At 33.4% G+C, this 140,200-nt stretch overlaps 17 protein-coding genes, 1 non-coding gene and 3 pseudogenes across 40 annotated transcripts; 9 read left to right on the top strand and 12 right to left on the bottom strand.

The window, feature by feature from the left end:
• Window positions 1-582: 582 nt before the first annotated feature.
• LOC25494353 (putative F-box protein At1g32420) lies at window positions 583-2,413 on the bottom strand. Its single transcript, XM_013603241.3, has 2 exons — window positions 2,113-2,413; window positions 583-2,025 (listed from the first exon to the last, which is right to left on the bottom strand). Exon 2 carries the CDS (start codon window positions 2,020-2,022, stop codon window positions 811-813), a length of 1,212 nt encoding a protein of 403 aa, XP_013458695.1. The 5' UTR covers window positions 2,023-2,025; window positions 2,113-2,413; the 3' UTR covers window positions 583-810.
• Window positions 2,414-10,181: 7,768 nt separating this feature from the next.
• On the bottom strand, window positions 10,182-14,174 carry LOC25494352 (glutathione S-transferase zeta class). 3 transcript variants are annotated; one of them, XM_013603240.3, is made up of 11 exons: window positions 14,070-14,174; window positions 13,875-13,977; window positions 13,571-13,627; window positions 13,397-13,482; window positions 13,240-13,314; window positions 13,023-13,076; window positions 12,802-12,877; window positions 11,732-11,793; window positions 11,370-11,429; window positions 10,664-10,784; window positions 10,182-10,482 (listed from the first exon to the last, which is right to left on the bottom strand). In XM_013603240.3, exons 1-10 carry the CDS (start codon window positions 14,076-14,078, stop codon window positions 10,686-10,688), a joined length of 681 nt encoding a protein of 226 aa, XP_013458694.1. In that variant the 5' UTR covers window positions 14,079-14,174; the 3' UTR covers window positions 10,182-10,482; window positions 10,664-10,685. The 3 variants fall into 3 exon arrangements, with proteins under 3 accessions (XP_013458694.1, XP_024638287.1, XP_024638286.1); XM_024782519.2 differs by having other exon boundaries at window positions 10,185-10,454; XM_024782518.2 differs by having other exon boundaries at window positions 10,188-10,473.
• A 1,220-nt stretch (window positions 14,175-15,394) lies between these two features.
• LOC25494351 (glutathione S-transferase zeta class) lies at window positions 15,395-22,064 on the top strand. Of its 6 annotated transcripts, none has more exons than XM_024782514.2 (10): window positions 15,400-15,647; window positions 15,722-15,887; window positions 16,677-16,762; window positions 16,841-16,915; window positions 17,123-17,176; window positions 17,284-17,359; window positions 19,468-19,529; window positions 19,852-19,911; window positions 20,486-20,606; window positions 20,772-22,064. In XM_024782514.2, exons 1-9 carry the CDS (start codon window positions 15,645-15,647, stop codon window positions 20,594-20,596), a joined length of 693 nt encoding a protein of 230 aa, XP_024638282.1. In that variant the 5' UTR covers window positions 15,400-15,644; the 3' UTR covers window positions 20,597-20,606; window positions 20,772-22,064. The 6 variants fall into 6 exon arrangements, with proteins under 6 accessions (XP_039689704.1, XP_024638284.1, XP_024638283.1 ...); XM_013603238.3 differs by having other exon boundaries at window positions 15,401-15,647; window positions 20,791-21,055; XM_024782513.2 differs by having other exon boundaries at window positions 15,401-15,647; window positions 20,732-21,055.
• LOC25494350 (glutathione S-transferase zeta class-like) lies at window positions 17,531-25,557 on the bottom strand (annotated as a pseudogene).
• Window positions 25,558-28,896: 3,339 nt separating this feature from the next.
• On the top strand, window positions 28,897-36,438 carry LOC25494349 (uncharacterized). Of its 3 annotated transcripts, none has more exons than XM_024782686.2 (14): window positions 28,897-29,081; window positions 29,330-29,443; window positions 29,748-29,829; window positions 29,952-30,055; window positions 30,192-30,318; window positions 30,613-30,707; window positions 31,304-31,427; window positions 32,338-32,418; window positions 32,607-32,705; window positions 32,809-32,988; window positions 33,697-33,831; window positions 33,916-33,987; window positions 35,017-35,154; window positions 35,926-36,438. In XM_024782686.2, the coding sequence occupies exons 2-14, from the start codon at window positions 29,403-29,405 to the stop codon at window positions 36,151-36,153; spliced, it is 1,506 nt and encodes a 501-aa protein (XP_024638454.1). In that variant the 5' UTR covers window positions 28,897-29,081; window positions 29,330-29,402; the 3' UTR covers window positions 36,154-36,438. The 3 variants fall into 3 exon arrangements, with proteins under 3 accessions (XP_024638454.1, XP_013458688.1, XP_024638453.1); XM_013603234.3 differs by having other exon boundaries at window positions 33,697-33,834; XM_024782685.2 differs by having other exon boundaries at window positions 28,897-29,085; window positions 33,697-33,834.
• A 1,187-nt stretch (window positions 36,439-37,625) lies between these two features.
• On the top strand, window positions 37,626-41,270 carry LOC25494348 (snRNA-activating protein complex subunit). The gene is made up of 8 exons (XM_039833618.1): window positions 37,626-37,658; window positions 37,691-38,031; window positions 38,125-38,283; window positions 38,389-38,476; window positions 38,565-38,681; window positions 38,789-38,914; window positions 38,991-39,251; window positions 40,449-41,270. The coding sequence occupies exons 1-8, from the start codon at window positions 37,641-37,643 to the stop codon at window positions 40,731-40,733; spliced, it is 1,395 nt and encodes a 464-aa protein (XP_039689552.1). The 5' UTR covers window positions 37,626-37,640; the 3' UTR covers window positions 40,734-41,270.
• A 4,704-nt stretch (window positions 41,271-45,974) lies between these two features.
• LOC25494346 (subtilisin-like protease SBT5.4) lies at window positions 45,975-51,715 on the bottom strand. The gene is made up of 11 exons (XM_024781911.2): window positions 51,632-51,715; window positions 51,432-51,541; window positions 49,632-49,729; window positions 49,384-49,548; window positions 48,659-48,764; window positions 47,820-48,366; window positions 47,622-47,716; window positions 47,230-47,475; window positions 46,984-47,098; window positions 46,618-46,831; window positions 45,975-46,524 (listed from the first exon to the last, which is right to left on the bottom strand). Exons 1-11 carry the CDS (start codon window positions 51,713-51,715, stop codon window positions 45,992-45,994), a joined length of 2,313 nt encoding a protein of 770 aa, XP_024637679.2. The 3' UTR covers window positions 45,975-45,991.
• A 7,476-nt stretch (window positions 51,716-59,191) lies between these two features.
• On the top strand, window positions 59,192-61,066 carry LOC25494344 (ATP-dependent 6-phosphofructokinase 2). The gene is given in 3 exon segments (XM_013603227.3): window positions 59,192-59,480; window positions 59,483-59,863; window positions 59,942-61,066. Coding segments are annotated over 3 exon segments (1,380 nt in total). The 5' UTR covers window positions 59,192-59,303; the 3' UTR covers window positions 60,764-61,066.
• A 2,556-nt stretch (window positions 61,067-63,622) lies between these two features.
• Window positions 63,623-66,452, top strand: LOC25494343 (glucan endo-1,3-beta-glucosidase 5). 2 transcript variants are annotated; one of them, XM_039832567.1, is made up of 3 exons: window positions 63,623-64,250; window positions 65,075-65,982; window positions 66,022-66,452. In XM_039832567.1, exons 1-3 carry the CDS (start codon window positions 63,889-63,891, stop codon window positions 66,195-66,197), a joined length of 1,446 nt encoding a protein of 481 aa, XP_039688501.1. In that variant the 5' UTR covers window positions 63,623-63,888; the 3' UTR covers window positions 66,198-66,452. The 2 variants fall into 2 exon arrangements, with proteins under 2 accessions (XP_039688501.1, XP_024637484.2); XM_024781716.2 differs by having other exon boundaries at window positions 65,075-66,452.
• Window positions 66,453-69,267: 2,815 nt separating this feature from the next.
• Window positions 69,268-74,179, top strand: LOC25494341 (serine protease SPPA, chloroplastic-like; annotated as a pseudogene).
• An 882-nt stretch (window positions 74,180-75,061) lies between these two features.
• On the bottom strand, window positions 75,062-79,532 carry LOC25494340 (calcineurin B-like protein 3). Of its 2 annotated transcripts, XM_013603223.3 has the most exons (8): window positions 79,354-79,529; window positions 78,852-79,098; window positions 78,663-78,722; window positions 78,437-78,545; window positions 78,218-78,270; window positions 76,556-76,636; window positions 75,833-75,945; window positions 75,062-75,319 (listed from the first exon to the last, which is right to left on the bottom strand). In XM_013603223.3, exons 2-8 carry the CDS (start codon window positions 79,059-79,061, stop codon window positions 75,262-75,264), a joined length of 684 nt encoding a protein of 227 aa, XP_013458677.1. In that variant the 5' UTR covers window positions 79,062-79,098; window positions 79,354-79,529; the 3' UTR covers window positions 75,062-75,261. The 2 variants fall into 2 exon arrangements, with proteins under 2 accessions (XP_013458677.1, XP_024636790.1); XM_024781022.2 differs by lacking the exons at window positions 75,062-75,319; window positions 75,833-75,945; window positions 76,556-76,636 and adding an exon at window positions 76,643-77,294 and having other exon boundaries at window positions 79,354-79,532.
• Window positions 79,533-87,488: 7,956 nt separating this feature from the next.
• On the top strand, window positions 87,489-87,562 carry TRNAV-AAC (transfer RNA valine (anticodon AAC)). The gene has a single exon. It is a non-coding gene; the product is annotated as a tRNA-Val (tRNA).
• Window positions 87,563-87,765: 203 nt separating this feature from the next.
• LOC25494337 (uncharacterized) lies at window positions 87,766-89,735 on the top strand (annotated as a pseudogene).
• Window positions 89,736-91,051: 1,316 nt separating this feature from the next.
• Window positions 91,052-97,187, bottom strand: LOC25494336 (BTB/POZ domain-containing protein At5g47800). 7 transcript variants are annotated; one of them, XM_013603220.3, is made up of 8 exons: window positions 96,845-97,186; window positions 96,664-96,742; window positions 94,485-94,758; window positions 94,000-94,122; window positions 93,851-93,920; window positions 93,365-93,763; window positions 92,533-93,276; window positions 91,052-91,856 (listed from the first exon to the last, which is right to left on the bottom strand). In XM_013603220.3, exons 4-8 carry the CDS (start codon window positions 94,056-94,058, stop codon window positions 91,311-91,313), a joined length of 1,818 nt encoding a protein of 605 aa, XP_013458674.1. In that variant the 5' UTR covers window positions 94,059-94,122; window positions 94,485-94,758; window positions 96,664-96,742; window positions 96,845-97,186; the 3' UTR covers window positions 91,052-91,310. The 7 variants fall into 7 exon arrangements, with proteins under 7 accessions (XP_013458674.1, XP_024638038.1, XP_039689284.1 ...); XM_024782270.2 differs by having other exon boundaries at window positions 94,485-94,752; XM_039833350.1 differs by having other exon boundaries at window positions 94,000-94,758; window positions 96,845-97,187.
• A 3,592-nt stretch (window positions 97,188-100,779) lies between these two features.
• LOC25494335 (C2 and GRAM domain-containing protein At1g03370) lies at window positions 100,780-106,423 on the bottom strand. Of its 3 annotated transcripts, none has more exons than XM_013603219.3 (9): window positions 105,675-106,423; window positions 104,064-105,305; window positions 103,776-103,958; window positions 103,339-103,622; window positions 103,105-103,221; window positions 102,732-102,994; window positions 102,075-102,243; window positions 101,695-101,964; window positions 100,780-101,533 (listed from the first exon to the last, which is right to left on the bottom strand). In XM_013603219.3, exons 1-9 carry the CDS (start codon window positions 106,021-106,023, stop codon window positions 101,342-101,344), a joined length of 3,069 nt encoding a protein of 1,022 aa, XP_013458673.1. In that variant the 5' UTR covers window positions 106,024-106,423; the 3' UTR covers window positions 100,780-101,341. The 3 variants fall into 3 exon arrangements, with proteins under 3 accessions (XP_013458673.1, XP_024637329.1, XP_039689945.1); XM_024781561.2 differs by having other exon boundaries at window positions 102,102-102,243; XM_039834011.1 differs by lacking the exon at window positions 100,780-101,533 and having other exon boundaries at window positions 101,783-101,959.
• Window positions 106,424-108,468: 2,045 nt separating this feature from the next.
• LOC25494333 (DEAD-box ATP-dependent RNA helicase 21) lies at window positions 108,469-112,322 on the bottom strand. 2 transcript variants are annotated; one of them, XR_005645930.1, is made up of 3 exons: window positions 110,062-112,322; window positions 109,086-109,390; window positions 108,469-109,005 (listed from the first exon to the last, which is right to left on the bottom strand). XR_005645930.1 is itself a non-coding variant. In XM_013603217.3 (2 exons), the coding sequence occupies exon 1, from the start codon at window positions 112,223-112,225 to the stop codon at window positions 110,105-110,107; it is 2,121 nt and encodes a 706-aa protein (XP_013458671.1). In that variant the 5' UTR covers window positions 112,226-112,322; the 3' UTR covers window positions 108,469-109,390; window positions 110,062-110,104. The 2 variants fall into 2 exon arrangements, 1 of the variants encoding a protein (XP_013458671.1); XM_013603217.3 differs by having other exon boundaries at window positions 108,469-109,390.
• Window positions 112,323-113,911: 1,589 nt separating this feature from the next.
• LOC25494331 (F-box/FBD/LRR-repeat protein At4g26340) lies at window positions 113,912-114,607 on the bottom strand. The gene has a single exon (XM_013603215.3). It carries the CDS (start codon window positions 114,605-114,607, stop codon window positions 113,912-113,914), a length of 696 nt encoding a protein of 231 aa, XP_013458669.1.
• Window positions 114,608-117,007: 2,400 nt separating this feature from the next.
• Window positions 117,008-118,972, bottom strand: LOC25494330 (uncharacterized). Of its 2 annotated transcripts, XM_039832923.1 has the most exons (5): window positions 118,855-118,972; window positions 118,361-118,792; window positions 117,812-117,930; window positions 117,573-117,688; window positions 117,008-117,474 (listed from the first exon to the last, which is right to left on the bottom strand). In XM_039832923.1, exons 2-5 carry the CDS (start codon window positions 118,773-118,775, stop codon window positions 117,204-117,206), a joined length of 921 nt encoding a protein of 306 aa, XP_039688857.1. In that variant the 5' UTR covers window positions 118,776-118,792; window positions 118,855-118,972; the 3' UTR covers window positions 117,008-117,203. The 2 variants fall into 2 exon arrangements, with proteins under 2 accessions (XP_039688857.1, XP_013458668.1); XM_013603214.3 differs by having other exon boundaries at window positions 118,361-118,972.
• Window positions 118,973-119,714: 742 nt separating this feature from the next.
• Window positions 119,715-121,082, bottom strand: LOC25494329 (U-box domain-containing protein 35). Of its 2 annotated transcripts, none has more exons than XM_013603213.3 (3): window positions 120,651-121,082; window positions 120,298-120,541; window positions 119,715-120,222 (listed from the first exon to the last, which is right to left on the bottom strand). In XM_013603213.3, exons 1-3 carry the CDS (start codon window positions 120,943-120,945, stop codon window positions 119,997-119,999), a joined length of 765 nt encoding a protein of 254 aa, XP_013458667.1. In that variant the 5' UTR covers window positions 120,946-121,082; the 3' UTR covers window positions 119,715-119,996. The 2 variants fall into 2 exon arrangements, with proteins under 2 accessions (XP_013458667.1, XP_039688885.1); XM_039832951.1 differs by having other exon boundaries at window positions 119,715-120,224; window positions 120,303-120,541.
• A 3,735-nt stretch (window positions 121,083-124,817) lies between these two features.
• On the top strand, window positions 124,818-128,680 carry LOC25494328 (phosphatidylinositol/phosphatidylcholine transfer protein SFH2). Its single transcript, XM_039833629.1, has 10 exons — window positions 124,818-125,070; window positions 125,156-125,239; window positions 125,309-125,362; window positions 125,448-125,525; window positions 125,661-125,714; window positions 125,817-125,876; window positions 125,962-126,057; window positions 126,351-126,452; window positions 126,591-126,671; window positions 127,931-128,680. Exons 1-10 carry the CDS (start codon window positions 125,002-125,004, stop codon window positions 128,243-128,245), a joined length of 993 nt encoding a protein of 330 aa, XP_039689563.1. The 5' UTR covers window positions 124,818-125,001; the 3' UTR covers window positions 128,246-128,680.
• A 538-nt stretch (window positions 128,681-129,218) lies between these two features.
• Window positions 129,219-131,877, bottom strand: LOC25494327 (WEB family protein At1g12150). Its single transcript, XM_039833628.1, has 3 exons — window positions 131,590-131,877; window positions 131,163-131,341; window positions 129,219-130,795 (listed from the first exon to the last, which is right to left on the bottom strand). Exons 2-3 carry the CDS (start codon window positions 131,304-131,306, stop codon window positions 129,254-129,256), a joined length of 1,686 nt encoding a protein of 561 aa, XP_039689562.1. The 5' UTR covers window positions 131,307-131,341; window positions 131,590-131,877; the 3' UTR covers window positions 129,219-129,253.
• Between the last annotated feature and the right edge of the window lie 8,323 nt (window positions 131,878-140,200).

Genomic DNA, 140,200 nt, shown 5'->3' with positions numbered 1-140,200 from the left:
AATTGAGTTGTTTGGGATACAAGCTACCAAAATGTAAGTGGCATTTGAAACAAAAAGTGGCTGCAGCGGTGCATCAAAAAGGACCAGACACAGCATAGATAATAGAAACCAATTGTACAACTGATTTATGTTGAAGGGATGCGCATAAAATTATTATGTGCTGGTCTTGGATTCAATAAGATGGATGTGCCAATTATACTGCTGAATCATTTTGCATTATGGCAGAGTTATGATCAGTTCAGTAGTTATGTTGGGTGAGATGGATGTAGGCGTTGCAGGGAGCTATTTTAATTGTATATTGGAATAGGCCAATGCACAGGGTTGGTAGAATTGGGTGAGATACTTTAGTGTCATGTAATGTGACTATTCTTGATGTAAACCAATATCACATATATAGCATGTGTTGTGCTTGTGAGAACTAACTGTTTTAGAAGTCCTAGAACACTCCTTAGTCCTTCTTTTATCAAAGAAATAGAAAATAAACTCATCATAAAACATTGGCAGATACTTAACAAGCAAAAGTATGCAAAGATCAAATGGTTATGCATTGACTGAAATACTATTAACAACTCATTGCAGAAATATTAATTGAAACTTGAAAACATTGATCAACTCAAATTTGTCCACATATATACTAAAATGGCTAGTAAGAATATATAACTTCAGCTCAAAATTTCCACAGCTATGGAATGGAAGGAAGGAAGGAACCTTCCAGGCAACTTAGTTTCTACATATATATAAACTAAAATATCCCAAAACATTCGGTGATAATCCGATAATAAAAGCTAATATATAGGAGTTAGTTCTATACTAAGGATCTTTTAGGGAAACCAAAGTCAAGGAATGAGGAAATACTGTAGGATGCGACAAGGATTGTGGGTTGAGTTGTAGAAAGGAACAAGCATGAGCAATCTTGTGATTCTTCATGTCATAGATGTATAACTCTGCAGAAACCTTAATCAGCAATTTCCCATCTTTGAAGCCAAGAGGATTCATCCAAGGATTTGTATCATCACTCTCCAACACTCTATTCCTTAAATTCAAAAAGAGGCGTGGATATTCTGCTTCAAAATCCTCCAAAAGTTTGCAATGCTTAAGCACCCATTTGAAGTCAAAATAATCTTCAAGAGAATCAAGACACCAGACATGAAGACCTTGTTCTGATACCTGAACATAATGAAGCCTTCCTTCATATTCTCCAATGCAAGCTTGAGGGACGGTCCTAAACTCACATGCCGGAACAGGTACTGAAATCATCAAAGACAGTTCCTTTTCAACATTAAAGGTGATGATTTGATCACCTTCTGTAAGCCAATGCAAGACACCTCCTATGTATAACCCTTTGTTTTTAATCAAACCATAATTACAGTCGCATGTCTCATTGGATTTCTTCCAAGCTTTGGTTTCTGAGGAGTACACTTCAAATGTGAAGTAGAACGATTCATCAACATCATAATCATCATGATACTTCTGAATGCGTTTCACCCTTACCAATTTGAATTTGGAAGGGTCAAAATCAAAATCAAAATCAAAAGCAAGAGCTATGCTATCAGTTATGTCACATTGAGGAGGGCAGTTGAATTGAATAAAGTCTTTGTTTGAAGGATTGCAGAGATAGATGGTTGGATTTGGGGAAGGAAAACAGGTACGGCAGCAAACAATTCCTTTACAGGAAGCCAAAACAACAACATCTTGAGGAAGAAAAGAAAAAACATTGTGGTGAACAACTAGTTTAGCAGCGTTGTTTTTGGGTTCCACAGGAATGTAACTAATGGTTTTAACATCGTGTTTGCAGAACATGTACCTATCTTGAACAATAAAACCATTTAAAACAAGATTTGTGTTTTTGAGTTGATCTTTGATGAATGAACGGCTTGAAATGATGTGGTTCCAACCTCTGGAAATGCATTTCATGCTAAGCAAAGGTTTGGCCGGAACGCGTGTGAGAATATGAGAGATGACGTCTCTGTTGAGAGAACCCTCCTCACTCTCATCACTATCAACCTTAAGAATCTTCTTCATTTTCTGAAAGATAGAAACAAGAAAATAAAACATGATGATACATACACAGAAATAGAAAGAAAAGTAGTAATGGATTGGAAGGAAGTTTACCTGATGAAGCTAAAATGTGAATGGAAGATGGAGAGGTGAGTGACGACGACAAGTATTGATATGTAACAAACTCATACACGGTGCGTTGTGTGTGTGTGTGTGTGTAATTTCAGCTGCCGTTTTGGCATAACTAGAAACAAATACTCTTTTTTCCTTAAATGGAAAACCAATGCTAACACTTTTCATATTCTTTTCACCAATCACTCCTTGTCTAGTTTGATTTTAAAAAATTTAATTTGTTGTGATTTATACAAGTTACAAAATATATATGCTATGCTAAGTGATTCTAGTACTAGTATTAACCATATAGATAGCATGTTGATGTTGGAAAGGTAGCATTAGTAGAAAATATTAGTCCATAAATAAAAAAGTAGTAAAACTTAATGAAGAAGTAATAAGAGTACAAGCAATAGAAGAGGAATGCGATAGTTTTGTCGTTTAGGTCAGCAAACTGTGTTTCTCTTAGCTACCTAGTCCGCCTAGCCACTACTCCATTACTACAAAATGGAAAGATTTGGCTTGCAGAATACTGCAAACTACTTAGTGGTAACAACGCTACTTTCTTTTTCTTTTTCTAACAAAGGATAAAAATGAGATTTGAATACCAACATTTTATTTTTTTTACTTTTAAAAGTATTTCAAAACAAAATAACAAACGCGTATATATCCCTCCATCCCTTTTATTCTCTTTGCCAAATTGGCAAATACCCCATCAATAAATGAAAATAATGTTAAGTGCATTTTGAGGTTTTTATAAAAATATTACTACAAAATTTTAAGCTAAAACGACAATTAATACCGAGATCAATTTTTGTGCATTAACAATGTAATGTTTTTACATATCCAACCAAATCACACAATAGTGACATTTTTATTGGTTAGTTCCTAAAATATCTGTGTGGTGTGATTTTATTAGTTGTATATGTAAGAAAATTACATTGTCATGCATATAAATTAAATTCATAAATTTTATCGAGACAATAAGCATAAAAAATTTCAAAAATAATAGTTATACAAATATTAGCTCAAGCAAATGCCCTAAAAATATAAGTTGGTGAGATAAGTTTTTACCAAATATCTCCAATCAAGTCAAATAAGTGTATAACTTGTCGTGTATAGTCTTCTCGTTCTTGAGATTTCGTGTGCTTTGTGAACTAGAGTAGGTTGTTATAGATATTAAATTAATTTTCTAGAGAGTTTGTTTTATGACTTGTACGTACCAAATTATAACTTTACAAAAAACTATATCCTTTCTTTTGAATACACTAACAAACTCCTATCATGTTACGCTTCTTTTCTGGAGCAAAAGTAACGATTACAATATGATAATGTAAAATGTCCGGTGAAAGTAACCTTAAGACCATTGACAATTAATGTATTTTTTAGGATCATTTCTTAGTAATTCATCTTATAAAGATTATTCCATGTTATTAGATCATAAATGTCTAATGGAATAAACCGAGTTGGTTGTTTATCGGCAAAAGTAATAATCATCATATTATTAATTTTTTTATTATGACCGACATCATGAAAATACTCAATTTTATCATGTGATCGATCACCTTCATTTTCATTGTTTTCATCCTGGTTAGAATATAGTACTGTATTGTTGTACCCATAAATGAAAGTGTACTGTAGTCCTAGGATAAAAAAAAGATGATCCAACATTTTTTCTCTCATATATTCAAGATTAAGATTCAAACAATTTCAGAACTGATTATAAATATAAAAGGTTTAGTATTTTGGCACATAGTTGAGAACCCTTAAATTTTTGATATATTAAACCTTTAGTAAATATTGAATTAGTCCTCCACTGAGTGGCTATAGATCAGCTAAAAATGTCTACCCAATTTTTTGATCGAAGAGTCGAGAGAAAAAAGAAATTCACATTCATTCATTCATGTTACTATGCATTTGAATAGTAAAAAAAAAAAAAACTGGAAGGAGTGATGAATATATCGTGTAAGAATAGAATACAAGGTGAAGCCACATATATAGGTTTCTCCATTACGAATCTGAAAATACAGGACACCCTGCAACAAAAGCTACTAGAGCTTTGTTTGCATAACCGTATGAAATTGTTAAGGCTAGGCAATTTCCTTAAATTAATGTTGTGGATGACCAGAAGATGATAAACCTGCAAAACATCAAATCGTAAAATATGTGACAAAATTATTGAACTAACGAAATATTGCTAATTTAGAGTAATTTTGTGAAACTCTTTTTCTAATTGTCTACTGATTCTAAATAACTTGCACATATACACCCTCGTGATGATAAATGCATGGGGGACTTGAGTGAGATTTGGTCAAATTAACAATAAATAGACCAAGTCCAATCCTAATAATGTAGTTAGTTACAAATTCGTTGCTGATATTTTTCTACCACCTCTCATGAGTTGGAGGATTAATGCAAATTGAGGTTTCAATGACTTTAATGAGAGATATTTTAGAGTCAAAAACTAATTAGCTCAAATAATATGATAACCTCCTAATGAAGAAACTAAAGTCTGTATAATTTTTGTCATATTAAGTTCCCATCGATCTAGATTTATGTAATCTTACACATCACCCAATTCAATTTGTTTTTCGTTAAAATACAACACATGAAAATTAGTTATAAAACAAGTTTCAAAGTATAAATTTTACTAAGATGAAGGGGGTACCAAATTATCCACTTTCTTCCCTAAAACAAAAATTTATACACTTCCTCACGCATAATATTTTTAGTTTTATCTACGTCACGCACATTAGAGAATTTTACAAAACCGTAAACCTCCCCCAAAGCATTACGTCTACTAGGTACAACTACCTCTTCCAACAATCCACAAACTTCAAAACCTTTCCGCAAAAAGAAATTAGAAAGTTGAGGCGGAAAATTCGTAAAATAAAACGTCACAAACCTGCGAAACCTAGGTCGAGCTTCTGGATTGTTGAAGGCAGCATCTTCCCTGCCACGGTTGCTATCGCCTTCTAACCCCAGCCGCGTCTCACCTTCCTCGCGCAAACGCTGCCATGGTTGTTGCCGTTCCGGACCATATCCAAAACCGGACCTATAACCACGCTTTCTCCATCCATCGCCTCCGTATTCTCCCTCGTACCAGTCACAAACCTGACGACGGCAATCCCCATCGCTGTCCAGGAAACCCTCCCGTGCCTCAAACCTGTTCCGAGACCTATCCAGTCGCCAGCCGCGCTCCTCCCTCCCTCTGAACCGTTTTGAAAATCGCAATCTGTCCGAACCTCGATCTCCCTGTCTAGACGCTTTCCTCCGTCGCGGTCTCACATCAAGCCATCCTTCCCCAATCCCCCCGTTTCTGGCACCCAGCTTGGATCCCTTCCCCCCCGATAAGACCTCACGACCGGCGAGACAGAGCGCCGCCGTTGCTGAAGACGCACAGGCTACATTCCGTCACCGCCGCTTCTCTCTCTGTAACTCGCTCGGCGAAAATTTTACAAACTTACTATATTGGGGAGGAGATGATTGAACCTAGAAAATAAAATTACAACACATTTTGCTACTGGATTGAGCAAGATGAAACTCAGGTTGTAAGAGTTTTAGAAAATTAATTTCCCATTACTAAATAACTTCCAATTTCACATGCTTTTATTTCCCCAAGAAAATGGGTGGAAATAAAATATTACCATGAAGGTGAAGATAAAATTGAATTAGCCACTTAGTAAACTAACCATATATCCTATATTACTATACATTTGAACACAATTAAATGAATCCTAGGAATGTGGTAAATATTAACCAAACAGCCCCTGCAGTTTCCAAACCAAAGAGAAATCCAAATTCACATATTCATTCATGTTACTATACATTTGAATAGTCAAAGTTTAAAATACTCATGTACGATGGAGTCACATGTGACTTGTTTTAGATGCTCATGGGAACTTAATTATCTTTACAATTAATCATGACATGTTTATAAAGTATAGCTGCTGGTGTGACAAAACAATTCAAGGGTAAGACCTCAATTTCCCTTGTATACACAAAACAAATTGGTAACAACGGTTATTAACGTGACAAAATTAATTCCAAGTAATTAGGATTTGTTGACTGTAACGGTAAAATAACACTAGTTAGAAAATGAAATCGTGTAATGACCAAGTCAAAACAAAAAATACAATTAATAATAATAATAATTAGGGAGTTTCTACGGTACACCCTTAAATTAAGGTGTACCGGTACACCTGTTTCATAAATCAATAAGCTAACGATCATTTTTATGTAAAAAAGAGTTATTTATCGACTTTTATATTTTAGAAAATATTATTTCATAAGAAAAAATATCATTTCATTATTTATAAGAATCATACTAATTATTTTACATTTTATTAAAAAAATAATAAATATTCACTATTATAAGTAATAAAAAATTAAAAAAAAAGTTGAATTTTGCTTCGCCGACATTTTTGAGAAATAAAATATTATTATTATAACTGTAAATGATAGAAAATATTTTTTCCTAAAAAAATATAACTCATTAAACAATTAAATTAAATATAGGTGTAGCAGTACACTCAAATTTTTCGAGTGTACCATAGAAATTACCTAATAATTAACTTTAAAATAAGTAAATTAGTAAAATTACAACAGGAAATGCAAGACAGCCTGCAACAAAAGCTAAAACCTTTTTTGTCTTGGAAATGTTAAATACTGGTGCTTTTTGCATAATAGTATGAAACTGATAAAGCTAGTCAAATTTCCAATTCCTTGTGTTGCTACTCGACCTGCATAATTCTGCAGGACATTGTTTACATTTTTATGGTAGTATGAGTCATCATTTTCTGACTTTTCATATCAGGTTGTTTTGGTCTTCATGTTAAATCAAAGTAAATTTTCTGCTTTAGACCACTAGAGTTATTAATATTCTTTCCTTTTAAAAGAAAATTGGATGCACCGTATTTACAAACCAATATTATTACCTTGGTACAAAAATATATGATTCATTTAGTAATGTATGTAGGTCATGTTTTTATCTTAATGACAGAGTCGTTGTAAACTCGCACATATAGGGGAAGGCATCGGGATTCAAACCTCAATCATGACGTCTGACTTAACAATTTTATCATTTTATCAGTTGAATTAAGACTTCTGCACAATATACTTTCCTTTAAAAAAAGTGGTATAAAATATTTATAATCAATACATTGTCATTCAATTTTTATCAAAAATAAATAAATTGTCGTTCAATTTAAGTAGGACAAAACGTAACTAGTGGCCCCTGCCTTACCAAATGAAGGGCGCTTTCTATTTTTGTATGAGAAAACTACTACATTCATCGCAAAGAGAAATGATAAACAAAAACATTACTTTAGACAAAGAGTGAAACTTGAAACCCCACATCTCTCTCTCAAACCACCAACCACCATCGGTACTCAACGTTTGCCGCAACGTCCACCCTTCGTCCCACTGCCCTAAATGACCCCATCCCCTCAAGGCCCTAACCATCACCGCCTAATAACCTTTGCTCTCAGCCGCGTACCGGAAATCTAATTTTAGTGAGTGGTGAATCACTTGTGGTATTCGATAGAGTGAGAACAATGGTCAAATAACAACTTGCAAAATTAGCACGACAATGAGAAAGAGAAGTGTTATTTGAACATCCATTTGTTTGACAACTTTTATGACAACCATAATTTACAAAGAAAAAGTAGGTATTTGCACGAAAACCAAAGCAATAGAGAGATAAAATAAAAAGTAATGCAAGTATGGGAGAAAAAGTTGTCACAAAAGTTATCATAAAATGGATGTTCAAATATCATTTCTCATTGAGAAATGAGAAATTGCAATCGAAAAAGCTCGGTAAGTCTATTTACATCAACACCCAAACACATGTGACTGAATATAATCTAGGCTTAAATGCTCTTTTGGTCCCTTAACTATTTAATTGGTATCGCTTTGGTCCCTTAACTAAAAAAAAGATTGTTTGAGGATTTTAAGTTTTTTTTTAGACTCGTTTTGGTCCCTTCTGTTAGGTTTCCGTTGGTTTTAATAAAAAACGTTAAGTATGGACACGTGTCACCTTGTCATTGGTTCTAAGATTTATTTTTTTTACAAAAAAAAATATATTTTTATTTATAAAAAAAAATTAATTTTTTTTAAATATATATATTTTATTTTATTGTAAATAATTCCCATAACCAATGACAAGGTGACACGTGTTAACTCTGGGACACGTGTCACTTTGTCATTGGCTTTGAGATTTTTTTAAAAATATATATATATTTTAAAAAAAATAATAATTTTTTTTTGTAAAAAAAAAACTCAGAACCAATGACAAGGTGACACGTGTCCAGGAGTTAACTGTTTTTTTAAAACCCTAACGGAAACCTAACAGAAGGGACCAAAACGAGACTAAAAAAAAACTTAAACTCCTCAAACAATCTTTTTTTTAGTTAAAGGACCAAAGCGATACCAATTAAATAGTTAAGGGACCAAAAGATCATTTAAGCCTATAATCTATAATCTATTAGATGGACAATGGAAAATTATGAAGGAAAATAAAATAAAATAAAACAAAACGCAGATTTAATTAACTTCGAAACATTATCCGAGAAACAATCAATAAGCATGATAAAATTGTCCAAATTTAGAGGTAGTTCTGCAAAGAAGATGATAGTCCATTAATCATGAGTTAAGATCTCTCTATTTATTAGTCTCATCATTTCTCCAATTTAAAGAAATAAAACAGAGGTTTGAAAAAAAACATAAATAATTAATAATGGTTGAACTCACTGAGGGTCTGTTTGGTAAATCCAAAAAAAGAGCTTATAGCTTATAAGCTCGTTTCACAAAAAAAACTCTGTTTGGTAACATTTTTTGACCATGAGCTTATAGCTTATTTCACGAGCTTATAAACTATTTTTCAGAAGCTATTCCAAGTAGCGTTTGAGCTTCTAGCTTATAGCTTCTCATTTTTTGTCTCATTTTTACCCTTATCAATTTAACAAAAATTCATATCTACTCTTTGTAATAAATAACTACGTTGAAGAAAAACATAACACTTTTAATCCCAAATTTCACTTTAACTAAATATATATGCTCACGCTTTTATTTATTTTTACAAAATATATGCTTATGTTTACAAAAATAAAAACTACATTTTTTCTTAAAAAAATATATGTTACGTTTGCCTTAATAAATCATATTACATTATGTTTAATTTTGTTTTTAAGTCTAAAAACAAAATTTTGATTGATTTTGGGTCAATACGTTTAATTTTGTTTTAGTGGGTAACAGTTAATTTTTTTTAAAGGTTTTGTTTAATTTTTTTATAGTCTAAAAACTGAAATAAAATCAATTTTAAATAAAACATTAGCCAATTTATGAATTTAAAAATAACATATGAAAGACATATTAGATTAATATATTTAAACTATGAAATTTTAAATATTTTAAATATCAATTGATACAAATTTTATAATGAATTAAAAATACCCTTTTATGTCATTTTACGTTTATAAGCTAGTTGAACCGCTAATTTTACTAAACACTTCAGTTAGCTTTTCAGCTATCAGCTAGCTTATCAGCTAAAAGCTATCAGCTAGCTTATAAGCTATCCGCTATTTTTACCAAACAGAGCCTTAGTGGTAGGACCCACTACATACTTTTTTGTATTTATCTCTCACCAAATGACATTATCCATTTACTTTAAGCAAATGAAGGAAATCTTTACTCATTAATTAGAGGTAGAGATAGACTATAAAACATTGAGTCAAGACCCTCTCCATTTTTTATTATTTTAAGGGAAATGCTAAAGAATGCCTTTAGGGGGTCAATATCCTCTCCATTTATAAATTTCTCCATTTGTTCCATTTAGAGAGATAAAGACACATAAAAAGTAAAAAAATAATTAATGATGGTGGGACCCACTTAGTGGTAGGACCCACCACTTATTTTTTGTGTCTATCTCTCTCCAAATTGCAACAAATGAAAAAATTTATAAATGGAGAGGATCTTGACCCGCCTTTAGGGCATTGGTTAAAAGAACAATAATAGAAATATTATCTTAGAAAGTGGTAAAAAGTGATAAATTCAACTTTTTTAAAGTTTGAAAATTGTAGTTTCCAATGTAAAACTTCTTTCAATTACCAAAGTTTTTTTCCATTAGATGTTAAAAACATCTATAAACACAATTCCACCAAAAGATACAAAAACAAATTTGACCGAGAATATGAGAATACGATGTGGAAACTAAACACTAGGATTATCGAACTCATACGTGCAATAGATTGCACTTGAATACCTTACTGCTACGTAAAGTATCTTGTATCTTTGTTACAAATTCAACCAGCTGCTAAATCAGTAGCTCCTGCTGCAATTTCTCCAACCTAACATCAGGTCGCACTTCTGTCATATCTAGCAATTAAAATCAAAAATCGAAAATTACTAACTGTGCCAAGATAACCAAGAAAAAAAATCGGCATAGTGTAGATTATTGCACATTCATAAACTATTCAAATAATAAATGGCGGCTCTAAAAAATTATCATATGCTTTAGAAGTCACTTTGTACCAAAAAAAAAAAAAAAGTCACTTACCAGCCCCAAATTATTGAATCAGCTAGCCCATTGCATCTGGCTGATTCTCTGGCAAAGCATCCCGGAATGCTGGGATCTCATAATATGTCTCATGTAATCTTGATAGAATAGGAAACTCATTCTGGTTGAACAATTAAGGGAAAAGTAAGTCATGTGATGAATTTGGGCAATGCAATTTGATACATGACAAAATATTTCACTATAGAAAATAAAAGGTTTCAAAATTTTGAGAGTTCCACAATGACTGGTTTTATCCATATTGAACTCCCTTAAATGAATGCATCCTCTTTCTGATTGAATGACCAATTTGATCTTTGAAACGTTGATTGCATGTATTTCACTAACAGCCAACAAGTTGTTAAAGCAAAAAAACCATGTACTTTTGCAAAATTTTAAAATCAAACAGATCAGAACTAATACTAAGATTAACTCATCTTACGCATTCATATTATTAGCTTCATTTGAAGAACACAAAATGAAAGGCTGACACAATCATTGAATCTAAATCTACTAAAAGCTTAAGCAAAATAGGCAATGGCCAAAGGAGTGTGAACAAAAATACAAGGCTAAAACTGACAGGGAAGACAGTGAATATACATCCTCAATCAAAGAAGCTAAAGTAATGGCACCACAGAAATAAAAGCCATATGTTTCATTACAACCCCTTATTCCCGCACAAAAATATATCAAGACCATAGAATACTACCATGTGAATGTTGAATCTCTTAGATGCAGCATGTAACTGAGGTGCTAAAAATATATCCGCCTACAATGATAATAAACGTGTTAGGTTATATATAACTATGATAGACAACATTAAGCCAAAAATATATTCCAAGAAAGATGCAAATCTAGTGCTTGTTTCTACAGCTAACCCTATTAATTTTCAAAAACTTCTGATCTGACTTTGGAGCTGAATAGCATTATAATTTTAAAATATCAGAAGATAAATACATTTATTACATGATACGTCAGTGATCAGACATATGAATAGTTGACATTGCTAGCCAAAAAATTTGGGCTACTGGACCCTTTTAACAGAACTAACTCCAATCATTAGCAACATACCATGAAAACTTCGTCTCCAGTAGCATACCTCCCAGTGTGTTCTTTCAATAGCTTTTCAAGGGCTGAAACACATTCAATTATAAAAATATTGGATTAGATAAAGCCAGCAACACACTGAAACTCGTATCTAGTAAGGAAACCTATCTCTAGTAAGTAGGGACCTAACAAACAAGATTTTTTATCTGTGAAGGACGGGATATAAGGTTTGGCCTGATGGTCGGGGTGGGGAAATCAAGAAGAGGAGTGATACGGAGGTCAATGGTTTGATCCCCACTCCCAACATATTACTAACTATACTAACATTTGTCATTCATAAAAATATAAAGGAGTGAGGACAAAATAACACAGTGAATATTTTCTTCAATCATTAATATCACGTGCTAGTTTGTTGAAAGATAGTCAACGCCTGAATGCTCAAGCTAACAAATGTTATTTCCACCAGGTCTACTAGTATACCTTTGACCAATCGAAAGATTCACTCCATTTGTTAGGTTCAAAATCATTGAGGTCCTAAAGGAGATAGATATCCTCTGCCAGCAATACAACTGGTTGATATATTCACATGAACTACCAACTTACGAAAGATTGAATTTGGTTATCCTCATATGTTCCTATTTTTATTTTATTTTTGGTTTCTCTTCTTATTTCAGGTTCAATCCACAGATTAAGTCCAAATGTATATCAAGAAATGTAGTGCTCAAATAGTAAAATCCCAATTGCTCTCATCGCATTGACAACTATATTCAACTTCATACTGCCATTGTAATAGCCAAATTTTGTATGTGTTTCATTAAGAATAAAACAAAAAGTTTTAATTAATGAAGACCACCCCATTTCCATGCCATTTAGATGAAACTTCTACTTCTCTTTTGGACCAAAAGGATTGAGAAAGTAAACATTGTTCTCTTAATGATTTGTTATCATACACAGTATGCTAGTTATTAGAGTAAACTTTTTAACTTTGAATAAATGCATGACATAATTGACACTAATGATGGAACTATATCTTTTGCTCCTAATTTTATAAATTCTTTCTAAAGCTATTGGTGAGCAAATTAGTCTAATCTCACCTGTGAAGCCTTTTTTTATTACATTCTGGACCCATGGAAGTTTTTCATCAGGGCCAACTTTTCCCTCAACGTACTTCTGCAAACAGAAAAGCAAAATATCAATAAACCTATCATATGCACTGTAAATCCACAAAATGGTTGGTTTGTTCCTTTTCTCCCTTTTAAATAACAGCAAAACAGCCTATAATTTTGAGAGAGAGAAAAAGAGATGGCTTACATACCAGGAGATTTAGGTTATGAAGGGGTTGTATTGATGAAGAAACAATACTGACAGCCTGTGGATGAAATCAATAGAAGAGAATCCATTTATGGCTTAAATTGAGGAACAGGTAATCCAGAACATGAATTTGAACAGGAGAATGAGATTCAAATTTGATTACATATTATCCAACTTGTGATCACTTAATTACTTATAGTATGTGGCATGATCGTTAGTACCTGAAAATTGATAGCTCTTTTGTGAATATCAGTAGGGAGCAAAGGATGCTGTTGAGGAAACTTATCCTCCAAATACTGCGAGCAATGCATAGATAGAAATCATGAAAATGAAACAGACATTGTAGATTTAGAAAAGGAGTGAGAGTGACCGACTTACCATGATAATGGCGAAAGAGTCAAAAATAACAGCAGGGCCATCGACAAGAACAGGAACAAAACCAACAGGGTTGAGCTGGAGAAAATCTGAAAGATATGAAAATGAAATAATAATGTTATAATTCAATTGAGATGGTATAGATTAGGGGTAAGGAAAAGAGAGGAAGCAACTAACCAGGATGAGATTGTTCTCCCTTCAACAGATTAACTGCTTTGTAATCATATTTGAGACCTGAATGAATGAATGTAAAGGTTAAAGTGAGTCTCTTACGTTTCTTTAATTGTTCCTTTTTAAGTGTCCTTATACCATCATTTTTTTGCATGCACTCTGTCTCTTTCCAATAAATTCCATGTGTCAGACAAACAAACAATTGTGATGCTCTCTAATAAATTCCGATTCAGAATTGTTAAAATTTTGAAGAATATTTTATAGAAGAATAAATTCTTGAATTGATCTTAAAAAGGAAGAAAGGAAATACCTTTGAGGTTGAGAGCGATTCGGACACGAAAGGAACACGAACTCCTCCAATACGAATACAGGATCAACTGTTTTTCTTCTTCAACAATAACACTTGTGCTTGCCTTATTCAAAATTCAAATCAACCAAACATAATCAGTTAGGTAATAATAATAAAGCATGTTAGAAGAAAGAAAGAAAGCAAAGCAAAGCATACCATTGACATTGAGTTGCTTCTGCTTCTGCTGCTGCCGGTGCTAAGTGTCGTGCTTAAACTTCCAACTTCGAACCTCACTAGTTGTTGTTGTTGCTGTTTTTTTCTTTTTATATCCTTTTTCAATATTTATTTATGGAGAAATATATTTGTACAAAATTCTCTCTCATACTCACATTATTTTCTTATTCTTTTTTTTTTTTTCTCTCCGCATTGTTTTTGACGAATAAAAAGAGAGTACAACAACAAAGTTATTTCAAAAGTTGTAGCAAAAAAATTGTTCAAATAACATTACTCTTGTTTATATACACATCTTGTATTAAATATATCTATACTAATAATTTTAATAAGTAATTGTTGTTTTTAATTGTTTTAATAAAGTCTTAGTTATCAAAGAGCAGCTGAGGAGAGATGACTATGGATAAGAAGATGAAATTTGAAGTTCAATGAATAATATCTAATAAGTATTCATTCCCTCTAATCTAATATCTCATATAGAGCTGTCAAAACGGGCCGGCCCGTATGGGCCGGCCCGTTTAGCCCGAATAAATATAGGGCTTGGGCCTAAAATATTGAGCCCGAATTTTAATAGGGCTTTTTAGCCCGGCCCTTAAAAGCCCGGTACCCGTTAGGGCTAGCCCGAATGGGCCGCGGGTAGCCCGTTAGCCCGCATAACAAAAAAAATTCTATAAATTATATATATTTTTCAAATAATTATTTACTTAGTTGATTATCAAAGTATAAAACAAAAGTGAAAATTCAATGAATTAACACAAATATAAATGTAATATAAAATTATATTTATTCATTTCGTTATTTATAGTTTTAAAGATCGAATATATAAATATCTATAACCATAACATATCTAATTTATTTAAAATCATTTTTCTCGTCGTTTTAGTTTACGACGTTTGTACGAAAATGTTTACAATTTACTTTTGTGCTAGACATTAATTAAACATATTAAAAATATTATTTATAAAAAAATTATAGTAGTGTTTTATAGTATTTTTTAAAATAAAAAAAATATAATTTTTAATACGGGCCGGCCCGTTTAGCCCGCGGCCCGTGTAGGGCCGGGCTCGGGTAGTATATTTCAAGCCCGTTTTGTCAACCGGGCTTTTTGGCCCGGCCCGCTAAAGCCCGAAGCCCGCTAGGGCCGGCCCGTTTAGGGCCGGGCCGCCCGTTTTGACAGCTCTAATCTCATATAAATTTTTTAAAAGAGACACATTAATATTCTATCAATAACTATATCGTTATATTTCAATTTTTTAATATTAAGATAAATGAGATCGCACCTCATTAAGTACCTACAAAATTTTCTCCCCAATTACCTATTAAGTACAAATCTTATGGAGATGAGATCTACAATTGAGGATGGTAGATCTTTTCTAGAATGGTGGGAGTCATGTAAGTTTTGTATGTTAAAATATTGGAAAGTGAACGTTTGAGAGAGTTTTGTAAAGAGATTCTCGTTAAAAGAGAAACAGAAGACCAAACTCGTAGAGTCTTCTAGTCTACTCTGGTTTGTTTGAAGTTGGAAGTTTAAGCACGGCACTTAGCAGCAACTCAATCTCAATGGTATGGTATGCTTTGCATCTTCTTCTTTGATTCATTTATTTACTTACTCATTATGTTTTGTTGATTCAAACTAGGCAAGTTCAAGTGAAGAACAACAACATAATAGTATTAGTAAGCTGATTCTGTATTCATATTGGAGAAGTTCATGTGCCTTCCGAGTTCGAATTGCTCTAAACCTCAAAGGTCTCAAGTACGAGTACAAAGCAGTTGATCTTTTTAAGGGAGAACAATATCATCCTGGTTCGTTCCTCTCTTTTTTCCTTACCCTTTATACTATTATCAATTACATACAACCCTCTATGCTTAATTAATCTTTTTTATTATTATTATTATTATTATTATTATGAGACAGGTTCCATTGACACCAGGTGTCAACGAATCCGTTTACACCAAATCTCAACCGTCTATATTTTTAATCCAAAGTTCATAATTGTTTGTTAAATCTACTCACCTGGTCTTTTCTCACTTGATTCCCACTCGTTTTAATTCTGCCAAGAACGAAGGGATGTGTATTCTACTCCTCACCGATCTCAATCAACAATCACAACAAAATTTCTTCTGTAAGGAGAATCGGCAGCAAAACTATTCAATCATGGATTTATGGTTAAACATATAAAATTCCAGCAAACTCATCCAATCCAAATTATTCTTATATCACTATCTTCATCTTCAATTGAGATCTTTATCATAAATTTTGAATAAATTGTTTTAATTCACTACAATCCATACAAGAAATTAAGCAAGAGGGGAAGGAGATACATACAAGAATTGTATCAAAGTGTGTGTGGGGATAATTAATCTACAAGCTGTCCAGAAGAAAACGATGAATATCAGGAGGCCATGCTTTCAATTTGAGTTTTACAAGTATGCGGCTCAAAAAAAGGATCTCAAGAAATGGAAATGTAGATTAATTATGGACCTTTGGATTAAAAATATAGACGGTTGAGATTTGGTGTCAACGAATTCATTGACACCTGGTGTCAACGGATCCTGTCTCTATTATTATTATTTCATTTTCATATCTTTCAGATTTTCTCAAGCTCAACCCTGTTGGTTTTGTTCCTGTTCTTGTCGATGGCCCTGCTGTTATTTTTGACTCTTTCGCCATTATAATGGTAAGTCACTCTCACTCCTTTTCTAAATCTACAATGTCTGTTTCATTTTCATGATTTCTATCTATGCATTGCTCGCAGTATTTGGAGGATAAGTTTCCTCAACAACATCCTTTGCTCCCTACTGATATTCACAAAAGAGCTATCAATTTTCAGGTACTATTCTACTCTCTTTATCCAAAACTAAATTAACTAGGCGCTTGCTTTTTCACTGGTAAAGTGATGTCAATTAGGATCAGATGATATCAGTTTTGTATTCAAATTACAAGTTCATTATCATGTTGTAATCCATGTTCTGGATTCTCTCTTCCTCAAATTAAATTAAGCCATAAATGAATTTCATTCTAATCATTTGATCCACAGGTTGTCAGTATTGTTTCTTCATCAATACAACCTCTTCAAAACCTTAATACCTTGGTATGTATGTCATGTCACATCTTTCTTCTTCAAAATTTTAGGCTGTTTTGTTCTTTCTTTAAAGGAAAAAACTGAAGGAATCAACCGTTTTGTTTTTCTATTTGCAGAAGTACATTGAGAAAAAAGTTAGCCCTGATGAAAAACTTCCATGGGTCCAGAGTGTAATTAGAAAAGGCTTCACAGGTGAGATTAGACTAATTTCCTCACCAATCACTTTAGAGATGGATTAATAAAAATAGTAGCAAAAGATATAGTTCCATAGCTAATGCCACTCAATTATGTCATGCATATATTCAAAGTTAGAGAGTTTATTCTTATATGCTAGCATATTGCATATGATAACGGATCATCAAGTGAACAAGGTTTACTTTCTCAATTTTAACTTTATAGATCCTTTTGGTATGTTTGGGATGTCTAAGTGATTTTCCAATAATCTATAAAGCATATTTCCATATTGTGGGTCACATATGTCATCCTAGCCTCTTACAGTTATAAAAAATCTATGTAAAACATTCAAAAGATCAGTGTCTAGGTATATATATAACCATTTTCAGGCACAACAGCATTTAATCCAAAATTCTGAAATCAGATGCAAACTCAGCCATCCAATGGTATAGGAGGAATGCAACAAGTCACCAGACAAACTGATGGCTTCAGAACCCGACCACTAAAACTTATGCCAACTGATCCAGGACCACCAACCCATGTAAATGATCCAAGCTTCATAGCTGAAACAATAGACAAGAGAAAATGATCAACACATTGCACTTAGCTAATCAATATATATCTCAAAATTCATTATAATACAGACAACAATTAGCAGGGTGAACTAAAAGTTAGCTGATTAGCAAAAGAATATACAATAGAATGAAATCGTGTTAAATAGTAAATGCTGGGGGGAATAATCTTTCCACTCTAGTGATTGCATGGGTAAGAACTTCTGCTGCAGCAGAAAATCCCCAGTCGTATCCTTAGAAAAGTTAAAATACCCCAATGACAAATTTTGAGATATACTCCAACGATAAACAATGAACTTTAAGGACTAGATGCACTTTTTATCCTGCGAATGTGGACTATATCTAGAGTACGGTAACAGACTGGAAACCTCAACATGTACACTTTTCTCAACAAAAAGATACGCCTAGACTATAGCCTTAAATTTCCATGATGCAGTATACGATGTATCACTGGTAATCATTTAATCACCTAAATCACAACAAACATGTTGAACCATGAAACAAGGGAAATATATATGTATATATGAAAGAGATATTCATCTAAATATCAGCAACAACAAAAGTAAACAGATAAATACAAAAACACAGATAACTTACACTTCTCGGATTGAATTAAAATAGATTGAACTCCCTGGTAAAACAAGGGACGTGAATGACTTCAGCACATAAGCCTGCCAGAGAAAATGAAATTTATGTTTAGTACCTGTTTGAACTTTGAAATGAATGATATAAAGAAATGTCACAGAAAAAAACTAGTAATATTCCCATTAGAATTTCAAAAGAGCACTGTGATATGCAAATGAAGAAGAAAACTAAGGACCTAATAAGAGAAATAAAATAACTATTGAGAAATTCACAAACCATACATGTGCTGGCATTTAGAATTTCTAAGCAACAGGAAAACACTTTCTTTATGCATATCAAATACAGCAAGTATACACTGTCGGTACAAAACAAAATAGGTAAAACATGGGCCAGTCAATCAATGAGCTCACAAAAAGTTCCACAATTTACAACTTTCTATATTAACGTAATAGACCCGTGATCCGAATTCCGTCACCCCCTTTTGAGCTTCCAAGTTTACAGAGGAGAACTTCAAAAGCTCCTCTAGTAAGTAAAAACAATGAATGTAACTTACTTAACAAAATAAAGTGGATCATAAAATTGGTCAAAGGCATAGTTAGTATCCCTGGTGGAAAGAACATTTGTTAGCTTCAACACTCGGGTCTTGACTATCTTTTGCCAGAGTAGCATTTAATGTTAATGGTTGAAGAAAATATTCACTGTGGTGTTTTGTCCTCGGCTCGCTCCTCTTTTTTAATAACAAATGCTGCTATAGTTGGTATTACTGCTTTGGGGGTGGGGGGGATCAAATCATTGACCTCCTTGTAACTCCACTTCTTAACTCCCCTACCCCAACCCAAACCTTATATACTCTTCTTTACTGGTTAAAAGTATTCTGTTTATGTTATGTCCCTCCTTACTAGATACAAGTTTCAGTGTATTGTTGGATTAATCTAATATATAATGTATGTAAAATTGAATGTGTTTCAGCACTTGAAAAGCTATTAAAAGAACACGCTGGGAAATATGCTACTGGAGATGAAGTTTTCATGGTATGTTGCTAATCATTGGAGTTTGGTCGTCTAAAAATTAATAAAAGGAATAAATAAATCCTTTCAAAAGGGTCCAGTAGCCCAAAAATATTGGCTAGCAATGCCAACTATTATAATGTCTGATCACCGATGTATAAAGTAATAAATATATTTATCCTCTGATATTCTAGAGTATAATGCAATCCAACCCAAAGTTAATGATCACAAGTTTTTGAAACTTGATATGGTTAGCTGTAGGAACGAACAAGCACATTTGCATGTTTTTAGGAATATATTTGTGGCTTAATTATGTATAATCTATCATGTTCATTATAATTTGCAGGCGGATATATTTTTAGCCCCTCAGTTAGATGCTGCTTCTAAGAGATTCAACATTGACATGGTAGTATTCTATGGTCTCATGTATATTTTATGCGGGGTTGTAATGAAATGTATGGCTTGTATTTCTGTGGTGCCATTAATACAGCTTCTTTGATCAAGGATGTGTCTTCACCGTTTCAATATTATGATAAAAAAAATTAAGCAAGGCAGTTTTAGCCTTGTGTTTTGTCCAACTCCAAACATATATCCGCTGTTGTCTAAATGCCTCTGGCCTTTGCCTATTTGATTGAGCTATTAGCTGATTTAGATTTTGAATTATTGTGTTAGCGTTTCATTTGTTGTTTTTCAAATCAAGCTAATAATATGAATCTGTAAGATGAGTTAATCTTAGTCTTAGTTCATATCTGTTTGATTAAAAAAATTCGGGAAAGTGCATGAGTCATGACTTGCTTGCCTGTACCACTCGTTGGCTGTTGGTGAAGGTTTCAAAGATAAACTGGTCAATATGGATAAAACCAGTCATTGTGGAACTCTCAAAGTTTTGAAATCTTTTATAGTGAAATCTCCTGTCATGTATCAAATTACATTGCCCAAATTCATCACATGACTTACTTTTTCCTTAATTGTCCAAGCAGAATGAGTTCCCTACTCTATCAAGATTACACGAGACATATAATGAGATCCCAGCATTCCGGGAGACGTTGCCAGAGAATCAGCCAGATGCAGCAGGCTACCTGAGTCAATAATTTGGGACTGGTAAGTGAACCTCTAAAGCACATGATAAATTTTTTGAGCCACCATTTACTATTTCACTAGTTTATGAATTTGTCAATAATCTTCACTATGCCGGTTTTGATTAGTTTTGGTTATCTTTGGCACAGTTTGTAATTTTCAATGCTTGATTTCAATCGATGACAACAGAAATGTGACCTGATGTTAGGTTGGAGAAATTGCTGCAGGACCTACTGATTTAGCAGCTGGCTGAATTTGTAACGATATACAATACTTTATGTAACAATAAGGTTTTCCAAGGGCAATTTACTTTTTCTGTTCCTTTTTTTTAAGCCTCACATATATTAAGAAAAACATGTATCGTATTTAATGTTTTCATTTTATGTATAGATGTGTATATTCTTTCAAAAAATGTATTCATGTCTAGATACTCTTTTCTATGGTTATGTGTTTAATTTTGACTTCTCATCTTTCAAGACATTGAATGATATTAATTAGCAGCTATGAAACACGGACACTATTTGGATTAGGCGACACGTGTTTGACACGACACAGACACATAATTACACTGAATTATATGATTTTCTCAAATTATTAGCAGTGTCCATGTCTTGTTTGGCGTCCGTGTCCATATATGTGCTTCATAGATTAGCAGTATATTTGAAAACAATAATAAATGTGTTTATATTTGAAGTCATAGTATTGCACGTATGATGTACAACAGGTAGATAAATTGGTGATTCAATCTATATAAGTCTGAAAATCCTAGTGTTTAATTTCCTCATATGCGTAGTTTCCACTCTGTATTCTCAGTTAAAACTCAGAGATTGCTTGATTTGGTGGTTTGCTGAGATATCATAATGGCAGCTTCATTTGTGGTTATGTTGGTAATGTTGGCTACCGAGATATGGCCTTGTTGCAAGGTATCCTCCTTTGTTGGGAGGCAAGTTCAATAATGTCATGTGCTACTTATTCTCTCCACACTGTCTAGCTGGTGCAAAGGGGAGAGATGTAGCTACTCATCTTTATGGTAATGAGATTTGATGTGATAAGACAATACTCTCTCCGGTCACTATTATAAGTAAAAAGTTACTTTTTAGATTCATTGAATAACTCATGTATTTGGTCTGACCAAATACATGAGTTATTCAATGAATCTAAAAGGTGACTTTTTGGCCCCAAACACGTGGACGGGCTATGTTTTGAGAGACTTTATAAGTTGACAGCTATAAATACACTACATCTTTTTCTTAATATATGTGAAAATTTGAAAATCGTAATTGAGGCATAGAAAAAGGATTGGAGGTAGTAAATTGCACGAGGCAATCTTATTGCTGGAAAATGTCAGTAGCAAATGCCTGACATTGTTTAAGGAGCCAAAATAGATAACTTTTGTATAGATAAGTGATGTAATAATTACTTTGGCAATAGTTTGATTTGTATTTCTAAGACAAAAATTCCTATTATAGATTCTTTAAACAATTTCCTTAAGACACTTGCTAGCACGACCCTAAAGTATTGTATACCATTACAAATCCTAAATCAGCAGGTAAATTCAACAAGATTCTAAATCAGTAGGTCCTGCTGCGATTTCTCCAACCTAACATCAGGTCGAATTTCTGTTATCCATCAATTAAGTCAAGCATTGAAGATATAGGGACTCCATTTTATGACAAATCCGGTCCGATGGCTGTTCTCCACTAACCACAAGGATATAGGGACTCTATATTTCATCTTCGGTGCCATTGCTGGAGTGATGGGCACATGCTTCTCAGTATTGATTCGTATGGAATTAGCACAACCAAACTGTGCCGAAAAAAAAAAAAAAAAAAAAACTACTCAGAACCGGCAGCATAGTGCAGATTAATAACACATTCATAAACTAGAGAAATAATAAATGATAGCTCTAAAAATTCATCACCTGCTTTAGGAGTCACGTACCAGTCCCCAATTATTGACTCAGCTAGCCTACTGCATCTGGCTGATTCTCTGGCAAAGCCTCCCGGAATGCTGGGATCTCATAATATGTCTCGTGAAGTCTTGATAGAGTAGGGAACTCATTCTACTTGGACAATTAAGGGAAATGTAAGTCATCTGATGAATTTGGGCAATGCAATTTTACATGACAGAATATTTCACTATAGAAAAGAGCAGGTTTCAAAAATTTGAGAGCTCAACAATGACTGCTTTTATCCATATTGAACCCCCTCTTATTAATGCATCCTCTTTCTGATTGAATGCCAAGTTTGATCTTTGAAATGTTAATTGCATGTACTTCACCAACAGCCGACAGCCCGTAAAAGTAAGAAAATAGATCAGAACTAAGACTAAGATTAACTCATCTTACAGACTTACACATTCATATTATTTGCTTGATTTTAAGAACATAGAACGAAGGTTGACACAGTCATTCAATCTAAATCAACTACAAGCTCAAGTAAATATGCAATGGCATTTAGGGAACAGCCTATATTTGTTTGGATTGGGGGCAAAGCACAAGGCTAAAACTGCCTTGCTTGAAATTTTAATCATAATAGGGAAAACAGTAAAGATACATCTTGATCAAAGAAGCTGTAGTAATGGCCCCACAACAATACACTATACATTTCATTAGATATGCATAAAATATACACGAGACCATAGAATACTACCATTTCAATGTTAAATTTCTTAGATGCAGCATGTAACTGAGGTGCTAAAAATATATCCGCCTGCAAATGATAATGAACATGTTAGATTATACATAACTCAGCCGACAATATATTCCACAAAAGATGCAAATCTAGTGTTTGTTCCTGCAGCTAACCTTATTAGTTTTCAAAAACTTGCATCATTGACTTTGGAGTTGAATTGTATTATATTATAAAATAGCAGATGATAAATACATTTATTACATTATACAACAATGACCAGACATTCAAATAGTTTATCACGCTAGCCAAGATTGGGCAACTTGACCCTTTTGACAGGATTATTCCTTTATTAGTTTTCAAACAAACAAACTTTGATGATTAGCAACATACCATGAAAACTTCGTCACCGGTAGCATACCTCCCAGGTGTTCTTTCAATAGCTTTTCAAGTGCTGAAAAATGTTCAATTGTAAATACATTATAGATTATATTAAGCCAACAACACACTGATAACATAAACAGAACAATAACTGTGTCTAGCAAGAAGTATTTCTTATCAATAAAGGAGAGGATATAAGATTTGACTTGGTGGTTGGGCGGGGAGTTAAGAAGTGGAGTGGTAAGGTCTATGATTTGATCCCCACCCCCAACATAATACCAACTATACTAACATTTGCAAATAAATAAAAAACATGAATGAGGACAAAATACCACAGTGAATATTTTCTTCAACCATTAACATTACTAGCTATGCCTTTGACCAATCAAAAGATCCACTTTTTTTGCTAGGTACAAAATCATATTTGCACTGTTAAATCATAAGTGTTAACACAATCTTTTATAAGCAGTTGATTATTCAAAACAGTTGAGATCCTGGAGATAGATATCAACTATCAGCGATACAGTTGGTTGATATAGTCTCATGAACTAGCTACTTAGGGTTGATCTGGAAGATAAATTTGGTTATCATCATATGTTCCGCTCCATTTCCATGCCATCTAGATGAAATTTCTGGTGCTTCACTTTTGGACCAAAAGCATCTATTACGTTAAAATTGAGAAAGGAAACCTTGATTTCTTAATTAATGATCCGTTATCATACTGCTTAAAAAAAGTGATCCGTGTTATCATAGAGAATTTTGATTAAACTGTTTAACTTTGAACCGATGCATGACATTAACTATGAAACTGTATCTTTTGCTACTATTTTTATCAATCCCTGTCTAAAGCAACTGATGAGGAAATTAGTTTAATCTCACCTGTAAAGCCTTTTCTAATTACCCTCTAGGCCCATGGAAGTTTTTCATCAAGACCAACTTTTTTTTGGATGTACATCTGCAAATAGACATGCAAAATAGAGATGAACTTATCGAATGCACTCTAAATCAGCAAAATGGTTTGCTTCATTCGTAATTTTCGCTTTAAAATAAAAAAAACTAAAATTTTGAAGAAAAATGAGGTGACATACATACCAGAAAACTATGGTTTTGAAGAGGTTGTATTGATGAAGAAACAATACTGACAGCCTGTGGATGAAATCAATAGAAGAGAATCCATTTATGGCTTAAATTGAGGAACAGGTAATCCAGAACATGAATTTGAACAGGAGAATGAGATTCAAATTTGATTACATATTATCCAACTTGTGATCACTTAATTACTTATAGTATGTGGCATGATCGTTAGTACCTGAAAATTGATAGCTCTTTTGTGAATATCAGTAGGGAGCAAAGGATGTTGTTGAGGAAACTTATCCTCCAAATACTGCGAGCAATGCATAGATAGAAATCATGAAAATGAAACAGACATTGTAGATTTAGAAAAGGAGTGAGAGTGACTGACTTACCATGATAATGGCGAAAGAGTCAAAAATAACAGCAGGGCCATCGACAAGAACAGGAACAAAACCAACAGGGTTGAGCTGGAGAAAATCTGAAAGATATGAAAATGAAATAATAATGTTATAATTCAATTGAGATGGTATAGATTAGGGGTAAGGAAAAGAGAGGAAGCAACTAACCAGGATGAGATTGTTCTCCCTTCAACAGATTAACTGCTTTGTAATCATATTTGAGGTTGAGAGCGATCCGAACTCGGAAGGAACATGAACTTCTCCAATACGAATACAAGTTGCGCTTGCCTTGTTCAAAATTCAAATCAACGAAGCATATCATAATGAATGAGTTAAGTCAGTAATAATAAAAGAATATGAATAGCATACATACCATTGACTTCAACTTCAACCAAGTCCGTGCAGACGTTCTGTTCTGTCAAACTCTAGGGAGGGAAGGAGGAGTAGTGGGTTCGTGTTTTTTTTTTTTCCTTTTCTTTTTCTTCCTTTCTCTCTCTTATTATCGAGAAAGAAAAGAAAAATGCTACTCTCACGAAAAGGTGTTTTTTTTTTTTGGTATTAGTAAATATATAAACTTTTTGTTATAGTCTATCTAAAAATTTTCTTTTATTTTTATTTTCCAAAAGTTTTTCTTCTTTATTTTTTTATTCCTTCTTTTAAGTAAATTTATGTGTGGAATTCATGTTTTTAAATAAACGTCTCCCAAAATAAATTAGAATTTTTTAACAAAACATAATTAAATATGAATTTTTATATTTTTTAAAGTTAAAAATTTATATTTAATTCATATTTTTTTAATTTTTTTTACAGATTTTCACAATATTCTATAAATTTATGCACAATTTCATTATAAAAAAAATAAATAAGCTGACTTAAAAATAGGGATAAAGAGTTGTGATTGTAAATTTTATATGGACTAAAAGTCTAAGGAAAATTTCAGAGGAACTAAAATGTAAAATTAGTATACTTATAGAGACTAAAAATAAAAGCTAACGTACATAACTAATTATGAGTTTCCATGTTGGTCCCATAAATAATCTTTGTTTCAATTTGGTCAGTTTCAATTTGGTCAAGTTTCCTCCGTCCACCAAATAAGTCAATTACATTAAATCTTTTGAAAAATGTTAACATTCACCCCTAGTTCACCGTCTTCATCATCAAACCTTCGCATTCTTCATCCAAACCCAGAAGAAGAAGAAGAAAAAACACTCAAAAAGTAAACTCGAAACTAACAAAATTTAAACCCATAAATAAAACAAAAATAGCAAATTTAACTCCTTTACCAAAATCATAACAACAACAAGCAAAATTATGTAGCAACAACCGGTACACTGCTTTGCATGAACTCAATATTTTGGTCAAATTCATGTGTGTCATTTACAAAACTCAATCAATTTTTTTGATATCATAGTTCTACCATGTAGGAATATGCTTCCAAAGAGGAAATGAAGGTTTGGGTGAAGAATCTAAAGAGATTAATTATGGTGATAAGCCTCTAGACATAGAGGAACTGAGAAGGAAGAATGGTTGACTGGACGGGGAAAACCCGGATAAAGGACATAATGCCCTTCACAAGGGCTCAAATGAACATAAACACTTTTCCAGAGGGCCAAAACATGCTAAGGCGGTGCCTTTATAGGCACCGTCTATAAGCATATTCTAGAAGCGACTAGAACCCCTGATAATTATCCTTATCCCCGTAACTATACGCCTAAAACAAAGGGCTTATCCAACTCGCTTATGGCTATAAATACCAACCTTAAGAGCATTCTCAAGGCATGCCCTAAACAGATTAACCCTAATATGATAAATCGTACTCACTGCAAGTACAAACTCGAACAAAGCACGAGGTTGAAATGGGGAAAAGAACAATCAGCGGACAAACGAAATATGACTGACACTGAATCTTCCTTTTTATCTTTGAGAAATAATTCATCAACTACTATTTATAGATGATAAATGTAACTCGTTATAACCGTATAAAGTTGTTGTTTTCATCTTTATTTTTTAGAAATGTTATATTTTATGCATTGCTTTTATTAAATGCAGTTTTAACGCCCACACACCCCCCCGTTGTTGATTTCATCTTTATTTTTTAAAAATGTTATATTTTATGCATTGCTTTTATTAAATGCAGTTTTAACACCCCGTAGAAGAAGAAGAAGAAGAAGAAGAAAAAACATTCAAAAAGTAAACTCTAAACTAACAAAATTTAAACCCATAAATTAAAACAAAAATAGCAATTTTAACTCCATTACCAAAAGCATAACAACAACAACCAAAATTATAGGGACAAAATTTAGATTCAATTAAAATAGGAGGGGTAAAATTTTGAGTTTTAAAATAGGAAGAGCAAAATTCAAATTCAATCAAAATAGGGGGTAGAACTGCATTTAAGCCTATTATATATTATTTTAGCTCTTTTTGTGTATGATGTATCGAAGGAATTTCCATTCTCTACGATGGTCTCCATATATTTTTTAGACAATCTTGAGTGAAGAAGTAATGATCTTGTTTTTAACTAGAAATGGGATCCTCGTAATCCCAATGTATTGTGCATAAGATCCTCTCTGCGAACTTTAAAGTTACTCTTGCTGTCTCATAGTAGGTGTCATTTTTTAACGAGTTAAAAACTTTTTTATCTATGACCTTTTTTATTTGTTCTATTTGAAGAGATAAAAAATAAAAAAATAATTAATGATGGAACCCACAACCTTTTCGTGTGCATATCTCTTTCGAAATAATAAATGGTGAGGATTTACTCTCTTTTGAGTTTTACAGGGTTAGGAAAAAATATTAATAATATTAATTTTAATAGTAAAATATATTTAATTTATTAAAACGTTCTTATTAGTTATAGTTAGTGGAGCAATTAGATGATTGAAATGTAATAAATAAAAAATAATAATAAATGTTGTTTTGATATTATAAAATGGACAAATAATTTGAGACTATTTCAATCTATATTTACTTTATTATTAAAAAATCAATATTTTTATTTTAAAATATTTTAAATAAATACATCCTACTTACCCGTAAAAAGATATATTATTTAATTAAGACAATTATGCCTTTCTAACTTAATGGGATTGTTAAAAGATTTTTTAAATTTTTTTACAAGTAGCTTAATGACTATAAATTTACCTTTTACCTTTTAAAATAAATAAATAGGTTGTTTGAAATCTACCATAAAAAAAATAGAATGTTTGAATCTTGTTGGTGACTTATACCGTATTTTGATGTTAACATTTCTTTTGTGTTTGCTTCTCTCTGCCACTACTTTTACGGAGAAAATAAAGTCGTTTGGCTATATATAATTCAATTTTAGTTTTTCTTTTAAAAATAACAAATGTTTGGAGTTCTAACACAACTTTTATAAATATAAATACTCTATCCGTCCCTCTTAAAATAATTGTCTTTTTAACTTTTTTTGACAAAAATAAACAATATTCATTTATTTAAAATTGATAAAGTACATCGATATAATACAAATTCGAAATTGCTAACAACAAAAATAATAAATTAGTGAACAAACTTACATAATCCATGTTAATAACATAAAACGACAAAATATCTATGCATACAAATATGACTATATTCAAGTCTCCAGAATATTTACGTGTGCATATATTTTCTTAAAATAATTGTCACTTTAGAATATCAATGCTACTAACTATAACTAATAAATGTATTTTAGTAAATAATATTAATTTTATCATCAAAATTAATACAAACAATCATTTTTAAAAAAATTATGCATAAACCTTAAACAATTTTTATTAAGAGTATTATGAAATCTTTATATCAAGCTAACATTACAGCTGGCTGAGGTGTTTGGTGTTGTTTGAATTGAATTGTTGTGTCTGTGAATCTGTGAAAGAAGCAGATAACAACATCAATAAAAATATTGTTTTCAGTTCATTCCTCTCTCTCTCTCTCTCTTGGGTGGTGATGTGGTGTTGGTGGTAGCTGCTAAGCTCAGTCTTTGGCATACCTTTTCATTTCATTTCATTTCGGTAAGTAAGTAAAGTGAATTGTTTCTTTCCTCTTTTGTTTTGTCTGTTCCCTTCCCAACACAAGAAAGAAAGATTAAAGTCGAAAATGTGTGTCAATTTTTCATCATCTGGGATCTCATCTCTGCGTGCGTGTGTCCACATTTCATAAACTTGGATCTGAAACTAACTTTTTCATTTAAACTTCCCAAATTGTTGTTGTTGTTTCATAAATACCTATTTGACTTTTATTATATTTGTGTTTCTTACAGACTTCACTCTAATTGTAAGCTAAGCTCATTTCATGACGCCAACTGGCTATAATAATATACGTGTAGTAACAAGATGATTGAGCAATTCATCAATTTCGTTATTCGCCCTCCCAGGTATTATTCATTTTTATTTCATCTTATCTTATGCCATAAGTTTTGTGAGATTGTTTGGAACAACTTATCAAAACAGCTTATGACATTTTCATAAGCTTTTTTCAACTTATTTTCTTAAGTCCTCCAATGTAGCTTATTAAAATACCTTACAACACACATTCATAAATTATTATTGTTACTTTTAATCATTGTAAACAATCATATAAGTGCCTCAACATCCATTTCTCAAGTCTCAACATGTTATCATATTTTATCGTGCAAATTGAGTTACAGTTTGGGTTTTAATACTTTGCCACATACACAGGGCGGACTATAACCCAGATCAGTATCTGTGGGAAAAGGAGTTCTCTCTTGCTGGTAGAACCTACCAAAGGCAGGATTTAGAGGCAAGTATCGAGTAGTTATTTGATGGGTTGTTGCAATTATTGTTGCCTATATATAGAAGCTACATCACGATTCCAATTGTTTGCATATGTACTGCTAGATTATCTATTTTGTCATTGTGCAGCTCAAGAATGCCAGAGGCTATACCTTGAAGTGTAGTCATTATCTCCCTTTTCCTTTTCCTGAAGATACATCTCTTCCTTGTGTTATATATTGCCATGGAAACAGGTATGTGTTTCTTTTATGGCCACTGCTATTGGTTCTGAATTATGATCATAAATATTATTTTTTGAACATTTACTTCATCAAAATGACATAGTCTTTGTTCCCCTTTTGATATGTGTACTTGTGTTAAATGATGCAGTGGATGTAGGGCAGATGCCAATGAAGCGGCTGTAATTCTCCTGCCATCAAATATTACTGTTTTTACCCTTGACTTCTCGGGGTCAGGCTTATCTGATGGAGACTATGTCAGCCTTGGTTGGCACGAAGTAAGTTACCTCTTTATGAATGTGTTTATTTGCTCGATTAATTACACAAATATTACTGTTTTTACCCTTGTCTTCTCGGGGTCAGGCTTATCTGATGGAGACTATGTCATATTATCCTTAGTTGGCTTGAAGTAACTTGCCTCTTTATGAATGTGTGTTTTGTGTAAATAATTTCTGTATATTATTATTGCATATTTCTGTAGATTGTAATGCTTTGTCTAGTTGAATGTTACCATTACAATTTCACGTGCAAGATATTTTTAGACTCTTTTTGACCATTCCTTTGTGTGGTAGAAAGATGATCTGAAGATTGTGGTGTCGCATTTGAGGAGCAACAAACAAATATCCCGTATAGGTTTATGGGGGCGGTCAATGGGCGCAGTTACTAGGTATTACATCTTCTAATGAATTTTTTAAAATTGATTTTTTTATTAAAAGTTAGATAGAAATATGGTATTTGATAGAACATTATTGCATCGTTTGGTCTATACAACCAACCCCACTTAGTGGGATAAGTTTTGGTTGTTGTTGTTGATTTTATTAAGAATTTATGCTGTTTTGGTACTTTTATAATTTCTACATGTATCTCACCAAGAAAAGAAAGGACCTCAATGGGTGATTTTCACATATTGTTCTAACATAATTCCATTAATGTTTTCTGTCAAGGGTATTTTCAACATCTATTTCTCTCCATGCATCTTTGTGGACAAAACTGTTGAGGCATTCATGCAGTTGAAACAAAAATATTTTTTAATCATTTGATAAATCGGAAAAACATAAAGCGGGAAAGAACTGATTTTTTTTTATTTTTTTTTTATTTTTTTTTTAAACTTTTTAATTCGTATTTTCATAAGTTTTGATAGCTCAAGATACTGAGCGTTGCAGTATCTTGCACTCCCTACATTTTCTCTGTATACATGTTAATTATGAGCCAGACTTATAAACAAAGAATATCTAATGTTCACTTTGCTTTGGTGGGATTTAGCCTTCTTTATGGAGCCGAAGACCCTTCTATTGCTGGAATGGTATTGGATAGCGCCTTTTCTAACTTATATAATCTCATGATGGAGCTTGTGGACGTTTATAAAATCCGGCTTCCAAAGTTCACGGTACTCTGTGTGTGTGTGTGTGTGTGTCTGTGCGTGTATCCCTGTGTGGATGCCAAGTATTGCCAACTCCCTTTATTGTAAAAGACTTGAAAATTATTGCATTGCTGTAACTGCATCTTAATATGCTGTTAATCTGGAAGAGGTTAAGTTATTCTAGCCTCTAGCTTGTAGGACTTGGTGTGTCAGCAAGTTTTAATTTAATAATTTCCTTTTTGTTAAGATGGAAAGTAAAGAAAAAGGAATCCCTAGGATTGAAGAATATACTTAATTTTGATTAAGATTTTATTTTGGATCTAGCGTTTCCTCTCATAATTAGAGCTCTTTTTTACTAGGAAATTGTTAAAACAAAAGTTGGGGAGTTATTAATCATGACAAGTTTGGCATTAATCTAGATATACTTTTATTTTGCATGGTTGTGTTTAAGGGGTTGTCACAGGATGCATTATTTATGAATAAAAAAATTAGAGCTAGCAAAGCCGAGAGTTTCAACTAGTATCATGTATAATTAGGCCAAAGCTGGGAATTTCAACTACCACAATGCATAAAGATTTTTTTATGGGGTCATGAACTATTTTTTAAGCTGTAGGTGTAGGTTGTCCCACATATTTTGATTTTCAGCTCGACTGTCCAAATTGGTATACAACTATATATGCATTAGAATTACTTCTAGGTTTAGCTGTGTTTATCTTGATTTTAGTTGACTTTATGTCCGTGCATTGTTTGATTGAATGAATGAACTGGATCTGCGAAGTGTATTGTTTTGCCTAGTTTGCGTGACTTTATAACTTTTATGCTGGTTACTTTTGAGCAACATGGATCTAAGCTAAAGAGTAAAGACCTATAGCTGTCAGTTAAAATTGTCTAGTATGTTTGTTAAGTCGGATATTTTGTTGCATTTTCTCCCAATTAGGTTAAAATGGCTGTACAATACATGCGGCGGGTTATTGAGAAGAAGGCAAAGTTTGATATTATGAAACTAAACTGTGTTCTGGTAAGTATTAATTGTGCATTTTTTTTAAATTAAAACATTATGAACACATTTATGTAGACCTTCATCAATCATATTTTGTTTTCATCATGAATCTAACCGCAATAGGCTTTATTTTCAGGTTAAACGAATTGCTTTTAAAGTCATTTCTTTCCATTTCTATCTTAAACTAATGCTTTTAAAGCGTACAGGTTGCTCCGAAGACATTCATTCCTGTTTTATTTGGACATGCAAGTGATGACAAATTCATTCAGCCACATCACTCTGATCTCATCTCAGAATCCTATGCAGTATTAATTTAATACAAATATCTGAATTTGATATTTTCTAAAGCAGTTGCATTTTGTTCTCTTTGATAGCCAAAATATCTAACTTCTGTTTATGAATTTGTAGGGTGATAAAAATATCATTAAATTTGATGGCGACCACAACTCCTCCCGACCACAATTCTTTTATGACTCAGTTTCCATTTTCTTCTACAATGTCCTCCGTCCTCCTCAAGTCTCTATTGCTGAAAAGCTCGAGAAATATTATGATTTAGGTGATTTGAAACTTGGTTCCGGTGTGGATGAGGTATTTAACTTTAGAATTTCTTGTCTTAATTTCCCGCTCACTTAAATTATGTTCTTTGTGTAACCAAAAGAAATTATGTTCTTTGTATTATTTCCCCCTCCACTACTACTAGTTATTCAGTGCTTTCTTCACTTTATTAATTGCAGAATATGATCAGAATACCAAACGAAATCGATAATAAATATTGATTTATATTGAAGTATTAGCTGCACTTATGAGAAGCCTGGTCCTCAAGAAATATACTTAAATGTTTATTTTATTTGTTAACTAACGAAATGGTAATAATGTTTAAGTTATATGACTTGAGAAAAACTAATCAGAATAATAAAAATGAAGATATTAACTTGGTGACACTTTTTTCCAACCATAATTTTACCTTGCTCAAGATCAACAAAAGGGAAAAACAAAAGAAAGGTGATATAGATACCTAGCCTTAACTTGCCTGAAACCTCTAATCATGTCTGGGGCGCATTGATGATAACTAGCGTTCAATGTTTCAACTTCCATTTCAGTTTTTGGAAACATTATCATGATTATATATGCTTATAAATAATTTTTTGTTAGATCATATTAATGTTACCATAAATTATTATTGTTACTTTTTTGTGACATTGTCTTATATTAGTATGGTTTTAGGTTTTTTGACTTAGCAATATTATGGTAGTGTTAGTTGAAGAACAGAAACTAATTTTCTCTTTTTCATGCTAGAGCGTATTATATGAGATTCTCTCTAGTCTGCGGTCTGCAACTACTGATGCTGCCAGTTCATCTTCTACATTTCCAACAATTTCTGCAACAAAATCAGTTAGCGAACTTCTTTCAGAAGTTGCTCCCCTGACTGATGTAGTAGGGTGCCTTAACCTTCTGTCTCTATTTTTTTCTTCCAAAAAAACTTTCTATTTAGTTTATCCATTACTTATAATGTAGGCACCCTTGCTTGAAGGTGAAACTACAGATGATAATGATGGAATTGGCCCTGATGAAGCCGCAAGTGTGCAGGTTATCTTTATAGAATTGTCTCTGAAATTAAGAAATGGTCCAGGAATTTTATTTTACGTGTAGATTTCAGTATTGAAAGCAAGCAGTGCTATTTAAAATCTTCACATGGGAGGAATGCTAGTAACACACTCTTATGGACATTCTTTTGGTCCATTTTCTAATATAGTCAATTTATTCATCTCAAATTGCATTCCGTTGTCAACATTCCTCCTACACATTGAACAGTGCTTTTGACTGTGAGAGCACTTGCCTACTGTACCTTTGCTAGTATTTTATTTACTATACGATTTCGTGAATGGTATTGTATTTTTTTGAAAAAACTGCAATGCAATTTTAAGGTTACTTTCGGAATGGGAACTATTATACCTTGAACTGATAGACAATGTTCGAAGAGTGATGAGTGGATAAAAACGTATTGACTAAATTAACTGCCTTTGAGATTAACTTATCTTAATTTAGAATATTTTAATCTATGATTTCTTTTTTAGTAACTTCGGTTTTCAGAACTTTCTTACGTTAAAATGATATTCTTCATAAACAATTATGTGAGCCTACAAGGATTTTTTCACAAGTGAAGAACTATTTACTTTTAAATTCAGAATCTCCCCACTACTCTAAAAACTAGGTCTTGATTGAATGTGTAAATTATTTCATTAGTAGAATTTTTGTGGCTAGAATTGAGTAGTTTATTCTAAGAAAAGGACTTGGCTACCCTGATCAACAGATCATAGTTATAGTTGTGAAGAGATTTTAAGTGCTGTTTTACCCTGGAATCGTCCATGTCTTTGTTAGCTTTATGTAAGCCTGGCCTGGCTTTCTTATGTCGTTGATGATATCATTTTGGTTTGAAGTTAAAAGGTAATCGTCCATGTCTTTGTTAGCTTTATGTAAGCCTGGCCTGGCTTTCTTATGTCGTTGATGACATCATTTTGGTTTGAAGTTAAAATTGATAAGTGTGGAGACACAGTCCACATTTTATAATTTTAGAGCATACTCCTTAACTTGAACTTGACCATTAATGACTTTTAGGGCAAGCTAAATGGCCAGATTGAAGATTGTTGCTCATATACAAGCTCAAATAGAGAAAGTTGGGGCAGATGTTCTTCATTAGGAGGCAGTGATCAAGAATTTTGTGCAGATTTAAGTGCTGATGATAAGCTCTCTCAGGTATTCTCTCTATCTGCTTTATTCATTACTAGCAACATTTAACATCCCACATTTTCCCATAGCTAAATACTAATCTTCACCTTGCCCTTCATTAACCTACTTAAGTGAGTTAGAGGAGAAACAATTAGTAGACCAAGAAATATATATAAGCAAGCCCAACCAAATTTAGGCCCAAAACTAAAAAGAAAAAAAAAGGACACCAAGGGAATAGGTAATATTGACCAAGGGTAAGATGGTAAATTGACATCATGTCTATAAATAGGAGTTCACAAAATTTGCGGTTCTCCATCACTATCACCACAAACTTCACCCCTTCACACCACAAATCACCATCTCTCAAATTCTCACTTTTCTTCAATAAAACACTATAGTAAAACCACACACATGTAGAATTTTCAGCAACTCGTTCCATTCCAAGTGTAAAGAAGCTTATTTACTGAAGATGGAAGATCAACGGAGGTTAGGGTTTCAAGAATAGAAGATGTAAAAATTGGGGGAAAGGCTAATAGTTTCTTTGAAGTCAAATATTGATTTAAGATTTTATTTTTAAAGCTTAATTTAACTTTGAAAGTTTTATGCAAGGTTTTAAGTGTATGAAAGAAAAGATCTTCGACATGTTTCCGCATTTCCCTCTCTAAAAATGAGGCGTTATACAACAGATGTATATTGAAAATGATTCTCAAAGTGACAGTAATTTGCCTGCTAGTTTATACAAGGTTCTGTTTTCTGTGCCATGTGTATTTATTGCTAATTCATTATTTGTCATGTCAGAATACTGTGAAGGTATTTGCAACACCTTTGCGAAGTATGAAAGAGAAATCATCAGACTCAAAAGAAGATGAAAAGAAGCAGAAGAAGGGTAAAAAGAAGAAGAAAAAAGCTGAAACGGTTGCAAAGAAACCAAAGAGTGACAGATTTGAGAAGCTGGAGGCTCTCAGCAGACGCTTGCGGCTTTGCCTTCTAAAGGGATCAACCCATCGAAGAAACAAGTCATCTTGACCTCTATTGTATATCATATCATAATCTTCCAATAGTCAATCTAATTGTAATGTTCTTAAAACACCAATTTCGTGTGTAGGTTGTGAGTAGTGTAGTAATAGAAGCATGACTAACTCATTTTTAGGAAGTGCCAAATATTGGTTTCTGATTGGCCTTCTTTTCACTGTTATCATTATTGACTGTGAACATGACTAACTCATTTTAGGAATTGCCAAATATTTGGCTTGTTAGCAAGAGTGCTCTCCCATTGATAGGATCCATCACGTTGCTTGCTAATGTTCCTCACACTAGAATAGAATCTATCAACTAACTAGTTGCTTGTATAAAGTTGTAGACTTGAACTAGGAACATTCTTTGCCTGATGTCGTTTGTCTGCCAGCAACAATCAAATTAGAAAAAGTAATATATGCATGATGTTGTATACTTACCGGAAAGAAAATCATAGTTAAAATCAGGGCCGAGCCAAGGGTAAAGCTACTATAGCCCTCGCTTTAGACCTCAAAAACAAAAAGCCTTGTATATATAGTGTCACATTTAACTTATATCAATAGCGACAAAAAAAAAAAAAAAGACGATATATTTATAGAGATAAAAAAATTTATCTGTCATATTTAACTTATTTCAATACCGAATTTTTTTATCTAGGTACAATTGGTTTAGCCATGAGGTAGTCCATCTACCATATCTGCCGTTGAAGTCTCTTCTAAGTATCTGTTTGGTTGAGCGTTTGTGCTCTCAAACGCGGGTTGGTTTTTTTCACTTGTGTTTGGATAAAATCAAAAGCAATTATGAGAAAGCAATTTCACATCCAAAACTTCATAAATGACTTCAATTACCCATCATTATATTTGTTATTTATTAATTAAAGGAGAAGTTCTAGAGAATTCTTATTTGTTTTTTGAAGATGATTTTAATTAATTAATTAATTAATAAGAAAATAATAATAAGATGAACGGAGAGATAAGTACTATTAATAATGATTAATGAAGCAATAAAAATCCAAATATGATAACTTTGAAATAATTATATAAAATGAGATATTTAATTTTAAATACAATTAAAAGGATATTTTGGTCATTATACATTCAAAATCAATTTTGATTTAAATCATCTAAACATTATCAACTCATAAGAATCACTTTTACATTAATGTATCCAAACATAAATCAATTCATATCAAACTCACTTTTAATCAAAATCAATTCTCTCGCTATATCAATAACACACTAAGTCACTTTCTCACCTTAAACGTCACCCAGCTCTTCATTATTGATTCTTCTTTTTTTTTTTTTTTTCTTTCTTTTTTTCATGGAGAGCATACTCAAGATTTGTGAGATAGATTCAATAATAATATCAAATTATTAAACTGCAATTCCACTTCTATTTGCTTAATGATTGAACCGGTTTGGTTTTTGAAAACCACCAAATTGCCGGGAGAGTATTAACGAGGTTAGAGTTGAAACCGTTATCGAAATAAAACATGACACATGGATAAAATATTTTCCTTTATCGGTAATCGGCAGGTAGGTATGTTATTTTTGTGCAGAAGAAGAAACTAGAGAGAGTGAGTCATTTGCTGCGCCGTCAGAGTCAAGAAATGGAAGATGATGAATTGGAATGTTCAATTGGAATTGATAATCCTTCAATTTCAATTCCGAGGGGTGGACCCATTTACGTCTCCAATATGTCTGGCCCAATTGTTAGGGTTCCTCTTTTTCAGGATTCACTTCTTTCTCAACTTCACTCTCTACAATCTGAATTACCACCTCAACATCATGATTATGATATTACCGTCGTCGATGATCTTAAAGTTTTTACTGAGGACGAGTTAATGGACATGTCTTTGAAACAAGTCTTTCAAAATCAACCTAATGCAGAGTTAGTTATTCAATTATTCTCTGATTAATTGATTACGATGGTTGGAGTTGTTCTTAAAAATATAGATTGAATATATATTGGATTTGTTTGCAGGGATCATCATCATCAGAAGAAGAAGCTCTTCAGGAGAAAGTCCCGTCTAACAAATAAATCCATTCTTGATAGTAATTGTAAAGAAAAGGTGGACAAGGTTGTCAGAATCAAACACAAGCAGGAGGAAGATAAGGCACAAGTCACACTTCATTCATTTCAGTTAGTAATAGTATACTATTCTTCTTACTCAATGAATATTCATTCATTCATTTTATTATGTGCAAGATAAAATCTATCTAATCTAATTCTCCTATCTTTCTTTAGTCCTCATTGCAGGATCAATCAATCTGCCAACAAATCAATCAAAACTCAAAGGATGATGTCTCTTAGGTCCACTAGTTCTGCCACTAAGGTTCTCCTAAATTCTTACTATGCATTCATTACTCCTCTTTCTTACATTTTCATATTCCTTATCTTTTTTCTTGTTTAATGTTTCACAGCTCAACACAGTCGGTCTTCAGGAGCACATACCTGTGCAGGATTCAGAAGTTGTTCTCTCTGTCGAGATTTACCATAATTTTCGAAATGGTGTCAAGGTATTCAGTGCCAAAAAAAAGGTATTCAATGCCATGCCTACATAATTTTGAAAATGTATTTTGGATAACTACTACCATCAAAGTTAACATGTAGGGCCTCTGTTCTTTTTCTTTTTTCTTTTGGGTAGACCCAAGAGCTGTTAGTTCTTGGTGGGCAGAACTTATCTGTACTTAGGGACAAGATCAATTGCTCAACGGACCAGGTTATGCAAAAAGCTGCCCAACATGACCCTTCTGGTTATTTTCTAATTGAGGTTTGCACCTATAGTCCCTCTTGTAACGAGATAACTATTTCTTCATCGAATCTGACAAAAAACCAATTTCTTGCAGGATGTATTTTACACTGATTTGAGGGATCCATCTGCTATTGATTTGACCAGACCCATACTCGATTGGCTTCAAAACTCCAAGGAGGAGGCACAGAAGAAATGGGAATATATTATAAATGGGGAACTACAGCAAAAACAAAAGGCAATTGTGGGGGAAGCATCGGTATCACACTTGCCTCGTTTTGCATCTTTTGAGATGCACAAGATACATTTTTGTGACTTAGGTTTTCGGCTTGGTGCTGGATACCTTTATTGTCATCAGGTACATTCTTTTATCTATCACAGGTTTATTGTTTTGTTGTTGCCTTTAGATTTTCCATTTTTTAAATTTTTTGCTTTAAATTTGGCACTGCTTATGAAATTTGTCTCATGGTAATTTTGAAAGGGAAGTTTGGTGAGGTTCTCCTATTTTACAATAGTACAATGCCTCTCAAGTGAAAAGGCAAAACTTCAGTAATGTTTGATGCAATGATAGAATGGATTGAAACAACCTGTTCCGTACAACTCTGAGTGTTTTGTTTGGTTCCATCAATTTTGGTGTAACCAATGTTTCGCATTTTTTACTTTATGCCGTGTTCTGTTTTATTTTTAATTTGCATCAAACATAGTAAAGAATCCATACGTTTTGTTGTGTGCTCAGCACTACCTTTAAACAACATGGTTCAGTATCCATAACTGACGCTAGATCAAGATGTAAGTTCTCTTTAGATAAACATGTTCTTTAAGACATTTTTGGGAAGTTATAGGAGGAAGGGAGGGGAAAGGAAAGGAGTGGAGGGGACAGCCCCCACCTTGTATGTTTTTATTTTTCTTTAACTTTGGGGGTTAAAAAAAAATAAATTTGGGAAATTTTGGAGGGTTTTGAAAAATTCTCTAAATCCTTTCCATATTTTTATAATACTCCCAAAACAAAGAGAATACTAGTCATAAGTCTTGTTTTCTCCTCCAATCTAAAAACACTTCCAAACATTGTTGGGGATTCTCCTCTCCCTCCCCCCCTCCTCTCATCTACTGCTAACTCTCAAAACATATTCTAAGTGAGTAGCCATAGTGAAAGAATGAGACCATAAAAAAAGTAGCCATAGTGAAGTGACTATGCCAAGACATAATATATGCTAATCCTTTTATGAGAATGAGGTGGAAGAATATGACCTACATGATTCAATTAGAAAAGCACGAGGGCATCTGTTAGAGCTGATCAGCTTGGGCCCTTCATATTTGATCCAAATAAGCCCATAGCACGGAGAGTTTACTCTAGGAGGGGTAAAAGAAGGAAAAAGGGATGACTCTAAGTAAATATGTTGAATAATGAAGATTGTATTATTGAATGATAAGTGGAATTGAAAAGGACTGCGTTTTCATTGAGCCCTAACTACGATGGTGTTTGACGTGGCCAAATTTATAATTGTTTTCTTAGAAATTGGATCTTTAACGGGGCATGTTCTCCGTCTACTTGCAGGGTGACTGTACCCATACCTTAGTAATACGAGATATGAGGTTAATTCATGCCGATGATGTACAGAATTGGGCTGTTTATCCAATTGTCACTTTTCAACTGAAGATACGTTTTCAGAAATGCGGTGTTTGCAAAATATTCAGAGCTACGAAGGTCACTGTGGATGACAAATGGACACCAGACAACCCTTGTTATTTTTGTGATGAATGTTTTTCCCTTCTTCACCTAGCAGAGGATGGCTCTCCAACATATACCGACTTCATAGAATATGATTATAACCATGATTAATTGTTGTTAGCCTTGGAGGGACACCTACTGGCGATTGAATTTTTGCAAAGATCACACTTTTTACAATAGTTTTGTTCAATTTGTGCATTGAATTATGTAGTTTTGGAGTTCGGAAGGTAAATTATTCAGAGAGCATGAGAAATTGTGTCTGATGTCCAGGAGATGCATATTTCAAAATCTTTGCTACAACACGTATTTTGGATCAATAATAATGCTATATGGCTTGAAAAGCATTTCGTGGGATAATGCACCAGCGCTTATAGACATACTATACTATATAGGAGACAATATGTTTTCTTTTCTTCTATTATAAAAATAGTTTTGTTCTTATTTTTTTGGTAAAATTGGAAGTTAAAATACCCCTTCCTGGAGCATGTAGACTACATCATAAAACCAATAAAAAAGCTCTTTATATTTTTTAGGGAAAGAACCTCTTTATTTGTATTATTGTATATATAAGGCGTAGTTCAATTTGTATAATATTGATATTGTTAGATTGTATTTGAAAATCAACAATTGGATTGCAAACTATTAACATATAGATTATGTCTACAAATTTAGACATCAATCAAATATCATTTGATATGTTAACGAATACATAAAAATTAACGTGTTTGATTTTGTTGTTGTTGAGATAATTAACACATTTGATAAAAGTTCATAAGATGTTAATTTTGATGCAACTCATTAGCATATTAAAGGATATCTGATTAATGTCAATCAAAGATGGTGTTATCTTCAAGTAAAATTGGTCTTTTAGATCGAATTAAAATTGAGAGGAAATTTGTGCCAAAAGAAAATAAATAAGAGAGCATTTATCATTAAAGTATAGCCTAATATTTGATATTTATGCGCTTGAGACGAACCAAATGTCGTACACTTTATCATTACTCATTTTGGATACTCTTTCGATCCCAAAATGAGTGAACTAGTTTGACTATGTGTACTATTCACATAACTAACAGATAATTAAAAATATTAAAGTTCAAAATTATGCATTGGAATATGTAAAACAATCAACTAGGTTAGTTATTTTGGATTGAGGGAGTATATTGCAATAAAAGTAAATGATAAGGAAGTAATCTTGTACAACATACCACAAAAACATTGCGATACTTGTCCAGATTCTTTTAATGGGCAAATAATCTTTTTTCGTCTTGTAACGAGTAGCCATAATAGACTCTAACTGTATAGAAAATATAATATCACGTGGACACCGTTTTTTTTTTGTCAAGTAGTCTAGTTGATATGGTTCACACATTTTAATTATGGAGAAGTGGAAAATCTGATGTTTGAACTCTGATCTTTGCATAATGTTGTCCTTACAACTATCGGTTGAGCTGTGCATACAAAAATGTGAAACATCATTTTGGGGAAGAATTTATACGATGTAAAAGTAAGCAAAATTTTGTCATTCCGTTTTTTTAATTGTTGTTTGAAGTTTATTCATACATACTGAAATATAATAAATTGTTCCTTCTAACCCAATTAGGTTGGTCTGGTGGTATTGACTTGGGATATGGGAGTGTGCTCCTCTTTAAAGCCTTAGATTCGATTTCCTCCGATGCCAATTTGGATGATCTAATTTAACTTCTTCAAAAAGAATAAATTGTTCTTTTTTATGAGATTGTTTATTTTTTCTAATAATTTGTTTGTTTTGATTTTCCGTCGTTGTGCGGTGTGTTTTTGATTTCCCGTCTTAATACGGTATTTATTTGATTCAAGTTGAAAGATTAACTTTGAGCAAGCGCAGATCCGATCAATGACTTTGGCGTCGTCAACGTTGCAGATCCGGAGACATGAGTATGAGTATTCCGGTGACTTGAATATAATCATATTTGTAGGCATAGATACATTGCCGTTTTATGCTATTAACATGGATAATGTAAATTTGTTCACAGATTTATCCTTTTTGTTTTTAGCGATTTTGGATATGTATTGTATCGATGTACTCTATCAATTTGAATGAATGAATATCATTTATTTTTGTCAAAAAAATAAAATAAAATAATTAAAGGTATTATAAAAAAATAACATTAATGTTTTTTTGGGTAAAATTAGAAAAAAGTTCATATAATTCAGGTCGAAGGGAGTAGAAGGTATTTGAAAAATGGGAGGAGAACCAATCAAGAGATAAGGGTAAATAAAAATAGGAGAAAACTTAGGTAAAGTACCTTATGTGCTCCCAATAATAACACTACACGTGTCTTTTTTTATTAAAAATTAAAAAACTAACTTTTCTACCTTCATTAATCGGTCTCGCTGTTTTTATTGCTCATAGCTACCGTATCAATTTCTCCCTACCCCTTTCACACATGGTCCTTCTTCTTGGATAGCTTTATCATCCTTCTTTTTAGAGCTGTGGCTCGAAGGATAAAGCCAAATTAAATCTTTTGAATCCAGGGTCAATGGCAACAAACAACTAGCAAAGTTGAACTTCCACCTTCATTCCTTCAAACAGCAAGTATAAATCCAGCAAAGTGTTACCTTCATTCACATAATTCTCACAAAATTTCTTCGTTCTTTTTTCTAGAGATATATAGCAAAATAGTTAACTAAAATTGCAAATAAAGTTCTTGACGATAACCAGAACACATCCACCATGAAAACTACAAATAAAATTTACTTTATGTTTGTTTTTATAAGCCACATGTTATTTTCTGATAGGGAACAATACTACCAACACACAAGGTACTGTACCTAAATTTTCTCCATAAAAATATTCCTTTCTTACTTTAAAAATTGTCCTGATTCTAATAAGATTCCCATTTTTCATCAAATGCAGTGTAAATTATCTTATGCTCTCTAACCAATTTATGAATGACGGCACCAATTGCTCTAAAAGTTTTAAAATTGAATTATGTCAAGGAGGACGCCGGTTCTTACTTTGATTTAAGCGAGGTAATTAAATTATACAATTACATCAACTTATTTGTCACTGTTTTTTTTTTAGGGTTATTTGGCAGTGTTTTGTTGCATGTGACAAGGAGACCTAAACCTTAAAATCAGGATCACAGACAACGAACATATACTAATTAATACTCCCTCCATCTCAAATTGTATGACGTTTTGGCCATTTCACACGTATTAAGAAATGTAATTAATATTGTGTGGGGAAGTGAAATTATGAGTTGTTTTACAAAATTATCCTTAATAAATGGTATGGAAAAGATAAATGAAATAATTGAAAGAAGAGAGAGTAATTAATAGTTAAGGATATAATAGGAAAAGTAACATTAATATTTCATTGGTATTGTAAAGCGACTTATAATTTGGGACAAATTTTTTTTCCAAAGCGACATACAATTTGGGACGGAGGGAGTAGATTTCTAACGGCTTAATTGATCTGTCAGTCCCTTAATTTATTTCTTTTATTCAATTTGATCTCATAAGTCTTAACTTTATCAAACACACCCCTTAACTTATTTCTTTTATTCAATTCGGTCTAATTTTGATACTTTTAATCCTCTAAAAAACAGACCAATGAATTACGAAGGTCTATCAGATTTTATAATGTATCACCAACACCTAATTTATTTACTTTCTTCTTATTCTTCTTTCATCTTTATCTACATTCATCCTTCTGTCATCTTCATAATTTTTTTTTTCCTTCTCTCAATTTTTTTTACATTATCTTCATCAAATTATGCTTTTAAAACCCCAATCTTCATGTCTTCTACTCTCAAAAACCCTTGAATCTAGAATAAACACCGCCACCATCATCTAACTCAATTTATCCTTTAGTTTTGTAGAGTGAATGCCAACGGCCAACAACTTATATGAGAAATTATGCGGGGCTACTCCAGAAGTTGCATCTTCTCCACTTCAAACACCCAAACCCTTTATTTTCTTCATATTCTCAGCCAAATCCCAAAAAAATTCAACAACTTCATTTATTTCCAAAATGCACAACATCACGGTATATGATTTACAACTCAACCTTTTGGGATGATTTTCCGAAACCCACCCATCAAAAGAATCGTGATTTCTCAAACCCAGACACCTAGATTCAAACCTAGAAAAACCAAAGCAATAAAACTAAATCCAAATTGGAATGAATCTCGAAAAAAACTGAAGGAATCCCAACAGAAAATGGTTCCGATCTGAAGGGATCCAAGAATGAAGAAGACGAAGGTGAAGAAAATTCAGAGTTTTGATTTCTTAATTAAATTGATAACATGGGTTTCATTTTTAGGAATTTGTTTATAAGAAAGAAAGAATAAACACTGAAGAAAAAAAAAGAAGAAGATCATGTGTAAGTGGGAGGTGATAATATTGTCCGCTGCTTTTGTTGCTCGTTTTGTTACTTTGATTGTTAAAACTAACTGTTCCTAGACATCATAAGAAAACTTCCAGTGATCTTGAATTGAGAACTTCTGGTTTATTTGATGTTCATAATCTATTGAAAACTTATGGATTTAAAGAATTATGTGTATGACATATATTTAATTTTCTAAACCAGAAATTGCTTTTGAAGAAAAAAAAATGGGTTTTTTTTTATGTGGATGATGAAAATTGTTGAATGTTGCATGAAGATGAGGAAAGAGGAAGAAGAAAGTAAATAAATTAGGTGTTGGCGATACACTATAAAATCTTATACGGTCTCTTTTTTTAGGGGATTAAAATTATCAAAATTGGACCAAATTGAATAAAAGAAATAAGTTAAGGGACATGTTTGAGAAAGTTGAGACTTATGCGACCAAATTGAATAAAAGAAATAAGTTAAGGGACCGATAGATCTATTAAGCCATTTCCAACTCCATCATTGCATATTCACTTAAGTGAAGCTGGAACATCAATTTGGTAAAAGCTTTAGCTGAAACCCACTTATGTTGTTTTGGTACTTTCTTTTGCAGATTCGATTTTCTCCACAATTTTGGTGGGCTATAGTTCTGCACATGGACGGTGAAATTAACCCCTCAAATTAAAACTAAATTTATACTAAAACTTTTTAAAACTTGATTAAGAGTATATTTAATGATCTTTTAAGCCCTTGTATACAAAACCTTAAATAGAAAAAATTGCAAGCACGTATTTTGTTGTCTCCGAAATTAAAAAAATTGCAATTTACTTTTTTTTCAATAATTTCAACTCAGAGAAAATGACTAGTAATAAATAAAATCAATAATTTCAAGCTATGAGTTTACTTTTTTTTCTTCCAATCCTCCAACAATAAAAAATCAATACTAATTGATGCAAACCTAAATCTAATAATAAAATTCCAATCTAACTTCCCTAAAAATAAAATAAAATCTAACCTAACCTTTAACTCCTCCAACTGCAATTGGACTCCTAACATAGTGTGTGCCATCTGACCAAGTTAGGCCTCCAAATACAGTAGCCATACCTGATCTAGTAACTTCAATTGTCAAACTAAAACTCTTCTCTTCACCAATTTTGTCAAATTTCAACTTCTTAGGCTGCACTGATATGGAAAGTCCAACGGGTACACGGAGGCTTGCAGTGTATGTGCCTGGTGGTCCAACATTTTTCAGCTTCCTACTCAAAGTAACTGACCCATAGAGTTTAGGTATTGTTATTGTAGGATAGTTGAAATCCAAGATATTTATATCTTCACAATGATAAGGAGTACCAGAGAACATAGTAATTTGTGCTTGGTTATAACCAAGGAAACAAAGAAAGTTTAGGTAATCATTGATGTTTAACTCATAGACCAAGCCAGGATCCATGGCACGATTTGGTCTAATGTGACCAGAACCGTAAGCAAATGGTGTTGCCTTGACATTAGTATCATCGAGGATAGGTTTGTGAGTGTTGTCCCTTGTCCTAGCTGAAAGAAAACACATCATATTATCAGATAGAGTAATTCTCAATGAATCATATCATAATTCCATGAGTAACCTAACGGTGTTAGGTAACTTACCAGTTGTCATGATTGCAGATTTAATAGCGGATGGACTCCAGTTGGGGTGGAGAGTCTTAAGAAGGCCAACAACTCCAGCCACATGAGGACATGACATGGATGTTCCAGACATGGTAATGAAAGGAACCCTACGTTTATCAAAGTCCAATTCTGTGGGACTAATCGCTCCTGAGTACGCAGCAATAATGTTCACACCGGGTGCGGTTACATCCGGCTAAAGAATCAAAAAGAAAAAGGTGAGGTGAAAGAAAGAAAATGAAACTACGACCAACTCGTGTAATTTGGAAAATACTAAGTTAGGAAACAAAATATGTAGTATGATTTATGACGCAATGTTTGAAATTAATAATGAAAGAATAGGCAAACCTTGAGGATCTCTGGTGTGATTGGGTTAGGCCCTCTAGAGGAGAAAGCCGCCATGCTTGGAGCAGGTTTTATGTTCAACTTTGTTGTGGGTGGATGAATATATCCTAGTGGATTCCTGTTATGTGATAATAACGACATTGATTAAAGGTAAGGTGTTAAGAGAACAATGTTGAAATAATTGAATTATCTATGAAGACCAACTATACAAATGAAGGGATGAGAAAAGGAGAGAGCAACAAAAGTTACTTGGTTGAATTGATGTAGGCAAAGAGAGCAACGCCATCTGCATAAGTAATCTGTGTTGCAGGTAGGAAATGAGGATCAGCAATAAGCTCATTGCCATTAGACTGATCATTACAAAGAATCATTCCAACTGCTTCAGCCTCCAAAGCAACAAAACTCTTTTCCACTCTTGCACTGATTCCTCTAAGACAAACCAATATTCGGCCCCTTGCTTTCTCGGGGTCAATTGTTCCATTCATACATAGAGTACTACACAATGGAAAATTTGAGAGATAAGGTGATGTCAGTTTGAATCCTCCATTGACATTACTAACAACTAATTATATTTACATTCACCATTCCAAAAATAAGTTAAACAACAAACTAGACCGTAAATACAACCAGTATATACTTACGCGTTTTCAACTGGTGCTTCAGCCAATCTTGCCTCAGCAGCAGTAATGAGGGGATAAAGCTTGTTTTCTGGCAAAGCTATAGAAAGGCTATCTCCCTGATAATCAATCAGTAATGGAAATATTAGAGAAGAAAATGGAAAACTTGACGACTTGGTTAATTAATGGTATGTCAAAAGAAGAAGAAAAATTGGATAATACCCTAAAGTGTTGTCCATTATGGAGTTGAACACTAGCATCAAAATCTCTATCTATGGTACTTGCAGCAACAGTTAATATCCAAGGTGCAACATTTGAAACAGTTCCAGGTGTTGGTCCTGAATTTCCAGCTGAACACAACACAGTGATGCCTTCCTTAACTGCGTGAAATGCAGCGATTGAAAGGCCATCATCAAAGTAATCAGAAGCATCACCACCAAGAGAAAGGGAAAGAACATCAACTCCATCATGAATAGCCATATCAAAGGCTGCCATTATATCAGCATCAAAACATCCGTTGTGATCAATTGCTGGCCAACAGACTTTGTAAGCAGCAACTCTTGCTTTGGGAGAACCACCTTTCGCAGTTCCATTTCCTAAGCCAAAAACATTAACTCCAGAAACAAAGTTTCCTCCTATTGTTGATAGTGTGTGAGATCCATGACCTTCATTGTCTCGTGCAGTATCAAGTGTGCCGTTCTGTAGTACCATTGACCCTGCAGCATAGGCAGCATAACCTTTATTGAAGTATCTTGCTCCTATAAGCTTCCTGCATGAAATATACATTAAAAGGTTTAACCAAAACATTTGATGGCACATTTTAAAATGATTTTTTTAAGATACAAATCAGAATCACTGGTGATATATCTATTAATTTGCTTTAATCTTAGAGACATATAGTAAACACAAGCAATACTATAATTAGCGATAGTAAAGAATGTGTAACTAACTGATCAGAACACATAGCATACTTAATTATCATCAATTAATTTATTTCTTTTAAATAAAATAAATACTTTCATCATATTTTTTACACTTTATAAACAATTAAAAGAGTGGACCTGTTGCAACGGAAGCCTGTGTGATCACTCTGACAAGTTCCTTTCCACCTTGAGGGAATGGGCCCTATCCCTTCATCTCTAAAGCTCGGAGATTCTGGCCATACACCTACATTACATGGATCACAAATTTAATTAAACTCCGATGAAAACAATCATACATGTTTTGTTGCACAAAATAAATTATTGTGCAATGAATTCCTATTTGAAAAACATGTATGGCCAGAAATTGGATTATGATTCACAAACTTTGACATAAAATTGCACAATAAAATACTATATGGTTAACAATGTTCAAATAAATATTTGATTAGTCACAATGTTATCTATTAATTAAGAAAAAAATTAAGAAGGCTTTTGAACTAATTATAACCCATGATTTTCATGTTTATATTGTGACTAATGAATATATGTGTTTTTTTTTTAAACACACTAAAATGAAACTTATATTAAACAACAAAAGATGCGCCTCTTAACACAAAGTATGTGTCAAGGAAGATCAACAAAGTTTAAATACAAAACTCCATCACCAATAACAAGAAACAAAGTAATAACACTTGAAAATTATAAGTTAATAAACACGTAATTTGAACAATATTAATTATCTATTTTATTTTATGAAATTTGACGTAGTATATGTGTGCAAAATAACAAAGTCATAATAATATAGTTAAAAGTTAACAATGGTAGATACAAGAAGAAGAAGAAAAAAAATGATAAAATTTTACCAGTGTCAAGGTTCCCAATAATAACATCTTCACCGTATCTAGCTTTTGTAAGGAGGGAATGAGAAGGAGCCACACCATTGTGTTCCAGTGACATAAATTCCCATGAGTGTGTAGTGTGTAACTTTCTTCCTCGGTTCAACAACACTGACACAACGTTTGGATGCTCTGCAATATCAAACGCATAATTGAAAGGAAAAACAACACATTGATATTCTTCCATTCATATCATCAGTTATTTTGAAGGTTACCTGCAATGTCAGCAGCTTCTTTCTCTTCCAGGAAAGCAGCAAAGCCATTGATATTCTTTGTGTATGAATATATCATTGCTTCTTTTGCTTTCTCATGACTGCATTACAATTTACAATGCAAGGATTAACTTTCAAGTTTCCTATATTTTTATTCATAGGAATAACTTTCTTTAAAATTTAAGGATGAACATTTTATTTTAGGTATTTTTAAAAAAAGATGTTCCGTTGAAATTTTATCCCATCATTTTCTTTGGGAGAAGTCTTCTATTCCCATAAATGCCATTTAATAAATTTTTACTAACAAACATAAAAAGTCTTCTTATATTCTCAAAAATATTATTCCTAGAAGTAAATCTAATTTACTTCAAATAAACACCACCTAAAGCTCGAATATGTTTGTACCAACTTCTCTTTTTTTCTCTTTCAAATATTTTTTTTCTTAAAAAAATAGTTTGTAATACTTATTTTATTTTTAAGTCAATACTTGATTCATGAAGTAAAATCAAAATTATTTGAACACATGCACATATAATCATTTAGCCTATGTTTGTTTATATGATGACCACAATGTAGACATACGATAAATCAGAAGCCACATTGTGTAGCTTCTATTTTTCACTGCAAAAATTGTCTCAAAATGGGAAAATACAAAGTTTACGGTAGTTCCAAACAAGCTATTAATCATCTTAAAAATATATTTTATTTAATTTTTCTTAATTTTAATTTTTTCTACTTTTCCTCTCAAATTTTTTTTTCTTTCTACTTTTATGTGTATGTGTGCCTAATATTGTCCAAGTTAATCGTTAAAGCGTAGTTGTACCTATTAAAGCATCTCCAATGAGGGTACTTACTTAACAAGAACCACTCCCCGTTAAGGACCCTCCATTGGAGGAACAAAAATGAGTCTTGGAACGGACAACTATATAAGGACTATTTCTCTCTCCTGAGTAACTAACGGGTCCCACGTTTAAAAAAGTAATAAAATATGTACTACTTGGCCCCACTTGTAAAAAGGAGTGATATTTTAAGGAGTCACCAAAATTAATAGTTGTTGTCAATATTATTTTATCTATTTATCATCATTTTAAATAAAATGTAATTCATACAAATTATTATTATTTAACGAATGAATGTAAAATTTGTAATGTTAATTTTTCCATTTTCAAATTATTAGCATATGTGCCAGAAATTTAAGTTCATACGAATAAATAAATATTTTATAATTTAATTTTTTTTAAGGATTATAATTAAATATTATGAGATAATTTATAATTTAATAAATAAATTAGTTTTGTTTAATGATGTAAGTTAGTGGTGTCTATTTAAATACTTTTCATTGGAGTCCTTATTAATGTACTTCCATTGGAGTGATTGAGTCTTTAACAGGTACTTTTATTAAAATATAGATAATTGATGTGTAACGTGGAGTTCGAGTCCCTATAAAGGGACTATCATTGTGGATGCTCTTAGTTAAAGCAAGGGAAACTGATTAAAGCGTGACCCTCACGTGTTAGAAAATATGGTTTACAAGGGATAGAAAATTAATAACATAAACTCAGAAAAACCGTTCCCTTTTGCGAAAAATAAAATAGGAACAAAATACATAATTCTCTCTTGGTTTAAATTCAAAATCGAGAAATAAAAAAGGAACAAAATACAGAAGCAGGAAGTGTTTGTGTGTAACTTTTTAGGGTTTTGTTCTCATAATTCTGATTCATATACTTTTTTCTACTTAAACAAATTTGAACCAACAAAAAGTGCAAGCAATTCTATTTTCTTTTTCTATTATTTGTAGCGTACCTTCCCACGTAGGATTGAAGGAATTCATGATGAGTTTTGGTAACTTGGTCGAAATCGGCTTCAGTAACTCCTTCACCATGCTCGTGTGATCCCAAATATACTATGTAAGACTTTTATTAAACAAAAAAAAGTTAGATTAAACATGATATCACTGCACTGCACAGAGCAAAAAAGAAAGAAAATAGTGACAAGAGTTTTACCTTTTTCACTGCTGATGATTGAAAAAAAGCTGTAGAAAGAATGAACAGGGATAAGAGGAAAATGGAATGGTTTTTGGAAGACATTCTGCTTTGAGTCTGCAGAAAACAAAAAACTAGGGCAAAGTAATGTATACCATACAACAACCTCATTATAAATAATAGAGTTTGGCGTGATCATATTTTTTTTCGATTTTTCAGTTACATTACAGAATTATCTGATAATTATAAACACATATTGAATCATTTCAAAGCAACGAAACAATGCTGAGAAATTTGTGTGTTTTGTTACAAACAAAAGGACCGTACGGTTAATCTATAAAGATCAGTTTTTTTTTCTTTTCTTTTCTTCTTCCAATTTAAATGTTAAATTCAAAATCATGCCATTAAAGTGGTTTTCATTACTTTTTTAAAAATAAAAATATGTTCCCACCTATAATAAACATTTTTTTTTGAAGGAACCTATAATAAACGGTGGATTCTAGAGTGAGGGCTCAATGAAGTCCTTCACCGGTGTACCACTTTATTTAACCGTTGGATTTAATAAAATCATATTGTTTCATTATACATGACCACACTGGATTTAAATTTAATAACTCCTTTCTGCAACCAATTCTCTCTCGCCTGGCAGATTTCACCGCCGCACACTTAATGGAAAGTAAAATTAAAACAAGTTCAAGGAAATTTTAGAAAAAATATTTGAGGAATGAAAAGGGATTTTGACAATAACCGTCGAGGAATTCAATTAGGAAATTAATTTCAAAAGAATATTTATAGGAATTAGCATCAACAGAAAAGAATTCCATTGTAGTTTTTGAGTATATTAGTCCTATATGAACTGTTGTTTATCACGTGAAATTGATATCTTCTACCCATACACTACCAGAGCATGGTTACCAATGGGCAATGGCCAAGAAGAATGAATCATTCATTTGAGACAAAACGAAGGATATTATTTACATCTAAAGGCAAAATGATAGGCACTTGTGGGGTTTATTGTGTGAACTCAGGAGTAATCAGTAATAATTAGATCCTATGGTCTTATTAAATCTAATGGTTAAATAAAGTGGTACATCGGTGAGAGACTTAATTGATCCCTCATCTTAGAATCCACCATAATAAACATATTTAATTCCTTAAAAAAATTGGACACATATTACTCATGATGCATGTATATAGACGGATTTCACTTCGGTGATTTTGGGGTTGGTGACTATAGGGTATTTTTGAAGATGAAGGAATGATTAAAATAAATTACGGTTAATTGTTGAAATTAACTTTGTAATATACACGAAGTCTAAAAAATGACTTGTAAAATATAACCGTGTAATTTGATATTCTTATTATTTGAGACCAAATAATATACGAGAAGTCCAAAAAAGCGACCCAAAGGTTAAATTTTTTCCATTCATCTTAGGAAGTTAAAATATAGTTTTGCACAAAAAAAAATAGATTTTTTTTTTACTAGGAACGGATTAATTATGAATTTTTAAAGTTAAAAGAACTCAATAAAACAAAACAACAAAATCTCGACCTAAAAATCAAATTTTGAGCAAATTGTTTGCTGATAAATGTATAAAAATATATAAAATGGATATGTGAAGTTTCATAGCTTTTTGAAAATGTTTCAATTTATTTTTATTTTTCAACCAAAACGTGCAAAATTGCAATTTTCGTTTCGGGTAAACATATACTCATGGGTCAAATTTCGTTCCATAATTTTGTAGGCATGGTTAGAACATCACAAGAACCTTCACCAAATTTTTTTATAGTTTTTAAATGAGAGACAATTTAATTATGGATTGTTAAAGAAATTCATAATTATGGGGAATAAAAAGTCAAAATTAATCCGTCGCTAGTCGTAATTAAAAATTTGATTTTTGTGTAAAATCATACTTTAACGAAGTCAAGATCATCTTCATTTACAATTCTCTCTATTTCCTCCGTTTGGAGAGATAAATACATAAAATACCTTGAAAAAATATAAAGTAATTAATCATAGTAGGACCCATTTAATTAAAATATTCACTATTTTGTTTTGTCTATCTCTCTCCAAATCGCATATTTCATTTATTTTAACAAATGGAGAGAATCTTAACTCACTTTAACGTCGTAAACATGCTTGGAAAAAATTCAACCTATATATCATTTTTTTTGGACTACGAGTATATTCTAACGTAAAAAAATAAGAAAAATATCAAATTACAAAATTAGAATACAATTACAACAACAACAACCGATCCTTATCCCACTAAGTGGGGTCGACCACATGGATCAAATTACATCATAGTGTTCTATAAAATACCATATTTGGATCAAATTTATTAACCTCTAAAACTTTCATAATAGTTCCCCTTATAGTTTCTTTTTAGATCTTTCTCTAACTTTCTTGATTAGACTCTCCTCCATATGATATACTCTACGTACTACAACATCTATGTTCCTTCTCTCTACATACTCAAACCACCTAAGCCTATTTTCTACCATCTTTTATACTATAGGTATTATCCCAACTTTCTCTTATGGTGTCATTCCTAATCATATCATGTCTTAGTGTCTTACCACTCATCCACCACAACATCATCATCTCTGCTGTGCTTACTTGATTCTTAACTGCCCAACAATCTGTAACATAAAACATTGTCGGAGAGGTCGACCATGTAAGCGATATACTCAATGAGGAATAACTTCCATTGATTCCCGTGTTGATTATTAACTCGAGTCTCTGTCCTTAGTCTAATCTCAATTACCATTTCCCACAACTTCATGACATGACTCATTAGTTTAATTCCTCTATAATTTACACAATTTTGTATATCCTCCTTATTCTTATAGATTAGAATCAAAGAACTTCTTCTGCACTCATCTGACATTTTCTTTGTCTTCATAATCTCATTAAAAAGTTAGGTGAGTCACACAACTCATATATCTCGAAAACTTTTCCACACTTCATTAGGTATATTTGTTTGGCCCAACTGATTTGTCATTACTCATCCTTTCAACGCTTCTTTTACCTCATGTTCTTGAATCCAACAATAGTAGTTATAGTTATAATCCTCTTCTCTGATGTCTAGCCTGTTAAACTCTGGTAAGATCTCATATCGTTCATTAAATAAGTTGTGAAAATGCTTCTTCCATCTATCCTTTATATCCTTTTCCTAAACCAAAACTTTATCCGCACCGTCTTTAATACACTTCACCTGATCTAGGTGTCTTATCTTTTTTTCTCGTCCATTAGCAAGCTTATATATAAATTTTTCTTCCTCTTTGGTACCTAAAGATTGGTATAATTAGGGCTGACAATGAACCGAACCAACTCAAACATAGTTCGAAACTTGACTCAACAATTAATTCGTTGAACTTGGTTAATAAACCAAATGAGCCGAACTTGAGCTGAAAATTAAATTCGTTAATTAAATAAGTTGAACTTGAACTATATATAATTCGATTTGTTTGGTTCATAAATTGGCTCGATTAGGTCTTCACGCCACCTAAGTAATGAGAACTGAAAAAAATGAGCACGAAGGCTTTGATGATCTACTCCTAAAACGCCTAACCAAGATCGGACCAGCTGCCAAAGGGAGGCAAAAGTGTCGCAATAAAGAAACAGATGAGGGGTTGTTTCGACCTGCCCACACTCTTCCGTACATAAGGCAGCCTCGGCAGATATTATGCCACGATTCAGTAATTTTACACTTAATTACGAATTTTAGTTAAGTGTAGCTAATTTTGTTTTGATATCATAAGAAAAAATTCAAAACTATCATTCATAGGATCTTGTTCTACGTAAATAAAATTTATATTTTTTCGATTATATTCGATACTAAAAAAAGTCACACAAACTTATTATTTTTTCGTTTATAGTCGAGACCAAAGGAAGTCACCGGTGCCTATGGTACTTTTTTTTGTTTTTACAATACTTCTGTGGTACTATGACTGTCATATTTAATTATTTCATACTAAAAAAATTGTAATGAATTTTGTGTAAATAAAAAGGTGAACATTAAAATTAGTTTTGTTGGACATATGTACATCATCTAATCATTTTATTGCCATACTATTTTTCAATGTTTAATTTTTAAAAAATTAATTAATCAATTTTGTCCATTTAGTACCGATTTCTAACAATACTCCAACAAAAGAAAAATTGACGAGCGGTACTCGTGAGTTTAACTCAGTTAGTATGTATATTGCATAATGTATGTAGGGGCCGAAGTTTGAACTTGATAGACTCTATTTATTCACTTTAAGAAGTTAATTTGTAGTCAATAAGTTATTTGATAATTTTCAAATATTTTAGTAAAAACACATGACACACTGTTGTTGATTCAAACACAAGACTTGTTGTTCAGGCAAATACAAGACCAGATATACATAAAAGATAAATTATTATGTGATCTATTAGTGGGATTCAAGTTTTTTAAAACGTATCCTAATGTATCAATTTTTCTGAAAAACGAAAAATAAATGAAGCAATGTAAATGAGAAAGTTATACTGAAATGTGAGTGAAGGGTGGTGGAAGGTAAGTTAATAATGACAATTTCCAAGGAAGGAAGGAAAATCCAAAACAGACCAACTGTAACAAGTATTGTGGCTGGCAGGTTTGGCATTATCCAATGGAACTTAATACTATAAATAAGTTAAGAATAAGGCTTTGTTTGCCGTCTTTGCCAATAATATTAGAACCATCACCCTTCTCCTTTCATGGATTTTCTCTTGTCTCACTCTCTTCACTCCAATCTCCTTCAATAAATCAGATCCCTCTCTTTCACCTTTTCTAAACTATATATATATATATATCTCTCTTAATTTTATACATGCACTACTACTACTGATTAACTCTTTCCATTCATTCATATATACGTATTGTATTAATTAGTGTCAATTTTTTTCTTCTTTCTAACATGCTAGATTTGATCAAAGTAAACGCTGCTGCATTTTTAACGTTTTGGTGTGCAATGATATATGCAAAATGTTGTGTTTGCCTGGCTCCCTGCATGCCATATAAGAGGCTTCTCAAAATGGTTGACGACCCTTTTACTTGGCGTGAAGGGAGTCAAGCAGGCAGCCTAATCAACACAACACAACACTATAGACAGTATAATAGTACTACTACATACTTATTATTATTATTATTATTATTTCAACTCTCAACTGCTAACACACCAACTTTCTTTTTCATCATTTATTATTACTCTACCATCATTTATGACCACGATGCTACACACGTTCGTTCACACCTTATATATATAATTGGAGTATACCAATTTCCCCTTTTTATACTTCATCTTTATCGATCGGACATATATATATATATGTGGGTTTCACTATATCTTTTAGTAATTTAATTCTTTAAAGAGACGTCTTATCACATTACCTTCAATGCAGGGCATGGTTAAAAACAGAGTTGGTCTGGACGTGGAAGGAAACTTTGCAAAAAATAAAAATACAGCTAATCAACCTTGTATACTCCCTTCCCCTATGGTAATTATCATAAGCAAGAAGTTGTTTTATTTTTTGGATTTACTTTAATTAATTATTAAAATATAATATAATTATATAGTATTAAATATTTAATGTTATTGTACTTGATATTTCTATTGGGTTTATTGTGAACGGACCGTGATGGGTTGGACCGTTCTTATTAGTCGGTCCATTTGAGAGATCCCTGCCTCCACTGATGAGTATATAAGCTAACTATCCCATTAGGTTAGCCATCCTGAAAACTAAAAGTACGCTCAATCAGTAAGGCGGTAGAAAAGCTCTCAAAATCTAATTCTCTCGAGTCACTTTCATGTTTCATGTCTCCATGGTTCTTCTACAACCATTCAAGGTACACAGTTTTGAAGTCAATTAATTAATAACATGCTATATTTCATATCTATATCTATGATTTAGGTAATTTTCTTCAAGAAGTTGTTTTATTTTTTAAATTTATTAAATAATTGATATCTTATCATATTATAAGAGAGATACATTAATTATTCAATACATCTAAAAAATAATATATACTTATAATAGTGATTGAGGAAAGTATGCCACAAGCCACCGGAGAAAGAAATTCTATGGTTAATTGCAAGAATGCAAATTATATGCAATTCAAGGTTTTTTTGTATGTATCAGTGTAATTTAAGTGAAACGTAGTTTTTTTTTTTTTTTGTGTGTGTATGAATGTAGTTTTTTTGTTTTGGTTTTTGTGCGTTTATCAATGTATTGTAAGTATACGTAGTTTTTTTTTTTTTGTGTGTATCCGTGTACAACTAAGTGTAACTTCAATGCAGAAACACCACAATAAATATTTATAATTTGTTTTTTTTTTTTTTGTGGTGTTAGCTAATTTTTTTTGGTGGTGATATTTATAATTTGTTAAACATCTCTAATAGAGTTTTTACAAATAAAAATGAATGATAAATTACGTTCTAAGAGTGTGAATATTTTCAAAAGATCTAAATTCCACAAAATAAATCTAATGCTAACTCAAAAAGAGAACAAGTACTTTTAAATATCCGTAAAAAAAAAAAAAAACTTTTTAAAAATTATCAACTGACGTATTTCTACTCCAAAACAATTTTTTTTTAAGGATACTCCAAACAATTTCGGGAATAAGTATGAAACATAAATTCAAAATTTTAAGAAAAGTAGGATATAGAAAGAAAAAAAATTTATAATAATAAGTATGATGAAAAAAAAAAGTCATTCTTATAAATTAAGTAAAAATAAGTTTGTATGGGAGGAACTAACTAAAAAAAAGAAATTTGGGTTAGAATAAAAAGAAATTTAAAAAACTTAAAAAGAATCATACTTTGTATAGTGTAAAATGAGTCTTAAGTATATTGGTTGTTGTTGCTTAAAAAACGTCTTTGTTCTCTAGTGACAAACTAATACTAATATCGGGAAAAAATAGTAGCATATTAATACTAGCATGCATGATTAAACTTAAAACAATAGAAAAAAATACTAATTATTTAACGGAATTAATTTGTGTTGTTAATGGAAACAAATGACAAAAAAAATCAAGGTATATAGTAGTTTTCCACATTCATATATAACTCTGAAATGTATATTAAATTGTAAATTTGATAAAAAAAATTATAATGGCCTAATAGTTGTGTTTGTAATTATTACTTTTATATTTGGTTCAAATTCACACAAATGCTTAGGATTGAACCTGAAGACCAAAGACCCAATTACATTCTATTTTACTAGCAAGCTATTACAAAGTGTCTATTGATTTTTTATATTTTATTATAGATATTTACGATTTTTAGATGATATATTAAAAAAAGTTTGAAACTCCTAATATTGTTTGTGTTTTGTATTATTTTATTAAAAATTGATATATGTCATAAATAATAAAAGAAAAAATATCAATATTATAACTCACAGTTAATTAAATAAATTATTAAAATATATATAGGGATTGAGCTTCAAACTACATATACTTTAAGAAAATAGAATTTTTGAAAAAGAGATGATAGATTTGGATTCTCTTCCATTTTGAGTCGTGAATATAGATAGACGTGTGTTATAAGTAGAAGAAGACGTGGATGAAATGTAAAAAAAGCATGTGATGTGATGTTAAACACAGTGAGCGCCACGTATTGAAAGTCGTCGTCAAAGCGGTTGATCGTTGAAATTGAAAACCAGAGAAACGAAATGAAAACATAAACGACCATGGATGGTTCTTCTTCTTCTTCTTCTTCTTCTTCTTTAGAACTCGAAGATGTAACAAACTTATTCGAACCCATTAAGCTAAAAGATCTTCCTCATCTCAACCACTACATCTCAAACCTCAAAACCTTCCCAAATCCACTTGATCAAAATCCTTACTTCCACACCCCCAACTCCAACACTTCTACATCACTAATAACAACCTCGTTTTCTCTCACTCCACACGCTTCGCTTATCGCACCGCTGGTCCTCGCAACAACGTCTTCTTCAACCCTTCTGATGTAAGAGCTGCTATTGTAACATGCGGTGGTCTCTGTCCTGGACTTAACACCGTTATTAGAGAGCTTGTTGTTGGTCTTTGGGATCTCTACGGGGTTCGACAGATTTTTGGTATCACTGCTGGTTACAGAGGCTTTTATTCTTCTTCTACTCAACCGGTTCAGCTTAACCCTAATATTGTTCACCATTGGCATACCAAAGGTGGTACTTTTCTTCAGACTTCTAGAGGCGGTTTTGATCTATGCAAGATCGTTGATGCCATCCAAAATCAAGCCTTCAATCAGGTTGTTGAATGTTATACTTTGCGTTTTGACCTTAACTGTTAATATTAATGCATGCACTTATCTTGTGCTCATCAACAGGTGTACATTATAGGTGGAGATGGGACTATGCGAGGGGCTGTGAAGATATTCAATGAAATAAAGCAACGTAAACTGAATGTTGCAGTTGTTGGAATTCCTAAAACAGTGGATAATGATGTGGGAATAATTGACAGATCTTTTGGATTTCAAACAGCAGTTGAAATGGCTCAGCAAGCAATCAGTGCTGCTCATGTGGAGGCCGAGAGTGCAGTTAACGGTATAGGCCTTGTGAAGTTGATGGGTCGAAGCACAGGTCACATTGTTCTTCATTCAACACTCAGCAGCCGTGACGTTGATTGCTGCCTAATCCCTGAACTAGATTTTTACTTGGAAGGAAAAGGAGGGCTCTTTGAGTTTCTTGACCAACGACTGAAAGAAAATGGTCATGCAGTGCTTGTAGTTGCTGAGGGTGCTGGCCAGGATATAATACCAAGAACAGAGTCACATAAGGAAGAGCGAGATGAATCTGGTAACCCAGTTTTCTTAGATGTTGGAGTGTGGTTAAAGTCAGAGCTGAACAAGTGGTGGGACAGGGACCATCCTGGTGAGCTATTTACAGTCAAGTATATAGATCCTACATACATGATTCGCGCAGTCCATGCAAATGCTACTGATAATTTGTATTGTACACTCTTGGCGCACTCTGCAATTCATGGTGTTATGGCTGGATATACTGGATTTGTTGCTGCTCCTATTAATGGCAATTATGCATACATTCCACTTGAAGATGTAGCATGTGCAAAAAACCCAGTTAATACAAAAGATCATAATTGGTCATGGGTGAGATCAGTCACCAATCAGCCTGATTTTCTAAAGAGCTAGACAGGTACTGAGTGAAGAAGTTTTCAGAGAGTATTCTTGGAACACAAACTCTGAAGGTAGATCTTATTCACATGTTCTGATGTCAACAGGTAAAAGATGGATGGATGTACATAATAATAAATGATGTATGAATTTGTATCACATGTATATATATATATAGTACTTTGTAACACAAGTTTTTATGATTGTCAATAAATCAACTCCCTTAAACTAATGCTAGAAGGGTTGGGACATCTGGGACCCCTAATGCGTGTCTCCTTTTCAAATTAGAAATGGAAATCAATGACTTTATTATCCTCAAAAGCTCTTGTCGGACTTTGATGCAGATCATTACAAACACAAATGGAACATAGACGATTTATAAGTTTTGAGTGAAAATAGTGTTTATAAAATCAGAACTTTTTGTTTCTTTTACAACATAAATCAAAATGATTCTCCTGGATAAGTTTAAAATTTAGGTTTTGGAAAATATTCAATCAATGTTGTTTGTAGCAAGGTTCGAAACACGTAAAGACGTTATTCTAGAATTTGTGAAAAATGCACGTATAGTTCTAGATGTGATGTTGGTACTACTATGAAATGATAGTGTTTTTTATTTTTTGACAGTATAGCAAATGATAAGGTTACATAGACAACTAGTATTGCTTTGTGGCCTCTCATTTCATATGAGTGTTAAATAAGCTTTCTAGTTTCTATATACTATGCCAATGAGTGAAATGCTTAATTGATATTATTTGATTCCCTCACCTTTGTAAAGAAAGTTGAAGCTAGAGAAGATAAGGAATCTAAGGATTAGAGTTGAATTGGTTTGAGCAAGTGTGCTGGTAATTGCTTTTGCCTTTTTATTTTGGTCGGGCAAAATCAAAATCCGCTTTAGTGCAAGTCAAGTCCTTCGAAGCACTTAAATGATGAAAATTCTTCTTATTCTAATGGTGTAAGGTAATATAAAAGGATAGAAAAATGGAGAATTTCAGTTGAATCTGACAATCAATTTTAATGTCAGTCATGTATTGATTTTCTGTTTCACAAACTACTGGTTTTTTTTAAGGTAATGCAGGGATGTCAAGCAAAATTTTGAAATCCTTATTTATTATTTATTAGTAATATTTTAAAACTTTTTTTTTTTTTTTTATTGTTTTAGAAATTACACTATGTTAGTAAAGAAATATTTTGATTGTCAGAGAGAAAAGTAAAACATAATGTGAGTATAAAAGATTACAAAAGTTAGTCAAAAAAAATGGTTATACAAATATCATTTCTTCAAAAGAAATACTCTCCCGTCCCTTAACGTAGACACCCATTGCTTTTTTCACATTTTTTAAGAAAAGTTGTTAGTATTACGATATTGTCCTTTGTTTGTATTTGTATTAAATTTAACTTTTCATATTTCAAGATAAGATAGTAGTATTAATTAGAGGTATGTTTAGGAAAAAATAAGGGTTAATAGGTGTTTACCTCCTGTAATATAGATTATTTCTGGTTTTCCTTCTGTAAAATTTTTATTTTGATTCACCTTTCGTAAAATATTTTTGTTTTGATTTACCCCCTAATAGGCCAAACAAAAAGCAATTTTATTTTATTTTTTAAGAAATTTTCATTTTTGTTTGGTCTATTAAGGGGTAAATCAAAATATTTTACAGGGTTGAATCAAAATAAAAATTTTACAGGAAAAAACCAAAAAAGATCTATATTACAAAAAGGTAAAAACCTATTAACTTCAAAAATAATAAATGCATCTAGTAATTTGAAAAGAAATTTACATTTAAGGATAAAAATAATATAAGGGAAGAAAGAGGGAGTATTAGTAAATTCATGCATGGGGACGTGGCAGGTGTTTTTACCTTTATCAAGCCACCTGTTTTATAGCACTTTCCAACTTCATTTAGTCAAAAGTAAATAAACCATTTTCATGTTTGTTTGTTTAGTGTCTGGTGAGTGTCACAATCACAGACAATCCGTTCCCAAGTGGACGATCTAGCTTTCATCCGCTACATGTTGTGTGTACTCATTGCATTGTTGAATTAATAAGTTGATCATGCAAATATTACAATTTATACTCTCTTCGATTTTATTTATAAGAGAAAGTTGACTTTTTAGATACATTGAATAATGTATGTATTTAGTTAAGAATCCAAACCAAATACATAAATTATTTAATGTATCTAAAAAGTAAATTGTCTCTTGTAAATAGAATCAGAGGAAGTATTTGATCATCTTTTCCTTTATAGTCAAACCACGATATTTTGTTCATTAGTTGTCGTGACTCAATTGACTATTTCTAATAACATAACAATTGTATCAACAAGCTAAGAGAATAAATAAATAGGAAATGTTACATCAAGAAAGCCGAACTGACTCGCTGGCTTTGCTTTGGTTGGGCTGGGCTTTAAGAGGGCTTGACCTCTGATGTATGGAAGTACGTGGTTGAAGTGAATTCCTCGAAAATGCAGCTGGAGGGCAATCTATTAACATCCTTTATTCATACATCCTATGCATTAGCGATATTTTGGAAAATTTATCTCACAACCACACTTTCTCTCTATTTGTGTGGGGTCTAGGTTGCTATATGTCAGAATTTTGTGTGGGTGTAAGAGGTGTATGGCCACATGGTGGTGTACATGTATCACCACTCTAAATAAAATAAAATAAATAGAGCAGTGATATTTGTACAATCAATTTTGTACAACCTTTCTGACAACCACTTTTTCTCTATTCTTATTGGACAAAATCAATAGAGAGAAAGAAAAGGAGAGAGAATAAAAACACATGTGAGTATGAGAGAGATGATTGGTTCAAAAGTTGTCAAAAAGTGGTTGTACAAATATCATTTCTCAAATATATATTACGTGTCCAAACCGTTAAACAAAACAACACAAATACAAATGTGATGTTTTTATTGGTTTATGCTTTCTGGATAAATTGAGAAATTATTATATATTTCTGTATAACCATAAATAAATCAAAAGGATATTGAACTGTCTTGAATTGAACATCTATTGAATGCAACAAAACAAAAAAAGACAACGTCTGCATGTGCCATAGAATCAGAGTAAAGAGATGAGTGAGTGTTTGTTATGTTAATTCCTAACCAAAGTACTAGGTAAAACATTTTCAGTGGTAGAAGAATGACAGAGCCCTGCTGCAACAGGTTTGGTGTGGGTAATTTAGTAAAAATAATGATGTTTGGTTTATGCTGGGTTCCTTTGTTGACAGAATCAGCTATAGGAGTAAACTGGGGCACGGTTTCATTCCGCAAATTGAATCCTTCGACTGTGGTTGATCTCTTAAAAGACAACAAAATCACAAAAGTGAAACTGTTTGAGGCAGAGGCTGATGTTCTTAAGGCACTCATGGGAAGTGGAATTCAGGTGATGGTTGGGATTCCCAATGAGATGTTGTCTCTTTTGAGTTCCTCCCCTTCTGCTTCTGATTTGTGGATTCACCAGAACATCTCTGCTTACACTGGGAAAGGTGGTGCTAATATCAGGTTAGTAACATCTAACTTTATTCGTACGTTATCACTTTATTATTCTTCTATCTTTTTATTCGATCCTCTTTCAAAACCAACAACTATAAGCCTAGTTTCCATACATCTCAACGATTTTGAGTAACCTGCAACTGTTCTGAAAGTTTAAATTTCGACATCTTTTACAACAAATAATAAGGATATTTATTGAGTTAGCTTGAAGAACATTGTTTTCATGTTTAAGTAAAATATCAAGTATTCATGTGAAGGAACTTTTCCTTTATAAACTCTGGCTTTAGCTGATCTTCTGATTATTACTGGATAGTATCTCTATGATCAAGGATCTAATTTTGTTATGTTTAGTGGAAGCTCTAAATTTCATGTCTTTTTGGTCCATGTCTGATCTATGAAACTCTTAACATGGACAACGGAGGAGACGGCAATGACACATCGACATTGATAATAATTTGAAAAACTGGAATAACTGAATACAACTAGGTGTATCATATGCCTTCAATCAAAAATGTTAGTTCTACGAAGCTTTTGACTTCTATCCTGCTGTACTCTAGTTAACTGCACCAACTGAACTCTTTTGCATTCTATATGTAATTTGAACTAACAAATTTACTAGGCCATATATATGACTACTTGGGCTTTTAATTGGATAATTAAATATTCTTGTCAATTATTTAAGTCTTGGTGTGAATAACTCAGGTGCCTTTTGCATTTTATTTTTTGGATGTTATTGTGCCTAATTAGTACTTAGATAACTAGAGTTTTTGTAAGTATGTACAAGTTTGATTTTCTACAAGTCTTTAAACCTTAGAGGTCTTTTTAAATTACAGGTATGTTGCTGTTGGAAATGAACCGTTTCTTAAAAGTTATAACGGTCAATTTCAGAACCTAGTCATGCCTGCAGTACTCAACCTACAACAATCCTTAGTGAAGGCAAAGCTGGCTAGTTCAATAAAACTAGTTGTTCCATGCAATGCAGATGTCTATGAATCCTCAATTCCTTCACAAGGGATATTCCGTCCTGATCTAACCCAAATCATGACTCAGCTAGTTCAGTTCCTCAACACAAACGGTTCCCCATTTATTGTTAATATCTACCCTTTCCTTAGCCTCTACGACGATACCGATTTCCCACAAGACTACGCATTCTTTGAGGGAACTACCCATCCTGTCACAGATGGTTCAAATATTTATAGCAATGCATTTGATGGAAACTATGACACTTTAGTCGCAGCACTCGGTAAAATTGGATACGGTCAAATTCCTATAGTTATTGGAGAAATTGGTTGGCCTTCGGATGGAGCAATTGGTGCAAACATCACTGCAGCTAAAGTTTTCAATCAAGGTCTTATCAACCATGTTCTTGGTAACAAAGGGACACCTTTGAGACCTAATGCTCCTCCTATGGATATCTATCTGTTCAGCCTTCTTGATGAAGGAGCAAAGAGTATTCTTCCAGGTAGTTTTGAAAGACATTGGGGGATATTTTACTTTGATGGAAAAGCTAAGTATCCATTAAACCTCGGTCTTGGAAACAAGGAATTGAAGAACGCAAAGAATGTTCAGTATCTCCCGTCTAAATGGTGTGTGGTAAGTTCTAAGTCAAGTGGTTTGAGTATTAATAATGTGGCAAACTATATGAGAACTGCATGCAGTGTTGCAGATTGTACCACTCTTGATTATGGAGGTTCATGCAATGGAATTGGGGACAAAGGAAATATATCATATGCTTTTAACAGTTACTATCAACTACAAATGCAAGACTCAAGAAGCTGCAATTTTGATGGACTTGGTATGGTTACTTCCAGAGACCCTTCAGTCGGCGACTGTCGTTTTATCATTGGACTTACAGATAAAGCTACACGTTCATCTGGTGGATCTCAAATAGGATATAGTTGGTGGTTTATAGTAGCATTTTCAATTATAGAAATAACTTTTTCACTATTAATGTGATACAGAGTTTACATAAGTGAGTTTTTTCAGGGTCTTCTACTGTTATTAGAGCTTAGAAGTTAGAAGCTTAGGAAACATTCAAGAGCATTAGCGCAACATATGGTTAAGTGAGTCATTGTATCATATAATACAAGAGATGGTCGGTGTGTACATTAATGTATGCAATATTACATATTGAGGAATGTTGTCCCTGCTTTGTTGGCTGCAGCTGATATAGTTGCTTAATATACCATATAATTACATTTGTCTAAAAAATTACATTTGTTACTAGTATATCACTCTAGAGTCAGTAGAATTTTCAAATCAAACCGATAGCTCAGCTTTCCGTTATTTCTGACCTTTTCTATAGTAAGAATATTTAATTTAATGCATCTCCTGTTTTGATATCGTTTCTGAATCATTTCATATTTGATGATTATTCAGTTTTTTTCTTCTTCTTTGCATGGTTAGAACTTAGAAGTATGCTACAAACAATTTAGCATAGGATATAAACAATCTAATGACCGTAGGCATAAAAATAAAGAACACTTTTTCCACCTTGATTTTAGACATTCATGCAAAAATGAAACAAAGTTCTATTAAACGAAAATATAAACAAGATCTATATCTATCCCAGACTGCATCATCCTTCAACAAAAATCCCAATATTCACAAGCGAAACATAAACCATTGTAATAAAGTAATCATTCACACACATTGTTATTTTTGAACTCAAGCTATGCAATTCTACTATGACAATATTGTTTTGATAAATCTCTATCTCTTTGTATAAAGGTATTCTAATAGATTTTGAACGTTATCAGATTAAGCACAAAGAAATTCTTGAAAGACACTTTGACTGCATTGGAATGTTGGGCTCTTAAATGCCATTTTGAACAAAACTAAAAATGATAATTCAGCAAGCAAGGCCTACAGGTCTTTCTTCCTCTTCTTCCTCATCTCATCCAAAAATTCCTTCCTTTAACTCCTTCTGCTTTTCTTGTTTCCTCCTCGCCTTTCTTCCTTCGTTCTTCTTCTTCTCTGTTCCTCCCCTGTTCCTTCTCATCCTCATTGGTGCTATCACTTCCAAATTTTTCGTCGCCAAAGATTTCTTTCATTACTTGCATCCATCCTTTATCCTTTTTAAGTTAAACATGAAACATATTAGTATAAATATTTTACTCATACTGCAGTAAACTTTATATAATTTGTAATTTAAGAACATATCGTACTGAAGCGTAAGAAGCTCGAAAAAACATGAAAAGAAATGGAAGTAAATCTATCAGCAATCACAAACAAATGCATTTATGTCCCTGGTATATTGATTTATGGTACAAAGTTATGAATCGTAATAACTGACAAACACACACTAACAATCATCGGTCCAATGTTTCTCTCACAAAATGCAATGGTATCATCAACTTTAAAAGCATAATAACCTATTATAATATTTTAGAAAAAGAATAAAAAAATGATTAAGATATAAAGAAACCTTTAGTCTTGGAAGGAATCTTGACAAGACTTTTGGCAAGGAATGTGGCCTGTGATAAAGTAAATATAAGAATGGTCAATTAATACACTAAGCAAGAGAGAAGAATGAGATGAGACCCAAGAAGAAGAGTATTGATTGTACCTGAGTAGGAATAGATGAACGCAGTAGGTGGTGAAGTGTGCAAGGAGCAAGAAAAACCATTGTTGAAGGTGGTGAAGAAGTGTGCCAGGAGCAAGAAAAGCCATTGTTGGAATTGAAGGTATGTGGTGAAGAAGTGTGCGAAGAGCAAGGAAAGCCATTGTTGAAGTTGAAAATGCGCTAAATTGAATTTGATTGAAGGATTGTTTGTTACAGTTGTTAAATGGAGGGAGAAAGGAGTGTATATAACTGCAACTGAAATAACGGTTTACAATTAACTAATTATTCGATGGGCCAATGAGCTTTCTTTAAATGGGGCCCGAGTGCAATTAGGCCTCTAAGATAGCTAATTGCTCTTCTCTCATATGTTTTGCTCATTTCCGTCAAAATAGCTGACGTGAGTTAACTCACACGTGTGTATTTTCAACGTGAGTTAACTCATATGCATTTTTCAGCGTGAGTTAACCTACGTTGGAAAGGAATGAGCAAAAACATGGAGAAGATCAATTATTTGATTACTCTCTTTGTGGACTAGATAACATGTGTAATTATATACATAAAAAAAAAAATTGTCAAGTAGTTTTGTGGTTAGAAATTCTTTAAACAGGAGAATAAGTGGTGTGTTTGACGTTCGAATTATGACTCTTGCATATGTTATGAGTTGCGTGGCTAGAAATTCTCTAAACGAAAACAAGTGGTGTGTTTGACGTTCAAACTCTCACCCTTGCATATATTATGTAATATCCTTGCCACCTGAGTTAAGCTCACAGAAGCAATATAAGCATATTGTTAATAGGTTTAGTTATGGTTTTGATCCATCTATTTTCACTCAATCACAAAATTGGTATCCCAATTTTAAAATCACTCAATTTTTATCATTCTTTCGTATTATTGAACTTTAAATAATGATATATCAATTAAATTGAAATTTTTAAGGAGTTTTTAGGTGATTTTATGGATATTGATCATTCTATATTAGTAAATCAGAATAGCACTTGATTGACATAACTTTTTGGTGAGATAGCCCGATTGTAATGACTTTCATAATAAAGAAACAGAAATAGCTTTAGATTTTTTTGAAAATCTCTAAAAAAAAAATAATCTCTAGAAACATCTAAAAGAGATTATTTGTTATAGAAACATCTAAATCTTTTTTTGTAATTACCTGTTTCACGTTCGCCTCTCTTTCTTGTCTTCGTTCATACCCTCCCTGATCCAAAGTTTACAGCTGCAACAAACATGCCACTCACCCGCACAACAGTTCACCGCCTCCGTCACATCTATTACACAAGCACAATATCACCCTCACCATCATCTTTATGCCCAAACCCTTTCAATCTTACTCATCGTTTTCCAAGTCTAATCTAAAACAAGGCATTGATGATGTTTATCCCACTGGTGACTTCAATTTCGTGCCCCATACCGGCTTCAAAAAATTTCTCGTTAAGCTCAAGACACTAATCATGGGAACGTGTTGAACACGGCAGTGTCTTGAAAATCACTTTAAAAGGTAAGATATATGACCAGCCTAAGAGCATATTATCCGATTCCAAGGTATCTCTGCCTCAATTTTGCGATAATATGTTGAAAGCAGCTTATGATCATCGTATTTCTGCCGTATATCTTCGTATTGATACTTTAAATTGTGGTTGGGCTAAACTCGATGAAATTCGAAGGCAAATCTTAAATTTCAGAAAATCTGGTAAACTTGTTGTGGCTTATGTTACTTCAATTGGAGTTAAAGAATATTACATTGCTTGTGTATGTGAAGAAATTTATGCCCCTCCAAGTGCTTATGTTTCTTTGTTTGGATTCACTCTTCAAGCCACATTTTACAAAGGTATTTATGACAATCTTGGAATTGAACCACAAGTTTAAAGAATTGGCAAATATAAAAGAGCAGGAGATACACTCATCCGTAAAACCATGTCTAAAGAACATCGTGAGATGCTGACTGCATTGTTGGATAATATCTATTCAAATTGGCTCGATAAAGTCTCTTCTGCAAGAGGAAAGAAAATAGAAAGATATTGACAATTTCATAAATGATGGTGTCTATCAAGCAAATAGACTGGAAGAAGAGGGTTTCATATCAAAGGTACTCGATTACGACGAGGTTATTAGTCACTTGATGAAGAGACTTGAGGTGAGTGAATTTTCTTTCTTTCATTTCAGCAAATACTCTCGAATTAGAAAATGGACTGTTGGAATATCAAAGGGTAAAGAACTAATAGCCATCATTCGAGCCTCAGGGTCCATAGGTAGTAATATCATTGCAGAGAACTTCATTAAGAAGATCCGTAAGGTCAGACTGTCAAAAAAATTCAAGGCTGTTATTATCCGAATTAACAGTCCAGGAGGTGATGCTCTCGCTTCTGATTTAATGTGGAGAGAAATCAAGCGTCTCGCTGCCACAAAACAAGTCATTGCTTCGATGTCTCATATGACAGCAAGTGGAGGATACCACATGGCAATGGGAGCAGGAGTTATTGTTGCAGAAAATCTTACCTTAACTGGTCTCAAGAAAATTTAACTTTGAGAAACTTTAAGAGAAGATTGGTCTCAACAAAGAAGTTATATCCAAGGGTAAATATTCCGAGCTTAATGATGTTGATCAGCGTTCTTTTAGGCCCGATGAAGCAGAGCTATTTGCTAAGAGAGCACAACATATTTATAAACAATTTCGAGATAATGCGGCTCTTTCCAGATCAATGACTATAGATGAGATGGAAGAGGTTGCACAGGGGAGGGTTTAGACCGGTAAAGATGCACTATCTCTTGGTTTGGTTGATGCTATTGGTGGGCTATCTCGTGCTATTGCTATAGCAAAATTGAAGGCTGGTATACCTCAAGACAAACATGTTACTGTTGTGGACATCTCAAGACCCGATCCTATTCTACCCAATGTTTTAAGGTATATTGGCTATTCTCTCGTTGGAGCACATCAAACACTTAGCTTTGTTTGCGAGTTGGATTTTGAAGGGGAAGGGAAGGGAATGAAAGGTTTATGGAGTGGTAACCCTTGTTTGCGAGTTTTAAAAATACAAGGGAAAGGTTTTGGGGGGTTTTGAAGGGCTTCATTTGTCCAATTTTAAAGTTCCTCCAAATTGGGGGATTTTGGGGGGTTAAACATACAAATTGACAATTTTGCCCTCTTAATTCAAAATTCCAATTTTAGACATTACTAAAATTATTAGAATCTTTTTTAAAAACAACTTATTTATACAAAACAGCTTATTACGACCTCATTTTCAAAAACCGCTTATTCAAAACAACTTATTTATACAAAACAGCTTATTACGACCTCATTTTCAAAAACGGCTTATTCTTTATGCAAAACAGCTTATTACGACCTCATTTTCAAAAACGGCTTATTCAAAACAACTTATTTATGCAAAACAGCTTATTACGACCTCATTTTCAAAAACAGCTTATTCAAAACAGCTTATTTATGCAAAACAACTTAATACGATCTATTTTTCAAAAACAGCTTATTCAAAACAACTTATTTATACAAAACAGCTTATTACGACCTCATTTTCAAAAATCGCTTATTCAAAACAACTTATTTATACAAAACAGCATATTACGACCTCAGTTTCAAAAATCGCTTATTCAAAACAACTTATTTATGCAAAATAGCTTAATAGGATTTCATTTTCAAAAACAGCTTATTCAAAACAGCTTATTTATGCAAAACAGCTTAATACGATCTCATTTTCAAAAACCGCTTATTCAAAACAGCTTATTTATACAAAACAGCTTAATACGATCTCTTTTTCAAAAACAGCTTATTTAAAACAGCTTATTTATACAAAACAGCTTATTACGACCTCATTTTCAAAAACCGCTTCTTCAAAACATCTTATTTATACAAAACAGCTTATTACGACCTCATTTTCAAAAATCGCTTATTCAAAACAACTTATTTATACAAAACAGCTTAATATGACTTCATTTTCAAAAACAACTTATTCAAAACAACTTATTTATGCAAAACAGCTTAATACGATCTCTTTTTCAAAAACAGCTTATTCAAAACAACTTATTTATATAAAACAACTTATTATGACCTCATTTTCAAAAACCGCTTATTCAAAACAACTTATTTATACAAAATAGCTTATTACGACCTCATTTTCAAAAACAACTTATTTATGCAAAACAACTTACCGCTTATTCAAAACAACTTATTTATATAAAACAGCTTATTACGAACTCATTTTCAAAAACAACTTATTTATGCAAAACAGCTTAATACGATCTCTTTTTCACAAATAGCATATTCAAAACAGCTTATTTATAAAAAACAACTTATTACGGCCTCATTTTCAAAAACCGCTTATTCAAAACAACTTATTTATACAAAACAGCTTATTATGACCTCCTTTTCAAAAAATCGCTTATTCAAAACAACTTATTTATATAAAACAGCTTATTACGACCTCATTTTCAAAAACCGCTTAGTCAAAAATCGCTTAATACAATCTATTTTTCAAAAACAACTTATTCAAAACAGCTTATTTATCCAAAACAGCTTATTATCACCTCTTTTCAAAATACAGCTTATTGAAAACAGCTTATTTATGCAAAAGAACTTATTACGACCTCTTTTCAAAAAACAGCTTATTCAAAAAAACTTATTTTTACAAAACAGTTTTGGATAAATATGTTGTTTTGAATAAGATGTTTTTGAAAAAGAGATCGTAATAAGTTGTTTTGCATAAATAAGTTGTTTTGAATAAGTTGTTTTTAAAAAGAGATCGTAATAGGCGGTTTTGCATAAATAAGCTATTTGGAATAAGTTATTTTTTGAAAAGAGGACGTAATAAGTTGTTTTGCATAAATAAGTTGTTTTGAATAAGAGGTTTTTGAAAATGAGGTCGTAATAAATAGTTTTGTATAAATAACCTATTTTGAATAAGCGATTTTTGATAATGAGGTCGTAATAAGCTGTTTTGAATAAGCGGTTTTTGAAAAAGAGATCGTATTAAGTTGTTTTGTATAAATAAGTTGTTTTGAATAAGTTGTTTTTGAAAAAGAGATTGTATTAAGCTGTTTTGCATAAATAAGCTATTTTTGAAAAAGAGGTCGTAATAAGCTGTTTTGTATAAATAAGTTGTTTTGAATAAGCGGTTTTTGAAAATGAGGTCGTAATAAGCTGTTTTATAAAAATAAGCTGTTTTGAATAAGCTTTTTTTGAAAAAGAGATTGTATTAAGCTGTTTTGCATAAATAAGTTGTTTTGAATAAGTTGTTTTTGAAAATGAGGTCATAATAAGCTGTTTTGTATAAATAAGTTGTTTTGAATAAGCGGTTTTTGAAAATGAGGTTGTAATAAGCTGTTTTGTATAAATAAGCTGTTTTGAATAAGCTGTTTTTGAAAAAGAGATCGTATTAAGCTGTTTTGCATAAATAAGCTGTTTTGAATAAGTTGTTTTTGAAAAAGAGATTGTAATAAGTTGTTTTGTATAAATAAGCTGTTTTGAACAAGTTGTTTTTTGAAAAGAGATCGTAATAAGCTGTTTTGTATACATAAACTGTTTTGGATAAGTTGTTTTTGAAAAAGATATTGTATTAAGCTGTTTTGAATAAGCTGTTTTTCTGAAAAGAGGTCATAATAAGCTGTTTTGTATAAATAAGCTATTTTGAATAAGTTGTTTTTTAAAAAAAGATCGTAATAATTTGTTTTTCATAAGATAAGCTATTTTTTAAAAAGAGGTCGTAATAAGTTGTTTTGTATAAGTAAGTTGTTTTTAAAAAGTGATTGTAATAAGCTTTTTATTTTTTATAAATAAGTTGTTTTGAATAAGTTGTTTTTTAAAAATAGATCTTAATAATTTGTTTTTCATGCGATAAGTTGTTTTGAATAAATTAAGTTAAATTACGAAGTATAACAGTGTATTGATTTTAAGAGGAAAAAGGGTAAAATAGTAAAATTATAACATAAACCCTCCATCTCCTTTCCTTATTGGCTTTTTAACTCCCAAACAAGGGGAAAGTTTTCCCTCCTTTCTCCCTTCCCTCCCTTTCCTTCCCTTCCCCTCCTTAGCCTTTCCTTTCCTTCCCCTCCTTAGCCTTTCCTTTCCTTCCCCTCAAAACTCGCAAACAAAGCCTTAAGGAACTGGACTTGGCACTTTCTGATAGAGTTCAAGAGCGGATGGATGGATATCCATTTGAATGAAACCACTTTCTTAGGGGGGATGTTTTCTTCATGGTAAAATAAATAGGAGGGAAAATTATATAATATTTGAATTTATTATTATTTAAGTTTTATGCAACAATAATTTTTTTAATCACATTTTTTTGGATATTTCATGATATTTTCGTTTGTTTGTAAGTTTTTTTTTTCTTTTGTAGTGGCCGAGGTTTGAATCCGGACCTTGCATATATTATGCATTGTCCTTACCAACTGAGTTAAACTCACAAGAACTCTTCTATGTAAGTTTGTTCTGCCAAATGATCTTGTGAGTATAAACAATGCAATTAACTTACTGCGCCTCAGCATACATTTGTTAGTAGTATCCCTAAAAAAAATTACATTTGTCAGTAGTACTTCTTTTTAAAAGAATTTATCAGTTGTATTTATAAATTTAAGATCTTTCCCATATAATTCAATAACTTGTCTAGTAATTTTTGAGGGAAAATATAGTGGTCGTGAAAAATACCCTAAAAGAACAGATAAAAAATATATAAATATAAATATATATAATACGAACCAATAAAGGTTTAATGATTGATGTTAAAAGAAATATCAGTCTAGACTAGACAAAGTCAGTAAAATATTTAAATCACGTACAACCAATAACTCAGCTTTCCCTTATTTCTGACCTTTTCTATAGTAAGAATATATCTCCTATTTTGATATCGTTTCTGAATCATTTCATATTTGATGATTATTCAGTTTTTTTCTTCTTCTTTGCATGGTTAGAAGTATGCTACAAACAATTCAGCATAGGATATAAACAATCTAATGACCGTAGGCATAAAATTAAGAACATTTTTTCCATCTTGATTTTAAACATTCATAAAAAAAATGTTTGCAATTAATTCTCAAATAGACACCCATGCAAAAATGATAATTACAAGCAAATATACAACATATCTGATTTGTTATGGTCAATAGTCTTGAATAAAATTGTGACAATTAAAACTTACAAGAGCGAAAGAAAATGGAAGGGAAATGTTGGTTCTAGGCAGGAGCTGCCATTCACTCATGTTTTTGGTGTAGCAATTCTCAACTCAGGTCATGGGCTCAACCCATTTGTCCAATCTACAAACCTCAATGATCCAAAACAAGAAACAAAGTTCTATTCAACGAAAATATAAACAAGATCTATATCTATCCCGGACTGCATCCTTCAACAAAAATCCCAATATTCACAAGCGAAACATAAACCATTGGTATTCAAGACCAACAAAAGTGACATGGATGATGTAGGCTCGTGTAGCTGCCTCAGGTATCATCAACTTGCGAGTGAAAAACAAAACTAGGAAATGTGGTGGTTATATCTCTGCCAGATAAACAGTTCAAGTCAGATCTTAGATGATAGAGATTATCAAACAAAGTTGTCTGCGAGAAATCGAATAAAAGATGTATTGGAGATACCATCCAGGACAAAATCAATCAGAAGGTAATTGTATTGGTGCTAAAAGGCCACCGTTTTAAACAAAACTCCTATGAATGAACACAATGGTATGTGATCTTGCACACACATGCATGTCTAGCTACATGAGGAGTGATGAGAATGAATGGGGATAAATATGAAGGAAAAAGGAGATATGCATTGAGTTGTAAACATTAAAAAATACAGTTTCGGGTTTTAACAAACATTTGAAATGGCAAAATTTGAAACTTCTGCAGTAAAAAGTGAAGAAAATACCCACCTTATTCTCCTTATTAATAGTAGAGATTAAAATTTGAAGATTATGGTTCATTTTAACAAACAAATCCTAACATGTTAGGAAATAATTTACTCCCTGGTGAGAGAATTTCAAAATCAAATTAGTAATAGGAAGAAACTCACTTCAGATACTGAAGAGTCATATTTTTCAGAAGGGATGGATGCCGCAAGACAAGGTTTCGCCATTCTTCCTTGTCAATCTTCCCATCATGTTTTGTATCAGCTTCCTCAAATGTCTGTATTAGCATAAAGAATGTTGATGACAAAACTCCAGAGAAGATTATGATAGCACAAGAATGATATTATATGCCAATGTCGTCATTATCAACTCCATACACATAAAACTATGTCAACCTATGAAGTTCACAAGAATAACGCTGGAAAAAGGTTTACTTTAACTAGCCGAGAGATTTTGCGGAAGCTTAAGACTAAATGTGAGAGAAACATCACCTAGAGTACACATAAGAGTTCCACTAATAATTAACTATGATATATGGACAAACATGCACCAACAAAAGGGCAAATACTTAAAATTTGGAAACAAAGGAAAATCAATTACAATAAAGAAACTTAAATTACTGAATTTCAAACAATGCAGGCAGCATGTGTTACCTATAGTTTATTTACATGCTTCCATAAGATTGCTTTTAGAGATTTTCAATAAGAGTGAATTTTTTTTAATGAATTTCATACATAGCCAAGTAACCAGCAAAAAAACTAAATTAACATAAATAAAAAGCAGAAAAAGGCAATACAATAACCTATAACATGATTCAAATGTACCCTAGTCTGATAATGGTCATATAGATTTGGCATGTAATGTAAGTTGTCAAGTAAATGAAGCACCTTGTCGATAATACTTTCGACCACGTCATCGGAAAGATTCATACCAGATTCAGCTAGAGTGGCCACCACCATTTGTTTTACCTACACATAAAAACAAGGATCATCAATGCATATAAATCTAGGTAGTCAATAGTTGTGGATAGATCCGTTATCATGGAAGAGCAGCACAAAGCAGTGATGGACACTACAGAGCCACTCGGTGTGTCACATATAGTGGTGCGGCCAATGTGGTGGGTGCTGCGGCACAAAAACGTGGAGCAGGTTGTGTATGATGTGCCACTTTAGGGTCGAACCAAAGGAGAGGAAGGAGAAATAAAAAACGACAGGACTCTGTCGTGATTTGTGACCAAATCTGGGTTTTACAGCAACCTGAGGGACCATAAAGTATGTGTTTTCCGGCTAGAAGCTTCTATCTCGATTTTTCCAGCTGCACAATTAGCTGCTGGTTGTGTGCGGAAATGTTGTTACAGACTAACGTCACACAACACTCCTGTTAGGTCTACAAGTTTAAGAGAGAAGAAAATGTTTGGGCCCTTAAAGTCCAATCTATAGAAAAATACAGCTTAAAAGGCGTCGTGAAAAATGTAGGGCCTTTGAGTACCATAGGCTTTTACTTGTATTACTTTAATATAAAAATATTTGGACATATATATAATATATACAGTAGTCGAATAGTGACTATCCTGCAATGTGGTACACCACTATCCCAATTTTGGGGCCAGCCGCTACTCAATGCTATCTGGAATAGACAACCTAGTATCAAATACATGCTAATACCATAAACACATTTTATCGCAGTATCAGATAGATTTAGAACAAACAAAGAAACAACAACATATTTTGCACTACAGTTCTAAAGAGATTTTAAAATTTTATGTTAAATCATCGGAAAATCTCAAAATCACTATGAACTTCATCTAGGTTGTTCACAGTTCTGATATCAGTAACATACAAGACTAGTTGTCAAATTTTGTCTTGAAAAATGTCAGATACCTAAATATTATAATATAGTAATGCTTTTGTTTAATTCCTGAACAGGTTATCATATATGATTCAAAACTTTTTTTGCTCCCAGTGACCTAGTGTAAACCCTTGCCTTGGCCTTAGATGGAAACCGTAAAATCAAACAATGAAACTGTATGTTATTTCATGGATAGTGATGAGCTCAAAGGCTCTACAATGGTGGAATAACAGAAAAGAAAGGATAAATCAGAGTGTGAACACTCCTACCAGAGCTAGGCTCCTAGACCAGAGAGAACATCTCTCCTAACAAACTCTCAACAATATTTCTAAATGATCCTTACTCCTCTCTCCTATCCTCTCTCCACATTCAACACATCAATAGGGATAAAGCCCAAATCTAGTATCCTATCGGTCTTTAGACAAAGATAAACCAATCAATCTATTAAAACTCAAGAGCTAGTATGGTTTTCATCTACGGCCTTCGACTGGACCACAAGCAATTTGAAAATACACTTGCAGAAGTTGCAGTGGTCTTCAGAAAAACAAATTACGCAAGTGAAGGCTGAATCAAATTCTCAATAGATGAATCAATCCTATGTTGGTTATCTGGTGACCTAAACAAATATAGAGTAGTGAACTAATGTGGTGTGGACAAAACTTCCATATTTATTCAAGTCAATACAAACAAACAAAAATTACCTCCTGTCTTTCAATAAAACCTTGCTGTTTGAGATCATACAATTGGAAAGAAACTGCAAGAAGGAAAAATTGGGAATCCCCAACAAGTTTATGCATTACTACCCATAACAATGGAAATAAATAGACGATTAAAAAAACAACATATATCCTTTACCTAATACCTCCCTTTTCCATTCAATATCCAAATAAAATTGTTGAGTAAATGTTTGTCATTCTTACACTGAATCTTCTCATCAATTGGTGCGTTGGGATGAAAAACAGAAAGAGCACGGGCAAACTCTTCAAAATCAAGTATCCCATTGTGCTTTGTATCAAACAAGTCAAACACCTACATAAGTATATAAAATCATAAACTTGGGAAATAAATTGATAAGGTTCACATCATATTGTTGTTTTTTCCTTCCATAAGGTGGAAATGAAAAAAAGAATATAATGCTGAGCATACCCTATCTGCAAATAAGCTCTCCTTCTTGTTTGACTTGAACAATGCCAACTGAAATTCTTCCTGTCGTGTAAAATAAGGAAACCATCATACAACAACAACAACAACAACAACAAACAAGCCTTATCCCATTGATTGGGTTCGGCTACATGGATGGATCAAACGACGCCATAATGTTCTATCATAGCTGACCTTATTAATTAGTCCATCATCAATGACTGCACTGCTGATCTTCTTGAAAAGTTCATAAAGTGCTTCAATCTCACTTACACTAAACACGGTCTCTCTTGCAAGAAGTTGTGGATTTTGTAAACCAATAGGTTGTTGATTTAACGAATCAGAATCGCAACAATTTATGACAGAAGCACACAAATGCTTTATTCCGTCTAGGCACTGCACCATTATCTCTTCCTCTTCCAGATGTCAAAACACTCCATACCTGTAATTAGACAAATGCTTCAAGAATTAACATTAATTAATTCAGGTATATTATTATTACTACTTTACCATGTAATTAAGAAGAATTCACCAAAAAGCAAATGTATACGTCCAGGTACAATGCAGTAATAATTGAAGAAGAATTGGAATTGAAAATATAGTAATGATCAGGATTTAAAATTGGATCTATAGAGATTGATTTTGATTGAATGAATTAAAATGAGGGAGGATTTATTTGTTTATTATATTAACCAACCTTCCTTTTCCTTTCATCAGAAAAAAAGAGAGAGAGTAATATTATTCTGGGACATGTTTGAAAATTGCAATTGCGATTTTGGGATTGCCCTCCGTATGATGGTGGTAATGGAATGGAATTGGAATGGAGGGTAGCCCCTTGCTTAGCTTAGCACCTCCTCATTGTTTACTAACTTTTTTACACGTGCCTCTTAACTCTTCATTCATCACTCCATACATACTTCTTTTTTTCTTCACAAAAATAAAATGGTATTCATTCATTCAAATCGAGAGATCACATCATTCAACACTGCTAAAAACGTAAAGGATGAATCTGCGAACAAACTCACAGCATCCAAGTTAATAGCATGTAACGGCATAATGTCTACAAAAATATATGATAAAATTAAAGTCATCGGAATATTCATGGCTTTCGGATCTGCAACGTTGACATCTGATAGATTTTTAGCAAGTGTACTAAAAATGCATCGAAGTAATAAAATTAAGTTCGTATCCACGAGGACTGTGTTAATCTCAATTTAGCAATAACGTTAATATCTAGGATGTGTAAATTTCTTTTAGTGCCCGAGACAGTAGGTTGGTGTGCATAAAAAGTAAATAATAGAAAATAAGATAGTTTTGGAAAAGACAAGGAGAGAGATGAAATCAGGTCTTTCGAATCATCGATGTTCCCCTAATTGGTATACTGCACCTATTTGTATTAATCATTTTCTAGTTCTAAGATAGTTAACAAAATAGTCCTAATCAATCCCTTGAGTTAGGACCCTCTTCTCTAACTACAACCCCTGATTCCTTAGGTGGTCTAATAATCTTTGAAGGTTTTAAGCATGTTAACCTAATATCACTAACAAACGATTATTCATTCCTAGACTAACCATGTTTATTAGAACAATTCAATTAGGTCTAAGTCGAAAGCTATGGTCAGTAGTCATTCGTTCTCACTAAATCATGTTTATATTTGATCAGGATATAAAAAGCATTAAGAACAATTGAATTGAATAAAAATTAGATTGTCATTAATAATAAATAGAGTTTCACAGAAACATGAATCAATTAGGGTTACACGGAATCATCTCAGATCTAATCTCTAAGAGATTTAGCTACTCATAATTGAGTTTACAAATAGCATAATCAATGGAAAAATTAAAAATACATAAACTGGATTAGAGATGATGAAATCGTCTCTTCTGCAGTCTTCTGGGTGTCAAAATCACACTTTAACTCTCCAAAATCGTAACCCTTGTGTTTGGAACTGACTTCAGCTTAAATAGGCAAGTTTTTCTGCGTCCAAAATTGTGCCACGATTCTGCAAAATCGCGCCACGCCACCAGAAATCGTACCACGATTTCGATGGCAGAACCAAACCTTCATTCTGGTCACAAAATACCGCCACGCCACTCAAAATCGCGCCACGGTTGCCAATTTCCAGCACCTTCAGAATTTCTTCTTTTTACACCCCAGGCTGTCTAAAATTGCTACAGACTCAATAAAAACATCAAAACAATTGGTTCTTCAAAATCTTCTATTTTTCATGCTTTCCTTGTTGTTTAAGCTTGCTTGTGAACTCAAAACATCATGAAAATGACACTAAAAATAACGAATGACTGACTGTCATCACAACTCCAAACTAGAACTATTCCTTGTCCTCAAGGAATTTACTTGCAAAATTGACAATCGACAGTAAACTAACAATTACCTGATCAAGCGATAGTACCCAAAAGTTCATCTCCTTACTAGCTAAAGATGAGCTAGTTTGACTTGTACGCATCCACCAATTCACAACTCCACGCAACAATATGAAAGGGTTCACACACAGTCGACATGCAATCTACATATTACCATACGCTTGAAAAGTTTCTAAACGTCAATCAAAATCAATGTCAATGCACACTTTGAGGTCTTAAAGGTTATAACGGGGCTTAGGTGAAGGTGGGATAATATTTGGATAAGTAGGTTACACAAAATTTGAGTTAGGCATTCCTACAGAAGTTAAGCACAAAATTCAATCCATCATTCATTCACCTTTTGGAACAACAATTCTTGCAAGGGTACTAGAGATTATTTATAACAATTAGGACAATCGAGTTTGAAGTTACTCGGTTTTTCAATATCTTGTCCTTTTTTTATTCTATTCTTTTTTTTTTTAATACACCATTTTGGCATATTGTTTTCATGAGAATGTTCTTTTTTTTTCTTTTCCTTTTTCTATGTTCTCTAGTACCCCCACCCCAAACTTAGTTGGTTGCAAATTCCAATAGCAACCCCAAACTTAATTGGTTGCAAATTTCAATAGCAACCCTAAACTTAATATTTAGCAACATTCTACAATGCCTAACTCAGAAAAACAGTAAGGGATAAATCCTAAAAGTCTCTAAGCTTGTAATGTAGTTTGTCACCGAACAAAAAGTTCTAAACCTACCAGCTCAATTTGGCTAAAGAAAGGATAATTATTCAATTATAAACAGGGTAGGCTTCAAAAAGGCTCACAGGACCAAGCACTTTTGACTTAGTGTGCTAATGACAAAGATCAATCGACAGTAGAGAAAAATTGCAAGTTCTAGAAATGTAAATGCATGGAACACTCTTTAGAAGTAAATTTGGAAAATAAAATTTGGCCATGAACCTTACAGTTTAGATTTCTGGGAGTTGTGACTACCTATCTTTCACTGCCGTACACTTCGCCTTTGAAATCACAAGTCACTCCTCCTTTTGAACTTTTGGAATACCACTTGAACAAACATTTGTTACTAAACTGGAAAAAGTCAATAAAACAAGAAAGTTCATCAATAATAAACAAGTGCAAGTACAATTACATCACAGGGGGATACAACTGAGTTAAACCAAAATGAAAATTAAAGACAAATTGTTTGACTCAACAATAGAAATAAAATACTGAAAATAAAGACATAATAAAAAGGATGGGTTGCCTCCCACCAAGCGCTTTCTTTTACGTCATTGAGTTTGACGCTTCAACCACTGTTAGGGTGGCAAAAATGATAGAAGGAATATATCACCCTTCTTCTTCCTCCTGTTTGCTAGGAATTCCATGAACTTGTAACAAAGAAGCAGATGCTCCCATGCTCCCATTGTTAAACTTTTGGAATTGGAGCTCTCCCACAATAGAGAAGAATATGTATCCATTTGCACACGAGTGATTTCCTTAACCCAATTTGATTAAGACTTCGGGAAAATATCAACACTCCTCACTTTGAGATTTTCTTCTACCACAACCTTGTGACACTCAGTCTCCATCTGAACCAACTTCCTCTGAGACTCATGTGCTTTCTCAACAAGATCATCACACTGAACATCAAACTTCTCAAATGAAACTTGATTTGACACCAAGAAGTCATCTAAAATATTTTGAAGTTGAGTATTGTAATCGATGTCGATCACCTCTTTCTTCTCTTCACAATTACTACCTAGTTGATCCACCTCACAATGACCACATCTCTCATTTAATCTCGAGATTTTATTGTCCAAATATTCTATCTTCAAAGATAACATATATTTTTTATACTGCAACATACAAATCTCTTCTGTGTCATGGAGTATAACCTGTCTATCATAGCTGCAAAACTTGGATAAACTTTTTAGTAGCACGGTACAATGAGAAGAAAAAGAAGAGCATAAATCATATTTTTTTTTTAATTTTTTTTAAAAATATATACACAAAAATATAAATGACAGAAATCCTAAATAAAAACACAATTGCCAAATTGAAATGATTTAACAATCCCCGGCATCGACGCCAAAAACTTGATAGATTTTTAGCAAGTGTACTAAAAATGCATCGAAGTAATAAAATTAAGTTCGTATTCACGAGGATTGTGTTAATCTCAATTTAGCAATAACGTTAATATCTAGGATGTGTAAATTTCTTTTAGTGCCCGAGGCAGTAGGTTGGTGTGCATAAAAAGTAAATAACAGAAAATAAGATAGTTTTGGAAAAGACAAGGAGGGAGATGAGATCAGGTCTTTCGAATCATCGATGTTCCCCTAATTGGTATACTGCACCTATTTGTATTAATCATTCTAGTTCTAAGATAGTTAACAAAATAGTCCTAATCAATCCCTTGAGTTAGGACCCTCTTCTCTAACTACAGCCCCTGATTCCTTAGGTGGTCTAATAATCTTTGAAGGTTTTAAGCACGTTAACCTAATATCACTAACAAACGATTATCCATTCCTAGACTAACCATGTTTATTAGAACAATTCAATTAGGTCTAAGTCGAAAGCTATGGTCAGTAGTCATTCGTTCTCACTAAATCATGTTTATATTTGATCAGGATATAAAAAGCATTAAGAACAATTGAATTGAATAAAAACTAGATTGTCATTAATAATAAATAGAGTTTCACAGCAACATGGATCAATTAGGGTTACAAGGAATCATCTCAGACCTAATCTCTAAGAGATTTAGCTACTCATAATTGAGTTTACAAATAGCATAATCAATGGAAGAATTAAAACATACATAAACTGGATTAGAGATGATGAAATCGCCTCTTCTGCAGTCTTCTGGGTGTCAAAACCGCGCTTTAGCTCTCCAAAATCGTAACTCTTGTGTTTGGAACTGACTTCAGCTTAAATAGGCAAGTTTTTCTGCGTCCAAAATCGCGCCACGCCACCAGAAATCGTACCACGATTTCGGTGGCAGAACCAAACCTTCATTCTGGTCACAAAATCGCGCCACGCCACTCAAAATCGCGCCACGGTTGCCAATTTCTAGCACTTCCAGAATTTCTGCTTTTTACACCCCCAGGCTGTCTAAAATTGCTACAGACTCAATAAAAACATCAAAACAACTGTTTCTTCAAAATCTTCTATTTTTCATGCTTTCCTTGTTGTTTAAGCTTGCTTGTGAACTCAAAACATCATGAAAATGACACTAAAAATAACGAATGATTGACTGTCATCAACATCCAAATCTTTGATTAAATAATCGATCTTTCAATAGGAATAAAATGAACACCGCAAGAAGACGGGAAAGCAAACAACGCCGCACAAGACGACGAACAACAAACCACCACACTTAGATGATGAAATCACAAAGAAAAAAAAACCTAGATCTATGTGAAAGTCACTTATTTAGATTGAAATAGAGAGAAAAAGATGAAGAGGTTTGATTTCAGGTCAAGAATTGACCCAAAACCACCACCCCTCAATGAAGAAACGGGATGAGAAAACCTAGAGAGAAAAAATTAAGGTCGGCTTGTTGGAGAGCACTCCATACATACTTGTCCATTTTAGTTAGACCAAATCATTTTAAAAATAAATAATATAGATAATAAATAAATTCATCTCTATATAAAGAGAAATTATATTTTTGCACAAAGTTTGGATGAGATGATAACAGTATTCTTCTCTTTTAGCATTGAATTTGAATCTAGACATGTGCAATATTAATTTTTTTAGAAAATTTTTGTTACCAATTATCGTTATACTTATCTCATCAGATTAATCTTTATAGTTGCGAATAGAGAATACTAAATTCCCATAAAAAAAATCACATCAAATGATTACTAAGATTTAAATATTTGGTTAGTTAATTTATGACTAATATATATAACAATGTGTCAGAACTCACTATTTATATTTTAACTTATTTTCACTCAACAAAAAAAAAAATTAACTTATTAATTGAGCTACATACTTGAATATATCGAGTGGCGGAGTCAGAAATTTTGTCGAGCCTAGGCAAAATATTTTGTCAAATAATTTTAGAATATATATTAAAAAGTTTTTAGATACTAACAAAATTGTGGACTGGTGCGGTGGTTTTTTTATGTTAAATCTAACATGGAGAATGGCGGTTCAAGACCTCATTTTTTGAATAAAAATATTATTAATACAATAAAAAATAAAAAAAGAGAGTAGCATGGATCAAACCCACACCCTCTGCAGATTAGGGAGCTCACCAATCAACTACTGCGTGAATGTAACATTTGATAAATTATGGATAATATGATAATTATAGGTAAATTGGGGGCTGCAGACGTGCAGTGGCTCCTATGGGTCTCTTAGGCGATCTGCCACTGAGCCCGGGCGTGTGCCTAGGCTTTTAAACGTCTTTAACCTTAAATTTAGATGTTCATGTATACAAAGCATATCTATTAACTAGGGCTGGACAAAAAAGCTCCGTCCGGCCGAAACCGCCCGTCCCGAAAGGTCTGACGGTGCTCGGGTCGGTGCAAACGGGTTAAACGGTTTGGACGGCTACCAAAATCCGGTTTTGAAAGGGTATGTATGGTCGAAAGAGGATTCCGAATTTGAATCCGTATGATACCCGAAATCGACCGAAAACTTGAAGAAGACATGAGATGGAACGAACATTTAACATATTGAGAAGGAAGAAGATGACCCTTTTTACTCTGGTTTTCTTTTCATAATGTAAAAAGGCTAGTGTTTTGTGCAGTACGGGGCTGCATATGCCCAGTAAGTGCAATGAACTAGCAAGTGCATGTGGCAATATATAATTGGACCAATTTTTATTGATAAATATAAAATTCTGTTTAATTCATTTATTAAATAAACAAAGGTGTAAACTCTACGGTCTATGACCTTGACCAATGAATGTACTCATGTAATCACCTCATATCTTTACCATCTCCATTATCTTAATCTTGTTAAAAGTAACAGTATTGTAATATATTTTCTTTTTAAATATACCAATTTTATTACATCATGGTGTCAAGTTCCTTCCTTCAAACACAGCCATGTAAAAATACAGAAGCGCAGAGAAGAAAATTATGCGAAGAAACATTTCTATTTTCACTTTGTATAGATCGGAAAACCGTCCAACCGACCTGTGTAAACCGGCTTCCGACAAATCCGACACCGAACAAACCGTTACGTAGAATGGGCGGAGATGGGCTGGTGTTTTAAGGCCGCCAGTTTGGTTCGGTGACAACTTTCAGCCCGAAAACCGACCGTTGTCCACCCCTACTATTAACTATCCAAATTGTATTCAAATCTTATTACCAAATAAAAAGTGTGCTCAAAATCTACGTTAAATTTACGGGTCATAATTACATAATTTTTTTATCTAAAAATTGTCACTTTTAATTGCTTAAATAATGCCCTAAGATCATCCACAGCAGAGCACCCAAATTGGGGGCTTAAATGGGTCCCTTGTATCCACATCATCCAATTTTATGGTAATACTTAATAAGCACCAATTTTCTCCAACCCAACACCTCAAAAGAAATTATTAAATAGGTTCCACATATAATTCTATATCATCACAATTCAACAAAATTTCTTTATTTTATTAAGATTTATTAAATGAAACTCACAAAAAATGGAGAGAGAGAGGGTGCTTTCATAGCCACCCTTCTCTATAGACACCCATATATTTTACTCCACAACGGGGGTGCCTATTTAATGTGGTGTTAAATAGGTAAAGCACCCACCATTGTGGATGATCTAAGTAAGTACCTTTGTAAATATTTTCCTAATTTATTAATAAGAGTTTGTATTCATACACTCTTGAAAACGGAGTCAAATCTACATTAAATTTGTTAACCATAGTTTGTATTCATATCCACTCTTCACCATAGTGTTTAATGACGTTCGAAATCTTGATATTTTTGTTTGGTGGATGAGTGATCATATGCGACTTATATCTATCTTATGATTTTAGGTGAAAAATATAGCATTTCAATCACTTAATTGTCGTTATCACTAGTTTGTTGTTACTCACGACGCTCCACCTCCCAAATACAATTACAGTAAACATTGTCTATTCATAAGCTCATGGCTCTATAAATTGGAGGCTAACGTAAAATTTGAAATGAATTCCCTTAAAATAAAATAAAAATTCAAAAGAAAATTTTGCAACACTATACACCATCTTCTTCAATAAAACAATATTAACACCACAATAATAAATATTAAATATATTCAGATCATTTTTTCCCATAAAAAGAGCACTAATAACTATCTATGATCTTCTTGTCAAAAAAAAAAAAAAAAAAAACTATCTATGTTCTTGATTTGGCGAAATTGAATCACTTCACCAACTAATAACTTACCTGTACGTTCAAGATTTCATCCATTCAAATTTTCTTCTCTATATGAAACTAATAAAAAGAACATATATATTTGTTATTCTATTGAAACTAACATCAAATGGTTTCGTGGTGTAGTTGGTTATCACGTCAGTCTAACACACTGAAGGTCTCCGGTTCGAACCCGGGCGAAGCCAGTTAATTTTTTTAACAAACAATCTCGTTGATATTTTTACACGCCGATATCATAGTCATTATTTACCGTCACTTTTCACGCGCTACGAATCTCCACCAATTACTTTCTTCATTCTCATTGGTCCACGTCATCACACGAGAATCTTCCCTTCCAAAACTTAAAAAACACTATTTAAGCAAAAAAAGAAAAACACGAATCAATAATCACTTTTCCTTCTCCATCACAATGAAATCGCTTATTTTGGGAATCGCTTTTCTCCTCCTTCATTCATCATCACTCGCTTCCGAAACTAATCCTCCATGTCCCAAAGCTTTTTCCGATTTGAAGGAATCAATTGTGAAAGGATAAGGCTTTTCAGCGGACAAGATAACAGGGTTTGATCCTCGAGAAGCTAAGGTTGGGCATTCAGTAGAATACCAATTCGATTATGAAATTGATTATAAAGTTGTTCTATTTAAGCTTCTTGAAGATTCTAATCGTTGGGATTATGTTGATCTTCCAATATTTTGGGTTGAGGATCAAAACGGGTTTGAGGGAAATGGTTTACCCGTTTTGGCTCCGTTTCAGCTTGCTGGACCTATGGAGTATGTCCTTTTCTCTAATCTTCTCTTTATTTATTTAATGATCTTAATTAATAAAGTTAAGCTATTTAATTTAATTGCCATTTTGAGAATCAAATTTCTGTTTTTTTTTTTTTTTTTAATAATGCAGTATGATAGTGTGAGTAAATAATCATGATCATACTATATATGTATTACATTTAAAGAGTGAAGACCCAATTTGGCCCTTCAAAATTTTCTAACGGACCAATTTAGTTCCTAAAATTCAAATTAGTCCCTAGCATTTTACATATCAAGACAAATTAGTCTATGTTGTAATGAGTAAGGGGAAATGTGAGGGGCTACTTTGTGTTTCATTTTTATAGGGGACTAAATTGGCCTCTAAAAAAATTGTGAATGACCAAATTGGGTCTTCACTATACATTAATTGTATAAATGATATAGTAATTTGTGAAGATTGAAAAAAAAAAAAAAAAAAAACAAGAAGAAGGATGAAACAGCAATTATATATTACCACTTAATTTCATTTCCTAACTATATGATTGGAATTTATTTATTAGAGTAATTTTTTTGTGACATGTTGAAGATTGAAGGGTGTGTAGTCAGTAGTATATAGAGTAAGATGGTGTAGTTGAATGTGGATAATGTGAAATTGACTTGATGTTGGTTTGGTATATGCAGCATGATGTGGATGCTGGGGTGTTGAAGAAAGTTGTTTTGGCTGATGGTGCAGTGGTTACCTCTGCCCTTGAACCGAACACAGAATGGTTTTGCTGCTGGGCTTCTCACCTTGGCTGAGCATCTCCGTTGTGCTTCTCGTGGCCAGAGTGCTCCTCTTCTCTCACTCCGCATTGTTGGCCCTACTTCGCTTGAAGCCCCTTCCTCTGCTGTGTCAACCTCTTCCGATAACAGGTTGAAGCTCAAGCGGCTTGCACCTGCTCTTGTGGAGTTATCGTCTCAATCAAAACCCAAAGCCAAATCAAGCGAGACTTCCCTGTCTACCGTTGATCTCCAGGAGGAAGCCCCGACTCTCCTTACTCCAACCCAGTTTACTGCATTGTGGCCTCTTGCCTCCCTTAATGGATCAAATACAAACTTGTTGGGTTTTGAAAAACTGTTATCTTCTGTGCTGGGCCCTAAGGCTAAGGAAAAAGGTTCCTTTAGGTTGTTGAAGGCAGATGTTTCTGCTCAGACTTTTGTAAAGATAGGCTTTCAAGCTGAGAAGAAGTTGAAGGAAGGAGATGGTGTTAGTTTTGAGGGTTTCCCCAAATGGAGGACCAAGCCTGAGACTGTGAGATTGCAATTTGAGGTGCTGGCAAAAGTGGATGGTGATAAAGTCATACCTGAGAGAGTCGTGCAAGTGAACCCTGTTTTTGTGGAGGACACTGTGGCGTTAAGTGTGCTAACTAACAATGGGACCATGTCAAAATGTCTATTGTTCAGCCTCCGCCCATCCCCTTCGCCTTGTAATTAGTGGGAAAGGTTTGATTTTTGTATACTTTACACAAAGGAATTGTAGAGTGGATTCTTGGTTTGCCTTTGATGTATAGCACGTCATAGTTAAGATACTTGTAAAAAATGCTAAGTAATGAGAAAGTTGTTTTTATTTGCCCATTTGCTTCTGATTCTGATAATTTATAATTTTAATATTTCTCAAAGCTATTCAGAGTAACTATGGTCAAACAATGTCAACTTCAAAATGTAGGATTTGATGTTATCAATCTTTTAGTTATAGCTGCAAGAATTCAATTGTCTTTTAGTTTCTGCTCATAAGATTGTGTTTCTTTTCAGCAAGTATTTGAGTTCAAATGGTTTCAATTATGTAGAATAGGAAGGTAACCACGGTTTGGTTGAATGCTTGCAACAAAATACTCCCTCTCAACATCAAGGGTTGCAACACCAAGTAGTCGCTTTAAAGCAATTGCAACAGTGAATTTCATTGGATTTTCTAATTAAGTTGGTAACTGCATTTGGAGCAGCAATTGCCAACCCCTTAATAAAAGGTCTTCAAACTTAATTTAATTAGTGTCCCATCGTCCCCAGTCATTTCAGGCTTACTAGCCTCATAGGCGGGTACATTACAAACTCCAGGCCATCAGAGGCTTAAAAATTAATGATCAAGTTCCATCATCAATTTCTGATATCAATGACTCCTAGCCACTTAAAAAAGTTAAATTAGTGGCCTATTTTACAGAATAATATTGCCAATGAGTTCGACCTGTTATCATGCACAATACTTAATATGATCAGCTAATAAAACTGTTGGCTGATATGATAATGAATTACTGCTCTTCTCCTTCTCTTCAATTTTTACCTGCAAACATCCTCTTTGATCTCAAAAACACTGACTCACATGTTTCAATCTTTGGATCTATGCCTATTTATACCATCCACGACCTTTGGATTCCGTAGGGGGATTTGTGACCGACTCTTGCATGGAGCAGTTAATTTACATAGGAGATTTGTGACCGGCTCCTGCTTGGAGCAATTTATTTAGTATTTCAAAGAGTTGTTATTGGGTGAATTAGAAATTTAGAATAAAGTTTCTCAACTCCTCTATTTTGTAGGCTACTAATACCAAAGGCGCCTCCTACACGGCTACACTACACCTATCAATCTATTTTCATTACTCGCATATGCTGTGGTAATATCTCCTTCTTATATGAAAGATTACTTCACAAAGGTAGATTATATAATGTGATAGACTTTCTTTTGTTCATATTCAAGATACCCAACTTCAAATTAATAACATTTTTTATTCATATGTTTGGCATTTTGATTATCTAAATACTAGACTTGTGATGTAAAGTATTTTCATCAATGATACCTTCAATGACATTTTGGTTTGGGAGCATTCTGATCACCATGTATGATTTTAAATTGTGGTTGCGGGGTGTTGGACCGCACTTTAATCTGAGTCTCCCTGAAAATATGAAATTACCTATGCAATTGATATGTCCTCTAGCAATACATATTGTCTATCTTTCTTCCTCTCAAACATGAACAATGAAAAAAAAATTAATTCAAAATAAAAAATCCCTAGTTACAACTTCACAGGAGAGACAGTACAGGGATTATTTAGTTATTACATCTGTGAAAAGGTAAAAAAATAAGAATTGAAGCTACAAACTGCATATAAGGGAGGTGGTTTGAACTGTGATTTTCTTTGAATTCTTCAAAGATTAATAATTATTTATCTCTATCTGCCTTTTTCATGCTATGTTCTGATTTACTTCTTGCCCTTCTTATGATTTTTTTAGGATCAACAACTTCCAACTTGTAGCTCGAACTACTTTCATCTTTGACTCCTCTCACCCTTTCTGACTCTGTCTCTTCAATGTCTCTTCCTCTTATTGCTATCTTTTTTTCCAAGTCTAATGCTAAATTTGCATCCAATCTTTTATGTCTGTGGTGATCCTTTTCTCTACTTTCAAGAATTTGAGTGGTTCTTGTGACATCTCCATTAAACTCTTGTCCTAAAGATTGTTTGCTTTGGCTATCTTTTGTAGTTGTTCTTTGTTTTGCTCCTAGAATTATCTCATGTTGTTTTAGCAGTTTGTGACTGGTGTTTGCCATAGACCCTTTCTCCTGTTCAAAGTAGAGAAGCTGCACTACAGTTCTTAATGGCAGAAGCTCGTTTTTGACGGCATGGCCACGTACTTCTGGTGTCAGTTTTTGGCAGTCTAGAATCCCACACAGTCTCTTCTTATCTGCCTTACTCAGATCAGGATGCACCTGTTTATGCATTCAACTTTAATCACATCATTCCAATAATCAAAGTTTTCCACTTAATTGCCTATACTAATTCTGGTGTTGTTCTGATAAACATCTTAATTAAGTGTATATGTTTAAGACATTTCTATAACAAAAGGTAAAAAAAGTCAAACTGTATTCTCATAAATTATAAGCTATTTTCATAAGTTATCCGGGAGAGCTTATGGAAATAAGTTTAATACAACTTATGAATATGTTATAAGTTGTTGTTTCCGTAAGTTTTCTCGAATAGTCTCACAAGTGTTTATGTTAGTAGATAAACTCGAATAAGTTAATCCAAACAAGTGTTTAGTTTCATTTAGGGTGTGTTTGGTTTGCTAAAAAACATGGGACTGGACTGGCCAAATTATAGGATTATGGGTTGACATGTTATTTGCACAAAGTCTATATTATTAGAGTCTCAAGGTCTTAAGAATGTGTTGAAGTGTCCAGCACTCAAGCAAGAGACTATGAGAATTAAACAAGCTGTTTTCAGTATCACTGTTTCCTACGCAAATCTTTGACAACAGGAAACAAAATCAAAATAGAAGTAATTTTGTAATTGAAAGTAAATAAAGGGGAAAAAAACGTTTTTTTTCAAACCAATCTGACTATAGTTGAAGGAAAAATCATAAGAGGTATGGTATCAGTACTCCACCTTAAGATAGATGTCAATTGCCTTGTATAGATTGTTGTGGTCTACTCGTGCAATGCTCGGCACGGTTTCAGCAAGAGAAACAAACTTTGAAACTTGCATATTATCATCTCTAGCAACCACTTGAAGATAGGAGTCTATGAGTTTGCCTACATTTCTGATTGATCTCAAAAAGTAGCTGTTATCCACAGCACCAGGGGACATTCTTTTCCAAAGCTTCAAGAAAGTTTCCAACACTGCTAGAACTAACTCTATATCATAATAATTCTGGTCTGAAGAGGATTTTGAAGGGTAAAGAAGGTCACTCACTGTTGCCTCCTCAAACTGTAAGCTTGCTCTCCTTATTAGTTCTGTCTTTATCACTGATGAGGCATTCAAATGAATTGAAATGCTGAGAAGTCTAAACAAGAAGCCAACTGAAACAGACCCTCTGTCTGCAGGAATCATGCTTACAATTGTTTCAATAATTTTTCTGTTTTTCAGCTTAGATTCTTCTGTCTGAGATGCTGAACTGCCTGAGCTTTTATTAAGCTTCGTGATTCCCGGTAACCACCGGCATGCATAGACATGCAAAGCTTCACCAATAAGCTGTGGTGGAAGCACATACGTTGATCGAATAGCCATTATTATGCACCTGAAAAGATCTATGTCAAGATCAGAAACATCCTCAGTCCACCAATCCTTTGGGACAGAATGGTGCTGTTTTTTTGTGTAACCGGGTCTGGTGTAGGTGAAGGACCATTTCACCTGCACAGAATCATCATTTATAAGTAACAAAAAGAAAGAAAAAACATTGATACACAGAAATTTGAAGAAGTTAGAGTTTGTTTCTGACCTGTTGCGAGGGTGTGAGAATTTTCTCAATGATTGAATCAATGCACTTTCTGACAATACCAAGATTCTCAGACCACTCTGGTAATGTAGCAGTAGTTTGAAGGGTTGCAATAGGATCCTTCCAACTTTCAAGAATGCATGAATTGAAGAAAGACTCAAGCTTTCCTACAAAGTTTCCCTTCTCAATAGCGTCATTCATTCTAAGGAACTTCGCAGCACAGAATGCAGATACAAAGTTATGAGCACTAATGTTGATTGAAATTCCATAACAAAACTTAGCACAGAGTTCAAAAGCATCTTCCCCTCCAGGTATATCATGAAGCTCCACAGTAAAACTCTCTGAATCACTAGAATCATAGCAAAGCCTTTGTAGGAGTCCACATTTTGGAAGAAGGGCAAACTGCAGATAAAAAGAACATAATTATATAGATGAACTAAAATAAAAATATTTTGGTTTGTAACCACTTGAGTTCTAAGTCCTTAATACCTTGTGTAGCAGATAAGTTACATCATTGATTTGTATTACAAGGTCTGAGGGTATCTCTGATGTCAATGTCCTGCATTTATAAGAATACATGTTAGTTTGTGAAAGGATTGTACAGTGATTGTTAATGAAATAAGCGCTGCTGTGAATACCTGGTAGCTTGTTCAGTGTAGAAAGTATCTGGCCTTGTCCCAAGTTTCATGAACTTCATTTTTGTTTGTTGTTTTTTATACCAAACGGACAAAAAAAAAAAAAACTCGACTCGACTTCAGTGCCTGCAAATTCAGAAGGCTGTTCCTTAGATTAAACCACCACAGATTCCATAAAGTGAAGGTTAATGGAAAAAATGAATCCAAAGGGTTATCTAGTAGGCCATGAGATTGATGAACATAATTAGAATTGGCTGAATAATGTACCATGAAACGCAATAACATGGCAACACAAACTTATTAGATATTTTTTCCATCATTGCAAGAAATTAAAGGGATGGAGGACAAGGAAATTAGAAATCAGTCTAGAAAAGATGAAGGTAGAAGTAGAAGTCCAAGGAATGATATCATGCCATCGTGACTGTCGGTTAGGACTGAAAAAACAAAACAAGAAAAAAAGAAATCTGCAAGAAGAGTGACTTTCACACCTGAAGTTGGGTTTATTTTGCAATAGTCAACTTCATTGATTTGTATATAAATATGAAAGCTCTTTAATTCATAGAAGATGATGTCGTCACTTCATCAATGGACCAAAGAAAAAAACAAGAAATTCCAGTTTATGCCATCATTCCCAGATGACAGCACTTCTTAGAGAACTTTGCTAGATGTCACACACTGCACACTTGTCTCTACTCTCTAGTAGTAGTACCTTTGGGAGTAACATCAGGCTTCAAATTTTTTTTCTGCCTCATGTGTCTGTTCCTGATGAAATATGTAACAACAAACTGAACTAACAACAATGTGAATTGAAATAAGTGTTGGGAGACAAACATACGTTACTAATAAAACATATTGAATGTTGTGTCTCCTTTTTTTCAAAAAAGAAAAAACATGGAAAAAAGGGAGCTGAGGAAAACAGGAAAGTGGTAATAATTGAGTTAAAATGTTGACCTTAGTCATAAAATCCTTCCAGAAACTTTATCTCTAGCCTGTAAATTTTTCTAGTTGATTTTTTTTTCTTGTATAAACAAATGCTAGCATATTAGTTTTTATGTTAGTTTTTCAAAAATAGGTCGTAATTTGTTGACCGCCTCAAACATAATTGCTTTCATTAGAAGGACACATGTTTGTTTCATCCTATAAGAAATGAGGAAAGAAGCAGGACCATAGCAGAAAATGCATTGTGCATGCATAAACATACATGATTACTTTCACTGATGGGTGGTAAAGGAATAAGCATGTTGGGAGTTTGGAATTAACTAATAGGCAAGCCAATCATTATAGAATTTTTACAGTCTACATAACTGTATATGTACATCCAAAACGAGAATGTACTCTACTAATACACTCAGCAATCACTTTAATTTTTCCATAGATATGAGGATACACTACACTGGTATGTTTCAGACAATGATTCTGAAGATCCGAGAGAAAGCAATAAAAAACTACTAGTAGTGCAGAAAGCAAATATTATTGATAAGTCACTTTCATTGTGGTGTGTTGTGTCTCTAAAGAATTTGATACATATACTAGTGTATGCTTTTTCTTTCTTTCTTTTTTTTTTTTTTTTTTTTCAGTTGAAACTTGGAGTGGTCCACTGCGATGGTCCTCTCAATTATTTCTCTTCTTCCCCATTAAGTATATAGGAATCAAGAATTGGAACCCAACTTTTTACCTTTGTTTCTCTTTTCTTCTCAATTTTATTCATCAAGAATTAGTGCAACATTACATCATTAATTACTTGATAAAACCATCCTATCTTCATGGTTTGTTTGAGGTTTGCTTCAAATCTTATAGAAATAAAAAATAATAATGAATATAAGAGAAACAAATTAATAGCTGAAGAATAAAATGCACTAAATGGTTATTTTAATTTATTGAGGAAATGATGTTAGTGCTAGGCCATGCTCACTGTTCATTCATTTGCTGTTGTTGAAGGCTGACATGGAGTATTGTCTGTCCTTTCACAGACAGATATTAGTAAAGCAAAAACCAGTGTTTGTGGCAAGACACTCATCAATTTCATGTTTCTCTACCAAATAGAATGCATCTGAGTCACCTTTTTCTTAGATCCAAGATGCAACTCTCACATGAAAATTCATAAAAAGTGTAAGGTAATTAATAAGTCAGCCACGATTACGTTACGCTGCAAACTTTTATATTGCGGAAAAATACATGAAAATGCAACCGGAGTTACATCTTCCCTTAATATTCATGAGCTAGCTTTCTCTCTACTGAATCAGTGACATTCTGCAAGATATTCATTTTAGCCTATTATGTGGACATTTGCTTCTGGAATTTTCAAGTACTCTTCCTTTTACCCTCCTACAAAAAGGTTTTTTTTTCTTCATTTTATTTTTGGAATTTTTTAAGCAGAACCAACCTTTTTCTTCAATTTTCCATATCCACTGCCAAAAGTGATATTCATCTTTATAGAAAAAGAAAAATAAGCTTTAAGCTTTTAATTTATTTATTAATTAATAGGGTTGAGGAGTGGGAAGTCAAAAAAGGAAGGCTATAATTAACTTACCACCCCATGTTTATCTCTCTATAATATACTATTAACAAAATAAAGCACTTCATTAAACAGTACTAAAGTAACAAAATGGAAATGTCTCAAGAATTTTAGAGAGTTCAACAAGAAGACAAGAGAAGAGAACAACATACCTGTAAAACTATATAATATTGATGCTACTCATTGAAGTATCTTTAGAATTGAAAAAGGTGCATAGTTTTTAAAAAGTATCTGTACAACAAATTGAAGAAATTAGATAAAACAGGTAGCATCAGTATATGAATTGAAGCTGGAGACATATATAGTAATTAGTTGCTAATAGTAGCAACATACACGAACATGTGAAGGTGATAGATATATATCATATGAGTGGTTTTGTAGTTTTATGCAAGTAATCCTCACAGACTGAGAAAAAGAGAGGAGAATAGGCTGTATCTGTAACTTGTGTTAGAAACACAGAGAGAGAGAGAAAGAGAGAAAGAGAAACTAATTAAAGAGAAGTGAGTATATGAATCACAATGTTTGGTAAATTAATCAAAGTGTTAGGGAGAAGAGAGAGAATGAGTGGTACGTTTGGATTAGTCAACATAGTAATGTATCAAAAGCATGCCATCATAATTATTAAACTCATTGATCAATAGTTGTAGATATATTAGAATGGAAAAAATGGTTGAAAATTGGTGGTGTATGATTGAATATGAAAAAGCATGGAGTGAAAGAAGGTTGCATGGGACCAAGTCTATTCATAGATAAAAGATCCTGTGTGCACCCCTCATCATGCTACCCCCCACTATAGTCATGTTTTGGACTTCCTTATGTGCATGTCGGCCACGTGTCTTTCTCTGTGCCGTTGATTATATCACTTTAACGGATGAGATCATGGTTTTAAATTGTAGTTGCGGTTGTAAATAGCAGAGATATTAAATTTTTTATATTGTTACCGCAATTGCGATTGTAAAATACAATTTAGAACCTTGAGGAGATCACACTCTAAATTCATTCATGCGTGTGGGTTTGTTTGTTCTCTTCTATTCTCTTCTGTGTGTTCCTGTTCGCTCATACACTCGTGCGTCAATCGTTTAGCTCACCTTGTTTTTTCTTAATTGGGACCCATGATATTCTGTGTCATGGACAAACAACCCCACCACCAATCCCTTAATTTGCCTAAAACAAGATGTCCTAACTACTCCATCAATTAATAGGTTTCTATTTCTATTATAGAGTAAGCACCTACAATACAAAGAGCATTGTTGTGAATTCGAACAAAGTCACGTCAATATTTGATATGTGGAGCAAATCGATGGCGACCAAAAACTAAATAGAATGTAATACTAATAATGACGAACAAGATAAAGAGCATATCAAGGAGAAATAAGTAGAAGAAAAACACACTGTATTATTTATTTAGTTCAGTTCAATAATGACCTACTTTTAGGGAGAGTTGAAAGAAACTGTCCAACTTTTGATATAATACTCAATCGAATAGATGCCATAATTCCCCCACTTTATTATTCATAGTTAGATAGATATCTTAATTTGTGCCTAAGAAGATCTTCCTTCCCGCAGGTTTTGAGTTTGTTGATGACTTGAGAATGAGAAACTTTGAACTTTTTATGACGACAAGTGATGCGGTAGTTAAGATTTTTCATTGAGTAAACCATTAAATTAATTTATGATTTTGCAGGAAACTCTCAAATAAGTCATTGAAAATATGAATATTTTTGAAAGGTCATTAACTCTATTAACAGTCAAATTGCTCTCTGTCTTTTTTTTTTTAAAGAAACCTGCATTTAATATCAACTAGATTTTTGTATTTTAATAACTTAATGTCGATTTTCCTTAGAAAAATAAATAATAACTTATTGTCGATTTGGTCTCTATATTTAATCACTCAATTAAATTTAAATGTACTTTTAGAAAAACTGGTATGAGTAAAATTTGACAGAGTTAAAGTTATTTTTAAAATATTGATAATCTTAGAGCTCTACAAAATCGGGAACGAATCTAGTGGTTTAGAGTATGTTTCATTCCATACTTCCCCCCTCCTTTAGATTATAAGTTTTCACTTTTATTTTATTTTAATTTCAAATTAATAATTATCGTTCTAGAATATTAATTTTAGATTACCGACAAGATTGAGTTTATAGCGAAAATGGTTAAACTCTCAAACATTGTAAACAAATTTAAAACTCGAATATAAGATGTGATGTGAAGACAGTGTTCGGTGATGCCTCAAATAGAATTACCCAATATTTGAGTTTCCTGGTACGAGGAATTTCAATGAAGAAACAAAACTTAAATTCAAGGTTGCTTAGTGACTCATGTAAAGAAGGTACTATTATGTAAGTAGGGCAAATGAAATGACTCGCTACCATTTTCTCCAGCTAATTTAAAAGGTAACGAGTCATTACATCTTATCTACTTTTTCATGCTAATAAACGCCCTCTTACCTACCCATACACTTTTTGTTGTTACACATGCTGTAAATTTTCAACCACAGCATACTATGAATATCTATATACAGTAGTGGGTAAAAATCAATAAAAAAGAGGTTGTTTTTTACACGTAAATTGCTGCTAGTAGCTTTAATTTTTTTGACTGCAATTATTGGTTTTGATTAAGATGCAAATATTGATGTGTTTAATCGTAGACGGGGAAAATTTCTTATAAAAGTGGTTAATTAGTTATGATTATGTCTGGCTTAGTGAAGTGGGAGTTGAAAACTTGACATCTAAGAAAGCAGCAGGTATATATGAATCATGCTCACGTGTCGCTTTTGGGAAATTTTTGGTGAAATTATAATAATAAAGCATGAAACATAAATTGGTGTAGACATAATGAATAATGCCAAAGACATGCGAGTATATATATGTACTTGGTAATAAGTATGGCTTGGAAAGGCTTTCTTCAAAATGGCCATAGTCAGTTCACACTTCATCATTATGGACCTACAAATACAATTAGAGAACAAAGGGTCATCCCATTCCATATTTGAGCAGTCAAGTTGAGTTGAGTGTCCCTAAATGTTCTCCACATTTTGGTTTTTGGTTCTATTTGTTTGACTCTAATGTGCTTCATTGAATGTAATGGTCCTATTTGGTTCCTTTGTCTAAGAATCTTATTGCAAATCCTGCGTTTACAATTTTGTCAGATATTGTTTATCATTTTATGGACAAAACTAATACTTATTCCATCACTCATCTTTTCTATCTTCTTTTATATTATACATCCTCTCAGAAAAATTATATTGCCAATATGAAAATACTATATGGATTAAATATGTGATAGTAAGATGATGTGTATGTCTTCAAATTGCAAAGTTGGAAAGCAGAGAAATCGTGACACGATTTTGGTAATGTCGAAAGCTGTTTTCAGGGCGTCCAATCGTGACACGATTTTGGGAAAACGTGACATGATTTTTGGCTTGCTGGGCAAGATTTTCAGGATAAGGTTGGTCGTACGCATCAATCGTGACACGATCTGGGAAAAATGTGACACGATTTCGACGCTGAAGACTGTTATATAAGTGTTCTTTGCAGATTTTGAAAGAGAGCTTGAAGAGAGAGAAACTTGGGAAATCAAAGGAGGTAACTTTAGGGTTGAAGGTCTTTGATTAGAGTTCTCTTGGGTTGGGAAACATTGTAAACACCTTGGTGAGTGAAAATCATTGAGTGTCTTGTTCATTGGTGAGATTGGGAAAAAGGGTAGAAATTAGGGTTGTTCTTTGTGAACTTGTTGAAGCTAATTTCTTGTAACCCTTTTGTATCTCTTTGTAAGAACTCATTGATAGTGGATTGGAGAGATCAATCTCTCCTCCAGAGTAGGTCAAGTTTGGACCGAACTGGGTGAACAATCTTTGGTGTGTTTGTTTCTCTCTTCTCTCCTTTTATCTTTTGCTTGTGGTTTTGTGCTTTTCACTTTCATTCCTAGATTAGATCTAGGTGTTGTTATTGTTTATTATTGCTTGTGTTCACTTTGATATTGGTTACTACTTTCCTTTGCTCCACACATCATAGTTTGTATTGGTGTGATTTTGAGTCCGAATTCACAAGACAAATTAAAAGTTATATTATTCATAAAATACTATGTATTAAATTATATTATACATCCTCTCACAAAAATTATATTCTATATTCTAAATTTTTGTTGTTGTTATTATTATTATTACTATTATTATTATTATTATTATTATTATTATTACTACTACTACTATTATATCTAAATATATAACAAAAAAATAACAACAAAATCATCTTATATGTGGTAGACCTACATATACATATAAATCTGATTGTCTTAAAAAAAATACTAGGAAATTGGGATATACATGATGATGGAGTAACCAGAACCAAACAATCATTTACAAGTCATTCCTATGAAAACTTCTTTTACACAATTACCTATTCTTTGGAGGAAAAGAAATCAGTACCTATGATACAACATACATGACTCTCGTTAACAAGATGCCAACTTTATCATCTAAACTGTGGCAATACACAAATTTTGATTTTTAACAATGCTAGACTCTAACTTGCCATTTACAACATAACAGTTAGTAATATCTTCAATCATTAACCTAGCTTGATGAACAAGTTTTGGAAGCAAATCAACATCTTTTAGCTGAATGATTTTCAGCATCATTATAGTTGTGATTTTATCATCATTGAAAGAGATGAAGTGACATAGATGACAAACAGATCATGAGATCACCAGCAGGTAAAAGCGCTAGCAAGTTTGATACATCGATATTTAGTGAAGTGATTGTGATGCTGTTAGAATATTAGCTACATTTCCTATTGTAGAAAGGCCAAATTCAGTATGATTCGTTCCTTATTTTTCCAAAAACTCCTTCTCAACTAAACTCACGATCAACTTTATTCGTTCTTGTAGATTTTTTAAAATGTTCTTTGTAATCCTTTTCTGATGTTTTGTATTTTTCAACCATTCAATTCCAAATAATACTTGAACTTTGCATCCCTTTGCTTTTGGGGGTAAATCATCAATTTGATAGCGAAGGTGCAACTGTGGAATTCAAAAATACTAGTCAATAATACGTTAGGCGAAATCAAAGAACAAGGTGGCAATAACAAGTAAGTTCTAGAAACAAAGATATATAAAAATAAGTTAGATTTGTTAAAAAGGAAAAGAGAAAGACAAGGAACTTGATAAATTGACTTACTCACATTAAAATAATCACCAAGAGGAACTCCATGGAAGTTCATAACCTCTTCTACAAGCCAACCATTTCCATCCAAAATAGTTTTTTGTTGAGTACTTGTTACTTCAACTTTATAACGTGAAATACGCTTCTCAGATTTGTAATATATAGCCCTTTCATAGACACCCTTCTTCTCAGATACCCAAGGGGTATAAGAATAACTAACACAGCCAGATTTTTCCATGACCCTACAGTCCAACTCACCTCCACTGAATAGATCCATAAAGAAGCTGACCTATTTCAGTTAAAAAAAATTATAATATAATAACCAAACACAGATATTGGTGAAATTGTACCCGAAAAAAATAGAAAATGGAACCAATAATTTACAGAGAAGGAAATTACAGGAACTGGAAGAGCACAAGAATGAACCTCAGACATGCTAACATCGTCACCGCCAAGGAATGATCCACTCTCTTCACTGGCAACACTTCTGGTTTCAGGATCGTCTTCAACTAATCGGACCTTCTGTTCAATACTCAGAGATCTGGCCTTCCAAAGAGCCATGATGGTCCTATATTAACATATTAACACTTTCAGATTCAACGAATATAATAATATCCTTAAAACTATTAACTATTGAGATAATTTCTTAAAGGTATCTTAGGAAAAGTAGATGACAAAAGTATACCTTTAAAATAAGGTGGTTAGAACATTTCACAAAAAAAAATCTAGTTAGGGAGTGGTGGCACTCGAGAAACAACTATATTGTGTCAATAATCAAATATAATTGGAAGAAAATATGAGATGGGCTTGCGTGTCTGATATTTCTTGTAACAAAGTATTCAAGATATAAATCTACTAAAAGCAATGCAATTGTGAATTGACAATACGGTTCTTATAACATAAAATCAATGGATCAACCAAAACGAACACACAAGTATTATGAAATACAACGGTAAAGAGAAATAGTGAACAGAGTATGTTTTTATACAAGTTGCAGTGTTGAAGAAAAATGTATAGAAGAAAGAGCGGATACAGAATCATAAAAACTGAGCCTACCTGTTTGCAACATTGTAAGACACAAAAGACTGAAAATGGAACTTGAGTCTTCCCTGTTCGTCTTGCTTTTTTGCACCATGCTTTGCATCCGCGCCTCTTCCTTGACGAAGAGTTATGACAATTATTGGACTACCCATTGATGAAAATGTAGGAGGAATGACCTGGATGTCTTCAATGTCCTCCCAAAGCAAAAAGAATTTTGTCTTGTGTCCAAACAAATTTGCATGAAATCCAAGTATTCTTGCTGAAACAAATAGACGACCCTGCAGAGACCCATTGGCAACTCGATGAGATAATACTTAAGAAACATGTGCCATTTAAAACAAATATAGTAATTGACCGCTTTCAAAATCACATAACTTAATAACTGGACCTGTAGGGGCATTTTTCTTTTCAAATGACAGGTGAAATCGTTGATGAGAAACTCTTCAGGCGGAAGTCCAAAGAGTTTTTGAAAAGCTGAATTTGTTTGAGGAGATCGCAAATTAATCTACAATTTTGTACATGGATAAAAAAAATCCAAATAAGGTCATAACTCAATAATACTTAAGTGCAACGCTGCAAATAAAAACTACCAAACGGTTCGGTAACATAGATGGATCCGTACCTTCTTCCCCACTTCTTTCTCCATTTTACTTATGTAGTGTTTTACAACATTCCCACCTCTAGTGTTGTCCAAGAAAACTTTCAAGTGCAACTTAGATTGGCATGTCAGAGCTAACTTTCCTTCAAGAGAAACCCATAATTCAGCAAGATCCGATATGTTTGTTTTAAGGAAATTGATTTCGATGTGTCCTACAGATGCATCTTCATCAAAAGGTCCATCGAAATCATAAACTTCTACTTCCAACACAGAAGGAGGGTCATCCATTGCATCAAATTCAAATATTTCTGCGAAGATTGACAATGTTTTTAAGAAATAAGTATTTATCATTAAATGATCCATATGAGATACAGGGAAAAACCATACTCATGCGTTAGATAGTAAGAGGTTCATATTTGGAATATGGCGCAATTAAATGATAAAAAAAATATGATACTCACCATTCCATGAAGGATTAGATTTTTGGAACTTGATTGAGCTAGATCTTGTTTTCCCATTGCAAGTAAAAACAACATATGGATTACAGAGTCCGCCAGAATCAACAGCCGCTATATTGCTTCCTTCAATTAAAGCCACAGTTAGTAGCCATCCATCTCCCTGTGCTTTAATTCCATGATCACTACCTAACATAAGAAGAAAAAATTATTTTCATTTTCCTTGATATTTTTCCTATAATGAGAGTTTAAATTCATGTGAATTCGTAAATTAAAATATCATTAAAGCATTACCTTTTCGTCTTCTAGCTCGTATGAAACGCGATATCAAACCCAACATGCGTTGACCTTGAAGAACCAAAACAGCACAGACAACAAATTCACAAATTGAGTCTGGCAAGTCAAGTCCAAAAAACTCAAGCCCTTGAATCATGATGGGAGCAGCTAGCCACATGTGGATAAGAACATACAACCCCATTAAGAAAGTTGAGATGAATGTAAAATTAGCAAAATACTGCATTGCCAGCTTCCAATCTGATTGGGGCTCTGCCTTTAACGACGCCAAAACTTGTTCCTTGGTGGAACCAAGATCCTTTGAGTCAACAGGCTTAGCAGTCTGAGATAACAAAATGGCATACTGATCGAAGGATTCCTTCATACCTTGCCGAGCTCCATTTTCTATCATTCCTTTCATCATGGTGCTTTGTAAGAAATTCATTCTCCATGATATCACCAGACGTGAACATTGTTCTTCTGATGACAACTCCGGTCCAGGTGTGATCAGATAAAGTAATTCCACCTTGAATGTGCTTCCATACATAACATCTGGGGTGCTAACACTAGCCAGAACAGCAAAGTTCTTCCCATCAGCTTTTAAATATGTTTGTTCCTCATAGCCTTTGATAGCCTTCAATAATTTAGTGGCAGCCTTGATATATGTAAGCGAACGTTTCAAGCTTTTATTCTCATTCTCTAACTTCCAAGGACTCACTTGCAGTTCTGTAGTACCTTGTATGTCTGCTAATGACTTGGGAAAATTTGAATCGGGTGAAAATAGTAATGCATTCAAGTCTTCGGTTGCAATAACATATAACTGATCTATAAGAACCCCTCCTGGTAAATTGCTCGGAATTTCACTTCCTTGATCTGCAGACTGCATTTTTCTCACAATTTCTTCAAAAGTTTCATTTGACGACTGATCCTCAACTTTGACCTCACCAACTTCAGTTTTATCCATTTCGGATGTATCTAATTCCATGCTTATACTGGGTGAAATCGAAGACGGATCAGAACCTTTATTAAATATTTGAGCAAGTCGGCCAGTAAATGATTTTTGTGAATAATTTTTCTCATCCTTAGAGTATATAGTTTCTTCCCTTACAGGAGAAGATGAGTTTGAACGACCATTGGACGATTGTGAAGGAGAACAGGTAAGTGCATCACTGTATTTTCTTTGATGTGACGACTGATCATTAGCAACATTTAAATCCAAAGATGAATTATTTTGAGAAAGGAATATACTCAAATGAATCTCACCTGTCCAAGAAAAGAAATTAGATATCATAATTTAAGTTCAAGTTCAATAACATGATCTATATAGGCAAGTACATTCGGAAATAGTAACAACATGTTTTCCCCTTAATACAATTGGTCATTTAAGATATACAATCCAAAATCTGAAATCGGACATAATGCAATCTACACCATATAAATTAGCAAGAAACCAATATAGTAACATAAATTTCACATAATACAATAAAAAAAAAAACTAGAGAGACTCAAGCAGCTAGCAGATAGTTAGGTTGGTAAGCTGAGAGACATAACTACTAATTTAACATTTGTCTATCAAAGTTTTTTGCCATGCCATATAAAATAATTGTTGGATAAGGGTATGAGAAAATATACCACATTCCTTATTCTTTGACTTCTTCTTTTTTGGCTTCAAAATGTACCAAGCATTGCCAAGGGATTTAATGTCTTCCTCAAAAACAAGTGAAATTGGAAGTTTAAGTCTTCCAACCAAATGATTATTAATAAACTTATCTTCATCCTTGACAGAAATAATAAGTGATTCTTTAAGATCATCAACCCAAAAGCAAAATTGTTCATCCCAATTTGGATTCATATTCTTCTTTATCACCTTTGTCCTGAACTTCTGTTTTCCCAACTTTAATCGCACATACAATTCACTTAACCCATTGGAATCCAAACCTACCAAGTTTTTTGCTTCAATCACACGAACCACGAGCTTCATCGTATAACAAAAGCTACGATCTTTGGCAAAAAAATTGAATCGTTCTTATCACAATGCATCCCATAAAAATCTATCAAAAGGGCAATGCAGATGCATAAAATATTTTTTATTATTATTAAAAATAATCAACCAAATTGGTCAACACAAATCAAACACATGATCCAATGCATGTATGAAAAAAGATTTTAAAAATTGATATATATACGTTAAAAAAAAAAAAATCATCATTGATGAATTTGAAAGATTGAGAAAATGCAAAAAGATCAAAATCAATTGGAGGAATGGAAATAAAATCAATAATAATGAATAAGAAACAGATAACAATTGAATTGTATTTGTCCTTCTTCCCTCTCTGCAATGCAATCATCCAAAGGGTTTGCTGTTTCTTCTCCGTCTCATGTCTAATGTGTTTTTCAGATAACAATTTTATTAATGACAACCATTTTGTACATGTAATTACAAAAGTAGAAAATTAAATTAGAAATAAATGAAATGATATATTCATTTTTTTTTTTTGTCAGAGCATGGTAAAATGATATATATTAAATTATTAAAAGTATTATAGAAAAAAATAAATCGTATTAAGTGTAATAAATTTTATTGGTTGTCTTGTTATGTGTAAAAAAACAAAGGATGCATACTTAAATATAAATATGTAGATAAACATTTATTAATTATCTTTATTTTTTTAACAAAAATAAATGATATTCATGTATTCAAATTGATAGACTACATTGATACAATACAAATATAAAGTCATAGAAAACAAAAAGGTTGAATCTGCGAACAAACTCACAACATCCATGTTAATAACATAAAACGACAATGTACATATGCCTACAAATACGATTATATTCAAGCCACATAAAACTCATGTTTCGGATCTGCAAGAGTCATTGAATGAATCTGTACTTGATTAAAGATAATCTTTCAACCTTAATTAAATAAACACCGCACTAAGATGGAAAATCAAAATAAACAAAGTCATGTGAGATGACGAGAACACAAAAAACAAGCAAAAGAAAACTTAAAATATGTGAGAATCACTTATTTAACTAAAAGAGAAATAAAAATACTTCGGAGGGATGATTTCAGGTCAAAATTGACCCAAAATCACCCATCTTTGATGGATCAAGGAAAAGAAAAGTTGCAACAGTTAGGATTTGAAAAATGAAAAAAAAAAACATTTATTAATTATCTTCATATTAGTTTACTTTTCCAAAATGACTTCTAACTTGAGGTAAAATCCCTTTATTATTGGATTATCTAAATTTCATCTATTTATTTGGTCGATTATAAATCTTCTTTTTGTATAAAGTTCAAATCACCTGAGATGATATTCTCAACTTTGGATAAACTTGGTCTCATTTGCACAAGTAAAATTGTTTTCTATTATGTATGAGTTTGTTTTTCACCATTGAATCAAAATTACATCATATTTCATTTGATCTATTGATATGATTTATTGATCTAATTGTTGAACCCAATTTATATATGACGCATATATATCTCACTTATGCACCATAAAATTAGTCTTTGGGATATACTATAAATTTCTCTTCCACTTTCCTTGAGACAGGGAAGGTGTATCTTCTTTATGTTTAAAGTCTTTTAAATTTTATGTTGTAAAACTACAATTCTCTTGTTTGAATTGGTTGTATATTGCCATAAGTGCAAGACTTGTGGTTGTAGCATTGGTTGTATACTCATTCAAAATGTTTTGGAGGTTATAGTTTTGGATAAATTAAATACTTTTATAATTCAAGAAAGAACCTTGAATATTTAATTTGTGTTAAAATGCTAGGATATTTTTTGATTGACCGATTTACTTTAATTATAATATGGATAACAAGTTTGAGTACCTAGGTACCCAAAGGTACAAACACAAGGACTCAAATTGTTACCCATGCTAATAGACACTCGGGGTACCATGATACCAACTCATTGACATCTTCACGGTTTAAAGCGAGCTTGACAGGCTATGTCGTTTGTGTTCTTATACCAAATATTCCAATTCAAATTAACATATCAATAGAAAAATAAAAGAAATAAGAGAGAAGTGTATTGGTTTTTTTTTTTTTTTTTTGTATTAAGAAAAGTCAAGTCTGGTCAATAGATGTTCCATCTAAGAACGAAATTCTTAATTAATTTGAGTACAATCACTTAATTTGGATTAGGGAAATTTTATTGTATAATAAGTAATTTCATTTTCATAAAAAGTAAACTAGTGCAAAAAAATATATTTTTTAAGTCGGTTAAAAAATGCTTTTTTAGTCGGACGCGCATTCGATCTAATATTAGCCGACATAAGAAATTTCGGCTTTTAGAGCCTACTTAATAAATATGGTTAATCAGTTATTTGGGAGACGACTGAAGAGTATAGGCCTTAATTGGGAGACGACAAAATGACTTATACTATCGTTACACTATTTTGATAATTTAATAAGTAAAATAAAAGGGAAAATTTTATTTTATTATTTTTAATGGCCAAAAGGGGTTGAACCCTTAAATGAAACAGGTCCTCGTCAACTTATCAGCTAAAAATGCTAAAGAACAAAAGTTTGGCATAGAATAAAAACCAAGTATCGGCATGGATTGGTGTAACTGTAAACCAGGCTTCGGGTACGCACCCGCCACTTGATTACCCTCAAAATGTATGGAAAATCTCGGTTCTAATTTTTGCCTAATTAGATTGGTAAGTATCTGTTTCCACAACGATACTATTGATAAGGAGCTTCAGACCCGGCTGCACAGCTGCCATCTCTGTCACATAATAGAGTTTGTATCCATCCGTGTCGAAAATCCAAGAATAAAATCACCATCATTGTTCCGGGTAACACCTCACCACCATTCGCCACTGCCCCATCACAATTTAATTTAATCCAATCTCTTTGAGGAGATTCCCATTCGATACATGCTAAGTGTTGATCATTTGTGTGGTTTTTCTTTTTTGAAAGGATCGTCTGTGTGGTTATTATTCTCCTGCATAAAGCTATGCTTCAAAATCTCATGTTTCTTGTATGGAATAATGTGCACAATTTCAAGAGAGCTAGGACTGAGACCTTGGAAGATGTAATTATATCTAGCCATCCAACTGGAGTCTAAGGTAACCACAAAGGTGCATTGCCACTCTCCTTTGTACCTGGACCTGCACTTAATATTCATTTCTAACCACTTGTTCAACTCACTTGTATAAAAGGAGTTGTCTGAATTTACTCCCAGCAGACTCCAAATTTCCTTGGCCTTTTCACAGTCCCTTAGCACAATGAATTATTGATTCTGGTTTCTCCTTGCAGAGATGACATATGCCTTCTAGATCTTTCAAGCCTCCTCATGAGAGCTCCTCTTTCCCTTTAGTAACATTCACCTTGCAACACAAACCCAACCATATCCCTTTTAGGATGGCTGCCCAACTATGACACTATCTAGGATTGACTAACTAGGTGGTTACTGAATAGATCAGTAACTCCAACCTTCTGAATACTGTTTAAATTCTTCAAAGTGGATAAGGATTGCTAATCGTGATGGTTTAAGTTTTACAACTGTGCCAACCACAGTTTTTAGTAAATAAAATGTGATAGTGCCACCACAAATAGAATAAAAGTAACTACAACTTAGAGCAGCATTTAACACAAAGGAGTAATTCATATATACAAGCACATATAACATAGCCTGCTCAATGATTTGACATCAGCAAATTTACATAAAATAGGTTAGCACAGCCTAGAGAAAGTGATAAACAAAATCATAAAAGACAAACACTAAAGTGAAATGATAAAAAGCATTATATCATAATAGGCATAAGACAAACGTTAATGCCAAATAACAAGACCAATCAAAAGATTGTCATCTAAAATTATCAATTCTTGTTAGAAATATAATAAACAGGTAGCAACTCTAGTCAGCCATAACAATAGCAATGACAATGATATCAGGACAAAAGGAATGCCTTAATTGAACTTTATACACGATCCTATATATAACCGCACATATTAGGCTCCTAAGCATCACTAGTAAAATGTTCATTGATATTATTACCTGCAATACGCATATATGCCTTTAAACCTCAAAAGAAAGTTCTTTAATGGGCAAAAACAGTGTCATTTCGCCTAGGTGGTCTGTCAGGAATAGATCCTGGCTTGAATTTGGAAGCTTCATGCCTTGCCAATTCAGGTGGAACAGGACTGTTACTCTGAATGAGCATCTGCTTAAGTTCATAAAAGACATCAGTGTCCTGAAGAGTCAGGAATGTTGTAGCCACACCTGTCTTTCCTGCACGACCAGTACGCCCAATACGATGGGTGTACATTTCAATATTCCCAGGCATATCATAGTTGATAACATGAGCCACATCAGGAATGTCAATACCACGTCCAGCAACATCGGTTGCAACAAGCACATTATATCTCTTGGTCCTAAATCCTTCAAGACTAATCTCCCTCTGATCTTGTGATTTCCCTCCATGCAAAGTGGTCACACGATAGCCTTCCTTGTCCAAATTCTTAGCAAGAAAATCAGCGCTCTTCTTGGTGTTTACAAACACAATCGCAGTCTTGTCATTAAGCTCATCCAACAATCTCTGAAGCTTATAATTTTTCTCAGATTCCTTCATCATGATCACATGCTGGCTGATCAAGTCAGTTGCTTTTCCAGCAGTTCCTATAGTCACGACAACAGGGTTCCTCAAATACTTCCTAGCAAGCCTCTCCACAGCAGGTGGCATGGTAGCACTGAACATATAAGTAGTCCTATAAATCCTCTTCTCATCAAGCTCCTCATCTTCATTCTCCGGTTTGAGATTACTCGAAGGCATTGCATCTAGCACACCCATGACCTGTGGCTCAAACCCCATATCAATCATACGATCAGCCTCGTCAAGAACCACATAATTACACTGATTAAGAACAGCATAGCGACGCTCCAAGCAATCAATCAAACGACCAGGAGTCGCAATCACAATTTCACAACCCTGCCTTATCTTAAACCCTTGCTCCTCGATAGACTGACCACCAACAATGGAAACAACTTTAATCCCCATATACTGAGCAAATTTAACCGTCTCATCCTCAATCTGCTGAGCAAGCTCGCGAGTGGGCGCCATAACAACAGCATAAGGACCCTCCGCTTCATTCTCCTCACTAATAGGAGGAAGCCTAGTGATATAACTCAACATAGGCAAAACAAACGCAGCAGTCTTCCCAGAACCTGTCTCAGCAACGCCGATAACATCGCGCTGCTGAAGTCCAAGCGGAATAGCAGCCATCTGAATGGGAGAAGGGGTTTTATAACCAGCCTTCTCCACAGCCTTCAAAAGCTCTTGACTCAACTTACTCTCAACCCAACTCCTCATAGGTCTTGGAATCTTGGAACCCTTATAAGAAATGTTATAATCTTCCCTAAATATACGCCAATCCCTCTCGGTCATTTCCTCAAGCTTCTTCTCACTCCAATGACGATCAACCCTCATATCAAACGTATCATAAGCATCAGCAGCCTCCTCCTTACGCCGCTGAGCATCAGCTTCCTCGGGCTTCTCCTCGACACCATCCTTCTTCCTAATCTGATCCCTCATCTCTTTCTCGTGCTTTGCCGCAAGCTTCTTCTGCTCACGGCGATCCATTCCAGCTCTAAACCCTCGGCCAAAAAGAAGCTGAGCTTCATGAGGGTTTTGATAAAGAACATTCATATCACGCGAAGTATCTTCAGTATTTTCCCAATCAAAAGAAAATCGAAATTTCTCACTAGGTTTAATAACCCTTTTTTTAGGTTTTTTTGAACCTAGGTATTGTTCCTTAATCGAATCAAGCTCCTTTTCACGTTCTCGTTCCGCTAGCTTCTCCAATCGAGCTCGCTCACGAACTTTATTCTCTTCTTCACGTTCTCTATCGCGGTGTCTTCGTTCACGATCTCTGTTATCTCTGTCTCTTTCTCTTTCTCTGTCTCTGTCTCTATCACGTTCTCTGTAACTGTCTCGATCGTGACCACGGTCACGGTCACGATCACGGCGGTCGGAATCAGAGGAGCGGTTGATGTTGTTATTAGTGGAAAGGAGGAGAAGTTCTTCTTGGTCGCGTTTGTGACCGGCGACTTGATTGTGGCGGCGTTCGAGTGCTTGTTGTTCACGTTGGGCTTTAGTGAGGAAAACTGGTTTGGGGATAGCGGTGGCGGGGACGGGGGCCAATTCATCGGTGGATCTTTTCATGGTGTTTGAATGGAGTTTGGGAATTAGCGGTATCGCTTGGTTAATTGCAGGAGGGGATGATGAGAGAGGATTCGATAAGCACACAATAATATTAAGTAACTAATCCATTCTTTCCTTTTATAAACCCCTGGATCGGGATTGTTTCTCTTTAAATTTGCGTAGGGCCCAACTACTGTTTCTAATACACCCCCTCTTATCAGCCTAACTTATTTTTAATTTTAACTTGTTTCATAAGGATATTATATCATATATATATAGAGTCTGGATATATCATATCCTCAAGTAATAAAATGTCATGTGCCTGTTTTACTGAAATGCATCATAATTAATGATTCTTGAGGATATAAAAACTCTATCTAGTCTAGTATAGATGTCAAAGCATAGAACTTCCTTCCTTATAGATACGTATATTTATTACTTGATTCCAAAAAGCACATTAATTTTCTTCTAAAATTCAAGTAACATTCATTTATAACTGATTGTTCAAAAAAAACATACATTTATACCTAGGCCATCTCAGTAGTTAGTCTTCCCACATGTTAATCAATTATAATGCAATCATATGCACTTCATGATTACAATGCATAAAACATTTGGGTTGTATCCAGTCAGAATGTTGTGCATTCATGCACATCGGTGGTCATTTGATCAAGGTTGGACGGTGCAGAATACATGCAGATTTTATTGTTTTTAAATATTAAAAATACCGAGCTTAAAATATAGACCGTGTGATCTTGATCCAATAATTACCGATGTCTTGACTGCATGGAATTCCAACAGCATGCAATCTAAGTCCATTTATTCGATCAGTATCTCATCTAATGTGAGACTGTCTACTTATATATTTTTGTTATAGGCACATCCAAGTATGTCAAAGCAAGAAAGGAAAGTTGATTGATAGCAGGAAACTCACACCAGAAGCCTCACTTCATGCAGCTCAAAACGAACGGTTGCCTGCAGTGAGAGCTGTTATTCAATTTCTCTACTCTGAACAAACGAAACTCAACCGCCACATTGATTGGAGTGCTTCTTTCAGTAGCTTGAGGAGTCCAAGTGTATATGATGGTGTGTTTGACCGACCAGCACGGTGTCTTTCTAAGCGCGAAATGAACACGCAACAATGGAGATAAAAAAAAAAAACTGAAGGAAGATGTTTACAGGCTGCAAAGTCAGTGCAATGTCATGCAAGCACATATGGAAAAGATGGTTGAGAAGAAGAAAGGTTTCTTTAAATGGAAGAAACTTGCTTTTAGTAAAAGCATTGGTGGCGAGATGGAGAATGTTGAACAACATGAAGCTGAAACTGAATTTCGATTTGGAAGGCAAAACACACCAACAGACTTGGTGTAAACCAATATGCTATTAACCTCCAAAGTTCCACTTCTTAATTAAATCTCTTTCCTTACTATATTGAACCCAAAATTCTGCTGCAAGCTCTGTCAATCGCTTAACCGCACGAACAAAACAAGAGGAATCGCAGCAGTCACACCAATCCAAATGGTCCTAATGCTGGTAGGAATGAAACCAGGCCTGTAATATTGAAAATTCTGTACTTATTATCCATTCAATAACTTCGCAAAAATTAGAATCCACTTCTTACCCTTAAAATTACAAACAAAACATTAGAAACCATACCGGGTTGGTTTTAATATTTACATAGACAAAATATTACAAATCGAACTTAGTTCATGCCATATTTAGACGCAAAATCTCTACCCTAGAAAGAAAGTAGAGAGAAATATATTGACTTGGAATACTTGTTCTCATCAAGTTGGGTGTTTCTGGATTAAGCTTCCTCAAATAAAACGCAGCAATCTTTGTTCGCAATTCCTCTATAACGGGACAACCTAAGAAAAACTTGGTAATAGTTGCTTGATAACTGAACCTCATAATATCTATACAGAGAACTTTGAGTAAAGGAAGATCTACTTGGTAATTGTCATCTTTCACAAACAGGTTTTTCAACAATTTGAGAACAGTGAGTGTCTTGCAACTAAAAATGCTACTGGTTAATCCATTAACATCCTCCAACATGTCAATGTCTAGGTTTTCAATTCCTCTTTGTATTGCTGCATTAATAAATCTGTTGATATCGTTGATGCTGTATTCTTTGCCAAATTTGAGGCAAAGTGATCGTATTGGCAGCGTGATTTCTCGTGATACAATGACCAAGTATACGACATGGCTAAAGGTGATGTAGTCTTTGAAGGTTTGACTGTCGAAGTTAAGATCGAGAACTAAAAGCCATAATGGATTCCACTGCTTCGAGAGGACGCTTGTGGCGACCGAGTCTTTGGTTGGGAGAAAAGAGAGAATTGAATCTGGAATGGAGCTAACCCTATCTTCTGTTGGAATGAATCGATATGGTTGAGAAGAAGACATGATAGCAATTACAAAATTAAGATCAAAGCAATTTCTCGTCATACAACGTCACGGATGAAAAGGGTTTCGATGCAATTATATATTCATGTGATCAATCAATAATTTGCATATATATATATATATATATATATATATATATATATATATATATATATATATATAGGGTGGGGATATTTTTACTCCAAGAGTAAGTGTAATATCTTACTCCAAATTTTGACCTTTAATTCTAATATTGGTTAATGGCTTAGATTAATTGATATGATAGACTTTAATTCCATTTTCTATTGTAGTTAACACTTATCACTACAAAATAACAAAACAATAAATGTCTTTTAATTACATGATTTTTTTCTTCTTCTATTGTTTTTTTTATTTATGTCACGCTAAAATATTTTTTGAGGGTTAAATTAAAATTCTTTCCTTGAAATAAAAATTAAACATGATTAATACATGTGTAGGTAAGTGTTCTTACATTTGTACATGTTGTCTTTATTATTTAATTTAAATTAATGATTAAAATAACTAATTTTACTTATGTTATGTTGGATTCACGTGTTTTTAGTTTTTATTTTTTTTATTTTTTTATGTTATATTGAATTCTTGAGCTCTTTCTCAAATAACATCAACATCTATGTATGTTAGTGACAACAAAAACTAATTACGATGGAGATGATTATTTTAATTTCTCGTTATTTATATAAGAAAATACCCAATTTTTTTTATGCAATTATTGTAAATGAATTAGATATAAGAAAAGATTAGGGTTACTTCCTCTATCATCTTTTTTTTTGTGACAGATTAGTACAAAAATGTGTGTTTACAAAAAAAAAAAACATAAGAAAAGATCAGGATTATAATGAAGAAATAAAAAAAAAATATGTCGTATAAAAAATAGTAACGAGAGAAAGAATAAATATGCAATTCTTTGAATTTTACAATTGTTTTCTTTAAAAAAAAAATATATGCAATTTTTTTAGCGTAAAAAAGTAAAGGGAGAAGAAAAACAATTCTTTTAGCGTAAAAAAATATATGCAAATTTTTTTTTCTTATGCAATTTTTTTGAAGGAATAGAATAGAATGAGTGAATCTTGAAATTTTTATTTCAAGGAAAGGATTTTAATTTAACCCTCAAAAAATATTTGACTGGTGCTAGTCACACCCCAAAAAAAACAAGTTACACCCCAGAATGACTAATATACCCCTAAGTTGAACATAAGTAAAATTAATTTACATTAACCTAAATTGAATAAGTAAACTGAATTTACATTAACTCAACATAAGTAAACTTAATTTACATTAACCTAGATTGATTAAACTAAATTTACATTAACCTAGATTGAACATAAGTAAACTAAATTTACATTAACCTAAATTGAACATAAGTAAACTTACATTGACATAAGTAAACTAAATTTACATTAACCTAAATTGAACATAAGTAAACTGAATTTACATTAACCTAGATTGAACATAAGTAAACTTAATTTACATTAACCTCGATTGAGTAAACTGAGTTTACACTAACCTCTTATATACATGTAAACTGAATTTACACTAACCTAGATTGAAGGTAAAGTAAACTAAATTTACATTAACCTAGATTGAACATAATAAGTAAACTTAATTTACATTGACATAAGTAAACTAAATTTACATTAACCTAAATTGAACGTAAGTAAACTTAATTTACACTAATCTAAATTGAACATATCTCATACCAAAACAAACAATAAACAAATAGAAACTCATTGAAAATGAAATTCATGAAATTCACTAACCTTTATGAATATAATACAGATCAATAACAAAGATGTTGATTCAAATATTGGTTGCACATCTATGGTGATTTGTGGATGAAAGGGGGTAAGGGTTCAGAACGATCATAAAAGATGGGTTTTTAAAAATTTACATGAAGAGGGCAATTTTGGTATTATTGTAAAATTTTAAATAAATTTGGGTGTAACTAGTTTTTTTTGGGGTGTAACTAGCACCAGTCAAAATATTTTTATGTGAAAAAATATCATGCAATTAAAAGACATTTATTGTTTTGTTATTTTGTGGTGATAAGTGTTGACTACAATAGAAAATAAAATTAAAGCCTATCATATCAATTAATCTAAGCCATTAACCAATATTAGAATTAAAGATCAAGATTTTGAGTAAGATATTACACTTACTCTTGGAGTCAAAATATCCCCCTATATATATATATATATATATATATATATATATATATATATAAATTATGAGACTGGACTAACAAAATATGATAATGAATCTATAGAGATGGTTAAGTTTTCAAACTCCAATAGAAATGAAGAGCTTATAACAAAAAGTCCAATATAAATGTGAATATGTATTTTGTCCAGCTAATGTTTTAGACCAAGATTATTGTCGATCTTAAATGCAAAATTGAAAATGTATTTAGTCCAACCTGGAAATTTAAAAATATCTATGATTTGTAAGAAATTACAGGTGTTGACTGTGATGGTCTTTTATTCTAGACTAGACTATTCATTTGGTATCCAATCTCAATCACTTGGTTACAAAACAAAAACAAAAAAAAACTATTTGTATATACATATGTAATATTTAGTCATCTTGGTGATAAAAATCTGGACCTAAATAACCAAGATAGATTGGGCATGAAAAGCTTGAGTGGGACAAAACCATGGGATTCCTTAACTTGATGAGAAATTGTGGAACTGCTACTGTTTCTGTTTCTGGTGTGTTTTGAAGTACTGAACCCATTAATCATCTGATCGATTACTTCTTTTCCTTCACATATGATTTTGACATCACAACTTTCTTGTACGGTTTTTAACACCATGTCCGCAATGGAATTTTGCTTTCCTGGCCCTTTTTTGCTACTCAATATTCAAATTCAAATAATAAAAACATTTAGATCATGTTATTAATTAATGTAGTGTAGTGTCACACATGAGTTGTAGACAATGGTTGTTACCTTAGATTAGATTGGGTAGTTCCAATCACCAATTTCCTTATATTTAGATTCCCTACAAGGTCCACAATGGCTTCACCAACGTTGTCACCCTCAATAAGCATCATTTCTACCTTAACCTGTATGTTACCCTTTTCATTATTACTACTAATACTTCAAATTTACTCCATCAATACATATATAAGGTTTCATGTATGATGTATCCTATTGAACTCAACTGATTCAATATAGGATTTAGTTACCTCTGATTCAATACATAGCTTCATGAACTTCTGAAGGAGCAATTTCCTCTTGCTTTTCACTTGGGTCAAGTGGATGTTAACATGCTCTACATTTACATGACTCCTTGGAATCTTTCCCACTATTTAAACATTCAAGATGGTATAAATTTACAAACAATCAATATAAAGCTAATTTAGCACTTTATTAAATTTTTGTTTTAAAGAAAAAAAAACACACCAAAGATTTTAAAATTCCTAGAAACCAAGTACAATTAAAGTCATCAGTTAAGGCATGGAAAATGAAATCGTCTACAATATGGACTCTGTCCAACATTATACCAGGGGAGCGTCGGGACGGTGACAATATTTTTCTCAATGGATTGTCTAATATGGACTCTATCCAATGTTAGATTAGACCAAGGGGGCGATGAGTTAAACATCTAAGACCACTAAGAGACTTAGACACCATATTTCCACCCAAAACCAAACCTTAAGGATAAAGTTAAATTTAGTGATTTATGATTATGTTCGAGGTCAAAAACTATAACAAGAAGGAGTGAGAGTAGTTACATGGAGTTGGAATTAGTTTGACTTGAGGGAAAACGTGTAGGAGATAAACAGTAGTTGTTTCTGGTGTCACGGCATGTTTCAAGGTCCATGAAAGTGCTTCCATGCTTGAACTTCCACCATTAATATTTGTTCCCACTGCCACATAAACAACATCATCTAAATAATTGTGTATATCTAGAGAGAACACAGTACTGCTCTCACACCACTCTTCTTCTCTTATTGAATCCAATCTACTTTCCTTCTTCATATTTATCTCAAACAGCTCTTCTGAATCACCATCATCGTCGTCGTCTCCGAAATTGTAATCAAATACTTGGCTTTTCTTGAACCCAATAAAACCACAACCACAACTGGAGATTTCATCATCGTAGTAGTGCAAGCACTCAACATCTTTAATATCATGCTTAGTTGGCATCACATATAATGTTTTGTTCATGTCATCGTCTTTAATTTAATTTCTCTATGGCTCATCACTTATGCTTATTTGAGATTGTAGACGAAAAATCGAAGGCAAGCATATGTTGTACAAAGGAAGGTGTGTTGGTTATATGTTTGTTACATACCTTGGCCGAAAAGATTCCAAGTCAACTCAAATTTTAAAAGATCAATATTACGGATAGTTTAGCGTGCCAAAGCATCACACGACATTAATAGCCATCTAACTATGCTGATATCCAAGGGATCTTTTAAATTTGAGGTTTGTAATAGATTGATATTCAATTTTAAATATTTTATAGGAAAATATATATTAAAAATTGTGACAGTTTACTTTTCAACAAGTTAAAAATTAATTTTTTTCGATAATTATTTGCTATCAACGAGATCATTAACATGTGTTCTTACATAACTCTCACAAAAACTAATTTTTTTTTTAGAGAAACAAAGACGCAACTAATTTTTGATAAATCACAAAGACTGGTTTGAATGAAAGCACCTTACATGTTGTCCTTGTTAATAAATCAACTGTATTTGTATGACGCTACACAAGCATTAATCTTGCGCCAAAAATCATCCATTGACCGACTTGAGTCAGTCTTCACATGTAGTTTCCTATACACACGTAATAAATTAATGAATATTGATTGGGTCAAGAGAGAACCAGAAACAGAATATGCCTTTTGTGATGAAGCAATTGTGGGGCCACACACCCTATGAAAGTCAAATCACATGCTTTAGTTTAGTTTGTACTAAAGAAATATTTTTGTGTTTGATAATACAATACAAGGGATAATATAAAAAATGTTTGTCTGCTAATAATATTATAATCGTAATCAATTGTTTTCATTCAGTTTTAACACTACAATGATAAATGAAAGGCAAAACACAAAGCACACTAAATAAAAGCATATAAATGTTGAATTATGAAGTCTAGCTTTTATTCAGGATAAAAGTTGCTGCCTGCATACTGATGTGAAAAACTTCACTTATTATTTTCATAAATAGTAATGGACCTAATTTTATTGTTACTATTACAATAAAAAAAAAACATTATCAAATCCAATACAACATATATGAAAAGTGTATTCAATCATTCTGGTTTCAAAAACTAAAATTCAACATCCACTATTGAATTTCAAACCATATCCATCCATTACAGAGTTACTATCCCTTTGTAGTACTGCTATTGAGTAACACATCATTTAAACTTGGGCTTGAAACAACATAAAACTGAATCATTTTCTTTAGTGTTGACAAAAGTATCATCATTGGTAGCAGTAAATATCTGAGGAGAGGGTGAGGATAACATCATTTGCTCATTTACTTCCTTCCCTTCACATATAATTCTAACCTTGCAACTTTCTGGTGCACTCTTTAGTACTTGATCGCCCACACCGCCACTTCCTTTCTTTGATTTTGATTTTCTGTTCATAAAAGAAATTAATGTTTGATTTCTTACTACTCTAAATAAATAAAATAGTACATACATATATACATACCTAATTAGATGGGATTTGTTTGCTCCAATGATTAAATTGTTGATTTGAAGAATTGGAATAAGGTCGAGGATGGCCTTTGCAACAAAGTCACTCTCTATTAGGATGGTATCCACCTTAACCTTTGAAAGAGAGCAAGATTGGAGGAATTTGTGAAGGAGTTGTCTCCTCTTATCTTTTTCTTGTTCCATATAACTCTCCACCTGCTCAACACTCACTTGATTCCTTGGAACCATCCCTACTCCCACTGCATATTAATTATAATTATATATATATTATGGAGATTCAACAACAAGAAAGTATATCTATATATATATATATGTATATAAAAATAAAGAGATGAGAAATAATATTACATGGATTTGGAATGTGTTTGATTTCAGGAAACACATGTATGAGATAGAGAATGGTGTTATTGGTAGAGTGAGTAATAGGGAATAAGTTAGTGAGTGTCCATGAAAGTGCTTCCATGCTTGTATTGCTTTTACCAACTGCCACATAAACACATGACTCAGCAGCTTGTTCAATTTCATCATCATCAAAGGTTTCAATGCTGTCATCTACCTCCTCAATCTCATTGTTGTTGTTCAACATTATTTCGGATGAGTGTGAATGTTGCTCCATGATCTCCGTTGACTTGGCCGACGACATTTTTAATGCTTCTTGTTTGTTTGTGTATAATAGAGACCAATTATTTTACATGTTTGTGTTTTTTCTCTCTAATAAGAGAAGAGAAGAGAAGAGAAGAGAGAACAAGAGGAATGGGACCGTTCTTCTTCTGTATCTCTTTATTTTCATCTACAAATAAAAAACATAAAACATTGGGATTGACCAAATAAAACATGGTAAATTTGGATATTTTTTAGTAAAACTTTGGACAATTTTATATGGTCACAATTATAAATTCACATCATTTAGATGAGAAAAATATAAGCGTTTCTAAAAAATTTAGACGACAAAAAACATACACATCATTTAATTATTTTAATAAAAATATTGATTTTTTTCTTTTACTTTTTCGATGTGTGATTAAATAATTAAAGATGTGTTTGTGACCATGCAAACATCGGCCGGTAAACTTTTTATTAGACGAAGTTTAGGGTATAATACCTTGCAAATTCAAATAGTAATATTTAGGCTTAATTGGATATTTGGTCCTCTAAATAATTATGCGTTTACATTTTGGTTTCATAAATTGTAAAACTCACATTTTGGTCCCTTTGGTTTTGCTCCATTAGTCAAAAAGGTCCTTGAATATTAACTTTAACCTCAAATGTCTCAAGTGGACCAATCTTAAGAGTGTTCCACCATAGATCCTATTAATTTTTTTAACTTTAACTATTTGATCTTTTATTTTAAAAGGGAACAGTTTCAAATGAATGTTTATTCTCCATGGGTTGCTTGAAAAAAGAACCGGCGACAATGAGAGAAAGAAGAAGAACTAAAGAAATAATTTTCTTTGTATGCTTGGTTGTTTCCAAGTTTTATTAATTTTTTGGGTTTATATTCTTCTTTTTTCTGGGTTGTTGTGAATTGTGATGAATATATGAATATTTGATGATGAACAAGAGTGAGGGAGAAGAAGAGAGAAGATAATAGCGCTGGAAAAACTAGGTGTCGACGGCTCACTATAGGTATAATGGACATGCAACCAAACGGCTAATATCATATCAAAAATTTTAAACATTAAAAAACTAACGGAGGGGGTCAATTTGATTGACGGAGCAAAACCAAGGAGACCAAAATGTGAGTTTTACAATTTATGGGACCAAAATGTAAACTCATAATTATTTAGGGGACCAAATATCCAATTAAGCCGAATATTTAAATATGTTAATTTCCTTTAATAAAAAAAATTAAAGATAACCATTAAAAATAGTCGGTCCTAGTTTTTTATTGAGAGAAACTCCAACTTCTCTCTAAACTTTCTTTCTTATTCGTTCATCAAGGATGGGTGGTTTTAGGTCATGTGTTTTTTTTGTGATTTCGTCGTCTAAGTGTGGCGTTGTGTTGTTCGTCGTCTTGTGTGGCGTTTGATTTCGCGTCTTGTCGCGGTGTTCGTTTAGTTCCTCTTGAAAGATTAACATCAGTCAATTACAAATTCAACCAATGATTGGGGCGTCAACATTGCAGATCTGGAAGCATGTGAATTTCGGTGACTTATGTTTTATCAATTTATTTGTAGGCATTTTGCCGTTTTATGCTATTTACCTGGGTGTTGTGAGTTTGTTCGCAGATTCACCTTTTACGTTTTTAGCATATCTGATGTACCTCTATCAATTTGAATGAATGAATATCGTTTTGTTTTTGTAAAAAATAAATAAATAAATAAAGATGTTAATTTGTGCACGGGTAAATAAAAAATTTTGTCCTTGAAATCGTAAGAGACACAATAATTTTAATACTTAAATCTGTCAATAGGCAATAAGGTTTTGAAATTTGTATGATTTTAATAAATAAAAAATCTAAATTTTATCTTTCTATTAATAAACTATTAAGATGTTATTTATATTGTGGATGTTAAATGCATATGTGACAAGTTTAGACGAGACATGTCAAATCTTGAACCAAAGATTACAAAGTTGAGAAGAGAATCCTACAATCAAATGATCTAAATCTCTCAAAAAAAATAAAAATCAAATGATTAAAAAAAAACTACATGTGATAAGTATACATATGATCTAATTCATTGTCGATCAGTCGTATCTAATGGACTAAAATGTTTATTTTTAAGTATTGTGTCTTAACATTGAAGTCTTCAAATCTCTTGATGGTGTTGATTTTGATTGAAAATTGACAAGAAAATACAGTGAGAATCTCAATTTTCAAAGGTAGGCAAATTAAAATAAGATAAAATAAAAACTAAATCTTCCTCCTCCATGACCATGAGTGAAAAATAGTTTTTTTTTTTTTGAGAGAGTAAAAAATAGTTGACATTTATTGATACATTATATATAATTTGATCAAATGTTTATAAAAAAAATACTAGTATTCCAAAGTCCAAATAACCTTCTATTGGATATTCTTATATTCTTTTGATTGGTTATATAAAAAACAATTGATTGTTTAAAAATTAAAAAAAAATGAAACAAAATGATTGTCACTAGACGGCAGACGTACGTAATGTATGAAGCGTCAGAATTATCACAAAGATGGTGTGATATTTAATTGATTCAATTTTAGCATGATTTATTTTTGCATGTACCAAAACAAAACATCAGGGATCAAAAAGTAAAAAGTTATATATTTGAAAGGACTAGAAACTAAAAAATAATTTTAGAGGGACAAGTATTCATATGTGGTGGTTAAGTCCTCTCTTTTGTTTGGACATTTTGTAATCTTGACAGAATTTTGACATTTTCGTGATTGTTTTGACACACCTTGTACTGCATCAATCATGTTGTCCGTGGTAATATAATTCATTTTAACTTGTTCAAAAAAAATTAGAGGGACAAAAAGCTAAAAATGTCATGAACTAAAGACATATTAAAACTAAAATAAATGAATATATTCCCACTATAATGATATTTTTGAGATACTTTGATGGTAGTAGTATTGAGATTGAAAAATGATAGAATATGTGATGTGTACATGCATGTGAATGCACCAAACCTAGTAGAAGTCACAATGCTCTAATAGGAAGAAGAAGAAGAAGAAGAAAACAAGGATAGAGTTTATGGAACGTTTTAGAACAACCAGAGAATAAGACGCGGGAAATAGCCGGCGTGATTTACCAGTCAACCATAGTTAACACGAAAGAGAGAGAAATAATAAATTGTAGAATTGAATTATTAAGAAATGAAGTAACTTATTTTTGGTACCGTTTCAAAAGGGGTGGGTGAATTTTCGGCATTTCCAATTTGTAATATTTAATAAGAAAAAACGTATATTGAATATTTTTTTTTTTTAAGAATTAGGGTGCGTTTGATTTGCTAAAAAATGAAGGTTAGGACAGAACAACTTTAGTTGTCCAGTGTTTGATTTGTAAAACTGTTTCAGGTACAGGAAAAACTGGAGGCAAGGGACAGAACAAAAACTCATATTTTTGTCCCTCACCAAACCACAGCACAACTTTTTGTCCCACGTACAAGTTGTCTAAAATACCAAAATAGCATTTTGTCCCTCAAAAATCATATAAAACAAAAAATTACTCAATGCCATAAAAAATTTGTCATGTACTGTTCTGCCTTGTGTTGTACTGTTCTATCTTATACTGTTCTGTCCAGTACTTGTTGTTTTGCAAACCAAACACACCCTAAATAGATTATGTGGAAATGACTTAGCTACAAGGCACGAACACAAATACAAGACGACACCGATAAAATTTAGTAAAAATAAAATAATTTAATATAATTACAAACAAATGTCGATGTTGTATTGATGTCGAACACGACATAGAGACAAAGTCTTGAATGAGAAGTGTATGCGCAAGGAAATGGAAGAGATGACTTGGTGGTATGTATGTATGGTAGACCAGCGCACCTTTATTGAATCTTCTCTTTTTTTGACTTAACATGACATGTTGACTGACTGACTTCTCAACAAATTTATCTACCTCTTTCTTAAGTTGTTGTTGTTCATAACAAACAATATCTATACATACATAGATAGATAGATTACTTCAATCAATCTCTTTTTGTTTGTTTCTCTCTATTTCATTTATTTTTTTACTAAATAACACTTTTGAACTCAACTCAAAGCAATAAAATGGATGCTATGAATCAGTTGCAGGAATTAATCATCAAAGTTGACCACCCATTGCAGACAACTTTTCAGGTTAGTTTTGATCAAATAAATATATTGGATTCTTAATTAATAATAATAATAATAATAATAATTTCTCAACTCAATGATTGATCAGAATGTTCATCAAGGATATGTCACTGAAAACTTGACTCGCTTTCTAAAAGCAAGGGATTGTGATCCTTCTAAGGCTTATCAAATGGTATGTGCAACTCTAACTCTCTTTTTTTCTCAATGTATGTATATTCTCAAATCTCGATCATGTTTTCAGTTGGTTGATTGTTTAAACTGGAGAGTACAAAATCAGATTGACAATATATTATCTGTAAGTTTCTATTCTATTTCTTTATCGATCACCTCTATTTTTTTTATTTTTTTTTTACAAGTTTCTATGCTCATTTCTTTTTCAGAAACCAATTATTCCTGCCCATTTATATAGAACAATACGTGATTCACAACTCATTGGATTGTCCGGCTATACAAGAGAGGTGCTCATTCTTAATCATAATCTTTATCACATCTTTGTCGTGCCTTACTCGAAGCGTTTGCTTTTTGACATCAATTGAAATGTTATGACTTAGTAGTTAATTGGTTTATATCCTTCATTTTTCTTTCCTTTTTAGGGTCTTCCTGTCTTTGCAATTGGTGTTGGGCTTAGCACATTTGACAAAGCATCGGTAAGTTTAATCATTTCAAAAACAAAAAGGGATGTTGCTTTTTGTTGGAGCACTATCTATTACTCAATCTTCTGTGCTTATTTCCTATTTGTATGATTGCAGGTCCATTATTATGTGCAGTCTCACATTCAAATGAATGAATATCGCGATCGTGTAATCTTGGTGAGTATTATTATTTAGAGTCTTCATATTTAACCTATTATTTGACCTTTTTGTTCTCTTCTTCTGACCCGTGATATGGCTGTAGCCTTCCGCATCAAAGAAGCATGGGCGGCCTATTACCAATTGTGTAAAGGTTTTAGATATGACTGGCCTGAAGCTCTCGGCCTTGAATCACATTAAGGTACCTTTTAGTTTCCACTGCTACTTGATCCAACAGGACCAATAGAGTTGGTATAGTGAACAACTTTGAGAGCATGTTGAAAAGATCATTAGCAGGCCCGAACCAATAAACAGTTGTGTATCTGATACAAGTCAAACATAAAACAAATTTTTGCCCCAAAATTTGGAGTTGAGGTCTAACTTTTAATTTGTTGCTTCATGAAAAATTCATGCAGCGTAAAATGTTCAATTTTTTCCTACTATCCTTTTATCTATATGTCTTATATCATTGACTTGGTCATGCTGATGCTGCAGTTGTTAACTATTATATCATCCATCGATGATCTGAACTATCCTGAGAAGACGCATACTTATTTCATTGTAAATGCCCCATACATATTTTCAGCTTGTTGGAAGGTGAGCTATTATTGTTACCAAAAAAATAAAATAGATGTTGTTCCTTATGGCCTGGTTTCCTGCATGATATTTTTATTTAATATAGCATTGGAATCTGTATGGAGACCTCAGCAAGATGTTAACACTATACATTATCAGGTTGTGAAACCACTTTTACACGAGAGGACAAGAAGAAAAGTGCAGGTCTTATCAGGATGTGGACGAGAGGAGTTGTTAAATGTAAGATTTTTGTTTTTGCTTTTGCTTTTCTCCCTTGTTTCTTAGAGCAAGATTTTTTAACTAGTCAATAATTGAGATGTGAAGGAAAACAGTACTCTCTCTCTTATTTTCTGTTTATAATGATCTCATTTTTTGGATATATTTACTCCGAAAGATCGTAATAATAGCATACTGGACAAGAGGCCACTCTAGTAAAGCCATTAGTTTAGCAGGATGGAACATAGGTGCCTGCCTGGCATTTGTTTGCCTCAGATTAGAGAATGTCTCCATAAAGTTCTTGTATTTCTTTCATCCACATACATGCCCTTAATATTTAATTTACTATACATTGGAATAAAGCTCTATCCTCCTTATGACTCCACAAAGCCTTTGAAACCAGTTGTTGGAAAATGCTTCAAACTTCCAAACCAAGTCTATTAGTTACTCAAAACACCAACCGCAGTTGAAAGTGAAGAAAAACAGTATTACCTGTTCCAGAATTGGAATAGTATACAACATATACATTTGGAGAAAGTGCTCAAATAGTCTGTGGAACCTGTAACACAAGTTTTCTATGTTTATATTTCGATTTACAATCCATTCAACTAAACTTATTGAAATAAACTGTTAACTGACATTTTTCAAAAAAAATTTGGCTGGATTTGAAGTTTCATCACACACATCTTATTTTTTAAACTATTTTTTACCTGCGTAAATATATATCTCAACATTAACAGTCATTTTATCACACATTTATTGTTGTTTTAAATTTTGTAAAATTTGACATCAATACCTATTAATATTAATTATACTTCAACTTTTGATTCATTCAAAATCATTTTTTCTTAATGAGTAACTTCGTGTCATATTAGCATGTGTGTGCGCGCATGCGCATGTAAAGATAAAAGACCTTTGTGGTCCGTAAACGTTCGGTGCACTTCACAAAGTACGGAATTTTAGCCACTGATTAAAAAGATTAAGTAGCTTTTCATAATATTATCATATAAAATATTTTAGTTATATAATTCAACAATTACCTTTTAAATTGCCCCATTCATTTTATAAGACTCAAATCTGTTTATGAAAAGCGGCAGAACTGCAGAAGCCATTCCTAGAAGTGTATTTATTGGTTCTAAACTTCTTTACATTGTTTATTTTTATTCCTTTTACAACGCACACGGTAATTCTCTTCAAACATCAAAGACATGTTCTTTCTATAGTACTTAGTGTCTATTTTTATATCATCTAATTGAATTTAACAAATTAAATTTGGTGTGTAGATCATGGATTATGCATCTCTGCCACATTTCTGTAGAAAAGAAGGCTCTGGATCATCCAGACATTCAGAAGGTGGAAGCGAGAATTGCTATTCCTTGGATCATCCCCTCCACCAACAGCTTTACAACTACATCAATCAGCAAGCTAGACTCCGTGAAGCTGTTGCACCCATCAAGCAAGGATCATTTCATGTGGATTTTCCAGAACCTCCGGATGTGGATACAAGGATTGCCAAGACTATAGAGTCAGGGTTTGATAGCCTAACCTTGAATGGAAATAAGGAACGATTGAACAATTGGACTGGAGCACAGGCCTAATCCAAGACAGCTCAAGCCCAGGAACAAGAAGGAAACCCACCAGCTGAAGACTAGTTTAACAACTCAAAAAAAGGAAATGAAACGCTGCTAAAATAAGGAAGAAACAAAGGGTGTGTGACCCCAAACTTGTAGGAAACTGGAATGGCTCAATGATTTCATGATAGGATATATTAATAGATTCTCATAGTTATTTCAATTTGTATCTTCTTTTTTAATTTGTTAATTTGTAGAGTGAGGCCTTTAGTAGTGTGGAGAGGGAATGAAAAGACAGGTCCTTTTTTGGGAAGGGTATGCTAGAGAAAGAGTTATATTTTGTAAGGAATTTGGCACTGACTTGAAGAGTGTGCAACAATACAATAACCATCACTTACATCACAGTTCCAAAAATTTGAGACTGGCAATGCAACTAATACTTTTTTCATTTTAAATTTTAAATTGAGACCACAAAATCAATAGAGTACTACTAGTGTAGAAGCTGTTACTTATACTAAGATTTTGTTTATTGTGAATCCCAGCTTTGTAGCATTTCTCAATGAAGAGAGAAATGTCAGATAATAAGCAGAAGCCAACTATGGTCAATTTGAATGGCGTGTTGAGACAATTTATGCTTTATTTCCAGTAAGTTAACCTTCTTTAGCATTGCGTGAATGCACATAAAATGTCATTAAGAATAGCTACATCTTATGTTGCTGCCTGGAATTAGAATATACAAATAGACAAAAACTTATCTACTAAGGGTTCTAGGAACATCGAGAAGAGAAAACCAGCATGTTAACAATGAGAAATCATATTTGCACAATTTTCTTTAAGGTTTTTGTTTTTTTTCATTTAAGAAAGGTGGAAACATTAACATGGTTTCCAAACTGTATGGAAGAATTACTGCTTATAATAAGTGATCTTTCAGTGCAAGGAGTCTTCTTTTCTTCCAACGGAAAGGCAGAAAGCCAACACAAGAACCAATCATTCTGTTTTCTTTCCCATTTAGCTTTTGAATCTCTGCTTTCAGTTCTAGATGCTCAACATCGAAGAATTATCTGAACAATTTGATATCGGTGAAGATGTACTATCAGGTTGACGACATCTCCTTAATTCACGTTCAATTGCCACTTTTGCAGAATTTGCCATCTCTGCATACCACAAAGCCGTCTCCATTGCAGCCTTTGTTTCCTCAACAGATTTCAGGTTAGCTTCCACCTTTATGTCTAATTCATTTTTCCTCGTGTACATTCCTTGCAACTCAGCCATGATAACTGCCTCTTTCTTTTCTGCCAATTCTTGGTATTCCTTCACTTTTCCATTCAGTGACTCAAACTCTTCCTTTGACATCCTGATCTTTCCGCTGAATTTTGAAATCGAGAGTCTACTTTGCACGTCGGAGATAATCTTCATCTCTTTAATGGCTTTTTGTTCTGCTGCTTTTGCTGCTTTAGCCTCTTCCAAAACAAGTTCTAGCTTTTTCTCTGCTTCTTCAGCCGCTGCTCGGGATGCTTCAGCTTCTTGCTTCAGTTCCTGAGCCTTTCTGCTCATCTCTTCGGCTTCTCTTCTTGCATCTTCTGTCTCCGATTGTAGCTTCTGGATTTTACAACTTTGCATGTAGAAAACATTGGCATCCACGGTACCTGGCTGAGGCCCCGCCTCTTCTGCGCTCTTTTGCATTTCACCAGTGAGGTTAAAAGCAAGAACTTCTGCTGCTTGTTTCTTATCCTTAAGTTCATCTTGCTCTTTCTTCACTTGTTTCAATTCTGTCCTAAGAGAAAATACTAGCTTTTTAAGGGAGATTTCTTCTGCAGCAACATCCTGTAGTGTCTTTGTGGCTTCTTTGAGTTCTGAAGTTAGAAGTTTCACAGAATCCATCTTGGAAGCATGGATCTTTTTCATCTGCTCTTGAAGAACCTCAATCTCTGCACTTGTTTCGGCAAGTTTGGAGTCTAGACTTTGGATTAGTTCTGGATCATCATATTCATTCTTTAAGGCCTCCAGTTTTTTCTGTGCTTCTTCTTTTGCAGTTTTATAAAAGTCGGATTGGGTTTCATTTTGTGCAGAGGCAAGCTTCAATTGTTCTATCGATGCTTTCATGGTTGCAATTTCCTCCGAGAGTTCACCGATCCTTTCTGAGTTTAATTTTGCAGAACGCTGAGCTTCTCCTGTTGCCTGCAATGCAGCTAGCTTTGCCTCCAAAACTGCATCAAAATCCTGCCTGATTTTCGTGAGTTCTTGCTTGGAAGAATCTAGTTCGGCTACCTTAGTCGTATACTCGTTTCTTGCATTTTCCAGTTCTTGTTTCCAAGCTTCATATCCTATAGCTTTTAGGGATAGTGTCTTTTCAAATGGTTTGCCCATATTCCTCACAGCTTCAGCCGCTTTGATTGCTGATTCCTTGGATTCTCTCACATTGTTCAGCTTGGTTGTCAAACTCTCAAGGGTCTCCTTGGCCTTCTCAAGGTCAGAAAGTGCTTTAGCTTTCGTGGTCTCAGCACTAGCTACGTGTTTCTTTAACTTACATAATTCTTTTTGGGCCAGGATAAGTTGTGTCTCCTTTTCAAATACATTCTGCAGATTACCAAAGAAGTGTGAAACTTGTTTAGGTGTAACTAACATGAAAAATGAAATCATCCTCAAAATGTGTCTGCCATGCAATGCTATGGACGTATAAAAATAAAAAGGTTTTCCCATGACGAGAGGGCCTTTTGTATTGTTTGTGTCAAATTGCCTAACATCAGGTATTGTGTGAAACTTTGGATATCAAAAATTTTTGACTATATCTTTCTTTCCAACATTTAAAATGTCTAGGATTAAAATGTTTTGATGAATATTCAATGTGATATATATCATAATGTTGAAAATTACAAAATCATTTCGTATGAAACAATATATATAAAAATATAATATGGTATAAATTATTATACTTGATATATACCTCTGATGATCTTCTCTTGACAGCGAATCTGTCCCTACGGACTGCTACTTCACCAAATAAACTAACAGCAGCTTTGACAGATTGGAATGGAACCCTTGTGTCAATCTCTCCAACCTCTCCCCTTGGAGAATCCACCTTTCTCATATCTTTGCTCTAACTTGGAAATATATATAGTATATCTGCAACCAGATCATTCTATTGATTAGACAACGTATATGAATATGCAACGCCATATATTTAATATGATATGATTATACCACATTATAAATATTTGATTTTCAAAGACTTGATTATCTTAAATATTTATTTTGTTTCATTGAACACACAATGAAGATCGAACGGCGTATGTATATGAACGAAAATGATCACAAAGCTGCAGGCACCTTATTATTATGTTACAAAAATGGAAAACAATCTATATTCTTACGTGAAAGAAACAAAGATGAAGGATGAAAAGCCCCTCTAGGTAGAATGAATCTCCAAAGCAAAGGGCGTTGGAACTCAAAAGAACCCTCTGATGAAAAAGGTAGGTTCTTTGAGTCCAACTTTACATTTGAAAGCTCTTGGCCCTTTGAAAAGAAAATAATCTGAGATAATGGTTGGTTAAATCTGTTAGGATGAAGAATTAGTTATTCTATTTTAGCACAAGGGACAGAGAGGTTTGTGGATGTGCTGACAGTATGTACCATTAACCAACCAAACAGGCTGGTCAAATACAAAAATGACCTTTTTCCTTAATGTATTTGACAAAACATCAACCAATATAATATATTTGGAAATAACACATTAACTTAGGGAAGGGTCCTTAAGGTTGCATAGTTGTCATTCTTCTTGCATGGTAAGGATGGTTTAGGATTATGATCTACAAAAAAATCTTGTTATCAAGACAACAAATTCAATACCGTTAGATCCTTCTCTAAGATGAGAGTTTGTGTTTTCAATACAATACATTTTTCTCCTCCTCCTAAAAAAATATTGTGTTTCCTTTTTATGGATTTATGGTTGCGATGTGATGTAATTAATTTATGTGACGTTGGTTTTTCTAGAATCAATAACATGATGATGGGTCATATGGATCAATCCACAAGTTAACTGTTGTGAATCCGGTTCCAAACTCACACCAATGAAATAAACAATGATGTGTGGAGCAAGAGATAGTGGTAATCAATGAGAACAAATGGTCTCCAAGCAAACAACAACAAAGCAGCCCTAGACTAGTGTATAGCAAAACCACACAAAGAGATAACAAAGCATATACAAAATAAGAAAGAAAGGAAGAACAAAACACCGAGAAGATTGTTGACCCAGTTCAGCCAATGTGGCCTAATCTGGGGGAGAGAGCAGCTCTCCAATCCAATATGAGAAAGTGTTACAAAAGGTTACAAGAACTCTAGCCTTCAAGCTTTACACATGAACAAGCCCTAGATTCTACCATTTGGTGTTTCCCCACTCTCACAATATGAACCCTAAAATCCAAGGTGATTACAATGTTTTTCCCAACTCAAGAGACACTCTCAACAAAGACACTCAACCCATTGGTTCCCTCCTTTGCTATCCAAGTTCTCTCTCTAAGCTCTTACAAGCTCTCTTAAGTTTTTTTTTTTCAAAAAAGCACAAGAACACAATATATACTAGTCTTCCTCTGAAGAAATCATGCCACGATTTCCCAAGATCGTGTCACGATTTGCATCTGACCCAAGGTAGACCAGTCCTTATCAGGGATACTTAACGAGCAAGTTTCTGAATCGTGTCACGATTTCCCAAGATCGTGCCACGATTTTGGCGTCCTGCAAACTAGCTCACGGCCCCTCCAAATCGTGTCACGATGCCAAAATCGTGTCACGATTTCTCTATTCTTCCAGACCACAAATTTGAAGCCAATATCAACATTTCTCCACCTTGACTTCTAATTTGGTGGTGATGTCAGTTTAACCATCAACCACCATGCTGCTCTCTCCAAAAGGGAATTACTCTTCGACAAACTTGATCAAGTCCAAGCAATGCTTGAATCTTGATCTAGGCAATGACTTGGTGAACACATCCGCCGGATTCTCCTCCGATGCCACTTTCTCAACCACAATCTCTTTTGATTCAATCATGTCTCTAACAAAGTGCAGGCGAATGTCGATGTGCTTTGTCCTTTCATGATACACTTGATGATTTGCCAAGTGAATGGCACTTTGACTATCACAATGTATCTTCACACATTCTTGAGTAATTCCTAACTCACCAATCATCCCTTTCAACCATATGGCCTCCTTCACACCTTCAACAAGTGCGATGTACTCCGCTTGAGTTGTAGATAATGCCACCACGGATTGTTGATTTGCCTTCCAACTAATAGTCGTGCCATAAAGAGTAAACACAAAACCCGATAAGGATTTTCTAGTGTCCACATTGCCCGCATAATCCGCATCAACATACCCCTCCAAAGCGTCTTCATCTTGAGCTGCCCTTGTGTACTTCAAACCGCCCTTCAACGACCCATTCAAGTACCTCAAAACCCACTTCAAAGCTTGCCAATGCACAATTCCCGGATTTGCCATAAACCGACTCACAATGCTAACCGCATAAGCTAAGTCCGGCCTACTACAAACCATTCCATACATGATGCTTCCAACCCCACTTGCATAGGGAGTACCTTCCATCAATTGCTTCTCATCCTCGGATTGAGGACATTGTTGTATGGACAACTTTGTGTGGTGACCCAAGGGAGTGCTCACGGTTTTAGAGTTAGACATTCTAAAACGCTCCACCACCTTCTTCAAATAACCAAGTTGAGATAAGAAAAGTTCGCATTTGTCACGATTCCTCACGATATCAATCCCAAGAACTCTCTTTGCCGGACCAAGATCTTTCATCTCAAGTTCACCATTTAACCTCTCCTTGAGCTTCATAATCTCATCCTTGCTAGAGCTCGCCATCAAGATATCATCCACATATAAAAGAAGATAGAGAATGACTTTCTCACTCTTCTTCAACATGTACACACAAGAGTCATATCCGCTTCTCACAAAACCGGTCTTCAAAAGAAACTCATCAAACCGACGATACCATTGCCTAGGGCTTTGCTTCAACCCATACAAAGATTTCTTCAAAAGACACACCTTAGACTTGTCCTCCACAAAACCTTCCGGTTGCTCCATGTAGATTGTCTCTTCAAGGTCACCATGTAAGAAAGCGGTCTTCACATCCATTTGTTCCAACTCAAGATTGAATTGATTCACAATAGCCATAAGTATCCTTATGGAACAATGTTTCACCACCGGTGAAAAGATCTCGTTATAATCGATCCCCTCCACTTGAGTGAAACCCTTTGCCACAAGTCTTGCTTTATACCTTGGACCTTCAACACCCGGAATGCCATCCTTTTTCTTGAAGATCCACTTGCATCCAACTACCCTTTGGTGATTAGGTAGCTTCACAAGTTTCCAAGTTTGGTTCCTTTCCAATGAATCCATTTCTTCATTCACCGCCTTCAACCAATACTTGCTCTCTTTGCTCTCAAATGCCTCCTTGAAGTTTCTAGGCTCCGAGTCTTGCACATCTTCCGCCGCATTTAGAGCAAAACACACCAAGTCCGCATAACCGAATCTCTTAGGAGCCGTAATGGTCCTTCTTTCTCTATCTCTAGCCAATAGATACTCAGGATCCACTACCGGTTGAGTTCCACTTGTATCCGATGTCGAAGCTTCATCTTCTTCTTCTTCATTTGGAAGCTCCACCTCAAACTGAGTTTTCTCCACCATAGTTTCCGGTACTTGAGTCTCTAGGTCTTTACACTTCATCCCCATACGGGTCTCATCAAAGGTAACATCCCTACTTATCAAGACTCTTGATCCTCCACTAGATTTCAATTTCCACAGCTTGTACCCCTTCACACCTTCCGAATAACCAATGAAGACACATTTCAAAGCTCTAGGCTCAAGCTTGTCTTGCTTGATATGCGCATATGCCAAAGCTCCGAAAACCTTCAAAGAGGAGTAATCTGCCGGTTTCCCACTCCATACCTCCATAGGTGTCTTGAAGTCTATCCCCGTTGATGGACATCTATTGATCAAATAAGCAGCCGTTGTCACGGCTTCACCCCAGAAACTCTTAGGTAACCCAGCTCCTAGAATCATACATCTCACACTCTCCAAAAGAGTCATATTCATGCGTTCCGCAAGACCATTTTGTTGCAGTGTTCTCGGTACGGTTCTATGCCTCTTGATTCCTTTCAACCTGCAAAACTCATTAAACTGCTCCGAAACAAACTCCAGGCCATTGTCAGTTCTTAAACCTTTTAGTTTAGTTCCCATTTGATTTTCTATGAGAGTGTGCCATTCTTTGAACTTTTCAAAGGTGTCACTTTTGTTTTTCAAAACAAAGACCCACACTCTCCTAGAATAATCATCAATGATAGAAAGAAAATAGGAACCTCCCCCATGAGTAGGAGTCTTAGAAGGACCCCAAAGATCCGAATGCACATACTCAAAAGGCCTACTAGAATGATGCATGCCACTTCCAAACTTCACCCTATGTTGTTTGCCTAGTATGCAATGCTCACAAAATTCTAGCTTGTCCAATTTATCTTTCCCTAGCAAACCTTGTTTAGCTAGTTCAACTAAACCCCTCTCACTAACATGCCCCAATCTCAAATGCCACAATTCAGAATTATTATGAGATGCAACACTAGCTATCGATGCATTACCAATTACTATGGAACCATCTAAAATGTATAAACCATTCATTCTAGACCCCTTAACCGTAATCAATGCACCATGCGAAATTTTACAAACCCCATGCTCTATTCTAGTGCAATAACCTAGATTATCAAACATGCTTAGGAAAATTAAATTACGCTTAAGTTCGGGAACAAACCTCACATCCCTTAAAAGGAATTCACGGTCATCAAACATCTTTAGACGAACGTTGCCCATGCCTTGGACTTTGCAAGCTTTGTTATTTCCGAGTCGAACAACTCCTCCTTCTTTTAGAATCAAAGTCTCAAAATATTCCTTTCTAGGACACATGTGATAAGAGCATCCCGAGTCCAAAACCCAGCTCTTCTCCGGTTCCCAACTTGTTACCACTAGTGCACCCGCACTCTCATAACCTTCTTCATTTGAAGCCTCCGCAACTTGAACCGAAGGACTACCATCGCCCCCCTTATCCGGACAATCTTTCTTGAAATGACCTTGCTTGTGACAAAGAAAGCATTTATACTTTGATTTGTCAAAGCCCTTGGATCTCGACTTCCCCTTGCCTTTTCCTCTATGCTCATTCCTCCCTCTTGTAACATTCAAGCCTTCACTACCTTCATCAACCTTCATGTCCTTGAACTTGGTCAATTCCTTGGTTCTCAAAGCCGCTTGGACCTCCTCCAAAGTAGTAGTGCCCTCCTTACCATAAAGGATGGTATCCTTGAAATGCTCAAAGGACTTTGGTAATGAACAAAGTAACAACAAAGCCTTATCCTCATCTTCCATGTTAACTTCAATGTTGGCCAAATCATCAAGAATCTTGTTAAACTCCGTCAATTGCTCCGAGATTGATTTAGACTCCACCATCTTGAATGAATAGAGTTGTTGCTTCAAGAGTTGCCTATGAGCCAAAGATTTCGTCATATACAATGACTCCAACTTCGCCCACATCGATGCCGCGGTAGCTTCTCTCGCGACATCCCTTAAGACCTTATCTCCGAGACATAAGACAATGGCACTCTTTGCCTTGTCTACCATCTCACGCTTCTCCTCTTGTGTCAAGGTTGCCGGCATCGCCGCTTCACCCTTTATCAATAACGCCTATGCCCCACGGTGGGCGCCAATTGTTGTGAATCCGGTTCCAAACTCACACCAATGAAATAAACAATGATGTGTGGAGCAAGAGATAGTGGTAATCAATGAGAACAAATGGTCTCCAAGCAAACAACAACAAAGCAGCCCTAGACTAGTGTATAGCAAAACCACACAAAGAGATAACAAAGCATAAACAAGATAAGAAAGAAAGGAAGAACAAAACACCGAGAAGATTGTTGACCCAGTTCAGCCAATGTGGCCTAATCTGGGGGAGAGAGCAGCTCTCCAATCCAATATGAGAAAGTGTTACAAAAGGTTACAAGAACTCTAGCCTTCAAGCTTTACACATGAACAAACCCTAGATTCTACCCTTTGGTGTTTCCCCACTCTCACAATATGAACCCTAAAACCCAAGGTGATTACAATGTTTTTCCCAACCCAAGAGACACTCTCAACAAAGACACTCAACCCATTGGTTCCCTCCTTTGCTATCCAAGTTCTCTCTCTAAGCTCTTACAAGCTCTCTTAAGTTTTTTTTCAAAAAAGCACAAGAACACAATATATACTAGTCTTCCTCTGAAGAAATCGTGCCACGATTTCCCAAGATCGTGTCACGATTTGCATCTGACCCAAGGTAGACCAGTCCTTATCAGGGATACTTAACGAGCAAGTTTCTGAATCGTGTCACGATTTCCCAAGATCGTGCCACGATTTTGGCGTCCTGCAAACTAGCTCACGACCCCTCCAAATCGTGTCACGATGCCAAAATCGTGTCACGATTTCTCTGTTCTTCCAGACCACAAATTTGAAGCCAATATCAACATTAACCAAAAAAATTATCCGAAAAATTACATTACACTACACATTATGTTTCTTATGATAATTATCAATTCTCTGTTGCACTCTACATGTAGATGGTTTCAAAGTTTGTATGTATTCTAAAAGCAATTAAAATTGTTTTCCCATAACTTTCATCCCTGCGTATCAGGTTATTAGTATATAGTTGAAATCTTTTTTGAGGGAAGTATATATTTAGTCTCCTATAGGCTTAAGATAAGTGATTGCAAGCAAAATTTCATACTTAGCTTTGGTTATTTTTTGACACCACATTAAAACTATTGATTGATTTGTAGTTTCATCACTTTAAAATTCTCACATCAAAAGTATGTGAGTTGTAAAACTATTTATCACATTTTACTTACCATCACAAGTATGTGATTATCCAGTCGAATTGTGCATGTCTTGTGGTCAATTATAACAGCTTACATGAATCATTTTATACTACAATTGATTGATACAAAGGTTGGTGTAAATAAAGTATGTTTATGTGATGCAATTGTTTTTAGAGACCTGCATGAATACATACATGTAGGTCATACCTCTGTCGTTAGAACATTGTCGATCATCGAAACTCTTCAACCAAATATAGAAAATCACAAATTCAAAGGCTCTACACACTCTCCGGAAGAAGAAAAAAAATGTATTTTGATTTTTATTTGAGAGAAACAAAACCACATATGAAAACAAAAAAAAATGTGTTGAAGGTTCACCATATAAGTGTCCGAAACTGCTGTTTCCACATTTGATAAGGTTGTGCCACACTAGTAAAATTCGATTTTGCCCCCTCGGCAGTTAACTACCGAGGTTTTTGTTATAAGAACAGAACAGACATAGGAGTTTCCAAAACTCCATTGTTACGTTTTTTGATCTCCAAGGTGCGATTTTGAGTTATTTCAAGCCATTCCAAGCCAATTTCAATCACAAAAACAAGTAAGTTTTTTTAATCCTATTGCATTGTTGTTTTGCGGTTGAATTGTTTTTTTTTTTTTTTTGTTAAATTTCGATTATATAGATTTTATTGATTTTATGATTTTATGATATGTTAGGATAGTTTAGGTTAGAATTGTTAGAGAACTTTTATTGAATTGTTAGGTTTAGGTTTTGATGAATCGTTGTAGAATTGTTAGAATTGTTTAGGTTTAGGTGTAGGTTTTGATGATAGTTTAAGTTTAGGTTTAGTTTTTGATTTTATGAGTTTATGGCATTGTTGCTTAGTTAGGTTTTGATCGCCATTTGTTTTTAATGTAGATATGTCTCAGAATCAGAATCAGGGTGATGAGAAGAACAAAGAAAAATCGCCTATGACGTGGCACGGAATTGTTTGCGATGGTTCTGAAAAAAAAGAAGGGTTCGAAGGTGCCAGTGTACAATCACTCGAGGTTGAGGAGGAGCGGGAGGACATGCTATTTTGGTCCTCAACCAAAACAAGGTGCCCCAGGGACTGTAGCGGGCAACCCGATTGACTTGTGTGACGAGGATGAATGAATGTAGTGGTTTTTAATGCCTAATTGTTTTCGATTTTTTTATGTTTTATTTTTGTGTTTCGCACATTTTGTTTGACATTATGGTACTTAGAATAAAATCGCATTTGGAATAATTTCGATTAAAGTCGCGTTTTTAATAATTGCGTATTCGAATAAAAACTAATTAAATCTAACGTGAATCCAACTAATTATAATTGCGTAATGAATAAATAAATTCGAAAAGTGAATAAATAAGATAATTATTGTTTCATTCAAAACAAAATATATGTTATCACATTACATTGCATTACAAATTACATTACATTCTGGAATGTATCTTCCAACTGAAACAATCATCTTACCACTGAATGGGGCAAATTCAAACTTGCTAACCAACAGAACTCCAGTATTCGATCAGCATCTATAACGCTGGTATTCAAGTGTCAAAAGAATGAGGTGCATTCTTTGACACTTGAATACCAGCGTTCAAGACGCTTATCGAATGTTGGAGTCCTGCCGATTAACAAGTTTGAATTGCCCCATCTAGAGTAAGACAATTATTGCAATTGGAATGTGCATTCCAACTGCAACGATTGTCTTACCTTTGAATGAGATAAATTCAAACCTGTCAAACAACAAGACTCAAGCATTTTGCTGGACATTCATGTTTTCCTTTGAAAAGAATAAATTTTTGTTAGGCTTGCTTTAGATGACGGTATTCAATTGCCAAAGAAATGAGGTTCATTCCTTGACACTTAATACCTTCATCTAAACCAGCCTAACAAGAATTTAATCTTTTCAAAGGAAAAACATGAATGCCGAGCGAAATGTTTGAGTCATGTTGTTTGACAGGTTTGAATTTATCTCATTCAAAGGTAAGACAATTGTTGCAGTTGGAATGCACCTTACCCTAACTAATGACGATCTTCTGGCGAAATCAAGTTGTTGATGATAT

Source organism: Medicago truncatula, chromosome 4 (assembly GCF_003473485.1).
Source record: "Medicago truncatula cultivar Jemalong A17 chromosome 4, MtrunA17r5.0-ANR, whole genome shotgun sequence".
NCBI classification, from domain to species: Eukaryota; Viridiplantae; Streptophyta; class Magnoliopsida; order Fabales; family Fabaceae; genus Medicago; species Medicago truncatula.
The sequence above is the reverse complement of the archived record's forward strand: the minus strand, read 5'-3'. Positions and strand labels throughout refer to the sequence as shown.

Bases quoted from the DNA above. Each gene is read 5' to 3' on its own strand.
- LOC25494330 (XM_013603214.3), bottom strand. From the start codon at position 118,796: ATGAACAAAACATTATATGTGATGCCAACTAAGCATGATATTAAAGAT. The intron at 117,689-117,811 runs GTAACTAAATCC...GGTAACATACAG, and splicing joins AGCTATGTATTGAATCAGAG to GTTAAGGTAGAAATGATGCT. The intron at 117,475-117,572 runs GTAACAACCATT...AATATTGAGTAG, and splicing joins ACTACCCAATCTAATCTAAG to CAAAAAAGGGCCAGGAAAGC.
- LOC25494348 (XM_039833618.1), top strand. The intron at 38,032-38,124 runs GTTAGTTATTCA...ATTTGTTTGCAG, and splicing joins CAAAATCAACCTAATGCAGA to GGATCATCATCATCAGAAGA. The intron at 38,682-38,788 runs GTATTCAATGCC...TCTTTTGGGTAG, and splicing joins TATTCAGTGCCAAAAAAAAG to ACCCAAGAGCTGTTAGTTCT.
- LOC25494340 (XM_013603223.3), bottom strand. From the start codon at position 79,061: ATGGTGCAGTGCCTAGACGGAATAAAGCATTTGTGTGCTTCTGTCATA. The intron at 78,271-78,436 runs GTAAGAATGACA...TCCTTCTTGCAG, and splicing joins AATTGATGAGAAGATTCAGT to TTTCTTTCCAATTGTATGAT. The intron at 75,320-75,832 runs GTGAGTTTCTTC...TTTATCTGGCAG, and splicing joins ATGACTCTTCAGTATCTGAA to AGATATAACCACCACATTTC.
- LOC25494343 (XM_024781716.2), top strand. From the start codon at position 63,889: ATGACAGAGCCCTGCTGCAACAGGTTTGGTGTGGGTAATTTAGTAAAA. The intron at 64,251-65,074 runs GTTAGTAACATC...TTTAAATTACAG, and splicing joins AAAGGTGGTGCTAATATCAG to GTATGTTGCTGTTGGAAATG.
- LOC25494328 (XM_039833629.1), top strand. From the start codon at position 125,002: ATGGATGCTATGAATCAGTTGCAGGAATTAATCATCAAAGTTGACCAC. The intron at 125,071-125,155 runs GTTAGTTTTGAT...ATGATTGATCAG, and splicing joins CATTGCAGACAACTTTTCAG to AATGTTCATCAAGGATATGT. The intron at 125,715-125,816 runs GTAAGTTTAATC...GTATGATTGCAG, and splicing joins GCACATTTGACAAAGCATCG to GTCCATTATTATGTGCAGTC.
- LOC25494352 (XM_013603240.3), bottom strand. The intron at 11,794-12,801 runs GTGAGATTAGAC...AATGTGTTTCAG, and splicing joins AATAAAAAAAGGCTTCACAG to CCCTTGAAAAGCTATTGAAA. The intron at 10,785-11,369 runs GTAGTATTCTAT...TTGTTCAACCAG, and splicing joins AGAGATTCAACATTCACATG to AATGAGTTTCCTATTCTATC.
- LOC25494335 (XM_013603219.3), bottom strand. From the start codon at position 106,023: ATGAAGCTCGTGGTTCGTGTGATTGAAGCAAAAAACTTGGTAGGTTTG. The intron at 105,306-105,674 runs GTATATTTTCTC...TTTCTTGGACAG, and splicing joins GTCAAAGAATAAGGAATGTG to GTGAGATTCATTTGAGTATA. The intron at 103,222-103,338 runs GTACGGATCCAT...ACAAAATTGTAG, and splicing joins AGAAAGAAGTGGGGAAGAAG to ATTAATTTGCGATCTCCTCA.
- LOC25494333 (XM_013603217.3), bottom strand. From the start codon at position 112,225: ATGAAAAGATCCACCGATGAATTGGCCCCCGTCCCCGCCACCGCTATC.
- LOC25494353 (XM_013603241.3), bottom strand. From the start codon at position 2,022: ATGAAGAAGATTCTTAAGGTTGATAGTGATGAGAGTGAGGAGGGTTCT.
- LOC25494346 (XM_024781911.2), bottom strand. From the start codon at position 51,715: ATGTCTTCCAAAAACCATTCCATTTTCCTCTTATCCCTGTTCATTCTT. The intron at 47,476-47,621 runs GTAAGTATATAC...TCCATTGTGTAG, and splicing joins GAAGCACCAGTTGAAAACGC to TACTCTATGTATGAATGGAA. The intron at 46,525-46,617 runs GTAAGTTACCTA...GTTTTCTTTCAG, and splicing joins ATCTGCAATCATGACAACTG to CTAGGACAAGGGACAACACT.
- LOC25494329 (XM_013603213.3), bottom strand. From the start codon at position 120,945: ATGTCGTCGGCCAAGTCAACGGAGATCATGGAGCAACATTCACACTCA. The intron at 120,542-120,650 runs GTAATATTATTT...ATTAATATGCAG, and splicing joins CAAACACATTCCAAATCCAT to TGGGAGTAGGGATGGTTCCA. The intron at 120,223-120,297 runs GTATGTATATAT...TTTTATGAACAG, and splicing joins AACAAATCCCATCTAATTAG to AAAATCAAAATCAAAGAAAG.
- LOC25494349 (XM_013603234.3), top strand. From the start codon at position 29,403: ATGATTGAGCAATTCATCAATTTCGTTATTCGCCCTCCCAG. The intron at 32,419-32,606 runs GTAAGTATTAAT...TAAAGCGTACAG, and splicing joins TGAAACTAAACTGTGTTCTG to GTTGCTCCGAAGACATTCAT. The intron at 32,989-33,696 runs GTATTTAACTTT...TTTTCATGCTAG, and splicing joins TTGGTTCCGGTGTGGATGAG to AGCGTATTATATGAGATTCT.
- LOC25494327 (XM_039833628.1), bottom strand. From the start codon at position 131,306: ATGAGAAAGGTGGATTCTCCAAGGGGAGAGGTTGGAGAGATTGACACA. The intron at 130,796-131,162 runs GTATATATCAAG...GGTAATCTGCAG, and splicing joins TCAAGAGAAGATCATCAGAG to AATGTATTTGAAAAGGAGAC.
- LOC25494336 (XM_039833350.1), bottom strand. From the start codon at position 94,058: ATGAAGTTCATGAAACTTGGGACAAGGCCAGATACTTTCTACACTGAA. The intron at 93,921-93,999 runs GTATTCACAGCA...TTATAAATGCAG, and splicing joins TACACTGAACAAGCTACCAG to GACATTGACATCAGAGATAC. The intron at 93,277-93,364 runs GTCAGAAACAAA...GATTCTGTGCAG, and splicing joins TTCTCACACCCTCGCAACAG to GTGAAATGGTCCTTCACCTA.
- LOC25494331 (XM_013603215.3), bottom strand. From the start codon at position 114,607: ATGTCTTCTTCTCAACCATATCGATTCATTCCAACAGAAGATAGGGTT.
- LOC25494351 (XM_024782514.2), top strand. The intron at 15,888-16,676 runs GTTCGTTCCTCT...CATATCTTTCAG, and splicing joins GGGAGAACAATATCATCCTG to ATTTTCTCAAGCTCAACCCT. The intron at 19,530-19,851 runs GTATGTTGCTAA...TATAATTTGCAG, and splicing joins CTGGAGATGAAGTTTTCATG to GCGGATATATTTTTAGCCCC.